The sequence below is a fragment of the Mus musculus genome, chromosome 5, assembly GCF_000001635.26.
Source record: "Mus musculus strain C57BL/6J chromosome 5, GRCm38.p6 C57BL/6J".
Lineage (NCBI taxonomy): Eukaryota > Metazoa > Chordata > Mammalia > Rodentia > Muridae > Mus > Mus musculus.
The window spans coordinates 52,707,159-52,832,571 of record NC_000071.6 but is presented as its reverse complement, the minus strand read 5'-3'; the positions used below and the strand labels follow the sequence as shown (position 1 = coordinate 52,832,571).

The window sequence follows — 125,413 nt, the reverse complement described above, 5'->3', positions numbered from 1 at the left end:
GGCCATATTGAAACTTTCCTCCACTGAACCGTCTTGAGCCAATTCTGAACAGTTCAAATCAATCTCAGCAACTAAATCTTTCATATTCTTACTAGGATAGCCCATTAAGCCCCACTTAAAGCATTCAACTGCTTTCCAAATCCAAAGTCCCCAAATCCACATTCTTCCAGACAAAAGGCCTATCACAGCAATACCCCACTTCTGGTACCAACTTCAATCTTAGTAAGAGTTTTTACTGCTGTGAACAGACACCATGACCAAGGCAACTCTTATAAGGACAACATTTAATTGGGGCTGTCTTACAGGCTCAGAATTTCAGTCCAGTCCATTATCATCAAGGTGGGGACATGGCAGCATTCAGGTAGGCATGGTGCTGGAGGAGCTGGGAGCTTTACATCTTCATCTGAAGGCTGCTGGCAGAATACTGACTTCCAGGCAGCTAGGGTGAGGTCTTAAAGCCCATACCCACAGTGACATACCTACTCCAACAAGGCCATACCTCCAAATTTCACACCCTGGGCAAAGCATATTCAAACCACGATGCCCCCACAACTTCACTTACTGTTTTTGGAAAGAAATCCAGAGACTAACTCACGTGATTCCAGTTTGAATAGTTTCTAGTAAGAGTTCTAGAGCCATAATATTTGCATTTATATGAAACAAACACTTAGTAATATGATTATTGTTACATATAAAACAAACACCACACTGCATAGTAAGTAATACATGATAATTATTAACACAACACATCTATCTACCTTTAAGGAAGTCCCAGATTTGGTAAAATATGATAACTATTGGCTTGCTCAATGTAGTTAAAAAAAAAAATCAAACCAAATGTCCAACCATAGGAACATTTTCTGAACTTTTTTTTTTTTTTTTGGATATGGCATAGTCATCCTCTTCAGGATCTTCCATCTTTATAGACATAAATTCTTGTATTTATGAAAAGATACAGAACATTAGACAGTGTGATGGTTTGTATATTCTTAGGCCAGGGAATGGCACCATTTGGAGGTGTGACCTGGTTGGAGTAGGTCTAACCTGGTTGGAGTAGGTGTGTCACTGTGGGTGTGGTCATAAGATCCTCACCCTAGCTACCTGGAAGTCAGTCTTCCACTAGCAGCCTTTGGACGAAGATGTAGAACTCTCAGCTCTGCCTGCGCCATGCCTGCCTGGTTACTGCCAAGCTCCCACCTTGATGGTAATGGACTGAACCTCTGAATCTGTAAGCCAGCCCCAATTAAATATTGTTTTTTATAAGACTTGCCTTGGTCATGGTGTCTGTTCACAGCAGTAAAACCCTAAGACAGAAGTTGGTACTGGGAGTGGGGTATTGCTGTGATAGGCCTGACCATGCTTTTATTTGAAAGAATGTGGATTTGGGGACTTTGGATTTGGAAAGCAGTTGAATGCTTTAAGTGGGGCTTAATGGGTCATCCTAGTAGGAATAGAGAAGACATTGTTGCTGGAAGTAATTTGAACTGTGTTGACCTGGCTCAAGAGATTTCAAAGGAGAAGAATTTCAGAATGTGGCATAAAGACTGTTTTTGTGGTATTTTGGTGAAGAATGTGGCTACTTTTTGCCCTTGTCCGAAAAGTCTGCCTGAGTCTAAGGTGAAGAGACTCAGATTAATTGCACTGACAAAGGAAGTCTCAAAAAATCCCAGCAGAGACTTTGTTCTCTGGTTAAGTCTTATGAAGAGAAGTTTGAACAAGCATAGCAAGCTTAGAAAGGAAAAATATAAAATATATATGGTTCGAGTATTAAAGTGGTACCAGGAAGTGAAATGGAGCAAAATCCTGTGTTCTAGGAGATAACAGATTAAGGGAGTGGTACCTTGGGGCAAGATCCTACCCAGCTAAATTTAGATCCAGGCATGGTGATACACACCTTTAACCTCTGGAGACAGGCATGCTGATGTCTTCTTTCAAGGTCAATCTAAAGAGCAATTTCCAGGATAGTCAACCTTAGGCAGTGAAGGATTTGGAAAACAGAAAGCCAGTGAAAATGTAATAGCACAAGCAGGTCATGTTCTAATTCCTGCAAGCAGCAGAACTCTTCAGTTTTAGCCATGTGGCTCTGGCTTTAGAGTGAATAATAGAAGGGACTACTTGGACAATCGATGCTGGTTAGCTGGAGCTAAGAAATTAGCGGTGATTAAGAAGAGACCGGAGTCACTGAGGTGAAATCTTCTGGGAATTGTTTTCTTCGAGCAAATAGAAGCTGAAGAGATAGCCAAGGTTGTACCTCCCTCTGCAGCTGTACTTGGTAATGGGAAAGAGTCACTAAGGTGGTACTGGTTTTGAAAGCATAAAGGGGTTATGAAGAGCAGCTGAGGCTTGGCCCTGTGAGAGGCCATGGAAGGCCATTGGTGAAGGTGCAGCCTCAGCTGTAGTTGATGGCCCAGAGCTGAAGGGGTCATGCAAAGTATTTGAGGCTTGGCACCATGAAGAGAGCCTAGGAGAGGCTATTGGTGAAGCCTAGTTGGAGTGGAACACCCCAGTGTATTGGAGATGTCAGTACCATGGGATGATCACCAAGAACAGAAGCCATAGTGGAGTGGATCAACCTGAGCTTAGAGTGGTATAGATTCATCCAATCACTTAACTGTAATCCCCAAAGAAAGGCAGAGGGCAGAGCTGGAGAAGTGATGTCAGCCCTTAGGAGGAGCCCCAAAGATCAAGTGGAATCTCAGACACGGAAACAAGAAGCTGTAACATTGAAATTGCCTTGGAGACTCAAAGATGTTAAAGATGCCAGAGCCATGGGATATATGGTTAGGAAATCTGCTAACAGGGAGTGGAACCAGCCCAGGAGAAAGCAGTTTGTTGCAGTCAACAAAGATGAAAAAGGAGTGGAGATCTGAAGACCACTTTGACATCAGCCTTGGAGATGCAGAGTTTGGAATTTGCCCAGCTGGTTTCCTGCCTTTCTTTGGGGATTACAGTGAAGTGATTGGATGAATCTGAGAAGAGACCTTGAACTTTGGATTTTTAACATTGTTGAGACTGCTATAGAGTATGAGGACTTTAAAAGTTGGACTAAATGCATTTTGCATTATGCTATGTTTAAGTATGCCCCCCCCCATAGACTCATGTGTTTGAACACGTCTATAGGGGCCAGGGAGTGGAATGTGATGGTTTGTATATTCTTGGGCCAGGGAGTGGCACCATTTGGAGGTGTGACCTGGTTGGAATAGGTGTAACCTGGTTGGAGTAGGTGTGTCACTGTGGGTGGTCATAAGATCCTCACCCTAGCTGCCTGGAAGTCAGTCTTCTACTAGCAGCCTTTGGATGAAGACATAGAACTCTCAGCTCCTTCTGCACCATGCCTGCCTGGATGCTGCCATGCTCCCACCTTGATGGTAATGGACTGAACCTCTGAATCTGTAAGCCAGCCCCAATTAAATGTTTCTTTATAAGACTTGCCTTGGTCATGGTGTCTGTTCATAGCAGTAAAGCCGTAACTAAGACAGACAGCATTTCCAATTATGGTGTCAATAATTTTTTTCATTTATTTTTGATGGGTAGCTTGAGCAAGTTTCATACTTCTACTTATAAAAGAATCTAATTGAAAAAAATATCAAGAAAATTGTACCTGCCTTTCTTTGGGTTGTAGTATACTTCAAACTTTCTGCAATTGCTGCTGCATGCAGTTACTGATAAGTTGCTAGGTAGCAGGGCAGACTGCTTGTATTAATAGAAGTTATTGAAACAGAGTCATTTTGCAGGCCCTCGCCCAGCAGATTTTAGGTTTTCCTGCAAGAGTCTCCTACTTAGACTCATTCTTCAGTGTGCGCACCGTTTCTATCCCCTACTGCCTTGTCTGCTTGGATTGTCTTACGGGACTGTGAGGATTGACTGGATTCCGGCTTCCTTTGGTGAAGTCTTCCTTGAGCCAGTTACTATATCATGCCTCCTCTGAGTCCCCCAGCCTTCTGTACCATCTCTCTGGAAGATATAAGCTTTCAATGTCAGTGCCCATTTATTTACTCTTCTGCCTTGTGCCTTGTAAAGTAAAATTTGGGCGAAAGAACCAAGTTTTTAGAGGCTTTGAGATGGCAGACACACCTGAGGCAGGCAGAGGATTTGCTCTTCTTCATAAGAGGGAAGAAGAGAGAACAGACTCAGTTAAAAATGATCAAGACAGTTAGAGGACACACAAGGACTGTTTGTAACAGGGTCTGATGGCAGCTGTGCTGGGAGGACACTGGAGCCTTCAACTCCGTAAAAATGAACAGCTGTGCTTTCAGAGTAAAAGTAAACCAAAAACCTTTTGTTGGTGCCTGCCCACTTCAATGTAATGTAAAAAGAAATATGAAAAATAGCCTACAGAGGGCCTGAATTTGCTGCCCCCTCCTTACCACATGCCCTTTATCCTCTCGATAGCTAGGGAGGCACATCTCTGGCCAGTGAAATGAACTTTGCTTTAACTTTTATTGACTTTTAGGTGTAAGTATAACTGTGGAAGTGTGTGTGGAGGTCAGAGAGGAACAGCTGGGAGGCATCCGTTCTCTCCCTCCTCCACGTGGGCTCCAACTATCAAGCTCAGGCTTGGTAGCAAGTGTCATTACCTACGAAGCCATTTCCCTAAGCCCAGTACCACTAATTTTGTAACAAGTGGAATGAAATTTACATGTAAATATTTTGCTGGCAGGTTTTTTGTCAGCTGGACACAAGTTAGGTTCACCTTGGAAGAGGTTCACCTCAGTTGAGGAAATGTTACCGTGAGATTGGCCCGGTATATGAGTTTGTGAAGCATCCTTTTGGCTCATGATTGATCTGGGAAAGCCCAGCCTATTGTGGATAGAGCCAACTCTGGGCAGGCAATCCTGGGTTTTCTAGAAAGCAAAGTGAGCTAGCAAACCAAGGAGAGCAAGCCAGTAAGCAGTGTTCCTCCACGGCCTCTACTTCAGCTGCTGATTTTAACTTCCTGTCCTGTTTAATTTGTCTCCTAACTTGATCGGTGATGAACTGGGATGTACAAACCCTTTGTTCCCCAAGTTGCTTTGGACATCCCCTTTATCACAGCGATAAAAAATAAGTTAGGATATTATTCATTTAAAATTCCCTTTTCAAAGCATAGAGATCTTCTACTGCTGTCTCAGGCATGTACTTTAAAGTTCAGATACTCAAATGTCTATAATCAGAACACTGAGCCCATTCTCACGTCCTACGTCCCAGAGACAAAAGAAATCTTCCCATTAGCTTATTCTGAGAACACCAGTTCTATCTGCCTAAAATTAGTATTCACTAAATGTGAACAGATTCATTAAACCACTTCTTTTTAATTGTGTAAGAAAATAACGTTCATCTGGGTGGTGGTGGCACACGTCTTTATTCCCAGCACACAGGAGGCAGAGGCAGGCAGATCTCTGAGTTCAAGGACAGCCTGTTCTACAGAGTGAGTTCCAGGACAGCCAGGGCTACACAGGGAGACTCTGTCTTTAAAAATCAAAATCAAAAACAAAAACAAAATACCACCACCACCACCACCACACACACACACACACACACACACACACACACACACACAGAGTCAAAAAAACCACCACCAACAAAACCAAAACTGGAAACTGAATTTAGTCTGACTGGAAGAACATCAAGTTCTCTTAACTACTGAACACTCCAAGTCTGAGAGTAGCTATTTAAAGCTTATTTTCACTTTTGCAGAGAGAGGGATTAAACCCGGGCTTTATTCATACCAGGCACACCACTAACTAAACCATACCCTACCCCATATTTTATTGCTCTTAATTTGAGGCAGGGTCTGGCTAAAATGCTCAAGGTGGTCTTAAACTTTTGATCTTAGTCGCTTGAATAGGATTAAAATCTCAAGAATGCTGAGATTACCTGCATGTGTGACCATGCCTCAGAGTTATATAGTACATTACTCCTGACTATTACTAAGGCTTAGGCTCCTTAATTCTAAGATGTAACTTTTCTACGTTTCAATATTTCCAAAATCAGAAAATCTAAAAACTAGTATAGACAATTACTGAAGTGTTGCACCTTTTCCCTAGGGAAATCGAGGACAAAATCAATGGTGAATTTCTTGTGTTGAGTGGGCTAGGCCTAAACACAGGTTCCAGCCACCCCCCCTCATCAGCCTCTAGAATAGCCACATTGTAGGTATGTTCCATGACACCTAACTGGATGACCTATTTTATAACTGATAGTATCTTAAAATTAAGGAATATGGGGTTACAAATGATGACTGGCCATCAGGACCCAACTCTTCAGTGGTCATGGTCCCTCCGATATCTGAGTTCTAGAGAACCCAATAGATACCATGGCTAGGTAGACACAGGAAAGTCTGGAAGTGTCCCTATCCAGGCTGAAAACAGAGAGGGGAACACAGCAATGCCCAGCTCTTGTCTCAGACTTGCCCCTCCTATCATCACAGTCATCTGTGTACAGTGACAAGATGGAACTGGGACTGAAGCTCAGGGCTAGAACGATTGTCCAGCACACACTCACACACACACACACACACACACACACACATAAGCCTGGGTTTACCAAACAGAAATCAAACAAGTAGACACAAAACAGAGGGAGATAAGAGTGTCTTAAAGCTTAAGTCTCAGGGCTTAACCAACTTTTAAATGTGTATGTGTGTGTGTATGTGTGTCTATATATATATATGTGTGTGTGTGTGTATATACATATAGTTGTGTATGTATATATATACACACATAAATATGTGTATTTTGTATATGTGTGTATATTTATATGTGCATATTTATATATAGACAAGATATAGATAGATAGATAGATAGATAGATAGATAGATAGATAGATAGATAGATAGATAGAAAAATAAAATGTATTTGGGGGTATACACGCGAATGTGTGTGTGCATCTGCAAGCAGGGGAAGATGTGCCACAAATATTTATGTGAGTCGGCTCTTCCCACCTTGCCTCGATTTGGGGTCTCTCCTATTTCTTAAACCCTAGGCTAAGTAGCGCATGAGCTACCAGCAATTCTTCTGTCTCTACCTCCCGTAGGCGGACTGGATTACACATCTGGCTTTCTACATGGTTGGGGAAGGAACACAGATCAGCAGGGTTGCATGCCAAGCCCTTGCACCCAACGAACTTATCTTTTGATGCCACCTGATGTCGACCACTATCAATTTGATCTGCTCCATGCTTAAACATCCCGCATCACACATCCAACTGTCCTGGATTACAGGGAGTAGATAGAGAACTCACGGGGCTCCAGCTACCAAGCCAGGAGGCTTCACAAGGAGTTCCAGAGCTGCTGTTTAGGAAAAGACAAGTCATTATGCAAATTAGTCCATTTGCAACCATTCAGTCTTAAAGAGATAAAGCCAGGTAGCGGGCAGAGAAAAGGAGCCATGAACTGCTTCTTCTACGATATGGAACTACTCTCTTCAGTGCTAGGCACCTGGGTCAAAAGCTGGGTTATACAGCTTGCTCACCACAGAGAACCGAGATCACAAAGCAAAGCTGACATATATGCCATACTGAAGACACAGAGGCTTAGAGAGGAGATCTGACAAAGGCCACCCAGCCAGGAAGTGCTCCTCAGTACAGGAATGAGGGAGTTAATCACCACCCTGCCTTATGTGACCAACGCCTTTCACAAAGGGGTAAACCTACAGCAGGCATGAGGACCCTAAAATACCAGTGCAATCACCATCCTAGACATCCATCCAACATGAGTGATCCCGCACCAACAGAAGACAAGTGAGGTGGGGAAAGGTCGTGCCCCCAAGTCTGTCAACTCAGGCCAATCCCACAGTCGGGAACATACTCTCACAAGCTGTCCCCGACTCGCACATGAGTGCTGTGGCATGCATGGGTACACACAGGCACACGTACAACTACTGATTGTAAAATGTTAAAAAAAAAAAGGAATAACAACTGAAAAAAGTACTGAAAAATAAAGATTTAATAATAAAACAATTACAATCCTTTTATCTTTACAGCGTTTCAATAACAATTTCCCCCACCATCTCTAGATCCAATCCATAAATATTATGTATGATACTTTTTGTTAAAAGAGTCTTAGTGCGTCCAACTTTTTTTTGTTTTGTTTTTGTTTTTACGAGACAGGGTTTCTCTGTGTAGTCCTGGCTGTCCTGGAACTCACTCTGTAGACCAGGCTGACCTCAAACTCAGAAATCGACCTGCCTCTTCCACCCAAGTGCTGGGATTAAAGGCGTGCGCCACCACTGGCCGGCTGTGCCCAACTTTTGACACTGCAACACGACATCATCTACAATGTTCCTACTCAAGGTCTGTGAGAACAAGTCATGACCAAAATCTCACAAAAAGCCTCACAATGTATTAAGTGTGCTTATGATTGGCCACATTCATAGCTATCCTGGGGCACATGTGGCCGATGGGCTATGGACCAGATGTGCTTTAATGTATGACTTGGTCATTTAACAAGAGTTTCATACCTAAAGTGAAACAAAAGCTCAACGCACACGAGGTAAGCAGGTAAGCGGTAGACTTTCATTTGCATTTCTATCCGGTATCGAAGTAAACAGGTACTGAACATCCGTCAGTTTCTCAGTCAAAAGAGGCCAAAATAAACACTGGTGAGGCGTTAAAGGGTGGAAAAGCGTGGAGAGAGAGCCAGGCAACCTGCTGCCTACAGAAGGCTCCCCGGTCTGCAGAGGCAGCTGAAGGGACATAGCCAGCAAATGCCACCTGCCCATTACCAGGCTTAGGAAGGGGCACACCTTTGAAAGCAGCTGGATTTAAGTCCATGTGGCACGCGGAGAAAATGGCATCAAAGGTTGGACTATAAATCTTGCTTATTCTCAAGTCACTGGACATTTAGGAGTGAGGATATTGATGGCCCCTTCCCTCCTCTTCCTTCTTCTTGGAGCAGATGTGTGATTCATGGATTGTCCTTTAGTGCCTCCCTTCTTATCTTATTACGTTTTCTTTGCTTCTGCTTTCTGACAGCTCTGAAAAGCAAGGTGCTAAATTATTTTATGGAATGAGCACAGTGAATTATGTAATTATGCTGAAGTTTAATTAACTGGCTATCCAAATAGGAAAATAGAAGACATGAAAGAATTTACTGTGGGGCTAGCATAAATCCCCAGTGTCCTAACCATGACAACAAGGAAAGAGATGGGCCTGATCACACAAAAGACATTTCCGAAGACATTTCTTTAAAAGATGGTTACTACATTTAGAACAAGCTATTCGGGACAGACACGCCACACGAGTGAGCAGCCACCCCAATGGGCTTGTCTCTTTGCTACATTTATACTGCTCAACTCAGCACTTCCATTTCCAAGTCCCTGAATTACATTTTTTTTTTTTAAGAAAGGGATTAATACATGCGGCAGTCAGCAGGGGCAGAGAAATGAAACTGCACAACAAGTAAAGGAAAACTGACCACATTGCAGAGGCCCTTTCCTAAAGCCTCGAAGCTAATCTCCCTTCCCCTCGCAGGTGTAAAAGTGCCAGCTAGCACCTCAAGGGATGCCTGACTTCTGTGTCCCAAGCTTCCTGAAAGCAAGCTGTTCTAAAGGAACAGGCTGGAACAGTCAGGCCCCGCTGCAACCTGCCACGGCGGACAGAACAGATCCTCTGCTCTGCTGCTCTCACCACCAAGATGCTGCTGCCCGTGATGGCGAGAGTCCTGACTACTTACTCACTTCTCCACACTAGCAGAACCATGCCACTTGCCCTATCGAGGACTGTGCTGGTGCACACACTGTGCCCCTGGGCATAGCTGGCAAAGGCTCTGACTACCAAGCAGCATTAGTTGTTGAGAGTCAGAAGCCATGGCTCCTGTGAGCCAAACTAAGCTAGGCCCTCACTTCTTGATCCTCCAGGAAGACACCTGGGAAAGGCCACGGTGAACAGCAGACTCTTTCTGTTCCTTTAGCATAGGTTGTATTGGGTGCTGAAATACACAAGAGCGGGCATGGCCTTGAAATTCAAGGAACTAGGAAACTACACTAGGTAAATGTTTCTCTGCTTTTTGGGTTTTTTTTTTTTTTTCAGGTAAAAAAACCTCGAGGCTCTGAAGTCCTAAATTCACCCAAGTAGAGAGTGGCAGGGCCTGACTCTAGAGTCTGTGTTCCGCCTCATCTGATAATAACTACCCAACTAGTAAAACGGCAGCCCTGCAGGACCATCCATGAACACCAGTTAGTTGAAGTTTTACTTGGCCACTCAGCAGAACTCTAATGATTTATATCTTCCATATTTTGTGCTATGGACTAAGAATACCCACCAGCTCAAAATAAAAGTCACTTTATATTGTTTGTGTGTTACAGAAACCTCCTCTCTCAACCAGTCATTTCCTTAAAGTAGGAAAGCTTCTTGGTAAGTAAGGATTTAGAAACTCTAATGGAGTAAAGTATAATCTCTAATAGAAAAGTCAATGAAGCCTTGTTGAGAAATTTTAAATTTCTCTTTGGTTCATCTATTCATAAGCAGGATTGAAAATAAACCAGATTTCACTAGGGAATAAGCAGAAGGAAAGAATCTAAGAAGCATTCCATTGTAATGTATATAAACAAAGCCTTCAAGAGCAAAGTGTGAACTGGGGTACTCTGGCTGAGTAAAATTACTCATTTTAGTTTGCCTTAAAATTACACTGACCTAGTATTTGTCCTCTACCCTTCGGATTTATATAACTGACAGAATGAGCTTCACCACAAGAGGGAGCCAGCACCATTCCAGTTCACATCTGAGGGAAAAATTAACCATGGAAAAACAAACTACAAAAGACAGCTGTAAAATGCTAGGACTGAAGGATATGGCACGCCACGGTATGCTCAAATATCTTTAAAGTACTGCCATTTATAAAGAAGGGGCTTTTTTTTTTCAGGGCTGGAGAGGTTGATGCTCTTGCAGAGAGCCTGGGCCTGATTCCCAGCACCCATGTGGCAACTGTGACTATCTGTGACTCTAGTTCCAGGGCATCTTCTGGCCTCTGCAGACATCAGGCAGGGACATGATCACATACATGATAGGTACAGGCAAAGCACTCATACATATAAAATAAAAAAAAATAAATTTCTTAAAATATTTTTGTCAATTTCATTATGCAGATGTGTGTGTTTCTGGGAGTTATTTTGGGGTTTGTTTGTTTGTTTGTTTTAGAGAGGAGTAACTGAGAAAAGGAGAGTCCTCTGGCTGAAGAAGGCAACACTACCTGAGGATTGTAGGCAGACTGTACCACAAAGGATTTGCTCTTAAAGTTGACAAAATCCAATACTGGAAGTCAGTCTCTGCTCCCCACCCCTGAAACAGAATGTCACTAACACTCCAACAAAAGACTAGCTTAAAAAAAAGTTCTAGCAGGGCGTCACGACACCATAGCCCTGGCTAACCAGGAACTCTGCCCACCACTGCTTCCCCGGTGCTGGGATTTAAGGCAGGCACCACAACACCAAGCTAGACTTGCTTTTTTCAACAGCAAACATACACAGAGCTTATTGAGAGAGCCTATAGTCCATTAGTAAACACCACTCCAGTGTGGCAGCACAGGCCTGTGAGCCCAGCGTGTGGGGAAACTCAATTTCCAGGCCAGCCTGAGCCACAGAGCAAAACTGTCTTAAAACCAAAACTCACACCAATATGAAGATTCAATTTTCAGCTGGGCGTGGTGGTGCACGCTTTTAATCCCAGCATTTGGGAGGCAGAAGCAGGTGGATTTCTGAGTTCGAGACCAGCCTGGTCTACAGAGTGAGTTCCAGGACAGCCAGGGCTACACAGAGAAACCCTGTCTCGAAAAGCCAGCAGGAGATTCAATTTTCATATACATTAATTCACAGAATTAAAGGCTGAGCATGTTAACTCCTGACTGTACTCAAAATTGCACTGTAAATGATGCAACCATCCTAGACCAATAGGTAGATGGGCTGTGTTTTGTTATTGGAGGCTTCTAAGGGGAAAATTATAAAATGCATTTAATTAATTTTTAAAATTTATTCTTCTACCTTGAACTACTCAGTAGAAATAATTACAAAGTAAATTTATGAAAAACAAAACCAAAAACTCAGTCTAAATAGGAAACATAGCTCAAGAGCTGGTCCTTAATGGAAAATGTCCTACTGGATTTAAACAAACAGATAAATAAGGCAGACAATACCTATAATACCATCATAGCAGCTGAAGCTTCAAAAACCTCTCGTAGTAGCTGTTCATTTCATCACAAAATAAGATGATTAGGAAATTGTTTACCATAATCTCAATTTTCACATAATGTTAAATTTAGCTATTTAGTAATCTGTAGGTAGTGTGTAATACCAAGGTTCTATTTTTGTTTTATAATTTAAATCACTGAAACAAGAAGACATGATCCCTAACATTTTTTTAAAAAAGGTGTGTTCAGGGGCTAGAGAGATGTCAGTGGTTTAGAGGCCGGGTTGATCTTCCAGAGGACCCAGGTTCACTGCCAGCACCTTCATGAAAGCTCGAAACTGTCTGTAGCTCCAGTTCCAGGGGATCCGATAGCCCTTTGTGAGCTCCTCAGACATCAGGCACTCAGGATGCCCAGACATCCATGCAGGCAGGTCACCCACACACAGTTAAAGGGGGCTGCTGGGCTGCTCTCTTCCATTAGCCCAGTTGGTCCTTTTTCCTAAAATTGCTATAATCACGGGACTCAGTTTACTCTGAGTTTTACTGTGCGTTATCAATGAAAAATGTTAGTGTAGGAGATGTGAAAACCATCATGAAAAAGAATAACATTTTAAATATTTAAGTAAAAAAGCATGTGTAAATGCTGACAGAATTTACAGAACTAACTAGTACTAACATAAATAAGGTGTACTTCAAATCTTATGGCTGGTTCGCTCAGCTCATTTTAATTTGGCTCAGAGTTCTAGGGGCAGCGTTTGAATCCCACATTAACCTGTGACGCTTCCAGTTATAAGGCAACAAATTCAGCCCTTTTCTGCTTTGGAATTTCTGCTTTGCTGCTATAAAACGGCATGCTCCTTCCACCAGGAATGCCTTCGCTATCTCCTCGCGCCAGCAGGTGTCTGCATCCGACCAGCCCGCAGAGTCTAGGAAGCATGGGGGATGTAGAGGTGCCCACTCGCCCCCACTCCCCAATCCTGGCTGTCCTGTGTGAAAGCTGTCAAGGCAGGACTCCCTGATGCACACACTCTCTGCTTGCCGTGGTGCCCGCCCTGCAATCCTCGGAAATCACACGTAATGGTGAGAGGAACGATTTAGCACTCTGAAAAATTCTGAGTCCTCTGAAAGCTTTGTACTTCTGTAGATTGCTCCTAGGAAGCTTGACATGAGCAATCTTTTTTCCAGAAAGCCAAAGAATTCAACTAACTTGTTAGCTCTCCAAGAGGTGCCGATGTTGGGACAATTGCTGCGTTTGTGATCCAGCGCACCACAAATAAAGCAGCCATCTTTAGGCCCCAAACAGGAATGGTCTGGGAGTGCACAGCGATTGCAGGTGTTACAATGGATCCAGGCTGTAAAAGAAAACCCAAGTTTCAGAAGAGGTTCATTTAATGTGATTTTTCGTCTTACTAACTGCTGAGGTAGGTTATCATGAATGATGTGTACTTCAAACCTTGTGGGTGACTTGCTTAGCTCCGCTGATGGCTAAAGAGATCAAGGGACAGTGTTTGAATCTCACATCAACCCGTGTCTTCTGTTATAACTTAAATCCAACCCTTGCCCAGCGTGTCACAACCTGGCAGCCGTTGCCACAATACAGGCTGGCTGAAGGGCACGGAGCCCAGTGGAAGTAAAGAAGCCAACAGCCACACTGACTGGAAGTCAGCAGCTCTCCCTGTGAAGGGCATACATGTTGGTCATTATAAAAGTCAATGTCGGTCTCTACATTATTTTCTGAAAATAAAAACCCTATTTACATGAAAAGGACTCAAAAATGTTTTCCCAGGATCCCAAACACCAGGCCAAACACTTACAAGGCTTCACACACTTTTTGCAGAGAAAGCAATGGCTCCATTTCCTGCCGTCCTACAAAAACAAATTTTAAAATGTTCAATTTGTTGTAAAAGCCAAGTTCCACAATTAAAAATTAAAATGTCTTATTAAAATCGGTGTAAATTATTCATTCCCTATTTCTTCCTTTCCTGGGCTTCACAATTAAATACTTTGATTTTAATTTATGCATTTCTCCACTTAACTCAAATGCCTCCTTGATGGGCCTCAATTTCCTTAACTATGAAACTAGATTTACCCAAATGATCTTGAAAATCCACTCCGCTTCAAGCCATCCAATCTTCACAAAGAAGGACGCAAATGAAAATTTCAAGAGAATTAATGATTCTATAATTTTAGGTTATCTATACTACATAGTCCTTAATGAAATTCATATTTGAGAGCTTCATGTAATTTAGAGAGATAGATTACAGGTTACTATTTGAGTAATTTTTTAACTGTGAAATAAAGCACACCTAGAAAAGAATATTCAACACGTGTGCATTTTTTGATTATTAAAGCAACTGCTGGTCAGTAACTGGGGCCCTTAGAGCCCCCAGAAATGTGCAGCACGGCCTCCACCGCAGCCTTCATCTCTCCTTCCTCGGGACAAAAGCCATTCTGGTTTGAGGCCCTCATTTCCCTGTTCTTATTTTTCCACCCACGAGCACATTTCTTTTTTTTTTTTTGGTTTTCCGAGACAGGGTTTCTCTGTGTAGCCCTGGCTGTCCTGGAACTCACTCTGTAGACCAGGCTGGCCTCGAACTCAGAAATCCGCCTGCCTCTGCCTCCCGAGTGCTGGGATTAAAGGCGTGCGCCACCACCGTCCGGCTCACGAGCACATTTCTAAACAAGTTTTGTTTCAGTTTTACACTTTATACGACCTGGGCATAATATAGACCATTTCTAAACTAACAGTTACATGAACATAAACTTTTCTTTGGAAAATAATTTGTGCTGTTAAACCAAGCTAAACTCCAGTGTTCTTTCTGACAAGGCTCAGTGAAAGTGAACGACGGAGCTGGAAGGTCATCCTGACTTCCTGACAAGCAAGCAGGAAGCTTACTCAGAACTGCCCAAAGTTGGAAGCAAGCACGATGTCCTCCATGGGGTGAATGGGTTACAAACAGATATTCCCAGACGATGGGAAGTCATTACCAGGAATGAGCCATTTAGCAACAGAAAGACAGACAGGAGCTTTAAATGGCCATTTCAAGTGAGAAAAGCCAGTCTGAAAGCAGTTACACATGCTGTGTGACTGCAGTATTATGACTTTCTGGAAAAGACAAAACTATAGAGACAGTAAAGAGACCAGTTTCCCGAGGTTAGGGAAGGGTGACCAAGCAGTAAGCAGAAAACTTTCAGGGAACACAGTGAAGTGACTCTGAAGCCCACTGTGACAGAAGCAGGACACTATATACTCAACCAATCCAAAGAACACACAGCCCCAAAGTGAACCTCAGAGTAAAACAGGAACTCATCAACTGTCACACAAGGTATGCTCCGTCCAGGACACTACTGAGAGAAGGCTGTGCACAGGGACGGGATAGAAAGCGCATGTCAGTACTTTCTGCTTCACAGTGCTGCGAATCTACAACACTTTCAAACACAAAGGCTCTTAGGAAAAAGCACAAGAGCCAAACCCATCAACAGGAGGCAGGATCCCTTGTTCTGCAGCGGCTGTAAGAGAGCAGAGAGTAACCATGCCTACCTCAGGGGCTATTTTGGGGACTAAATGTGTTTGTTAACCCATGCAAAACTCTTAGAAACAAGGCTAGCACATAAAACGTGCACAGTGCATGTTACTAACCATTCCTTCATCAGAACAGCAATGGCATCTAATGGTCCAAAGCCTGATTTGAAACATCATAATTTTACTCTTAACAGACATATAAATTCAGCACTTAGTGCCTTATTTGAAACACTCTTCGTAAGTACCATATGAAAATGATTGAAATAGCTATTTACGGTGATGAAAGAAATTAAGTACTTTAAAAAGCCTGTTTTCGGGCTGGAGAGATAGCTCAGTAGTAAAGGCATCCATCACCAAGCCTGATGACCCAAATTGGATTCACAGAACCCATATGGTGAAAGGAGACCACTGTCTCTTGTATGTTATTCTCTGACCTCCATACGTGTGCCATGGCTCACATGTGCCTACTCACACACACATGCACACACACACACACACACACACACACACACACAACTTTCATGCACAAAATAAGATTCCTTTTAAAAGCCTGCTGAATTTGTAATTAGAATAAAATACTACTGTATTAAGGTTAGGTGGAAATAATACACATGAATTCAAGTATTAACATAACACTTTAAAAGTGATAAAACTAACAAACTAACATAAAACAATCCCTTCCATAAAAGTGGGTGACATAAGAGAACTATACCTTGGATGTGCAAGAATTACAATGCACACAGTGCTGGTTCTCACGAGAGACATATCTCTGACAGAGGGAGCAAAATCTAAAGAGAGAAACAGGGAAATGAGCCGCAAGTGTTCATTGAGATTCACAGAACTGACAAAAGCAAACAAGGTACTTGCTCCAAAAATTGGAGGTAATCAGAATTCAATTCAGTATGAAATTATGGACCAAATCTGAGGGTAATATAAGAACCACATGATTCAGTATTTGAAAGCATTTTACTGTTAGGTACATAGATGTGAATTTTCAGGTGACTTGGGAAGTTCAAAGCGCTCTCACCTGTATCCTTCCTCTGATGGAAGGATTATTTTGTTGGGTGGAACGTTGGTGAAAATTCGGACAGGAGACTGTTTTCGACCTGTCTTTCCATGTTTGTAAAGCGCATGATTATCATAATCCACCTAGGAAGAAAAAAGAAAATTCACTCAAATGAGTCAACATTCGCTAAGCTCCTTTAACCAATAAACAAACAAACTGATGCCAAGATCCAGGCTGAGGTGCTCCAGTAGGGAATAAGAAAGTCCTAAAAGCAAGTTTACTCGCCGCCAACCTCAGGAGGCGCCTAGAGCAGTGGCATTCCATTACAACAAGGGAAAGATGTGTTATGTCACACTCATGTTGGTGGGTAATGGGAATGACGCTAACTTTATCTAAAAGGCTACAAAACAAAGTATTTTGTAATTAAAGCTTTATTTCTGATGCTAACCACAGGCTTTGTTTGAAGATGTATGCTAGTGACACTGAGATGTTCCACTTTCTTAGAGAAAAGCTTGCTATTCAGCTGGCCACATCAAAGTGCGGTCTCTGCCCAGCCTTCTACAATCTGAGGAATGTTTTTTACCTATAAAAGGTCATGGATCTTGACTTTGAGAGCTACACTGAGGAGTCACTTAGTCCACAGTCTGGCTGACACGAGGCAGGAAGATGGGGATGAAGAACCCTTGGTTCTGTACCCAGCAGTGACCCTTCCAAACACTGACCTCCCTCGACATCTGAACTTGTGATGCCAGCATTTATTTTCAAAGTGAGGCCACCAAGCACTGTCTTATATGCCTAAATCCCCTGTCCTGTGTGCTAGTATCCATACTCACTCTCAGGCTGTTGTGAATCGCCCTAGCTACTAAACATGTCTTTCTTTAGATAAATAATACTCAAAAAGGGATCGGCAACACCAACATTACTGGGATGGATCCTGTTAGAAATGCAAGTTCCTACCCAGCCTACATCTACTATCTCAGACACCTTGGCAGTGGGGCCCAGCAATGTGTTTTAGCAAGTCCTCCTCACATGCTCACGTTTGAAAACCACTGCTTTAGATCCTCCTCAAGAATACCACGACAGTTAGGAGCTCAGGACGGGTGGATCCTAACTTCCACATAAGATGGCATGAACGCTTTGGATGAGAAGCAAAGATACACCTAGGAAGCTGGAATGGACCAGGCTTACAAGCTGGCTATTAAATAAATGAAGCACAAACAAGGGAAACCATGACAGGAAGACGGGCTTTTCTTTTCTTTTCTTTTCTTTTCTTTTTCTTTTCTTTTTTTTTTTTTTTTTTTTTTTGAGACAGGGTTTCTTTGTATAGCCCTGGCTGTCCTGGAATTCACTTTGTGGATCAGGCTGGCCTCCAACTCAGAAATCCGCCTGCCTCTGCCTCCCAAGTGCTGGGATTAAAGGTGTGCGCTACCACGCCCGGCGAGACGGGCTTTTCTTAAAAACAATTTTTAAAATGTATTCTTAGTCCCAGCACTCAGGAAGCAGAGGAAGGCAGATCTCTGTGAGTTCGAGGCCAGCCTGGCCTACAGAGCAAGTTTCAGGACAGCCAGAGCTACACAGAGAAACCCTGTCTCAAAACAAAACAAAACAAGTATTTTTAGACTATACATACATGTATACAATGTATCTTGATCATATCCGACCAAACTCCCTTTCCCTGACTCCACTCCAGTGCTTCCTCTTCCCATTTTCACGTCCTGTAAAAGGTATATATGTGCATGTGTATATGTGCATATGCATATACATATATCTCCATCCCTCTGAGTCTCTGAGTCCAATTAGTTACCAGCGTGTGCATGGGTGGGGGAAGGGTCACTCAGCATGGACAACCTACCAGCAACCACACCCTAGAAGAAACCTTGCATTGCCTCTTCCAGCAGTGTTCAGCTGTCAACAGCTCCTCAGTAGTTGTCACCCTCCCACACAGGGTAGGATGCGGACAGGTACTGCACAGGGAATCAGAAAGCGGCATTCACAGCACGCCTCCCCATCCTGACTCTGACATCCCTTTTACTCCTTCTTCCGTGATATCTCCTCAGCCTTGAGGATGTTGATACAGATATCCCGCTTCCGGGGAGTCAGGGAGAAAGTGCAGGAGTGGCTATGACCCAAAGACATCGTACACATGAATGAGATTCTCAAAGAATACATAAAAAAATATGGCATAAAAAAGTTCCATCAGGGCTGAGCACTCAACAGCACTCATCCTCCACGCTCCATCCAAACTGTAGGAGTCAAGCTTCTGATGGCAGACTGCTCAACTCTCCACAGCTCTGGTTTAACCCGGTATTACCAGATTTACTCATAAATGCATCCACTAAGGCTCAGACCGCAGCAGTGAGAAACAGCTGGGCAGACTAGCTGAGGGAAGGCAAGGCACAAGTCAAAGTCCCAAGGGTTTCTGATAGGCTGCCCGCCAGCAGGGGCCTCCACCCTCAGCCTTGCCTTGCCTCCCAGGTAGGCTGGTGGAAGGCCTCTACGCATGCGCAGTATCCCAACAAGGGAAGACTTTGTTAAGGTCCCATTTGCAGCCCTTCGTTCAGTCCCCGAATTTTAAGACAGACACTGATAAAACCTGCTCATTTCTACTGAAAATAATAGCAATGAATAGGATTTATAGTTTAACAAATTGGGGGTGTTTGTTCAGAAAAGACTGGGAGGAACTGACAGCTAGTTCATAACTGAAGGAGGATCATATGGAATAGAAATTAGACTTATCCTTTATTGCCTCGGAGAACAGAACCAGGAGCAATGGTTAGGAGTTAATGGGGAGCATATTTTATCTCAATATGAGAAAATTCTCTAACGATTAGAGCTATTAAATAAATTGAGTTGCCTTGTAAGGCTTTAGGACTCTGCGCCCCGACAGCATCCGAGTGAGGCTGGATGAGCGCTTGTCATGAATTCAGCAAGGAGATTATTACACTGGGAAGTCAGCCCAGGTTACCTCTACGTTTCTTCCCAGCTTTCAAAAATCCCGTGAATATATGTTACCTGTTAGAGGCAAGACACAAAAATGGATTTTACTTTAAAAAAAAAAATCAACCTAAAATAGTAGTTTAAGTAGTTTTCTTTTGAAGAGATTTCAATTTATAATGTTTCCCTGGTGCAGCCCTTTGTGGAGTAGAATATATGTGGTACCTTATTAAATTCAACAAAAGATATTTTGCACATAAACTTATGAGTGTCGTAAGAAAAGCCACTCTTCCCACGAGACTGCTGCAACTTGGAATCGCTGGAGAGTTAAGATGTGGGAGGATGTGTACTGCGTGGGACACTCGTGCCACAGCAGCAGATGGAGGGGCAGCCTCTTTATGGTTTCCCAAGGAGCTGGAGAACTCGCGTGTCAGGAAGGTGGCTGATTGCTCGATTTTGCATAACCTAATTGAGATTATTATTATTTTTAAATGCGGGTTTGTTGTGCTAATTAACTATAAACATATGGTATGTAAAACGCATGCTGCTAGAGTAAATTAATGTACCTCTAACATACATCCATATTTCATAGCTTCATCCACACAAATAAACCTCCCGTGGAAGTGCTGTAAAGCAAACACAATTTTGCAAATTGCCTATCGCTACTGCTAGAGCTGATCCACCATGTTCCCGTCATTATCCCTGACATCTCACTCACAATGATGATGAGAGGCATTTTCAAACAGAAAATTTCTCCCACAGAACTGATTAATGTGATGAAGTACTGTATAGAAATGAGGGAAAGCACAAAATCTCTGCAGTTCCCAACTTTTAATTCGAGCCATACGCAAATGTCTCTGCAGCTTGAGCCTGAACAGTTAGATGGAGACCGAGGCGCTAGAGCATGACCTCTGCGCCTACTATGTTCCAGGCCACACTCGCATTTGCACAGCTCTCTGAGGACTATGTGCTGTGTGGTCATACTAAGGTTTTAAGACTGCCTGGGCTTTACCAACCAGCCCCCACAACCACAGTCGGCCTCACAGCCTTCAAAGCCAGATTTAAAATGTCCATGTAGACTACTCCCCCTGTTCAACACTTAGGGAGTCTTTATTACACACCGAGTTTCAAGAATTTGGTTGCCATCTTCTAATATTCAACAATTGCCCCAAATTCCTATCAAAATATCTTTTCTACTGTAAAAATAAGCTAAAAAGGGTTTCCTACATAGGCTGACTATAAAAAAAGTTTAGCGTTGACAAAGCAAACAGCTCTACTTTCAACATGCAAGGTGTATTCCAGGTTAGGAAGACACGAAGTAGCCGGGCAGAGGTGGCGCACGCCTTTAATCCCAGCACTCAGGAGGCAGAGGCAGGCGGATTTCTGAGTTCGAGGCCAGCCTGGTCTACAGAGTGAGTTCCAGGATAGCCAGGGCTACACAGAGAAACCCTGTCTCAAAAAAAAAAAAAAAAAAAAAAAAAAAAAAAAAAAAAAGACATGAAGTCTAGAGAGAGCATTGCGGAGGTTGGGGGTGTGAAACTGTCTCAATGGAGTGTGCTAACCACATGAACGCTGCCACTCCAGTCCTTGTTCCTCGCCCCTCAGCCTGGGGCAGACATCACTAATCAGTCTTGTTAGCTTGCCCAGTGAGCCTGGCGTTCTCTGAACAAGTCTAGGACGTCACTAGAATGAGTCTCAGCACTTCGAGGGAAGGCCCTGCCACGCCTCTGCTCTGTGAAGCATTTACTTTATAGGTCAGGCAAACAGCTCTGGAAAGACCAGCTGATCGCCCTAGTCACATTGCTCTACAGGCAGTGCTAGGACTCAAGACTTCTAACTTGAAATCGGAATTCTCCTCCTCCTTATCTGCCCTTAATAAAGCCGCAGCTGATCGCTATTTCATTGCCTGCTTATCGAGCACGTTATCCGAGTGATTTATGTGTCACGAAGATTTGCAGCAGGTGAGCCTTCCTCTTATCTGAACAGTGTCCTCCCTGCCCCTACAACAAGAGCCAGTGATTGTGGTTTTGTTAGCTTTTTTACTGTACTGTGGCTTGAAGTCTGGTTTTTTTTTTTTTTTTTTTTTTTTTTTTTGGTTTTTCGAGACAGGGTTTCTCTGTGTAGCCCTGGCTGTCCTTGAACTCACTCTGTAGACCAGGCTGGCCTCGAACTCAGAAATCAGCCTGCCTCTGCCTCCTGAGTGCTGGGATTAAAGGCGCGCGCCACCACACCCGGCTTCAAGTCTTATTGAGGCTTTGGTGATGATGGAGGAAGGGGTCAGAGCTATGCAGAAAGATCTGTACTGGATGATAGAGGGCATTCAGTTTCGTTCTAATTTGCCTGTGGTGCTGGGCATTGAACCCAAGACCTCAGGAATGGCTATGTGCTGTCTCCAGATCTCATTGAACCCAAGGCCTCAGGCATGGCTATGTGCTGTCTCCAGATCTCATTCTCCTCCTTCCCAGCTGCTGGCTTTTGCTTTGCTCCCAATCAGACACACATGATCTAACCTCAACATTTTTTTTTAATAATACAGTGAATTGTACAATTATTTCCAGTAAGCCAGTAAGCTTAGGCTGTCAACTATTTCCCAAAGCCCTTTCCTAATGACACAGGCAGGCCAAGAAAATGACATCTAAGTGCCAACTCTACACTAACATCATTTGCCTGCCCTGTAAAAGAGTTGTCTTCTTTTGCCCTAACATCATTTCAAATTCTTGCCACTTCTGTACGTGCAGATGCAACTGTCTTCCAGGAAACCCGTGCTAACCAATGTTAAGGTCTGAGATGTATAAAAAAAAAAAAAAAAAGATGGAGAAAAGTTCTGCCCTGCCTTGAAACTATCTGATGATCGTGTGGACAACAGCCTGGCCTCTACAAGTGTCGCATATCAAGGACTGGGGTATCCCTTTCCATACATTACCCCAAGAGACATATGTGTTACCAGTGCTATACTCATCAGCATCATTATTATTATCGTCATCATATTCATTTAACAGAGAAGAGGGGCCTCAGAGAGGCTAAGCAGCTGAGCTGAGATTAAAACCCATACCTCTCACCACTAGAGTTTGTGCTCTTTCTCATTCTATTCATATGGAATATATGGACACCTACTGTGTGCCGACCATCACAGGAGGGCACCACTTCCCTCAAAGGAAGCAGGTGCCACTGGAGCCAGTTTAGTTAGTTCACTTCTTCAGACTAAGTCAGCTGCCTCTGCCTTGCAAATGCCAACTCTAGAAGCAGCCCTCCCTCAAACAGAACAAAGAGCCCTGCAAGCTTGAAAAGGAGGGGAAACAGCTGTGGAAGGAAGGACTGTGATGTAGGCTATGCTTTACCTACAAGTCAAGGTTAAAATGGCTTACACTACCCACTTTTTGGAAAGGATACTCTTAATATGGTTCAACCATCATAGAAAAGCCATCACAAATGAGAAAATAATCCTAGTTTTCAAAGTCTATACTGTGGAAGCCACGGAAAAATGCTATGGATTAGAGATGCTTACAGCTGTTTCGTTATAGTACCTTAAAGACAGAAGAAACATAAGAAGGAAGGAAATCTGCACAGCCAGCTAAGGAAGTAAAGTGAAATTATTAAATAAAGATTATGTAGCCACCTTTAAAAGTATATACTTATAGAAAATGGAGAAGAATTCAAAAAAGTCTCTTAAGCTGGCTGAAAGCAAAGTAAAACTTTTAAGTTAATGCTTGCTTTCCACAGCAGCAGCACCACAGGTACAGTCTCCCATACACTGGCTAACCAGCATCACTTCAACATATTCTTCACGATGGCATATGCCTTTGACAGTAGACAGTTGTGCTATCTGGCAACAGCTGGTAAAGATGCTTACAATGTGAGGGCTGAAAAACTTCAGGCACTCAACTCCTCAGAAATCACAAAAGGAAAAATGCCTTTGCAAAAAGAAGGAACAGTTCCACGTGGCGGCCACACAGAGTAATGGTAACAACAGGGTTGGTTAACTTTAGAACCCAAGGAAAGCAGGAAGTTGAGTGGAACTACCTGGGCTTTGGCCTGTGCCCCATCTCTGGCAGTGCCAGGAAGGCTGCTCACTCCAGTGGGCGGGCAAAGTCACACACTGTCATCTCTGCCTCTTTAGACACCACACAGCGGGTAGCATGCCCCTTTAAAGCGCTTAGCATCCTTGAGTGACACACAGGAAAGGACACAAGACTTTCCACCAACCAGAAAGGGTGATTTAGTTTCCTGTAACCTGTGAGCAGAACAAAGCTACACCCACACTGGTGGTCCTGGGGGCTGGTGCTGATGAGAGCAGGGACTAGTTAACCTAAACACCCAGCTGCATCCCGTGCATCCCGCAGTCACCTGGCAGACTTGAGAAACTATTTCCTCTTGGGGCTGTACTCTGATTTTGTTTGACAAGGGTGAGCTTGTTATTGTTTGAGCTTTTTTGTTGTTGTTTTGAGTGTGTGTACTCAAGAATCTAGTTTTAGCAAGTACAGTAGAAGATGGAGACATTAGGAGCCAGGGACTATTCCATACACAGAATAATTTAGTTGCTAATATACTTCAAAACACGTTAATTTACTAAAATCAAAGGTTAGTCTTATCAGAACATTCCAGCAGCATATCCATTCCCCAAGCACACCAGAAGACAGCTGTTACTGTACCTGGTAATCCAGCATGCAGAAGCTCGGGAAAAACTGACAAATCCGTGATTCAAAAAAATAGGGGAAAATCCAGAAAATGGGCAGTTCTTTGTGGCTGTCATCTAATAGATCACACAGGGGAAAAAAATAAAATATAAATAAGAAAAATAAAGTAAGAAAGTGATTCTAAAACCAAAACTAAAATCTTCAGTAGAAGTGTTAGTTGTTCCACAGTGCACTTGTCACACCGAAAGGGATGCTTGCGACAGTGCCATCCTACCTTGACCTTTTCCAAAGGTCAACAGAAATACTACATGGCTATAACAAAGCAGAGGCTTTCCTTGTGCTGATTCGTGATCTTCAGAGCAGCACATAAGTAAATAAATCATATTTAACAATGAGCCATGCTTCAGAATTCCTCTAGCTTCTGTCCCTTGACGCCTACTACCTCCATGGCTCAGTTAGTGGAGAAACCTGGCCACACCTGGCCACTCATGTAATTTATCAGCTCACAGGCCAGAAGCTGCGTCTAAAAGGGAATGTACTTACTAATGGGATAACTGTACCGAACACTTAGCAGTCTCAAGCCACTTCAAACTGAGCAAGTGTCTCTGTAAAATTGCCAGTGGGTATTTTCTTGACTAATGATTGATATGGGACAGAGCCCACTCTGGGTAGTGCCACTCTGGGGCTGGCGGCCATGAGTTGTAGAAAAGAGCAGGCCGAGGAAGCCATGGGGAACAAGCCAATAGTCAGCCCTCCTCCATGGCCTCTGCACCAGCTCCTCCCCCCCCTGGTCCTGCCGTGGCTTCCCTCCATAGACTGTGACTCAGGACGTGTAAGCCAAATAAACCTTTCTTGCCCCAGGTGCTTTTGGTCATGGACTTTATCACAACAATAGGAAGACTTTAGGGACAGGAGACAAAACTCATTAATCTATTCTTAGCATCCAAATCCATCCGCGCACAGGAGCCACTCGTTGAGTATTTTTTGAACAAATGACAGCAGCTCACTGTTGTGCTTCACAGTGCTCCATAATCTTACAACCATGGTCCTGAGAAGCCATTTAAAAAACATGACTAGGGTAAGAGGAAGTGTCCCATGGTCATGAAGTTTGCCATCATCCAATCAAATGTGCTTTTACAGAGAGCCCAGAGCTGCACACTCCGTAACTGCTAGGCTTGGCTCGTGTTGACAGGAAGCAGAAGCAGACACATAAACACGAGCTCATTTTGCAGTAATTAACAAAAAAAATTAAAAAAAAAAAAAGGCACCTTGGCTTTGACCTTCTTTCCACATAGCAATTAACTTCTTGAATGTAATAGCCAGAGGTTCCACCAAGCCGCCAAAGGGAGGGTCTGTCACCATAATCACCCCCTTGCCTTCCTCTTCCTGTAAGAATTCCTTGCACACTTCAAGGGCAGCCTGTAACAAATAAAACGTCATTTCTAAATTAGTACCAGAGACGGGCCCCTTTATCCTATTGGGAGAATGCATTAAGCCTGGTCTCACTGGAAAACGTCACCAAGCCACCCTGCGCTGCAGAGTCCCTCAGTGACATCCTAAGTCTCTCTTAGTCACTCCCATCAGATTTTATCTTCGGGTTCCTTGATAAGCAGGTTTTTAAATTGCAAATTCAAATACCATCACTATCAGACAACTCCACATTTCAAATAGTTAAATTAAAAAACTAAATTTAGTAACCCAAAAGGAGAAAGCCGTCACCCGTGAAAACAACCTACACGTTCAGTCCAACAAACAGGGGCAGAGGGGTGGTGCTGAGCCCTGAGGACACAAGGGGGAACCGGCTGTGGGCTTGCCGAGTGAGTGAGTGAGTGTCTTGTCCACTGCCACAAGCTCTGCTTAGTAAGTGCTGTGAGTCGGCAGGCAAGCAGGCACACACTTCGGAGTAGTAGGTAAGGAAGCAGCAGACATATTTGCACATGCATAGCAAGTATATAAAGGAAGTTTACAAATGGCAAAACCCACCTGGTCCCCGAACCTGTGCCAGTAACACACTTCCCCACCAGGCTGCCAGCGTTTCCAGAAGCTGCCAAACTAACAGCAGCTAGGCTATTTATCAGCTTCTGCTTGGGATGCAGTGAACAGGAGGCACATCTATCATAGTACCACTCGACTACTGACTTGGAAGAAGTGTGCAAATCAACACCTTCGGCATTCAAATAACACAAGGTTTTAAAATGAAGAACTTTAGACTTTACACAGGCTGCCAATGCAGCACCAAGGATGCAAACCCACTTCCTTCATCCTAACCCTAAGCTCACACCCCCTGCATCCCTCGCCCCTCCCACTCCCATTTCCAATGGCTATGCTGACCACTCCCCCATCAGAACCCACCAGCCCCAGCAGCACAGCACCTAGACCTCACTCCTCGCCCTGCCCTCTGTTCTTCACAACAGTCCACAGAACAGGTCGGCCTTGACTTCCAGCTGGGCATGACTGCACCTCCTGCCCCCTCCCTCCACTCTCCTAGCTGTGAAATGTGCCTGGCCCACTGTCAGCTGACCTCAGCTCTCCTCCACATGTCCCCAAGCAGTTGTCGAATGCAGGGATTCCCAGTGATGCCTTGTGGGAACAGTGGCACACACCTAATTCTAACCTCTGTTCGTCTCAGTCCTTGGTATTGGCAGCTTTCCTGGCTGAGAGCCACTCAGCTCAATGGCAAATTGATCCCCATGAGTGGAAAAATAGGTTTGCTACATCACAAGACTCATTTTCAACCCTAAGCAATAACTCAGTATTGGTGTTCACTTCCTGAAAGCTCTGTTGTCATCGGGTTTGGTTTTCATTCCATCATTAGCTAATACTGCAAAGGACACTACAGAATAAGCATGGGTCGCAGTTTTACAACGACTGATTGACAGGCATGCACACACACCCTGGGTAGTTTCTACAGCATTCCTGGTAGTTTCCAGACACCTCTAATCAACCTCCCCATCAGCTGTGACTATTTGGCTAATTACAAATTAGACTCCATGACTAATAGCATCAGCTAGGAACAGACACGTAGGTGGTGCGATCCATTTCTCCTCAGTGACATTGTCAGTATCACCTTGAAAGCCGCTTTTTCCTCCCAAACAACTCCTGCTTTGTTAGAGACTTTGTTTGTTTGTTTGTTTGTTTATCTGGTTTCCAGCTCAGAGATCTGCCTGCCTCTGCCTCCTGTGTGCAAAGATTAAAAGCATGGGATACCACATTGAGCTCTAACTTACTGTTTAAAAAAAAAAACCCTTCAGGCTCAAGGAAAAGGGTAAGGTACCAAAATATGCATTTAATTACAGTCTGGCAGAAAGCAAAGGAGAATCCGACCTTGTTAGGAGTTCAGGGGAGGCTGGAGGAAGTTATTTGGAACAGAGCTTTGAAAGTTAACAAAGGACAGAAGCCAGGGGACCAGCAGGGGCAAAGGGCCTGTGGTCAAGGGAGTAGCTGAAGGTACACACCATGCATCTTGAACACAAACAGCAAGGAGGAGAACAAGGACAGGAAAGGTTAACAGAGATCAGGTCATATGGAGCCCTGTGGGGGTGCCATTTGGGCACTCAGAAGACAGAGGCAAGAAGAGCCCCTGAAGTCCGAGGCCAAGCAAACCTACTGAACACAGAGAGCTCCAGGCTAGGTGGACTATACAGTAGGATCTTGTCTGAAGGAAAACAGCAAAAGGGAATAAAGACTCTAATCTAGTTGCTCAATAAATAACCAGTGAAGATGAATAACTCAGCAGTAGAGCACTTGCCTGGCACACACGAGGCCCTAAATTCAATCCCTATCACCACTAAACAAAAACAGACGAAACAAGGAAAAATAAGCTCTAAAAAATGATACAAGAACAATAACAACAACGAAAAAGGCACTCCTGAATTTGTTAATCAACACTAACAGACGAAAGAGATGATGGTTGTTAAGTCTTACCTTTCCATCAAAGAAATGATGGTTGAACATGTTATAGCGGCAAAAGCTTCCTTCCAGGTAAAACTGTGAATATCTGTAAAATAATTCATTATCAAGTGACGTGCCCAGGCACATATAGTAAGTAAGTAAACAAACACTAAACTAGAAACTCCAAAGTCACATTTTGATTAAATACATTTCATCATCCTTTGCTTTTATTTTTTTTTTCAGATTTATTTATTATTATATATGAGTACACTGTAGCTGTCCTCAGACACACCAGAAGAGGGTATCAGATCTCATTGCAGATGGTTGTGAGCCACCATGTGGTTACTGGGATTTGAACTCGGGACCTTTGGAAGAGCAGTCAGTGCTCTTAACCGCTGAGCCATCTCTCCAGCCCCATCTTTTGCTTTTTAACAATAAAGAATACTTTACAATAACTTAAGGGCATCTGTAACAGTGCATATTGAATTGATTTTCCCAAGTAGGCCAGTACCAAGCCCAAAGGATAATCATACATAAAAGATACAGATTCAAAGTGGACTGGTGGTCCCGGCCTGTAAGCTCAGTTATCTGGGAGGTTGATAAGGAGGACTGTAAGGTCAGAGGCAGCTTGGGGCTAACGAGTGAGTCAAGGGTGTCTTGGTAAGACCCTGTGTCAAGTGAAAAGTGAAGGCTGAGAACACAGCTCAGTGAGAGAGCACTTGCCTAAGGTCTTATGCTCAACTCTGTGAACTACAACACCAGCAACAAAAGACAGACTTAAAAAAAATCTGATGTTTCTTTATTTATATGAATATACTGTAGCTGTCTTCAGACACACCATAAGAGGGCATCGGATCCCATTACAGATGGTTGTGAGCCACTATGTGGTTGCTGGGAATTGAACTCAGGACCTCTGGAAGAGCAGTCAGTGCTCTTAACCTCTGAGCCATCTCTCCTTCCCCAATGTTCTTATGGACCAAAATACCACACATAAACTGGGCCACAAGACATACTATGCAATTTAAGTTTGCAGTGTTTATAATTTAAATAAGTCTTTCCCAATTAATAGCTTCTTAAGATCTTATTTTTAACTACAAGTATATATCTGTGTCTACATGTGGGTGTGTGTACATGAGTGTAAGATGCCTGCAGGGTGCTAGCCTCGGGAGCTAGAATTGCCTGTGTTTGTGAGGTGCCTGATGTGGGTGCTGGCAACCAGTCCCTCGGTTCTCTGAGAGAGCAGCATGTATTCTCCCGAGCCATCTCTCTAGCCCCTCAGGGTTAGAATTTTAAGGAAATACTAAGCCAACATTTCTGTCCAACAGCTCTTATGTCTCCTGTGATTAAACACCCACACACACACCATATACACATTCTCTCTCACACACACACACCACGCAAAAGCACTTAATGAAAGTTTCCCTTGTCTAATGCAAATTAGTTTAATAAAATATATTTCTCAATATAATACTGAAAGAAGTATGAACATTTAGTGTTTGCTGAATTTGTGCCAGGAGAGAGGAATATTTATTTACTGAATGAATTATTCTATTTTAACTACTACTTTAAAACACCATCAAAACTGAATGAGAGTGCCAGCTTTGGAAATTAGCATTTTATAATCTTTTTTTTCCCCTAATTTGCTATGAAATAGGCACACCACACAGTGGCTTGAGTTTATATTTACTTGACGATGCAGAAGACTGAATCCTCCATTTCCCAGATGAGCTGTCTGTCTCCGCATCTGTGTACCTGTGCCTTGCTGCCTTCATTGCTGTGTTTCCTGAGGTTTTCACACAGAAAGTCTGGAACTTTGTCTGACTTATTATAAATAATTCACATATGGACCATGCCATCCTATTGGAAAGATCTAAAAAAAAAATTAAAATTAAAAATCAGGAACTTGCCAGGCAGTGGTGGCACTCGCCTTTAATCCCAGCACTTGGGAGGCAGAGGCAGGTGGATATCTGAGTTCGAGGCCAGCCTGGTCTACAGAGTGAGTTCCAGGACAGCTAGGGCTGCACAGAGAAACCCTATCTCAAAAAGCCAAAAAAAAAAAAAAAAAAAAAAAAAAAAAAAAAAAAAAAAAAAAATCAGGAACTCAGCCTTACTTCTACGACCTCTTGGAAAGACCATGGTAGTGACATTGCACCTCGACTCCATCACTATATGTAACGGATCAGCCACCCAGGGCAAGTTTCTTACAGCGGGCAGCTGCGGCCTAGCCTCTTCTCAGTCCACAATGGTAAGAGCACAGGCTCTGTGGTCCAGGTTCAAACTCTGGACCCTTGTGTCCTGTGTAGCCTTAGGAAGTAAGTCAGTCAGCCTTTCTGAGCCTCAGTTTCCTCGGATCTCACTGAGAGAATGGCAGCTACACGCCACACATTCCAGTGTGCCTGTATTTTAATATACTTAGTCATAAAGACTTGCATCCCAGTGCCACCAATACTAGGAAATGATGTCTTTAGTCACCATCATAATCTAAACCCACTGCTTCTTGCTCTGCGGAGAGGGAAGAGCAGCTGCTCGCCATCCTGCATGATGTTTGGCAATCTCTGCCCATCTCATACAATAGTAATTTGTACTGAAGAAGTAAAGAAAGGCTTGGGTACCTGAGAGCCATTCCCAAACTGCAGGGGCAACGACAATGGCCATCAATAAATAAGCAAATCCTCAGATCTAATTAAATTTCAAGGTCTCTCCACCCCCACCCACTTCAAGGGTCTTGTTTGCTGTTTATTTGTTTTATCTTCTAAGACAGGGTGACTTTTTTTTTTTTTTAGCTCAGGCTACCCTGGAACTCACTTGTAGCCCAGGCTAGCCTTGAACAGTAGTCTTCCTGCTTCAGGCCCTAAGTGATAGGATTTTACATATTTTACACTGTGTATTACTTTCTTGTTTTTTAACCAATATTAGCACAGGCAGTTGTTGACAAATATTATCATTTGAGGATGTTCTGCCTTTTAAAAAGGAAAATACAATCCCCCTTTAATTTACTCCCTTTTTCTTCATTGTTTGACAAAGGCAAAATCCCTTTTAAAAGTTAAAAAGAGAATTTGATTTACATAAACTCCAGCACAGCGCACCTGTCCAAGCAGTCTGGGCAGCAGTGTGCAGAGCCAGAGAGGGGAAAGGCCAAGATTTCAGTTCTAAGTTTCCATCAAACACAAACAAGGGAACATAATTATTCATATTTTAAACGATATTTAAAAAAACACACCCAACATTGCCCTCTTAAAATGAAATTGGCCACAAAGAATTATTCTCTCCACTGAACAAGGCAAACAAAACCAATCAGGAAAGCATGCACTTGAAAACTGCTCAAAAGGACACTCGCTTCATTTGGCCATTCATTCTCTTTAAATGAGAGTCAGTCACCAAGTGTGAAGCATGCTCTTCCACAGGAAATGCAATCAAGAGCTGAATAAAATTACTTCAGAAATGAACCTAAGAAATTCATTTTTTGCTCTAACTTTATTTGGATAATAGTTTGCCAAATAGAGTCTCACATCTTTCATGCTAAAATTAGAGCATACAGAAACCATCGTAGCAAATGTTATCTTCACATCACTCAGTCCCTCACTATCTATAGCCCACAAACAGAGAGCACGCTGCTGAGGTACTTGGACAACCTTAGACAGGCCTTCTACAGGGCAAAAAGAAACTACAGTTTCTTGAACTTGTGGCAATCCTCCTGCCTCAGCCTCTTAAGTAACAGGACTACAAGCTATCCTAATGATAGTCAGCAAGCCAGGCTTCTGTGGGACCAGGCTACCAATGAGACCCATGAAAACGACCTTCTAAGTGCATACTCTCCCCCAAGGGCCTCCTATTAGACCCCAACTAACCTAAAGGTTCTACTACCCCACACCTGGGGGACACTGGGAAGCAAGCCTTTAACACATAGGCCATTGGAAGAAATACAGTATGAATAAAATATGCCATAATCTACACTTTGGGATATCACTCACCCATGCAAAACAGGTGGCTGGTGCAGGATCCCGCATGGATGGGCCTTGAGAGGCTGCCTGCTCTATGACCCCAGGCACAGAAATACTGGAATAGGCAACTCAAAAGGAAGTCAGAAAGTAGTGGGCAAAGGCTGGGGGCAGAAAGCAGATGCTCACTGGGAAAATGTTTCTTTTCAAAGGTGATAAAAGATGTCCTGAAATTACACAGTGAGGTGGTGCTACAATCTTATGAACATACACCTGGGAACACTGGTATATGTGAAACACTTCTCAATTAAAAAGAAACACAGTTGAAGCACAGGGAAGGGGGGGAACCTTTTTTTTTTTTTTTTTTTTTTTTTTTTTAATGTTTAAAAACACACTAAAAGATTGGAAAAGCCAGAACTCTGGGTGGCTTTTACAAACCTTCCCTTTCCAAACCAAATCTGAGATCCTTGAGACCCTGAGAAGATCCATGGCAAGTGTCCGGTTCCCCTCTGCCTGAGCCACCACAGCTACCTTCCAAGAAGCTTCTCTTGGACAAAGTCAGAGTCATGTACAACAATGCAAACTCCAGGAAGTCCCTGCGGTTGAGCGCTGGGACTCAGGAAGGAGCCCCACTGATTTGTCTTACAGACAGCAGCTTTTTCTCTCTAGCACTTCTAGCCCCGCTTCCCAGTCAAGTTTCCATCCTGGAGGGAGCACACTCCATCTGCCTTGTCAGGGGCTGCCCATGGTGGCGGCTTCTAAAATGGGGATTGGCTCTGGCTCGAAAGTTCATCAAGCTAAACAAAGCACTGTGGAGCTCTGCTGCCAAATCTCTCAGGAAAGACAACCTCTTTCTACTGTTAGGAAGTAGGGGTAGGAGTAAGGTAGCTTAACTCTGCTGCCACCAAAGTCCTCTAGCAGTACGAAGGACGTTAAAGCCACCATCGGATGATAAAAGGCAATACACAGAGAGGTGGAGGTCTAACACCATGGTGTGAGGCCCAGACAGTGACTGCAACAAGGCTATCGTTGTCATGGACTCCAGTAATATGACACAAGAAATGTTTTCATATGAACAGATTGCTGGGACAATAAGAAAATACTTGCAACCAATAGGAGTGCCTTGTTATGAATATTTAATTCGCTTGGCAAAGGTTACTGGTTCACATGAACCAGGAGGAGGAACAGAGGGTGGGGGGTGGGTGGGGGCTGGCAGAGGAGGGGGGAGCGCCTAAGACCGGTTCATGTGCAGAATGATAAGTATTTCCACTTGGAGTTAAGACTGCCTGGCTTTCAATTCTGGCTTGCTCACTAACAAGCTATGATTTTGGCTAAGTTACTTCACATCTTTGTACCTCAGTTTTTCCAACTGGAAAATAAAAATGATTGCAGCACCTATTATATAGGGCTATTACGGGAAGTGAGTTATACAGGGCCTGACACATGCTAAGAACTCAAAAAACACTAGGTACTGTTAACAGAATGACAAGAATCCCAAAGTAAAACTTCTACATATAAAACAATGTATCTATATTGATAGTAATACTTTAGGAAACAAAGGAATATAGAATTTTAAAAAGAAATTGATGTATCTCTACTAAACAGTCACAAAGAAAGGAAATGTTCTTGTATGCTATATGTATTACCTTTGGGCAACACTATGGTAACTAAAAGAAGGCAGACACAAGGTCACATATGAAATGGGTCCATTTATATAAAATGTCTAGAAGAGGCCAACCCATGAGACCAGAAGTGGCTATCAGGGACAGTGACCATGATGTTTCTTTTCTGTGTGACAGGAATGCTCTAACACAAGCACAGTGGCTCACACCGGAAATCCCAGCACTTGATCAGTAAATCTCATGTTCAAGGCCACAGTGAGACCCTGTATCAAACCCCCCAAATTAAAGACATAGATAAAATGTTCTGAGAGTAGACAGTGGTATCTCTGTACAACCTACTAAACACAGACTCAAAACCAAGGGAACACACACTTCAAACTGTAATAATCACAACTCAATTATGGCAGAGGGTTGGAGAGGTCGCTTAGCAGTTCTGAACACATATTGTTCTTGCGGAAGACCCAAGTTCAGTTCCCAGGACTCACATCAAGTGGCTCACAAACACCTCTGACTCCAGCTCTGAGGGATCTGATGCCCTCTTTGAGCCTCTGAGGGCACCTGCACACACGTGCACACACCCACACAAACATGTAATTTTATGTAAATCTTTATAAAAGAAATCGACATTATCAGGTTGGGAAGGATCACTCCTGTTGAACACAGACCCGCTCTGTCAACAGGGAGAAGTGGTTCACAATGGCTGAGAACGTGGAGGAAAGAGCTAGGAACTGCATGCTGTCGACAGTGTACAGCTGATTTGGAAGAATAAAGAAAGGTACCTTGTACGAGCTGTACTTTTGGAGGTGACAGTTATGTGGGTGTGTGAGGAAGTCAGAGGTTAACACTGGCAGTCTTCCTCAATCACTTCTCCACTTTATTTTGGAGATCCGGTCTCTTCCTGAATCTGGAGCTCACGTGTTCAGTGAGGCTGGCTGGCCAGCGAGCCCGAGTGATGCTCTCATCTCCGTCTCACAGAGCCGGGGTGAACTCTTCATTCCCGTCATGCTCGTCTCTGACCAGAACTCGGGTCCTGGTACTTGCAAACCTTCCCTCTCCCCTCTCTTTATCAATGCAATGTTTTCCCAGCCACTAAGCTGTGCTGTTGTGTGTGACATTTTACTCTTTAAAAATCTGCTTTGGGACGTGATGATGTCATTAAGGGTCAAAGTCACTGGTATGATTCTATTTGAGAATTGTTTTATCCCATTCTGTAAAATAAATTATTAAAAGTAAAAAAAAAAATCTGCTTTGGGGATGTCAGTGTTTAAGAACACTTGACACACTTAACAGAAGACCCAGGTTCAGTTCCCAGCACCCACATGGTGGCTTACGGCCATCCTTAACTCCAGTTCCAGGGGATTCGATGCCCTCTTCTGACCTCCAAGGGCATCAGGCACACATGTGGATCCATGTAGCATGTAGGTAAAACACTTAATCACATAGAATAGCCTTTCTAACCCTGACTTATCTGCAGGGAGAAAAAGCATATTTAATGTCTCATACAGATACTGCAACACTGTTCAAACAGATCGAAACGGAGGACACAAAGCCTGATCCTTTAGTATAGACAGTGACATGTAAAACTTGCCAAGAATAATTGTCTTCAAACCATTACAGAGACTAAGGAACATTTTAGTCTGCACACTCAGGCAGTGGACAGATGTTTGTTCCTTGTACACTACAAGTCACACTACAGATGCATCCCAATATGAAAAGTGTCCTGTAGTCCCAACACATACCTATCTCTATCTCCCACAAATAGACCTACTTTCCAACTCTCAGCCCAAGACCTGCCTATCGCACGCCTGCACCCACTCCACTTCCAGCCGCACCCCCTCCACTTCTGGCTACACTCCCTCCACTTCCGGCTGCACCTGGGAAGTGCACATCATCTGGAAAGATGGTATTTTTAGAACGACTTATTGCATAACCAAGATTTGAAGATGAGACAAAAATCCCAAAATTCTGACCACCAATTAGGCAGTTCATGAAGAGTTAGTTCATGAGGAAAACTACATTTAGCAGGAATCGTCTCTGATCCTAAGTCACATACAAGAACACCTGTTCACGGAGGAAAAGTCTGTGGTCCACAGTACCATTTGAAACAAAGGTTATGTGTTAACTTTATATACGTGACAAGGTGTTTCATAACCTACCACTACTCCTTAGTGTTACTTAAAGCGTGTCAGGTTAGGAACAGTTCAGAAGAGAAGAACCCAGGAAGAAATGAGAGAACAAAGAAGCAATGTGATATTATAAACCTACCGAAAGTCAATGTCCAATAAAAGGCTCCTCATGCCGGACCTCTCACCTGATGCTGTTAGCCTGATCTGCTCGTGGAGCCTGAAGCAAGTAATGAAAGCAAATTTAATAAGAAACTACAGATGCCACAGACAGGCAGCAAACAAAACACGTTGCAGGGAAACACTGCAGAGAATCTGGCTCACCTTAGTTTTACAGACTTTATTTTTTAAGGGCAGAACTTAAGAGAGAAATCTAAGATAAAACTTTCAACCTCAGATCAGAAAGCAACCATTTGAGGGGGACACGGTTTCCACGTCCTCTTGTGTCAAGAGCCTCACGCCTCACTCTGCACACAGCATGACTGCTTCATAAAAATGCGTGTAAGCGTAGAAGGGTACAGAGGGGAGAACTTCTGAAGAGGACCGTACCTTGGTGCTCCAACACACAACACTCTGCTGAATCCGAGGGTAGCAAGGAGGCCTGCCAGAAACTGGCAGCTCCTGTCAGCAAACAGGTACTGGGCGTGCGTCTTCTTGTTCTCCAGTGGGTAGAGCAGCTGACTGGGCCTTCCAAGCTGGGCGACAGAAATGTCAGCTGACAGCTGATGCGTGCCGTGCTCCCTCCAGTCTGCAGGTAACAGCAACTGCTGGCAACTTTGACAGAACTTTCTTTGAGCCAAGGGCAACTGAATGAAACTCAGGTACCTTCAAGATACAACAGAAGATGCGGAAGTGTATTTTAACACTTTTTTTAAGACGATATACTTTTGCTATTTTTAGAATCCACAAAGTACTCTTACTTCCCAAAAAGTAGTGCATAAAGAAGCGAAAATGAGAAAAAGGATCTATGGAATGTTGGCGAGAATTTATGTCTGGCTGTATACCTACAAAGTGGAAAAGAGTCAGCAATTTCATAAGAATTGAGATGCTCCAATTTAGTCACTGAATGAAGATCAATATCCATTTAAAATGTGAATATAATATATTACTCAAACAATTTAGTAGTAATGGCAACTACTAGCACATTTAAATTTATCGACAAATCCATGTGCTCTAACTTTGACACGTTAAACAGTCTGGCTCAGTTGGCAGTCATTTTACAGCGAGAAATCAAGATCATTCTTCAAGTTCTTATGACATATTTAGCAAGAAAAATTACCTCTTAAAAGGAAAGATGTTCCTCCAGCGTTCTCTGTTCTTAGCAGTACTGACAGCGGCTGGCAGCTCCTCTCCCCTAGCCAGCGGGCCAGTACCAAAAGCCTTTGAAAAGCCTCTCAAGCTAGGTGCGGCAGACAGCACATGTCTGCAACCCCGCACCCATAAACTGGAACAGGAGGATGAGGTCTAGGCCAGCCTGGGCTACAGAGTGAACCAGTCTTAACAGCAGAAACAGGGGTGATATTGGAACAGGAGGATGAGGTCTAGGCCAGCCTGGGCTACAGAGTGAACCAGTCTTAACAGCAGAAACAGGGATGATATTGGAACAGGAGGATGAGGTCTAGGCCAGCCTGGGCTACAGAGTGAACCAGTCTTAACAGCAGAAACAGGGATGATATTGGATACCTCATTTGTTTGATTTCAAATCTGATTTCAGCGTCACTACAGCTCAGTTTTAATTTTTGCACTTTACTAAGGATTATTGAATAAAGAAAATACAGTTATTAGGTCTTAAAGCAGTGATTTTAAACCTGTGGGTCGCAACCCCTTTGGGGGTCAAATGATTTTTTTCACAGGGGTCACCTAAGACCATCTGCATGTCAGATACATTATAATTCATAACAAGCAAAACTACAATTATGAAATAGCATTGAAAATAATTTTGTGGTTGGGGTTACCACAACACGAGGAGCTGTATAAGGGCCACAAAATTTGGAAGGTCAAGAACCACTGCCTTAAACTGGTAACTTTTACATATGAGACACCAGTTACAAAATCAGAGAGAGCACAAAAGGAAAAAAATGAGCCCACTGAGGACAGCCAGAGGTGTGTGGATGTCCGCATGACACATGGCACTGTGCTAAGGATTGCTGTAGTCTGGCAAGTCAACAGGTTGAGCCCAGCTAATGTTAGGAGCTGTATGGTAGAAGCTGTAAAGAGGAACCCAGAGAGCATTGGAACTTCTAAGTAGTTTCCCTTCAAAGGCCCCAAGGCAGTGACAAATATCCTAGACTCTTAGAGCAAGAAATCAGCTGCCTGTCTGCAACTGAAACATCACGAGCCCCACGATGAGTGCTCCTCTGACTGCTTTATTCATGACTACATAGAGAGAGATGAGGAAACTTCACAGTGACACACAGTAAGGGCAGCCAGGAAGGCCCCAAGCCACAGCGGGAGGACCAGCAGCACTGATGCCAGACCACGGCTGGCTCTCCCCACTGAGTGTTATGTGTGGATCACTCCCATGAGCGGAGGGAGCAGAGGGACTGGGCAGCTGGCCGAGCATCGCCTAGAAAGAGGACATGGATCATGACTCAAGAATCCACGTGACCCCAGGAGAGATGTGTACCAAAACCAGAGCAGGGAACCCTCATGTATACAAATCCTGGGGTCAGCACGCTGAAAGGACCTGACTCAGGAGTACGGGAAAACGGCCCCAAGAGCTGGAGAGAGGCTCAGTGGGCAAGAGCACACTCTGCCAGCATGAGGACCCGGTTCAAGTCCCCAGCACTCATGGAAAAGCTGAACAGAGCTGCACATGCTCTCAACTCTAGCAGTGAGGGCTGGCTGCGGGCTGAGGGCAGGCAGACCCCTTACAAACCAAACAGGAGTAAACGTACACAGCCTTATCTATAAAGCTTAGCTAAGGAACCTCAACTCAAGGCTGACATTGTACTGAACAAAGACTCAGTGCTCTCGCTCTCGCTCGAAGCAAGCTACTCTCCCCTTGCTCCTCAGCACCTGATGCCTCCCGACCTAGTCAGACAAAACCCAGGGCAAGATGGGCCAGGGGACATTAAAGTTATTTATTCACGGTCAACACAGTCATACATATAAGGTCCTAAGAAAATCTTCAGAAAGGCCGCTAAAGGAGCAAGCAAGCTCAGCAGGGCTGCAAAACAAGGCTGTGAGGTCGGTCTCCAGGGCAGCCAGCCAAACAAACAAACAAACAAACAAAACCAAAAGAATTAAACACATATCTAAACTTTTTCCCACACGCGATGCAATGAGACAGCCCACAGTGGACTGCTCCACAGCGTTCTTTACAGAACTACAACTCACACATGAATTGAGCAACGATCAGATTCTGCCATCCTTCCTAACCACGAGGCAACGGTTTTCACTATTGCTAAAAATCACCAGATGAAAGGCTGGTAGGAGATTACACAGGCTAACTAATATCAATCTTAACACCATAAAAAGGGAATAAGTAACCGGTATCTGCCTTACGGTACATGAAAAGAAGGAGGAAGGGAACATCAGAAGAAGGGCTGGAGAGAGATGGCTCAGTGGTTAAACGCACTCACTGCCCTTCCGAAGCTTCTGACTCAATTGCCAGCACCCACATGGCAGCTCACAACTGTCAGATGTTGTCTTCTGGTGTGCAGATATTCATGCCGACAAAGTACCCATATACATAAAATACATAAATAAACCTTTAAATCGGAAAGAAACCATCCAAAAGAGTCGACTGTAAGTACTTCTGGAGGGGCTACTCAGGACTATCTACTTCTACTGCCTCAGACACATCTTTTAAATGGAAATGTAATTTTCATGGTGTAATGTTCACTGGTTGCTGTGTGCACGTTACTGGTGGGTAGGACATTCACAAGGTTGTGCTATGTTGCCACAGCCTAATTCCAGATCATTTTTTATCACCACAAAAAGCTTGTGCCACTGGCAGGTGCTCCTCATTTCCCCAGCCCAGCCTCAGCCACCACTAATCTACCTCTGGTCTCCAGCAATCTGCCTACTTCAGAGATGTAAGATAAATGGAGTAAGAGTAGCCACATGCAGGCTCTTATGTGAAACTTTTAAATAAAAGACATTTGCTTCAAAATAGAAAGTGCTTTGACTCTCGGCCAAAAAGATGCATACAGAAAGTCCTGCCAGTGGGCTATTATGGACTGAACTTCACCACAGAATCAGACAAAGAGGGACTACAGCACAATGCAAGAAGGGACAGAAGGGGAGAGAAAGTGGGAGCCAGCGGGAGAGGGGAGGTTTTGCACTGGGATAGCATGCAGGCCCACATATAACCCCAAACTAAGGAAGTCAAGTAAAAGACCTCTAAGACATAGTCAAAAGCATCAAAGATAATCAATCTAAAGAACAAAACTTCAACTACAATGAAAGTGAGAAAACATTAGAAGGAACGGACAGTCACTTCTTGTTTTACATGGATGAAGGTCAGAGTGAGGGTTATACATGACGTAAGTTACAAAGGAGGACTAGCAAGATGACTGAACAGGCAAAGACTGAACAGGCAAAGCACTGCCGAGAAAGCCTTGAGGTTTGAGTTCGATGCCCAGGACTCACAAAACCACAGTGACAGGGAGGATCATCCTCAACCTCTATGCCTGGCTGCGGCCACACGCACCTGCACTTACGTGCACATATCATACGTGTAAGAACGTTTCAAAGGCGACAGAAAAATAGAAAAGAAACACCAGCACCTCCCAACAGGAGAAAATGTAAACTATATATAAAGAGAACAAACGAGAAGCAAAAGTAGGCGGACACCAAACCCAGGGCAAGCAGAGCTGTTACGACAGAACAAAACCAGGGGCTTTGCTGTGAGAATAAAATACAGGCGACTTATTCCCAATGCCAGAGGTGCTTAGACGTCTATTTACCAGACCACAGATAGCAGGAGGCAGTGGGCCCTGGGGTCTTCCCTAGCAGGTGACACCCACTTACCTACAAACCTATAGTGCCTCTTAGAGTATATAGTTACAGTCTACTTCCTGGCTGAGACCATGCATCAGAATGGAGAGTGAGTCTTGAGCTGCAAGGGGATGGGAATTTGGGGCAGGGGCACACCAGCCGATCATGAAGATTGTGCCTTCCCAAGTACTCCACACTAGCAAGAGACAGGGCAGAGAATCTGCACCATGATTACAGAAACCACCAGTTTGTGCCGAGCTGGAATCTGAACATCAGCTGTGTGAGTGTGTGAGTTTGTTTGGGCTGGAATGGGTTCTGGAGGAAGGAACTGCAGGGAGTGCCCGCCTTCACTACTTGGGAGTATCTCAACCTCATTATCGTAGGGTTTGCATCTTTTCTGGATCAAAGCAAAATCCAGACCGGTTATGTCATCCCTTCCAAGAAGCACGTATTTTCACACTTTATCTTAGCATCTATGCTACTGAGGTTGGGTGGATAACTGCTTGTCAGCAGAGGTCCAGCTCAACTGTATGCTCATAGGAAAGCGTGGTCCACTTCCTAATGCCATCATGTATTTAAGTCAGTTCTGCACATTGCTGATCCCTGTGAAGAGTTGTCCGCCATGAAGCCACGGTTCGGGATAGAGGCATACTACCACACAGCCAATGGGCACATTTGGTGCTGGAGATGGACACATTTGCCAGCCACAACAAACATAGGCTTTATAAGACCTAAGAAACAAGGTTAGCAGCAATCTAACTTGACAGAATCTGCAAAGAAGCCTCCACCTAGGGCTGAGAGGGTTACCTTGATCTGGTTAACTGAGATGGGAAAAGCTGCCCAGATAAAGGGCAACACTTTCTTTCCCTGGGCTTGTGTCCTACATGGCATAAAAAGGAGGCTAACAGAGCACTGCTTCCCGACTACAGACTTAAGTGACCAGCTGTCTCAAGCCCTTGCCACCAGGACATTCTTGCCAAAATATATCACACTCTCATGCCGGAAGCCAAAATAAGCCCTTTCTCCTGTAGGATGCTTTTGTCAGGATATTTCACCGTGGCAACAGGAAGAGTAAAGCAATCCCACATGCAGATAAAGTACATGAAGCTCCATCAATTCTGATACCCAATACGGCCAATCGGACGACCTATCACACAGAGCAACAGCCAGCTGCAGGCAGAAACCATGAAATCTGTAGGGAGATTAAGTGTGGTGGTTTAAGTGGGATGTCCTCCATAAGCCCCAGGTAACTGATACTTAGTACCCAGTTGGTAGCTGCTTGGGGAGGACTAGGTGTGGCCTTGCTGGAAGAAGTATGTTACTGGGGGCCAGTTTTGAGGTTTCAAAAGACTCATGCCAGTTAGTACCCTTTATTTCCAGTTGTGGCTCAAGACATGAACTCTTGGCTATTCTTGCCACCATTTCTTGGGTCCACTACCATAGACTCTAACTCTCTGGAACATAAGCCCAATTAAAGGCTTTCTTATATAAACTTGCCACTTGTTGTGGTGTTTTATCCCAACAACAGAAAAGCAACTAATACAGAAAGCAATAGTGGGCAGGCGGGACAACTTATCCACCTGAGAGTGACCAGTATGAAAAGGGGAAAAGAACACTACTGTCTGACCTAATGGCTTCCTTCCTTCAGGGCCATGCAGACTGCTCAGCAGAGGGCCCCGCCCCCGCTCCAGCGCATTAAGCTTTTCTTGATGGAAGATAAACCAAGATGTTACACTCATCCCATATCGCATGAGCACAACATCATCACCTATGCTGCTTTAAATTTAGTCTGCAGTCAGGCTTTTGCAGTTTGAGGGAAGGAGGCACAGGAGCCGGAAGGGCTCAGATTCCCCAGCTCCTGCCTCCTGGTTACTGCACGTGCCCTGGGGGGGTGGGGGTGGGGGGGGAGGAAATCTCATTCTGCCTCGTGGCTCAGCATGATTCACAAATTGCAGGCTAGCATTTTGAAATGTCATTTTTATTGATCTCCATTTGATGTTCCATTTGCCTTTCCTGGAGTACACAAATTATGTTTATGGCATTTGTCTAACAGCAGACCTTGAAAATCTAAGTTTAAATGAGTTCTGGGGAAAAAAAAATAACCAAATGAAATATCAACCAAACAAAATTATCTGGATGCACATAAATTAACACTGATCTCCACATTCAAATTTATCTTCCCCTCAGACTTCATAGGTCACAATAAGGATGGAGGCACCCCATATAAGAGAATATTAACACATTTTAAAGCATAACAGGCAGCTAAAAACTATGAGGAAAAGCAAATCTGAGGCACAAAATGTAAATCTGTCAGCTGAGCATCTATGAAATATAACACAATTCAAAGACCATGTTAGGAAAAAAATGCTTATCGAATCCTGCTCCATAAACTAGAAATCTGTGCAACATTCCCAGGCCCATAATGAAAACTGGGTAACGAAGATCTATTAATCTCACTGCCATCATTCTTTTCTAACGGTTTCAGAGCAAGCCAAGCCAGCTGGGAATCATGGTTCATGTGTAGGAGCCCAGAATTTGGGAGGTTGAGTCGGGAAGGCTGCAAGTTCAAGGCTAGCCCGGACTACCTACCAAGACCTTCTCTAAAAAAACAAACAAACAGCAAAACAGTAGAAGGTTCTTTCTAACTGAAAACAATCTCAAGCATGTGTCAATCTTAGGTTCACGCACACACAATGGACTCCTAGTCTCAGCATAAAGGCGTGTGAGGGGAACAGGTAATCCACTGAGCTTTGACCTGACCTCAACATGGTTTAGCTTACGGTAAAGTTTACAAGAATATCCTACCGCGAACTTTCCCTCTACACAGCATATAACAAAAAGTAGGAGCACCCACCAGAAAGCAATGCTGTGAAATCAATTCGGCCTCTGTGAATTTCCCCAAGCCTGGGACGAGTCCACATCTTTACAGGGTACGGATCAGCTAATGCACAAGTCAGCAATAAAGTCCTCACTTTCCTGAGCACATAAACCTTACCGAAGAACCCAGCCGGAGGTCAGCATGTTCTTCAAACCTTACATCTCTGCACCTATACGTGTTTGTATCTAAACACACATGCATCGGCTCCAATGCCAGCATTTACGTTTCCTTTGAACTCTCAACAAATACCTGCTGTATGGACAAACGACTGGAAGGATGGATGTTTCTGGAAATAAAACCTAAGGTTGTGGGTCACACATGGTTTATGATGTTAAAGATAATTTTATCAAAACATACGCTCAAGAGATCAGCGTAAGACAGAGGAAGTTACTACTCTTCCCCCTCCCAAAATATAGCCTTCTGGAAATTCAATACATTATATTTTAGCCATTTTACATATTAATTATGCTTTTAAAGGATTATTTACCAGGGGCTGGAGAGATGGCTCAAGGTTAAGGACATTTATTGTTGTTATAGAGGATCGCGGTTTGGCTCCCAGTACTGAAATGATGGCTCACAACCATCCATAACTCTAGTTCCCAGAGATCTAATACCTTCTTCTGGCCTCCGTGGGTATTAGGGACACACGTGATGAATATACACACATGCAGGTAAAATACACACGTAAAAGAAAATAAATCTAAAAATAGACTTAAAAACATTCTTTCTCAGCCAGGTTTAGTGGTGCACTCCTTAATCCCAGCACTTGGGAGGCAGAGGCAACTGGATCTAAGTGAGGTCAAGTCCAGCCTGATTTACCAAGCAAGTTCCAGGTCAATCAGGGCTATTACACAGAGAAACCCTGCCTTGAAAAAACAAAATAAATAGATAAATAAATAATATTCTTTATCAGGTCTGGAAATGTAGTTAAATGGTGGGTGCTTGCCTTGAATACAAGAGGCATGTGTGAAAAATAACTCCCACACTCTGGCAGCATGGAGACAGAAGAAAACTCCACTTCAAGACTAAGTTTATTATGCAGAGAAAAGGATCATTGAGCTAGTCTCAGCTAGATTCTAACCACACCACCAATATCCTTATGTGACATGAAAACACTCTTATCAGATAAAAATGGCAACAGAGATAGAGTACAAAACAACGTACATAGTATGAATACAACTCCAAAAAAGGAAGCAAACTTTAGTGTCAGTGTCAACATGCCTTCCCAAAATGGCTATGCTGGTGACAATGTCCTAACTAGAAGAACTTTGAGGCTAAACGGAAGGATTGTTATTGAGGAAATAGGGCTCAAGATGGGTTTCTGTTTACAAGGAGTCTCCCTTAACTACCCTCTTAATCTGCCCCCCAAAGGTCAGCTACCTTGGGCAAAGGCAAGGATGTGGTCTTTGGTCTGGTCAATCAGCCCAAAGACCCCGTCCTGCTGGTTGTCACAAAGTCCTCTTGCTTTGCCACCATTTGCTCTTCCCTCTCCCTCCACCCCCAAAATAGCCATGGCAGATTGATCCCCAATAAACCTTTCTTTCTACCCACAGAGTGGTCCAGTATAGACAGGAACTCTTCTGCACTGTGTAAAAGCATTCATCTGTCAATAAAAGCCTATTGTCAACGAGTTGAAGGAGGAAATAGGAGATGGGTGTTCCAAGAGAGACAGAGACACAGAGAGACAGAGAGAGACAGACAGACAGACAGACAGACAGAAACAGAGAGGAATTTTGGGAAAGAGTCAGATGAGGACACTCACCCCAAACTCTGAGGAGACAGTCACATGAAACTGAGAAGGTGGCCAGCCACGTGGCATGCTTAGATTAGAATAAACTGGATTACTGAGATATGAGCTAGTTGGGGAACAGAGCTGGGCATTTATTCATGACATATTAAGTTTGAGTCATTATTTCGGGGATTCACTGAACTCTCACAATTAACAGAGGGAAAAAGTCAGGAGCAAACCCTACATGTGCAAAGGGGAGGGGCTGCAGGGCCGGAAGCAGGGGCCATGAGTTTCTCTTTCCCAAACCATCAATATTTTGTTTCCTACAGTTACGATAACCACATCCTGACATATCTTTATCTCCTGTCTACATACAGTAAATTATTATAGATCACTAATTGCTATCTGCTTTCACGTCTAAAATGATCCTTTGAATGAGAGATGCAGAAAGCATGAGTCACAGTTCAGTCACTCTAACAGCATGACCTTCAAGTTGCTTCACTGCTCCCAGCTGCCACTTCCTGCCCAAGCTGGCCATCTTGGCAGGACTGACTGTCACCTCGGGGAAAGCATCTCGCACAGCACCAGCCTCACACAAATGCTTGCTCACACCACTCCCTTCTCAATCTTTCTCATTGCTGATTGAACTCCTATACAGGAAACAGACCTCTCTAGTCAAGTAGTAAGTGAAGAGGCAATCCTGTTATATTTAGAAAAGCATCCTCTAGCACAAGCATCAAAGTCTAAAGAAAGCCCAGGCAAGAGGTTTTATTTACTTATTCACTTACTGTGCTTTGGGGTGGGTTTGTTGCTTTGTTTGAGGCAGGATCCCTCTCTACTTAGCTCAGGCTGGCCTGAGACTCACAGAGCGAGGCCACCTTGACTCCCAGTGCTGAGATTAAAGGTGTTCACAACCACGCCTAGGCTCAGACAAGACATGCCCCAGAACTCCTCTTCATGTGGCCAGAATAAGGCCTCACAGTGCTGAATGCTGACGCCCAGAGAGCAGAAGGAAGCACCATAAATGAAAACCTGTCTGCCATCAGCAAACTGATGGGGGGTCAGGGGGTCACTTTCTTGGACAGCTTTGTCCAGCACATGGAGAACGTGCCCAAGGGCAAGGGCAGACATGAATTTTTGTCACCGGTTTCCTAGGGAACTACATCTACGGATTCTAGTGCATCCAGCAACATTTTAATAATGCTGGGTTTTAAGATGTTTACAGCTTAGAAAAGATTTTACCTGTACTGCTACACTTGAGAGGCAGAAACACAAGGATTGTGAGATCAAATCCAGCCAGAGCTATATAGTGATATCCGATTTAAAAACAAACAAACAAACAAGGGGGATGGAAACATGGCTCATCCGTTAAGAACAGATACTGCTCTTCCAGTGGACCTGGGTCTATTCCGAGCATGAATGTGGTGGCTTACAATAATCTTTAATTCCAGTTTCATGGGATCCAATGCCCTTTTTTGGCCTCCATAGGTACAAGGTACAAATATATTACACAGACCTACATGAAGGCGGAATACTCATAAAGAACATGGATGTACCTTGGAAACATACTAAATGTAAAAATCATAGATATCAAGAACAAATAAAGCCAGGCCGTGGTGGCACACGCCCTTAATCCAAGCACTTGGGAGGCAGAGGCAGGCGGATTTCTGAGTTCAAGGCCAGCCTGGTCTACAGAGTGAGTTCCAGGACAGCCAGGGCTACACAGAGAAACCCTGTCTCGAAGAAAAAAAAAAGAACAAATAATATATGAATAATGAATAATATATGAATAATCAAATTCACAGCCACAATGAGGTCACCAAGGTTTGGAGTAAATAGAATAAGGAGTTATTACTTCATTGTGAAAATTTTCTGATTTTTTTTGATGTGATTAAAAATGTTTAGAACACAGAAGAAACAGTTGCACAAATTGTGAATAAAATCAATACCAGTGAATTGTACACTTGCAAATCATTAAAATGGAAAGTGTAAAAAAAAATAAATGAAGGTAAGTTTAAAAAGCAACATCACTGACAAAGCAATAAGGAAAAGAAGACATCATACCAATACCTTTCTATGCATTGTGCCCGGGATAGAGGAGGCTGGCATTTTTGATTATGAATTTCTCGGGCAGCAAGTCTAGCTTCTGACAACTGAAAGACAGAACAAACGTTTGTGTATTTGTTTGTTTGTTTGTTTGTTTATCAGAAGGGCAGAACACACCATCAATATTACTCCCTCTTTATCTAGAACTTCCCAATCTCTAGAACTCTTGTGAAATAAATAACTGTTGTTTTTCAATATTCTCATTACCAACTAGAAGTTGCAAGGAGTAATGGCACACTCAGGAGGCAGAGGCAGGTGGAGCTCTGTGAATTTGAGTTCAACCTGGTCTACATAGTGACCCAGGACAGTCAGAGCTACACAGGAAGATACCAAAAACTAACCAAAAACAAACCAAAAGAAACTAATAAATAGCAAAACTGAAGTTGTAAGTTGACTACCCAATACTAACACATCAAATCTTATAGGGAACTAATTTTCATTTAAGACAATAACACATCTGTATCAAAGTTCAGAGTTAAGTATTAACTTTAATGCCCAGAATTTAAAAACAAAATCCAAAGCATGAAATTTTCATCCCTCCTAAGATATTTATCTTGGGGTGAGAGAGATGGCCCAGTAGTTGAGATCAAACACTACCTTAAGACCTAACTCTATTTAAAACACCCACATCAGGAGGTTCATAACTGACTGTAACTGCAGTTCTAGGGGATCGGAGGATCTCTTCTGATATCCATGGGTACTTGCACTCATGTGTGCATACCAATAAATAGGTGCACACACATATACACATAATTAATCATTAAGCTGGGCAGTGATGGCACACATTTATAATTCCAGGACTCAGGGGGCAAAGGCAGGCCAGCCTGGTCTACAGAATCAGTTCCAGGACAGCCAGGGCTACACTGAGAAACAATGTCTCAAAAAAAAAAAAAAAAAAAAAAAAAAAAAAAAAAAAAGGAAAAAAAAAATCTTTAAAAATACCAAATGCACTAAAATAAAGAAATCCTTTTATATAATGCTTAAACTTCATGTTTACTGGTTCATTCTCCGTAAAACTAGCCAAAATGTTACTGTACCTTTTCATCTTCCCACTGAAAAAAGTTACAGTCTTTTCTATCTCTACAGGCTGAGCAGGCATAAAACTTTCGTGTTTCTTCCTTCCCTTGGTTCACTTTTACAAAGAGAAGAGTAGGCCCTAGTTCCAGAATAGGAAGAAAAAATAAGTATCAAGCAGTAGTCTACACCAAGTTTCTCTGCCTTAAATAAAACTTATTTAGGCATTATACATAATTTATAATTCAATGTACTATCCTCTTTGATAAATCTTATTTTCTTCCATTGCAACACTGATGCATTTGAATATTAGAAATAATTTTTAAAACTGCTCTCTTCAAAAAGAAAATGCTTTCTGTTTACATTACAATAGTCAACAGCTGGGGTCCATGACGAAAGTATGCTTAAAAGAACAAACGCGAATAAAACAAGGGGGAAAGCCCGGAGAACTGCAAGGTTTGCCGTTACCATTTTCAGTGAAACCCTGAGCTTTACAGTTGGAAAGCCGCAAGAAGTAAACTTAATTAGGCTTCCAGGGTTTTGTTGTTTATTCTAACTTCAAAACAATAAAACCCCATCAATTCAACAAATTAAATTCCGCTAAGAACTTGTCAGCAAGAAGCCTTCAGCCCCGTGCATTCTACGTTCGGCTTTCTCCCTAACCTGTCCCCCAAAGCAGAGATGCTAACAGCTCTGGAGACAAAGCTCCAGCAGCCAGGACCTCTCTGGGGGTTTACTAAATAGAGTGACAAACACTTTCTGAAACCGGGTGTTATTCACGCATCACACAAGGTAAGGAAGAGGGGGTGGGAAAAAGCCTTCTCTTCCAGACACAAATCCGAAAAACCCGCAGAGCACCTAGCCCAAGCCTCGCCATTGGCGCCGCCGGCAAGGCTGAGCGCAGACGCCGACCCACCGTGCGGGCACAGCGGGGCAGGAGCCGTGGGGTTCGAGGGAAGCGCCACCTCTACCCCGGACGCCCTACGCCCCGCGTCGCCATCACCCTCCAGGGACTCAAGACAGTCCATGGGCGCCGCCATCTTTCTGCCGAAGTCCCGAAAGCCTCTGTCCCAACCAAGGAGGCGGAGAAAGAGCGCCGCCGCGGCACGCGGAACCCACAGCGCCCCACGCGTCCTGGAGGAGCCATGCCGCCGTCAGACCCAGAGTGAGAAACTAAGCAGGACACCCACCCACCCACCCACCCACCCACCCACACACACACCCGTGGGGGTTCTGGGGTGAAGCTGGAAGGCCTATGCCAAGAGAGCACCTATAACCAGGAGAAGAGATGAATCTTTAGAACAAAGATCTGATTAGATTATAGATCCAAAAGAGCAACAAAGAGGTAAACAATGGCTGAACCACACAGCACAGCAGCTCTATTGCGTTTAACAATGCCAAAGAACTGTCTAGTCTTTTGGTTTGGTTCTGTTCTGTTCTGTTCTGTTCTCTGACAGGGTTTCATGTAGTCCAGGCTAGCCTCTAACTCCCCAGTAGCAGAGTGTAGCCTGGAACTCCTAATCTTTTGCCTCTACCTCCCAAATGCTGGGGTTACAAACACATGCCTCACCATGCCTGGAGCTCATCTAACACTTGCTCTTACACGTAATTATTGAATTCTCGTTCTCGTTTGTACCTCAGGAAAAGAATGTCGCCATTTGCCAGTGGCAGTTGTCTACATAAAAAATATCAAAGAATGTACACTTTTTAAATAACTTCTAGGTTAACTTGAGTTTGGTAAGTTTCAGGATATGAGACTAACATACCCTGGCAGTGATTGTCTAAACATAAAATTTAGAATACCACTTAGAATTTCCAAGCAAAAGAAGCATGTATTTGTTTAACGTACACAGGTCTCATGAGCAGAAAACTAGAAAATGTGGTTGAAAAAAAAATCAAGAAAGATCTAAATAAATGTGGAAGCGTGGTCTGTTCATTACACGGGAAACGGAACACAGTAAAGATGCCACCTCCTACCAGGTTAAGTGCAGACAGGTTGAGTGCAGTTTCTAGCAAAATCTCAGCCAGATATACAAAGTATTATTCTGAATTTTATAGGGAAAGGCAAAGAAATGGCTAAAATAATTTTAAAAGAAAATAACCAAGTGGGAGAGATCAGTCTATCTAATTCCAAACAGTGGTAGTAGTAGTCAAGGCTCATTCATACACACATCTGTCAATGAAATTGCAAATTGTAACACGCGTACATGCGTGTATACACACATGCACATGCACACACTCTGATCTGAATAAGGTACATGAGGAGGTATATAATTATGATAATAAAGCAGCCTTCAAAAATGATACAGTCTTCTCTTTTCTGAGGAAAAACTTTGGTGAGAAAAATCCCACACCTTAGATTTAGGTACACAGTTATTCACCAGTTTACAACAGGCACAAATTCTAGAAACTCTGCCACTAGGGGATTTTATTGCATAGGCATTAGAGTAAAATTTAAAAAACTGGGGAGGCTACAACATCACCAAGATCCTAGGTTTTAGGGTTTTTTTTTTGCGGGTGGGGTGGGGGAACATTTACGTACACATCCCATCGGTAACTGGAATGTTATGAGGTGTTAACTATGGTTGATAGACATCTATGTATTTATTTGCTAACAGGGTTATGATAATCATCAGTAAGTTATGAGTGTTTTTATTGCCTAATAGAGTCTTTACTTCATACTGGGAAATACTGGGGGCAGAAATACTCTGAAATCCTTGGAAGGATTCTGATGGAAACTGAAAATAGACCCGAGCACAGGGGTGGACTCTGGCTGCCTGTCCTGTCACTCAGAGTTTGATCCTAAGACCCAATGAATTCGGAAACTCTTCCCACAGAGTCTCTGGACAAATCAGTAAAATCCTACAAGTACCAGGAAGACTATCCCATTATCCTCAGAGAACTCCACTCTCCAAATCTCCTTCAAACACAATGAGTGAAGCCAGATCTTTTGTAGAGAATGTCTTAGCATTGTCTCTATCTTCTGGTTGAAAAACTTTGGTCCTATCAAACACAAGCAACAGAGATGACTGATACGACAGTCATCATGATGGAGATGTGTAGTCACTACTGGGGCATCCTTTTCCACAAGGATGGTGTTTTCTGCAACAAGTAGCTCTGCCTATTAGCCTTCCCTGTAAATTTCCAGATGCTTGGTAGAATATGGTCTTTTGCTTTACCACTCCAGTCACAGATGTAAAAGTACTTTTTATTTGCCTATCCAACTGTTGTCTGGAAGGATTATGGTCTCAATCTGCTGACCTAGGCCTGGTCCTGGAAGCTTCTGGCCTCCATATATCTGGACTTAGAATGTTTTCAGCTTCTGAGACTTCTTGGTGAATAAGCTCACCCTTTCTTGTTCTTTCTGAACTCTAACTGCCTGTTCAACCCAGCAGTTCTGGCTCACAAACTCCTTTCCAAGCTGACTGATTTGATCTGGTTTCTCTTCCTTGGCCTTTCCTGAATGGTTCTGCTTGACCTCATACTAATTTTGGCAATCTGTTCTAATCTTGTGTCTCCTCATTCACTGGCTCGTTCTGTCTTCATCTGTGTCTGGCTTGTTCTCTCTGCAACTAGTCTCTGTACAACTGTCCCAATGAAACTGCCTCCTTCCTCTCTTTCTGTGTTCTTTTGCTCTCCCTCCCAAACACCCTGTTCAAATACCCTGCAATGCTCACATCTGGACCCTGATGCCCTGCTGAGCTGGCCAGGAAGCCCCCTATATGTCCTCTCTCTGCTTTCCTCCCCAGCTGTGAATAGCCCCAAACTGTGATGCTTATCTGGGAAGGCCTGAGACCCAAAGGACCATGGGAGATTTCTGGGATCTCTAAAAAACAGTGAGGGGGCTGGGGAGATGGCTCAGCTGGTAAGAGCACTGACTGTTCTTCCAGAGGTCCTGAGTTCAATTCCCAGCAACCACATGCTGGCTCACAACCATCTGTAATGGGATCCAATGCCCTCTTCTGGTGTGTCTGAAAGACAAGCTACTGTGTACTCATATATATAAAATAAATAAGTCTTAAAAAATAATTAAAAAAAAAGAAAAACAGTGAGAACACTGCAGAACTACATACCCCAGAACTGCTACTTCTGAGCTCTTGAGACTTCCTGAGCTCTTCTTTGTTGTGTTTTGCTTTCTTTTGTTTTTTTAGAGACAACAGCTAGCCAAGTATCACTGGCCGGCCTAGAATTCACTATTGTAACCCAGCCTGGCCTTTAACTTGTGGCCATTGTCTAGCTTCAGCTTCTAAAGTTCTAGGATTACAGGCATGTGCCATCATGTGTGGCCTTCACCTTAGCATGTCTGATGTGCTGGGCAAAAGTGCCATGGAGTAGGTCTATAGAAAGCCAGAACAGCCCTGAACAGGAGGATACGGTTCCGTGACAGAGTGATTGATTGCCTGGTGCAGGAGACCCTGGCTCCCACAAAGCAAAACAAAAAACAGCTCTGCAGATATAGATTTCAAGAGGCCTTTCATCAAATCTGGAAGAGCAGCCTAGTCCCTTCTTCCTGCCTGCAAAATCTTTCTGGCAAGAGACCTGAGCAGAAGGGTGGGAGGAAATAGGATTCAGTTGTGAAAGTGGTTGTCCCCTGTAGACATGGACAATGGAACCTCGAGATAAAGAGATCTGCTACAAAGGAGAGCTGTACAGATGGTGGGCTGAAGGTGTTCTACCAAGACTTCAGCCCATCCGCAACTCATACTACCTTCCTTTGGGTGAGCCTTTTCAGAAATACCAGGTGATTCGTCAAACTGAGAATATGGTGGTAGGTTAGAGGTAGGTAGATAGCCAATGATTCTAAGGGCATCTATGGTGGTTTGAGTGAGAATGGCTCTCATAGGTCCATATATTTGAATACTTGGTCCTCGGTTGGTTGGAGCTGTTAAGGAAGGATTAGTAGGTATAGCCTTAGAGAAGATATATTACTAGGGATGAGCTTTGTGGTTTGAAAATCCCACACCAAAGCTGGACATAGTGGCATACACATTTAATACAGCACTTGAGAGGTAGAGGCAAGTAGATTGCTGACCATTTGAGGCCAGTCTGGTTTTTTTGTTTTTTGTTTTTTTTTTCTCGAGACAGGGTTTCTCTGTATAGCCCTGGCTGTCCTGGAACTCACTTTGTAGACCAGACTGGCCTTGAACTCAGAAATCCACCTGCCTCTGCCTCCCGAGTGCTGGGACTAAACGCGTGCGCCACCACGCCCGGCTCAGGCTGGTCTTTTTGGTGAGTTCAAGGGACAGCGAGTTCCAGGTAGAGGTACCCTGTGTCAAACTAACAAGAACAGCAAAAGAAAACCCCCATATGGTTCTCAGTGTCTGTCTTGTGCTTGTAGATCAGATGTAAACTCTGTACCACTGCTCCACACAATCCCTGCTGCCATGCTCCCTGCCATGATGGTCGCAGACACTACCACCTTCTGGAATTGTGAGCCTCAAATGCTTTCTTTTATAAGTTGTCTTGGTCATCATGCTTTGCTACAGCAATAGAAAAGTACCTAAGACAGCGATACCCTTAGAAGAGGAAATTGGTGGGCAACATAGAGATTATAAAGACAAAGGTCTTGGAGAGGGAGAGGTAGACTAAACTTGGAGCCCTCTGCCTTGACTCAGGGAACTGATAGGGGACAGGAGGGACAGCTAAGAATCCTTTTATATTATATATTATAGAGATACACTTGTACTATGTACTGGAAACTGGAAACAGTAAAGCATATCATTTATTTTTTTTAAAGACTTATTTATTTATTATATGTAAGTACATTGTAGCTGTCTTCAGACACTCCAGAAGAGGGAGTCAGATCTCGTTATGGATGGTTGTGAGCCACCATGTGGTTGCTGGGATTTGAACTCTGAACCTTTGGAAGAGCAGTTGGTGCTCTTACCCACTGAGCCATCTCGCCAGCCCGCATATCATTTATTACTAGCATAACATGCACACAGTTAATGCTTTGTTTGTTCTGAATTAACCCCTCCCAGCCCTGAAGGGTACAAGGGTTGATATTACCAGAAATGAACTAGACTCAGTGTTTCAAAGTGTCTGACCACCCCCGACACACCCCCAAGCCCCCAAATAAGCATGATAGAGAATCTTGAGCTTATATTAGAAGTAGTCTTTTCATTCATTTATTTTATTTGAAATTAGGTGTTTAGGGGCTAGGGATGCAGCTCAGTTAGTAGCATGCTTGCCTAGCACACAAAGTCCTAAATCCAACCCCCAATAACTAAGGGTGGCAATACAAGCCTAGGATGCCAGCATATGAGAGGAAGAGGTAGGGACACGGAGTCCAAGATCATCCTCTGCTACACACTGTCTTCAAAGCAACCTCTTTGCTTAGGAGGAGGAGGAAGAGGAAGGAGAAAAGAATTTTTGTTTCAGTTTTACTGTTCCACAGTAACTATGGATTTCACTCCAAGGGAGTCAAGAAGACTTGCAAAGCTTTGGTTTAGGAAGAGGTATCTCCAGGAATAGGAACCCCAGAGCCAATGCAGTGTAATCCAGGCAGGATAAAACAGTAGGACGGAGTCAGAGGGACCTCAACCCATAGCCTGCTCTCCCATAAACAAAGCTTTCTGACCTGTTTCTCCATGTATGAATAAAGCTTTTTTGAATGAATACAGGCTGATAACACATAGCTCCTCTAAGAAAGAGAGAAAAAAAAAAAGCAAACATCACCTATATGGGCTGCAGAGTCTTACCTGGAGTCAGAAGACACAAATCAAGTGGGGTGTTGAGGGAGGTTTCATAGAAAGGCTGTTTTCTAAATTGTATGGTAAGTGAAACCACCAAGGAGACTGACTGACTTTGAGACTGGCGACAGCGAGTGCTATTTCCTCCACGATCTACAGATGTTAACCTCCCCCCCCCCCATATGAGAATAAGACCTAGCACCGTTTTCAGTCAAATTTGAAGCAGGCCTTATTAAATACTGGCCAGGTCTATACCCAGGATTCCCAGAGTATGGCACCGAGTTACATTAGACAGAGTCTTATAAAGAGAAAACCCACAAGGCTAAGGACTTCCTACCTTCATCCAATCAGGGGCAAGCATACCCCCTGATGTACTTCCTGCCTATGTGTGATCAAGCACATATCCTGTGCAATTAGTGCAGCCATGCTTGTGTGCAGAAGTGAAAACATGTGGCTTGTTATCTTCTATGAACAGCCCTCAGCATCCCAGGAAGTTATCAGTCCTTGGGCAAGTGGGGCATACAAGTTAGAGGCATTTAACAAGATCTCTTGTCTTAGGGTTTCTATTCCTGCACAAACATCGTGACCAAGAAGCAAATTGGGGAGGAAAGGGTTTATTCGGCTTACACTTCCATGTTGCTGATCATCACCAAAGAAGTCAGGACTGGAACTCAAGCAGGTCAGGGAGCAGGAGCTGATGCAGAGGCCATGAAGGGATGTTCTTTACTGGCTTGCCTCCCCTGGCTTGCTCAGCCTGCTCTCTTATAGAACCAAGATTACCAGCCCAGAGATGGTCCCACCCACAAGGGACCTTTCCCCCCTTGATCACTAATTGAGAAAATGCCTTACAGTTGGATCTCATGGAGGCATTTCTTTAACTGAAGCTCCTTTTTCTGTGATAACTCCAGCTGTGTCAAGTTGACACAAAACCAGCCAGTACAATCTCTTAAAACATAGTGACTTAAACGTAAAACACAAACTAGCCATCACACAGAACCGAGGAGACAGAACAGCTTCTGGAAACGGTGACAGGGATAGACAGTGCAGAGACTCCTCCATCTTGTATTCTTGTTGAGGCCAGTTAGGCTTGACTAGTTTGATCTCCTTGGTGGAAAGCCCTTTGGAAAACTACCCAGCTTTAGTCTAGGAACTCCAAGTCAAGATACCCCAGTAACTTATCTTCTGTTAAATTGCTTGCTTGTGCAAAACTCCTCCCTTCAACTCCTAAATGAGATAACAGGATGAGATTCTTGCCTTTAAAAGCCCCTTAGCTTAACTGAGCAACACACTTAGATCCCAAATATCAGAGTGAAGTCCCATCTCTCTGGAATAAAGACTTTCAGTTGACTATAAATTGTGTCTGAGTGGTCTTCTCTGGTGGGTTCCCTATAACAAAACCAAAGGGAAAAATTTAAGACAAGGGCAATCGTACAAGACATGAGGTCTTCAACAGGGCTCAGGAAATCATGTTACACCCTCAGGTCAGAAGGTTTGGGTAAAAATGAATTGAAAATGGGGGCACACAGGTACCTGGTGAGTATTGTTAAAATGTGTACGCTCTCCAAAGTTGACTACTGAACCTGGAGGCCCTCGCTTCTTCTGCTGTGTCTGCTGTTGGCACAAAGCAATGAGGTTCAACAGGACTTTCCACACTGCCATTAATGTTCAGCCAATCGGCACAGAGCAAGGAAGGAGGGCTCTACAAGAACAGGCAGCGACCCATCAAGTCTGGAAAACTCTAACATAGCATTTGGGGAAATAAAAGACCTGCACCGAGGTAGCACTTGGAATAGGTAAGTAAAAGTGAGTTTGTTGACATCCGTGGACACTTACAATCCACATACCTACACACATGCAGCAAGCCTGAGCTCCCGGCTCCACCGTGCGTGGTCTCCACAGTAGTCTCCTTAGCTTTGCTCAGACGCTCAGGCCTTCTCCTTGGCAGTCTTCCAGGACTTATACCGGATTCCTGCATCAATGCTGACAACCAGCCTGCACTGTAGGCTTTGGAGATTTGACAAGGAGGTCATCATACCTGCTGTGCAGACAAGCAAAGCAGAAACGGTCCCAGGAAGATGACAGCATTTTAGCTAGAGATCTCAGCCAGCACGCACTCCCATCTCCTGGAAGGCAGAGAGCAAGGAGTGGCCAGATGCTAAGCTGTTTAGTAGCCAAGCTAGGCAGAGCTGCCACTTTGGCCTGAACCAGCATGTGGTTTCCGTGCGCTCCCCCCATTACTCTAAGTCATAGAGGATGTTCCCTAAACCATGTGAAGATAAAAGGCAGTGTCATTCACCCTAGTGGCACCAGGCACCTACCAGTTTCCTAGGCCCTTCCCTGGATGTTTATATTAACTCTCTCGCCCCCAGGCTGGGAAAGCTGCCTGCTCTTTGCTGCTACCGCCTGAAGCTTCTAAAGCCTTCAGGTGAGACATCTGCAGATGTCAAAGGAAAAAGACATTCTCTTCCTCTTTAGAGTTTAGCTGCCGCTCATTGAAATCACGGGCTCTCAATGTTCAGATCTAAAAGAGCAGCACTCCCAGGAGCCACAGTCACTGCAACTGCCAGCCTAGTTTTTCAAAGACCAGACCCAGGCACGAGGAACCTGAACCAACACCTTTTGAAATGTCACATCTTTCCTGATGGGGTCATGTCTACTTAAATCTCTTCCCAAGAGACCACAAAGGTCTTTTCTTCCAAATCCCACATTAACTCTTTGTTGCCAGGTAAGAGAATAAGTTTACACCAGCTTTGTTATTTTTGGTCACCACATGCCAAAAAATCTACTTACTCCAAGGAATCTATTTTTGCACATACTCCTTTTATGCAACAACACAGACGCATACCTGCCCTGGCATCCTTCAGTGATGGACTGTGAGCCCTTTCTTTCCTGAGCTGTGTTGGGTAATGTTTTTATCACTGCAATAGAAACCCTAACTAAGATGGTCCACAAGATCCTCTATTTGCTTCTAGAACTTTCAGTTCTCTTTTATAGGTGGTGAGGGAGTCCTAGGACACAGTGCAAGCAGGCCACTGAACTTGTGATCTCCCTGCCTCGGGCTCACAAGTGTAATCCCTGTTGGGGCTGCCGGAATGTTCTGTTGGGCCTGGCATTTACAAACTCTTGAATGTCTGTATGCGAGGTGAAGGGCACCCGGGTGATGATGTGTGCATCGTCTGTTACCTAGTTACTACTGTGTGTATCTTTGTTGAAAAGACGCCTTCCCTGCTGAATTACCTTGGTATCTTTATTAAAAAATCAGTTTACCAGATGGCTAGGACTTCCTTCTGAATTCTCTACTGAGAATACAGTTCTATCAGCACCACACTGCCTAGCAACAGTCATTTCAAAGTTTGAGACTCAGTAAAACACTTCCAACAGCCACTCCTTTCCAGCTATTTTGGCCAAAGCATTTTCATATGCACTTTGAAAACTACCTTTTTAGTCTTAACCACAGAGTCACAGTAGTTTGTGTTCAACTGATAAATTTGAGAAGTAGCTCTTAAGCTCTCTGTTCATGTGAGGATATCTCATTTTGTGTGAGACTGAGAATTGAAGGTAGAGACTTGGGTACGCAAGGCATAGCTCTAGCACTGAGCTATCATCATCTCTTAGATCCTTATTTTCAGTGCTGTCTCACAGCCTAGTGTGGAACTCCAGTGTATTTTCAGCTGGACTTATTCCTAAGATCTAATGTATTCTGATACTATTGACAATTAGTGGTTTTTCTAATCCATACACACACACACACACACACACATATATATATGGGTTAGAAAAAATATATATATATGTGTGTGTGTGTATACCTTTCAAACTTACTTCATTTTAAAAAATAGTTTTTAATCCTAATAGTTATCTATATGTAGATTCTTGAATTTTCTAAATGTATAATTTAAATCATCTTCAAATCACTGTATTTCTTCTCTTATCTTTATGCCTTTACCTTGGTACCTGACACTTATCTCTGCTTGTCAGAGTCCCCAGAACACAGAAAAAATAAAACAAAACAAACAAAAAACCAGCGAGCAGGCATGCCTTGTTCATTACTGAGCCCTATGAAGATAACAGATAATGGTGCCTGATGTCCAGGGAGTAAAGTTACAGATGGAATGGGAGTTAACAACTGATTTTAAAATTAGGGAAGGAGGCTCAGCGGTGGCTAAGAGCACTGGCTCTTCCAAAGGACCTGAGTCTGATAGCCAGTATCAACATGGTAGTTCACAACTGTCTGTAACTCTAGTTCTAAGGGACCCAATGGCATCCTCTGTTCCACAGGATCTTGCACACAAGCAGGGCACATAAACTCACACAGCACACACATACACACATAAAATAAGAGATAAATAAAACATTTAAATAGGAGAGGGAGAAAGGGTGTAGCTTAGTAGAGTGCATTAGCATGTATGAGGACCTGGGTTCAGTCAACAGTACAAAAGGCCTTGGTGGCGAGACAGTGGGTAAAGTACCTGCATGTAAAAAGCTGGGCATGGTGGTATATGCTTATAATCCTAACCCACGAAAGCAAACACAGGAGAAAACCTGGAGTTAGCCGGCCAACTAGTTTTGCCCAATTGGTGAGTTTCAGTGAGAGGTTCTGATTCAAGACAAAGGCAGGGAGCAACTGAGGAAGACATCTGGTATCAAACTCTGGCCTCTATCTCTGCACATGTACCTGCACACACAAGACACTATTCTAAGTAGATGAGCCCTGTGTGGATTGTGCCACATAGAGCCACATAGAGCCACACTCTTGCACTCCCAGCCACTCAGAGCCTGAAAGAAAAAGGTATTAAGTGTAAGGCCTGCCTGGGCTATGACAACATGGGCAACTTTATAAAAGTAACATAAACTCACATGAATCAATTGTCCTCTCAGAGACTCACTGCCTCCATCTGCTAACCTAGGCTTAGTCCTGGAAGCCTCTAGCCTCGGCACAATCTTACCCAGGTCTAGAATGTTTTCAGTCTCTGTAACTTACTGCCTCCCTTCCTTTTTTTCTCTGTGCTGTTCTCCCTTAAGTAGCCTCTCCTTCCTCTCTGGTCTCTGGAGAGTTGAGATGTCCTATTCCATCAAATCTTTCTCTGATTCGTCACTTTGTATGCTACTCAATTAAACATCTTTCTTTCTTTCTCTTTCTCTCTCTTTTTCTCTTCCTTCCTTTCTTTTCTTTCTTTCTTTGTTTCCTTCCTCCCCCCACCCCCCAGACAGGGTTTCTCTGTATAGCCCTGGCTGTCTTGGAACTCACTTTCAAACATGGGTGCTTCCTTCTTCAAACTGACTTTACCTTCATCATTTGGGATTAAAGATATATACTAAGGGTATGTCTGTTTTTCCAGCCAGAGAGATTAAAGGTGTGTGCTAAGGCTGAGCCACACCACAACTAGAAATAGGTTTTTCCAGTAAATACCACAATCTCGGGGTATGATGGAAGTGTGATCAAATATCCTGCAACGCCACTCAGTGAGATTCTAAAACAAAACAAAACAAAATAAAATAAAATAAAATAAAATAGGCGCTGGAAACAGCTCATGGAAAAGAACCTGCCTAGTGTGCGTAAGACCCTAGGCTCAAGTCTGAATGCCACAAAAACAGTAAAAGGATGGTGACCGACTCCAGCTAAGGAATGACTGGCCTAGGCTAAAAGGGAACGGATTCTCCAAACCTCCACAAAGGAACATGTGGTGCTAGTGCTTATTTCACTGAAACCTGACAAGACTTGCAAGAGGGAGATGTAGAGCTATGAATCAACACTCACTGTGATGGTTTTGCTCTGGTCTCTTGCGAAGTCTGTTTGCTCATGGTCTGTTTTATTTCTGAAACAGGTCTTTATCCCCAGTATTTCCTTTGAGCTCTGTCAGTTCACAGGTATTGAAAGCTTGCCTCTGTGGCTTACCCACTTCCTTAAGGTCTAATTTTAATGTGATGACGTTCTGTCTTTGCTTCTTATAATTCCTTTAGCTATGCTTTTGAGATGCCAAAGCTTTTAAATTCAGGCTCCATTTTAGAGTACCTGACCTATGTTTAAACTTAGGGAGACTAACAGGATGGTATCTAGCATTAGTTTCCAAGTTGCCCCCCACCCCCAATAGAACCTGAGCTTAGCTCTAGTTTCTAGGCTAATCCCTAACAAGAGTTCCAGGTTACACCCCCAACAAGACCAGTGTCTCCTGGTTATTCCCCCAACAAACCTGCACCCCAGGTTACAAGCCCACCCCTTGCCTAACGACCACCAACGCAGAGGGGAGCAGAAGTTACGTTTATGATATGACTCCCAGCACCAGCCAATTATGTTAAAGGGCACAGGAGCTTTAGTAGATGCTTGCACATGTATTCCCTGCTTGCTGCTTACTATAAAGCCTTGCCCCATAGACATTCGGGGCTCCCCCACCACCAAAACCATCTTGCATGAAGGTGGTGCCTTAGGGGGCGGGGCGAGCTAGCTTGAATAGAATAAAGATCCTGCCGTGAGTTGCATCAGATTGGCTCCTGTGTGTTTGGGGGATCACTAACATTTCCCTGGCACAACATTTTTTAAGTATTAGATTGAAGTAGATGTGGTGCTATGCACAACTATGGACCTAGCTACTGGGGAGCCCGGACGATTGGAATCACTGAATGCACAAGGTGGGGACCAACCCGGGAAGCATGGGAATACATTCCCCAACCCAGGTGACTGTTGGTTCTGCTTCCCTGCCCAGTCTGGGACGGTCTCATCGTCTGTGGGAAAGTCATCATGAGATTATTACCTTGTGTTCTCTGAGGCCATATTGAAAGTTGTAGTCACGTTTAACTGAGGTAAAGTTTCCTATTGATCTTGTTTTCAAGCTTCCTGTGCAGGGAATGAGTGTGGGCCAGGACGATTTCTCAGCTTCACGGTTTGGGGTTCTCTCCTCTGTTGACTACAATGCTTCCTTTGTCAGGGAGAATCGGGCTGTCTCATCAGCACTGGCAACCTGTCTTATCAACACCGAAACCTTTTCACCTGCCAGGCCTTGCTTATTATTGAGGTGATTTCGGTCCAGTGGGATTCCTCCTAGTCATCTAGACTAGGCCTCCTTCCTTGTTCCTCTCTCCAGATTCCTCTGCTAGCTGCCAAGCTACCAACTGAAGGCCAGGCAAGCTTTTCCTGTCTTTTTACTGACCCTTTCCCATCTGAGACAATGACACTATCAGAGGTTCTCAGGACCATCAAGTTTCTGTCACCTTCTGATTGATTGAAAACAGGATGTTGTAGTTTGGGTTCCATTGCTGTGGAGAGATACCAGGACCAAGGCAATTCTTATAAAGGTAAAATGTTTAACTGGGGCTAGTTGACAGTTGTGTCAGACACTGGTCAGAGCTTGAGCATGGTTGACCCCAAAGCTCACCCCCACAGTGATAGACCTCCTCTAACAAGGCCACACCTCCTCCAATCAGCCACACCTAAAAGTGTCACTCCTAAGGGTCTGTGGGGCTAATTGCATTCAAGCTACCTCAGATGTAAAGGTTGAATGGTATTTAAGACTCTCTTGCCCGTATCTGGGCAACTGCCCAGGAAAGCGGCTGGCTGTATGAAATCTGGGAGCTGCTTGCCTGTCACATTTAGACCCAGGCGATGTTGTAGCCTCATCGAAGCATGCTTTGTTCTCAGTGAGGTTTTGCTTACTAGCACAGTACTCTTACTGACAAAGAATGGTACCAGATTCATGAACATGTCTGCAGTTTACCACAGTGCAAAGGCAGGCCCCTCAGGATGCAGTTCAGTGGCCCAGTGATCTAATGTGCAATGTTCCCTTCAGAGATTGTGTATTTCAATACTTTGTCCCCAAAGAGGGGAGGGTCATGAGAAGCATCACTGGGGTGGGTCTTGAGGAGGGTCACAAGGACAGGCTGTGAGGTTTTTGCTTTTTGTTTTTGTTGCTTTCTAACTCAGCCCCCATCCTGCCCAGTCTTTGCCTCCTTCTTGTGGGTGTAGTGTGACCAAGTGCCTCCATTTCTGGTGTCCATGCCTTCCCACCCCACAGGTAAGTCAGAACAGCCCTTTCACCCTGAGTTACCTCTCGTTTAGAACATAACTAGAAGCATTCTAAACATTCAATACACAGAACAATGGAGCTTCAAGACAATGATTTTTATTCCTTTTGTTTATCATATTTGACAATATAAATATGCTCATTAAAAAACTCCTCACTATTTAAATAAGAATTAAGTTCATGAATGCTTACAAAGTACAGCGTAAGTACTTTTACTTGTAATTTTTAAATACCCCAACTATTCTAACATGGTCAGATGTTTAAAATAGTCTTTAACTATTTCAATTTTAGACTATAAACAGTAGCAATTTACTAGGTTCTCTGTTATAAAAATTAATATAGCAATTTTCAAAACAATGAAAAGAAAATCCTTTGTGAAAGCCGTACCACAGCAGAGGCAAGTATGCGCTCTACTGCAGAAGAAAGGCACAAATCAATGACTAGTATTTACCAACAGCTGGTGGTATAGTTTGATACTCCAGTCAGGTTGCCATTATCTCAAACCCCAGCTAATGGGAGGTGGGTCAGAAGAGGTAGGAGGACGAGTTTCCAACTGACTCCTCAGGGCAGTGGTATCTCACTCCTTACCTGCACCAAGACGGTGACTACCACACCTTAATTTAACCACCTGGATGTAACTACCTTCTCATACAAAAATAGCTCATTAAAAAACCCCTAAGACAGCAACCTAAAGTGAATGGTGAGATCAGCTTCCAGTCGCCCCAGGCGTGTCTGAGCACCGTGTTCCTGACTTCAGTATAAGCTTCAGGGAATGGCTTGCTTTGAAGTGATGTTCCATACTGACTAGAGTACAGAACTGATTAAGATTAGTGTTTTGAAGTACTAATTTTAAATTATTTGATCCCATATGAGAAAAAAAAAAAAACCAAGAATTTTTTTTGGGCAATATTGTAATTTTAAAATACTGGACATCTACCTTAATTTCATATTATTCCATTCAATTTTCAGTTATTTCTTGTTTTCAAAAAGGAGGGGAGATGTCTTTAGATTTTTTCCCCCTTCACTAAAACAGAATAATTCATCAACAAATATATCAAAATTCAAAACTTACTATAGTCATCTGTCACTTAGGCAGAACTTAACTTTCAGGTTCCCGGTAATGACCACCTTTGGGCACTTGATTCCAGTTTTAAAACAGCAGCTTTTAAACTGAAGGTATAGTTGCTTTACTATCACTGTCCGCTCTACCCACTGGGTCCTCTGTTGGGAGTCTACAAGAGCAGTTTCTGGCTTGGCCATCCTCAAGTCTTTTGGAATGAATGCAAGAAGATTCTTCTCGTGTTTAAAAAGTATACAAAATGTTCCTGTATTCAAAGTCAATACAGGAATTCTAGCTGGAATTCTCTAGAACTACAGTCATGCTAGCATGTGTAAACCATGAAGTTACTTTTTAAAGTAATAACAACATAAAATACAATGTTTCTATAAAAATACAATATAGATAATAGCACTTCTTCCCTGAAATAGAATATTTGGACAAAAAATCGTAAACTTTTGATTACATTCAAAATATAGTATTATTTTCTATATATTTAAAGACTTGAATTATTTGAGGTTCTGGCGACTGGTGCTCTCAGCAGCAGATTTACATCACTGTAATATTTTATCAGCACAGTAACACCACACAGTTGTTCCCCTTACATCTGCTACCAGGAGGAGAAGAACGGTTTCCTGCAGTGGACCGTCTGGGTGAAGGAGCTGCCCAGGTGTACCACACGGCCCTGGCTGCCACTTTTGCTGCACTCCACGATCACACATGGCATCTGTGCCAGCTGCATAGGACTCTTCCCGTCTCTCAGTGCCTGAGTGAGGTTTAAGATCTGTGGAAAGACAAGAGACTCTCGTTAATCTGGAGTAAGTGCTGTAAATATGGACCATACGTATATATACTTAAAGACACATGGATACACAGGATCAGAATAAAACAAAATCATTTTTTTACCAACTGGAATTTTAAACTACTGCAGAATGTTCTGATGTTTAACAGCAGTGAAATCTAAAGGCTGTATACAATTCATTGATAGAAAACTTAAATACTGTTTTAAATGCTTGCCTTATGACTCACTTATTCAACAAATAAGTTGCCTTCCCACCATTTCCAAGGCTTTTTTTTCTGTGTGTACATGTGGACATGACTACTGAAATAAATACACATACTTTCTGCCTTCATTTTAGCAGAGGACAAGGATCAGTAAACACTAAATTGTGCATTAGAAGGGGAAAACATGAAGCAGGCCCAAGTAGATGAGACAAGTCAGAAAGTCATCCACTTTAAAAAAGGTTTTAACACCCTACTTTCAAATAGGAAAAATAAAACCAGAAAAAGTAATATATAATATATATGATGTGTACATAAGAAATTATATATATATATATATATACACATATATACATATATATATACTTTTACTGGTTTATTACTGTATATATATATGTGTGTATATATATATATGTGTGTATATATGTGTGTGTGTGTGTATGCTATATACACACTGCATATAATATACACTTATATTCTGTGCTCAGTCAAAATATCTTAGAATTTCTACTTTGGCGCATGCAGGTATGTCTATGAACCTCAATTCATAGTTGATAGCTAATTTACCCCTTTGTTCATATATTTGGGGAGGTAGACAGGGTGTCTCATTCTGTAGGTCTGGCTGACCTAGAACTTGTTATGTAGATGTGGCTGGCTTCAAACTTGGAAAGATCCTCCTTCCTCTGCCTCTGAATCGTAGAATTAAAGGTGTCTGTCACGGTGCTGGCTATAATGTTTTTAGTCTCTTTCATTCTTTATGCAGTCCTTGCTGTCTTGGAACTTAGCTATGTAGACCGGGCTAGCCTCCAGCTCAGACATCCACCTGCCTCTACCTCCCGAGTGCTGTGTCCACACCATAGATATAACTGTAATAACTCATCTCCCAGTTTTCTGCATAGTAGAAAATGTTTCTTATTCTGTATTTTAGGCATGTCATTACCTCCCCTTCCGGTATCTAAAAAACTCCATCTGATATACATATGCATTTCTCTGGTTCTTATGAAAAAGTGACAAACAGTAAGTTTCAACAGGAAGCAAGCACATGTTCACATGTGAGCAAACTTGATAGTACTTTGAACAGCATAAATCAGATGTATTTCAGCCAGAGGTGGTGGCGCACGCCTTTAATCCCAGCACTTGGGAGGCAGAGGCAGGCGGATTTCTGAGTTTGAGGCCAGCCTGGTCTACAGAGTGAGTTCCAGGACAGCCAGGGCTATACAGAGAAACCCTGTCTTGAAAACAAACCAACAAACAAAAACCAAACAGATGGATTTCTAGATTCAACTATTTCAACTTTTTTTTTTTTGTTTTGTTTTTTTGTTTTTTAAAACCATGACTGGTTTTAAAGAATGGAACGAATGCTACAGACAAAAGGAAAAACTAGACTTGTGTACTGATACGGTGCCTGGTAAGGTCTCAGTCATGGTAAAGGCAGACAGCTGCAACGACTGCTTTCTTCACAGATCTTCACAGCTCAGCTAACAAAGTCGCTACGCTCCTAACGGAAACCACACAGAGGGCCGGCGCTTCTGCTTAGCCTCACAGCAGTCAACATGCTGATTGTAAAACCAAGTTTTTGTTTGTTTGTTTTTCGAGACAGGGTTTCTCTGTGTAGCCCTGGCTGTCCTGGAACTCACTTTGTAGACCAGGCTAGCCTCGAACTCAGAAATCCGCCTGCCTCTGCCTCCCAAGTGCTGGGATTAGAGGCGTGCGCCACTATGCCTGGCAACTTTTTCCTTTTAATTTTAGTTTATTTATCATGTGTGCACTACCTCAGAGATGTACTGGAGGTCAGAGGACAACCTGCAAAAGTCAGTTCTCTCCTTCCAACATGTGGGACTGGAGGATTTAGCCCAGATATAAGGTCTGACACCAAGAACCCCCTTTTTCATTCTGAGACAGTCTCACTAGGTAGCCCTGGCTGGCCTGGAACTGGCTATGTAGTCCAGCCAGGCTGACCTCAAAGTCAGAGAGATCTATCTGCCTGTTTCTGCTGGAAATAAAGAAGTGTGCCACCACACCTAACCCCTCCCACCATGCCTGGCCCCTCCTGCTAGTTTGGTTTTGTGATTTGTACTTTGCCATAGTTCCAGGAGGCAGAGGCTGGTGGATCTCCTGTAGGTTCAAGGCCAGTCTGGCCTAAATAATGAGTTACAAGACAGTAAGAGCTACATAGAAAGATTATTTCAACAAATAAACACAAACATAAACCACAAGACAAAAACAAAACAAAACAAAACAAAACAAAAAGCTCAGGAGAGGGAACGAGCTGACAGAAACAGCACAGGCTCCTTAGCTCGGGGCAGTGATGGAAATGACGGTGCTCTGTGTAGAACACATAAGGCCAAGGCTATTTTGTTGGTATTGATAAGCACCATTTCCTAGTGGAAATTTGGTTTAAAAGAAAGACCAATTCCTTCCTAGGACAGTTTTATAAAAAAAAAAAAAAAAAGCTAACATTAGAGAGCTACACAACCAGGTCCATGGTCAAAAGACATTATGCTTTTTGGCCATCAGAAAGCTCAAAATCAAATTAAAATGAGAAAACTGAGTCTGAGAGATAACGTGCTTGCCATGCAAGCATGAGGGCCAGACAGAGACTGGAGTCCCAGAATCCATATAAAGCAGGGTAGGCTCACAGCCCACTTCACATGCAAGAAAAGCAGAGACAGGCAGGAGAGCCCCAAAGCAAGCTGGCCAGCCAGGCTCAGGGGCAAGCACAGGACCAGTCTCAGTATGTAAGGAAGAAAGCATCAAGGAAGATATCTCATGTTTAACTCAGGCTTCTGCATGCATGCACACACATGTGCCTGTGTAAAAATATCAACAGACATACATGTAAGAAGTAAAATCAGGATATCAAATCAAATTATGTGATCAAACACTACCATTTTGTTCTTTTCTTTCTTCATATCCTGACCTGTCCTGTAACACCCCCCCCCCCTTCACTCCTCTCCCTCCTCTCCCTTTCTCTCTCTCTTAGAGAGAAGATCCTGCTATGTGGTCCATACAGATCTTGAACCGAGGACCCTTCTGCCTCAGCCTCTGGAGCACTGGGGTTACGACTACACACTGTAAGGCGCAGCTCTACTGCACCTATTTTTCTAATAGTTAACTCTTTATGAATGAGAAGCTATGAATAAAGACGGCAGATACCAACTGTTTTATTTAACTTCAGAATTCAATGTCATCACCTTCTCAGGCAGATAGGTTGGGTTGTTGTTGTTATTATTATTTTTAATTTCTCTCGTGACCTTCAATCCATAAATGAAACTTACAAGAGTGTATATAACAATTTTAATTTAAAGTGACACTCCTAAAATGAATACACAAAAGTTCCCTCTTACCTATGGGTTTCAGTTACCACAGTCAACCTCAGTTACCACAGTCAACCTCAGTTTAAATTTCTTAAAGGAAAATTTTAAAACCAGGCAATTTGTAAGTTTCAGCATACTGTTATATTTATTTCATGTTCTTACTGTCCTTACTGCTCAGACTTCATCATAGGGTATTTGTCCCCAGTGCTCGGTTTCAGGTGTCTGCTTGAGAACTCTGGACAGCTCTCCAGAGGATAAGGGCACATTGTTCTTTACGCTCAGGGACAGAAGTCTAGAAGATGAGCCTCACTCATATGCCAAGTTCATTTGTCTCAAGCAAAAAATCAAATTCCTTACCTGAGCCTGTGGTCCCAATCCATCTGGGGAGGACAACCCTCTGCTGTCTAAGCCCTGGTCCCCCTCCCCCTTCTGCTGACATGGCAGCCTCCTAGCTAGGCTCCCTGGCCCTGGCTCAGCTGTGAAGGACACAGGCAAGACTGTCGTGCTTCACCGCTCCACAGCCTCTTTACCATTAGGGATCCTGCTGCTGCGACTGAGGCCTACCTGTCCCTCACTCAACACACACACAAACATAAACCGCACACAGTTCAGAGAGTACGCACGCAGAAGCAGCCCAGGGTAAGAATTCCCCTTCAATTATGTCCATTCTATCACAACTCCTCTTTAACTTTAAGCTCCTAACTGCTGCCATCTCTCCCACAGGGATTCACGCCGGCTCTCTTACTAGCTACATCTGTAAAAACCTGATGAATTACAGCTACCATTATACCACTATCTATAATACAATAGTCAGTGCAACACTTAGACTCATCTTTGACACAACACAGTATCAAAGAGCTCTGTTACGTTAAATATAAGCTTTTAGGATGAGGACATTAGTTTGGAGTCACTACACCAGTTTTCATCTGAAATCTTCCTTCTGGAAACCAGCTGAAGCCGGCGGCATTGCTCGTGCGTGAGCATGGGCTTTAGGCCCCGCAGCAGACCTAGGATGTTACCTCAGGCCCACGTGCTGAGGCAGCGAGCATGCAAAGACTGAGCTAAACTCCGTAGCTCTCACTGTGGGCACGTAACCTCACAGATGGCCTGCTCTAGAAAAGCTGCGTGTGTTCCACATGGAAAATGACCTACTGGCAAAAGAATGTGGAATGGAAATGTTCACGCAAGTGTCTCTGAGGAAGAAAAACATAGGAACACCGAAAACAGTCAGCAAAATGGGGACGAGTGGGGCTGAGTGGAGTGCCATTCAGTGGGAGAATATTTGCCTGCACACACTGTGCAAGCTGGATTCCATGTGGAGTACTTAAAGGGGCAGAAGGCAATTACTTTAAGCAAACAACTGGCTAAATAAACAACACACAAGGGGAAATAGCTAATTTATAGGGCAATAGAGATGCAATCCTACTTAAACCAACCTCAGCATCATCGCCTGAGCTATCTAGGTGCAGCATCCCAGGTAGTCCTAGGAGCCACACTATGTCACAGTGGGCAAAGTTGGTAACTGTCTCAACAAACAACAGCAAACAGTGACCTACCTGGCCTCTCATCACAGACATCTGATTTTCAAAAGCAGCTCTGTCAAATCCTTTGTCAGTCTGTTACAGAAAGGGGGAAGAAGTTAACAGAGTCCCCAGCATCAACTCCTTTAAAGCAAACATCAAACTTTAAAACCAACAAACCCTTCTACATAGTGAATAAGGCCACAAGATGAAAACATGAGAAAAGACTGCTTTAATCTGATGTAGTTTTGGAAAGGCCCAAAACAAGAGACATTTTATTTGCTTATATCCAGAAAGAATTTAATATGAGTCAATGAGTTTAGGCCTTTTATAAGATTTAATTCCAATCAGGTCACAAAACATACATTACAATTTAGTGAGTAATTTAGTAAAAAAAAAAAAGTCTAACTTGAAAAAAGTCTTGATTTAATACCCAGTAAATACAACTTTACTTATGTATAATAAAAACAAAATTGCTAATCTCTCTCTATTGTGCCATATTATGCTATTAGCACAAGTAAGCAAATGAGGTTTAATGCAGCCTATTTTTAAAGACTGAATTTTCTTTGACAATCAAAATTAAATATTGCAAAGATTAACGTATGGAAAAATGTTTGCCTAGTTTTTCTCCAAGAACTATGTATACATGTGTCCATCTGCAGCCAAGAGTGGGTATTGGTACTAAATGAAAATCAAATTAGGGCTGGAGAGATGACTCAGTGGTTGAGAACACTGGCTGCGCTGGCAGTTTGAGTCCTAGCACCAACATGGCTGTTCACAACCTTTTTTTGGCCTGTTCCAGTCTCTGTGCTACCCCCCCATGCCCCGCCAGAGGACAGATTCCCATGCAGACGAAACATCCATATACTAAAATGATAAATAATATTTTTAAAATGCTGATATAAAACAGATCTCTGTTTACAGTTCAAATTTGGGCAATGAACTTGATTTTTCTCAACATAAATTTCACCAATAGTTAAATGATAAAAATAGTGTTGAAGGATGTTGTATGTTTAGAGTTAAATATAAAAATAAGAAAGCATGGTGTTTATTATGGGAAAAGGCTTATGATGTTACAGCATTTGGACAGGAGGTCTCTGAGTGGAGATCAAGACATGAAGGTGTACCTCCCAGGAATGGGGCTAATTCCCTTAGAAGCAACAGCACGTGCGATGTAATGAATGAGAAGGCAATGGAGCACAGACTAGAAGAAAGCTCCCGGAAGCTGGCCACGTCCCCAGCCCGACCTCAGACGTGTAGGCCCCAAGCTGAGGAAGATTTGGGCACTGCATGAGGGGCCCAGCCTGTGGCCCCTTCCTCCAGCAGGCAGCCTGCCCTATAGTCCTATTGGCCACTCGAAACGACCCGGGAGCTGAGGATGAGCTCAGGGTCAAACCCTCACTGACCCTCAGTGCAATCCCTAGCACCGCAGAAAGAAAACAGAAAAAGTAAAAATTTATCGTGGAAAACAATAAATGTATACCTGTGAAGCTGAAACACTGTGGAAATGAAATGTTTACCTTAAAAAGTTCATAAAGATCTTCACACAAGTCTTGTACAAAGTTCATGTCAGAAATATAGGGTAGAATCAAGTTTCGAGTCTCTTCAGAAAAAGGAACCTTTGCTTGAGGAAGCCAAGCCCAGTGAAATGGATCTGGTGAGAAAAGACATGCTAATGAGTAGTGAGTAGCAGCTGGTTGAGCCTCACACATATCTCGTTCTTCCCTATAATCCCCAGCTTCTCCCAAATACAGGAAAAAGAAACTCATGGAACACGATCATCCTTGACAAGGCAAGCTCTTCAGACTCCAGGCTCAGACACCAAGGGACGGGAAGGTCTGGTCCCGACCTGTTCTGTTTCTGAGCTTCACACAGTAAAGAGGTGGGATCTGATAACGAGCCCAGTTCAACAGCCCTATCTGAAACCCCCTCTCAGAACACGTCACGTTTGGGGTTAAGAAAGTGGTGGGACCTGAAATGGATCCCACACCCAGTCAAGTCCCGTGGGTGAGGTCCCCTGTCTTCCACAGCTACACATGATCAGGAGTTAAAGGAACATAGAGAATGTTCCAAAACTTAAATTAGGAAGTAGATAAATGGCTCTAAAGGATAAAAAAAAAATCATTTATGAGCCTACAACTTGGAAGTAGTTTAGCACTAGACTAGGAAGATTAATAGATCCGTGGAATCTACTAATCTACTAAGCAGTAGACACTAGTTAGGAGGAGACACAGGAAGATTCCGGAATCACCAACCGGATGAGTATGAAATACCCCTCCCAACATCATGTGTTTGGTATGTGATGATGTTTGAGAAGCTGTGGAACCTTCTGGACATAGGGCTTAAACAGCAGCTGTGGGGCTACAGGAGTAGAGCTAGGGAATTACAGTTAAATTAAATGGTTAAAAGGTAAAGTATTTACCTCATGCTACCGCCTCCTCCCCCACCAAAGTTTCTTATTATAGGCCTACCTATCCTGGAACATGCTATACACACCAGGCTGGCCTTGAACTCTGAGATCCACTTACTTTTGCCTCTCGGATCCTGGATCATAGGAGCACCACCATGTAGGCACAGACCTGCCTCATGCTTTAATGTCTCCTCCACTATCCACTCCCTATTACAGAGGGACTGTGTTCCCTTAACCATGAGACAGAATAAATTCCTTCTCCCTTATATTGCTTCAGTCAAGCATCTGGTCACAGCAATGAGAAAAGTTAACTGCCCTTAGGGTCTTCCCTTATTTCTATCCACATCTTCCCCTGGTGTGAGACTTAAACTCTGTTTTTTGTGTATGGCCCATGTTCCTCTAAGCTATTTTTCCTCTCCATTCTCTTAATAATTTCATTTAAAAGGCCCTTATTCTTTGTCTCTTTCTGCTTCCAATCCTGGTTCTTCAACTTCTGCTATGATCACCCACCCTCTCCAGTACCTCTGGGACTGCCTCTCTCACAGCCCAAGTGTAGTCAGGCTACTTAGCCTCAGAGATGTGGCGCATCTCATCCCCTTTATGAAGTTCTTCCATTGTGGCCTTGTGGCTACCACTCTCTTAGTTCTCTTTCTGTCTTGTAAGGAAGGTACTCCCCATCTCTGCTGGCTTTCTCTGCCTTCTTTTTATGTTACTGTTCCCAAGACTCCATTAGTCCCCCTTTCCCTTCACTCATTGGGCACTCATCAATCTTTTATTGAGTATTTATGCTCCTGGCATCGTATTAGGCAATGATGTTTGTTCTCCATGATTTCCCTGGATGACAGTAAATAAAGGCATGGCTTTCACTATAAAGATGACAGCTAAGACATCCCTACACCCTTAATACCAATTCTTCTGTAAGCTCCAGACCCTTGTTCCCCAAACGCATGTTTGGCAAAACTTCCCAGATGTTTTATGGGAACGTTATAAACCTATCACTTTAAAAAGCCAATTTGCATATAGGTTTCTAATGACGAGTGGGAAAATAAAATGCAACCACAGACATTTCACATAAGTTCCACAAAACACAGGAAAAGAAAGGCAAACAAATCAGAATTTACTCCAAATTCACCGACACTTTAAGCTACCTATCAAGAGACTCAGACAGGGTTAAAAGAAATTAGCTGATGCTTTATGTCATATACCCAAAACAGAATGGTGGAAGTTAAAAACAAAAGTATAGGAGCCTGATATAGCTGTCTCCTGAGGGGCTCTTTCAGAGCCTGGCAAATACAGAGGCGGATGCTTGCAGCCAACCATTGGACTGAGCATGGGACCCCAATGGAGGACTTAGAGAAAGGACTGAAGGAGCTGAAGGGGATTAAAACCACATAGGAAGAACAATACTTTCAACCAATGCGCCACCACCCCCAGCTTCCAGGGACAAAACCCAACCAAAGAGTACAAATGGAGGGACCCATGCCTTCAGCCGAATATGTAGCAGAGGGTGGCCTTGTTGGACATCAATGGGAAGAGAGGTCCTTGGTCCTGTGAAGTCTCCATGCACCAGTGTAGGGGAATGCCAAGGTGGGGAGGCAAGAGTGGGTGGGTGGGTGGGTGAGCACCCTCATAGAAGAATGGGGAGGGAAGATGGGATAGGGGGTTTCCAGAGGGGAAACCAGGAAAGGGGATAACATTTGAAATGTAAATAAATAAAATATCCAATTAAAAAAAACCCAAAAGTACAGAATAACAACTAGTAAATGCTAAGAAAATAAAAGATGATGTAGCGACATCACAGCAGAGGAAAAATGTAAAAACCATTAAGGACAATAACACATACTACATTTTACACAAATGATCCTGAGAATATTAAACACTGGGTCTTTTGCATATGAAACACAAAGTCAAAAGACAAAAAATTCATTTAAAAAGATCAGTTATAGCCGGGCATGGTGGAGCATGCCTTTAATTCCAGCACTTGGGAGGCAGAGGCAGGCGGATTTCTGAGTTTGAGGCCAGCCTGGTCTACAGAATGAGTTCCAGGACAGCCAGGGCTACACAGAGAAACCCTGTCTCAGAAAACCAAAAAAAAAAAAAAAAAAATTCAGTTATGGCCTTTCAAAAACTAACAATTTAAGTTAAAAACAAGGTGAGGACATTCTAGGACTAATAACTAATAAGTTTTAATGAACAAACATAGGAAGAAACTTTATGCCCATAATATTTCAAATACAGTCCTTTATATTGATTATATTTATAATCACAAAGAAACTACCAACAATGTGAAAAGATTCACATTGTTCACAAAGGTCATATTCATATCGCCGTACACTGGAAATCAGTACTAAAGGGAGCTGTGAAAATGCCAAGATTGGCTGGGTGTGGTGGCACCCATCTTAATCCCAGAACTCTGCAGGCAGAGGCAAGTGGAGCTCTGAGTTCAAGGCCAGCCTTGCCTACAGAGTGAGTTCCAGGCCAGCCAGGGCTACACAGGGAAACCTTAAGAAAGAAGAGGTTGAAGAAAAGGAGGATGAGGAAGAAGAGGAGAAATTCAAGACATGGACAACTTAAAATAGAACAAAAATATCCCATAGTCAGGCAGTGGTCACCCAGGCCTTTAATCCCAGCACTTGGGCAGAGGCAGGTGGATCTCTGAGTGTGTGGCCAGTCAGGTACTACAGAGGGAGTTCCAGGATAGTCAGGGTTACACAGAGAAACCCTGTCTTGAAAAACAAAACAAAAACATACAGAAAAGTTCCAAAACTGGCTCCAAATGTATCAAAAACTATGTCTCTGCAGCAGGAGAGACAGGAAGGGTGACTGAGCATCACAGAAGTGGCACGGAGGTCTGAATCTCGCTAAAGCAATGAAGCCCAAAACATCAGCATGCAACTCTACCAAGACATTGCCACAGACCATTCCTATGTTAACACCGTAGAAATCAGAGTTACCAAACTTACCAAACCCAAACCAAAGAAGGTCATCCAAGAAAGTATACCAACAATAACAAGACCCACGCTCCTTGTATCCTCCAAGCCCCAGGGGCTAGAATCGAGCCCCAATGAATGACACTCTGTCTCATTCCCTTTGCTATTTCCACTTTGGTTAGTTCTGTACTCTTCTTACCTGGGAGAACTCTAAATACTTACATGCTCGCCATTCATCAGGATGCTTAAAGGGAAATGCTAGCCCATTATCAATTGCAGCTATTTTAATAAGCAATTGTTTATTATCAATCCAGTTTGATTCCTAAAGGGGAGAAAAATGATCTATTGATAACAGAGTCTATAAAAATATTTCAAAATGATCAATTTATTCACAATACTTATTGAGGGTCAAGTGCATGTTCTCTTGAAAAATCTATAAAATTAAAATTAGGTTTCCAGAAAGAATACAAAAATCATACAAGGAGAGAAAGTCTTTATAAACAATAAACATTTCATAATTGTTACCTTTAAAAATTGGGATTATATGTTTATTTAGTAAATTATTTAACATTTTTTCTCTCTGGAGTAAAAAGGTTGAAAATACTAATTTAGAGAGAGTATACAATACAATTCATTACTTAAATGTTGGCTATTTGCCTACTCTTACTTTCTTTAAAAAATTTTTTGATTTTATGTATCTAGGTGTTTTGCCTCCATGTATGCATAGGGCATGAAAGGACCAGAAGAGGACAACATACTTCCTGGAACTGGAGTTACAGAGAGGACCGTAAGGGACCATGTGGGTGCAGGGATATTGAACACAGGCTACTTGGGAAAGCGGCTGGTGACCTTAACTACTGAGCATCTCCAGCCCCTATCACGGCTTCTTTTGGTGAGCATACTTTAAAGCTTCTTTATGGCTAATGTTTGTCTTTTGATCTTGCTAAGCACTATGCATACCAATTTTCAAATTTCCTGTATAACTACTTAATAGTACAAACACTGCGAAGTGACGAAACAGCTTGAGTGGTAACTTGAGAGCAGAGATCAAATATTGGAGAAATTATTGCAAACAGTCTACAGTGTATATATTCTTTTAAACTTAAGAACTATCCTAAAACTGTATCTTATGTAAATATCTGAAATTCGAACTTATGAACGAGAATGGCCCCCACAGGCTCATGAGTTTGAATACCTAGTCCCCAGCTGGTGGAACTGTTTGGAAAAAATAGGGGAGGCCTTGTTGGAGCAGGTGTATCGTTGAGGCTTGGTTTTAAAAGTCCATGCCATTTCCAGTTAGCTCTCTCTGCCTTGTACTTGTGGACCAAGATATGAGCTCTTTACTACTGTTCCAGTGTCAGACCTGCCAACCTGATGGCATGGTCCCTTCCATGACAGTCATGGACTCTAACCCTCGGGAAGCCCCCAATAAAACCCTTTCTTTCTATAAGTTGTTTTGGACATGGTGTCTCTTACCGCAGTAGAAAAGTAACTGAGACAGGTACCCAAAGTTCATAGCAATGAATCTGAAATCTGTAATTCTGATAGTGTGGAATGTCTATGCAACCTATTATGTAAGCTTAAACCAGTCTGTTATAAATAGAAGTTCCATTTTAAAAGTTCAGAGGACGTAATTCACAAGTAAAACACATATTTACCTACCACTGAATGGAACTACTCAGAAGAAATGGAACTGGTAAATACTCATGTCCCTAGATATCAGAAGCCTTTATTGCATAAAAGGAGGGTAAAGGTGGTTTTTCTAAAAATGTTCAAAGCTTTACAAAAATCTCCAATACACATACGAAAGAGATAGGAAGGAGGGAAAGGAAAGAGGGAAGGGGGATGGTCTTTGTTCTGGGAATATAGTATAGACCTGGGAATATGGCTCTGTTGGTAAAATGCTTGCAGCACAAGCCTGAGACCCTATGTTTTATATTCAGAACCCATGAAAAAGCCAGGTATGGCAGTGCACACCTGTAATCCTAGTGCTAAGGAGGCTGAGACAGGCCCCGGGGACTCAATAAGCAGCCAGCCCAGCTAATGGGGCAAGGTCTAATGAGATATCCTGTCTCCAAAACATGGTGGCTGGCTTCTGAGGAATGACACCCCAAGTTCACCCCTGTTCTTCACATATATTTGCACACAAGTTCCCACCTCACAACACATATGAAATGCAATGTGAACAAAATAATATAAGAAAGACGAAAACAGAGAAAAGGGATCAGAAAGCAAGATCTAGCTGGGTGGGCAGTGTACACTGTAACCCATCACTTGGGACAAAGAAGTAGAGTTCAAGGTCAACTATGGCTATAGAGCAAGTTTGAGGCCAGCTTGGGCTATGTGAGACCCTGAGTTAAAAACAAGTAAAACCAAACAACGCAAATAAACCCCCATCACCAGTAGCAACAAGGTAAAGAACAGCTTCCAGGAATCCGTTACATAAACTGAACATATACTTCTACACATTAAATTTTCCTTACCTCACTTTCAATTTTCTTTGCATACTTCATCTCATCATATTTGACTAGCCAGTTATCATTTCCCCTGTCTTTCAAAAGAAATAAAAGTCTGTTAGTTGATACTTAGAGACAGTGTGGCTTCATACTAAGGGGAGAAATCTAATCCTCCTGTTGTTGAGATTTTCCTTGGTTTTCTGTAGCAGATTCCCCATAGCACACAGACTTGAGTTATCTGAAAGGAGGGAACCTCAGTTGAGAAAATGCCTACATAAGATCCAGCTGGAAGGCATTTTCTTAGTGATTGTTGGACAGGGCCCAACCCACTGTGGGTGGTTTCTCCCTGGGCTGATAGTCCTGGGTTGGTCATAAGAAAGCAGGCTGAGCAAGCCATTGAGAGAAAGCCAGTGAGCAGCACCCCTCCACTGCCTCTGTAGGAGCTCCTGCTTCCAGGTTCCTGCTTCATTTGATGATAAACAGCAATATGGAAGTATAAACCAAATACCCCCCCCCAGCTTGTTTTTTGATCATGGTGTTTCAATGCATCAATAAAAACCCTCAGAATAGAAAAGTTAAGATTTAACACAACTTTAAAAACACTGTCAATGTAAACTGACATTTACTAAACTTTTCTCTGTGCCAGATTATTGTTCCAAGTGTTTTACCTGTATTAACTGATCTGACCCTGAGAACCACGCTGTAAGGAAAAGGCAATGGCTAGATCAAGCTTCCTTCATCAAGGATAATGTCTTTCACCTGAGTAAGCTAGCACATTCGCCCTGGCTGGTAGGCACATTCAAGGCAGCCTCGCCCAGTGTCAACATCTGGGTGCTCTGGACCGGTTTTAATATTAACTTAAGACCATTTAATTAAGAAAGTCAAATTGAGAAAATTATATGATGCTTTTGAGAAGCTAATGTAAGAGATGAAAAACAAACTTGAAGCAGTAGTTCCCAAGATGCAGGATGCATAAGAATCACCAGGAGGCCTTTGAAGCACAGGCCTGGACCCACTTGGGTGGCATCTGAGAAGACGTATGTTGAATAAGTTCTCATGAATTACTGACCTGAGTGTCTTGGGAACTAGAGCTTTGACATATCTACATCATGGTTCCCTCAGAGCACAGCACAGCACAGCACAAACAAAAGGCTTCATGTTCCCCACATGACATAATGGTTATGCATATCAAAGTAAGACTCTTTTCCTAAACGTAGATGGCATTTCTAGTCTCTGGCTTTGTCCTGCTTTTAGGCAACTCCCCCTGAGGGGACAGGAAGTGTTCCCTGTGTCTCAGTATGAGTCAGGCCCTCAGCACAGGACAACCTGCCCAGGGAGGTCAGTGCTTCCCCCGTTTCCAAGACCACGGAGGACTGGACCTTGGGACGCTCTTGAGCCAACATTTATGGTTTTGATTTCAGTAACTCGAAGCTGAAGCTGGTTTACAGCTGAAGGGGCGGAGTAAGGGAGAGAAGCCCGTACCTGTGTTCCTGATGATGTAATCCAGAATCACTAATTTTTCAAACTGTGACTGAAACTGTTTTCTAATGTTCTCGGGCAGAGGCTCCGCTTCAAACCTCCTAAGCCAATACTCAGCCTCCTTGTAATCTTTCACAAACAGCTGAAAGGAACCAACCTATAATTTCCGGAACCATAGTTAGAAAGGAAAAGTACAAGCACAAAGGCATTGCTTTTTAAGTTTCTTAGCAGTAGCATCACAAAAAGTTACATTAGCACAGCAAGAAAAATAGCAGTCAACACTCATCCAGACAAGCCACGTTTATCATCTAACATATTAGCTCAAACACACAGCAACTGAAAAAGGTTCAACCCAAGACTTTTAGGGAGCTCTTTTAGGAAATTAAAAAGGAGAATAAATGTGCCTGAAGGTGACACCCTTAAGAAGGCTACTTCCTAAACAAACATCAATGTGACTTTAACTGAGAGACCAAACTGTACACTGTCTTGGTTATTTCATGATAGTATGATTTTTCTCACTGAAGAGGTGTTTCTGTATTCTTTTCTTAACATCAAGTAAAAAAATTTAAAATACAATGGATTCTTTAGGCAGATAGAAGATGGTGTCATACATTTTAAAGAGTTAAACAACTGATTGTGGCCTTTTCCTTGAAGATGTGCCAATTTGAAGATGCATTTTTTTATTATTAAAATTACAAATTTAATGCTAAATAAGTTGATGTCAGAATACACATTTCATCAGATGACATACGCTACCGAGCAGCCTATCCTGCCTCACACATGCAAGGAAACAAACTGCCATGACGAAGCCTGCTCACCAGTTTAACACTGTACGCCTGTTAGAATCTTTAACTTCCTAGAGGTTTTCCTTTAGTCACCCTTATTTTAGCTCATCTAAGGAAATGGCAAAAATGTTCAAAACTGACTGCCTGGAATGTAATTAAATAGAAAGATAAGTTAACTATCAATTTTTACTCAAAATCTTTAGACACTTGCATAGAAACAATAAAATTATAATCCAAATATATTAAAAATAAATGCTAAATCTTTTCCCAGAATGCCCTTCTCGTTAGCTCTCTGCATCCTTGCTTAGCTAGGTGCCAAAAGACCCTTAGGTGTAGTTGAAAACGGTAAATAAGTAATACATCTGGCTGGTAGTGAATGCACAGAAATACCATTTACTGAGTATCTGCTATGTGCCAACTGCTTGATGCGAATGACTTCAGTTTATCCTAGCAACCTAAAAGGCAGCCTGGCTTTCAGCTCTTTTTATAAAAACTGTAACTGTTTTCAGAAAGGCTGAGATTGGAACCTAGTTCTAAGTCTAACCCTTCACTTCTCACCGTAACTTTACAAGGCCTTTTCCCCCCACATCATCTTCACGCTCCCTAATTCAGCAAGCTCCCCTCTCAGAAGCATGGATGCAGAACCTTGCCTAGGCATGCAGGCAAGTGCTCTACTGGGAACTGGAACTCTACTCTAGGCATCCTCTTTCCCCCCAGAGCTCCTTCTAAACATCTTTATTCAACTGCACCAAAACGCCTTGCTACTATGAGCTCAAGAGGAGAAAGGCTTTTCCTTTTTCTTATTTCCACAGCCGACATCAGGATGCCCGATGTCTAGCCACACGCCTCACTGCAGGAGCTTAGGAACACATGTCTAACTGCTCTGAAAGCAAGCTTATTCTAGAGTAACTTACCTTAGGAGGAAGTCCTATCCGATGGAACTTTCTGCCTACTTTTGGCACTTTCTCTAAGGCATACTTTTTGCCTCTTGATTTTGCACGGTCAATTGCACTGTAGTTAAATGTCTCACTGACAAGCCAAACCACCTAGAAAAATGGTTAGAGTTTGGATCATAGCATTCCCATTCACACAGATCATCAAATTCACTCTAAAGCTGTAAATGAGCAAGGTCTAACCCTGTAACAAAGCTTCCAGAGACCTTAAACCACAAAGGCGAGAGAACTTAAAATGGCATGTATTTTTTTCAAAACAGGTATAAAAAGCAGTCTAAAGTTTCCAGTGGGAAAACATAAGAGCCTTGAAATATATAGGACTAAGAACAAAAATTTTTGAGAAGGCATCAGATAAAATTATATAAAGTCCCCAAAGAAGACAAGTGCAATATTGTGGTCACGGGCAATATTGTGGCCACATTAACAGGATTAGCAGGATCAAGGGATCTCTAGATCCAGGCCTGATTCTTTTCTGCTTTCTAAATACTAGTCCTCTCTTCTTCTCTGTTAGCATCTTGTGACCTCCCAGGAACCAAAGACATTCCCTTCACTACTGTATGTCGATATCCCCAAGTGTTGCTCCCGACCCCTGAGTTACAACAAAGGGATTCTACTCTAGGTTCTATCATTGGGGTCCTCACTCAAGGGTCCACAGGTAAGCGAGCTAAGTATAGGCAGTCAGACTGTAAAGCAAGCTCTCCTTTACCTTTGTTTTAGGCACAATACCCAGATTAAGTTTGACATCCACCAGGTAGGCACCAGCTTCAGAAAGGTACCCCTGGTTAGGAAGCAGGCAGCCTCGGCCAAAGCAGCAGGGACAGCAAACCTTATGGACGTACTTGGTCCACTTGGGGTTCAGCTGGCCATAAGGCTCTTCTGATTTGGGTTTAAACACGCCAATAATATTCTATGGGGGAGAAAAGTAGAATTCCTATTAGCCTTTAAAGGTCAGATGGATAACAATCTACAAAATGCATGGCAATAAATAAGATTTACGGAAAACTCCCAAGTACTAAGATGACTGATGCCAATCACATTCTAAGAATTAATTGCATTTAAAATCAACAATCCCACGGATCAGTGTTTTTCAAATTTTGCTCGGACAAACCTTAGAAAGCAAGATAAGGCTTCATGCCATTTAACTGTATTAATTTCATGTGTTCTGTGTTACTGCTCTTACAAAATAACATTAGATTATGCCCCCTTCCATCCTCACCTGCCCCCTTCCTCTTTATGGCTAGGTTATCCAGGCTAATTTCAAACTCACAAGCTTAAGAATTTCTCCTGTCTCAGACTGTACTTTATGAAAGCAAGCAGTGCTGTGTATTAATTATGATCTACTAAACATCCATTACACACTCCCTCACTATCTCCTTTCCCTGCTGTTCTAAATATTCTAAAACAGAGAAGGAATCCATTATCTCCAGTACTCAGAACAAGTCCTGATACACAGTATGTACTCAAGTAATGCTTCAAAAATGCTAACAAATAACATACACTGAACATCTACACTGTCAGCAGCTCTCATCTAAGGTTTCTCCAGATATGTTTTTCATGAACCCATTTTAACTCTCTCCTAGCAAGAAAAATTTTGGCCATGAATGGTGGTACATACCTGTAATCCAAGAACTTAGTGGGTTAGCTAAGGCAAGAGGATAGTGAGTTCTGGGCTAGCCTGAGACATGTAACAAAACTCTTGTCATAAGAGAAAAAATAAAGATCTACAATTGTTAGTACCAATCTAATAAAATATATTCCTTATATTCATGGTTCAAATATCTTAGACAAATAAAAATATAATTTAAACACAATTTATTTATAATGTTATAAATTCTAAAAGAAAAAAATTAACTTAACTTAAAAAAAAAAAAAAAAAAAAAAGAAGTCAAGCTTGGAATTAAGGTTTGTGGCTCCATATCTAGGAGCCCTAGCACTTGAGAGGCTGAGACACTCTGCTCTAAGTCAGCATAAACTACAGAGGAAGACTGTCTCAAAGCCAATCATCATCATCATCATCACAATAACAACAACAAAACAACAAACCTTGAAATAATGACTGTTCCCACAGTGAGAAATGGGGTGGGGGACGGCCAGCTGGCCAAGGGCTGGCCCAGCATGCATGAAGCCTTGGGTTATATCCCTAGAATCACTTAAAACCAGGCAATATGCATACACCTGTAAGCCCAGCACGCATAAGGCAGGCAGAGAAGGTGTTCACCAGCCCAGGATACACAAGATCCTGTCTCAAAATTCCTACTCCCCTACGAAAGAGAGGGGGAAAAAGTGGGTCCGACAATAGCACAAATGCTATACCTTGTTTTGTTTGTTTCTTTACAAGTAGGATTATGCTTTAAAAATCACTTTTAAAATATAAGTTCAATTATTGGGAGGAGGGTTGAAATGATAAACTTTCTCCTTCATGAAGAAAGGACTGTGGGTTACGTACCACACAGAAAGCTTTTAGAAAGGACAGAACCACTTCTGAAAACCTCTAGACTCAGTGGAGAAAGTACATATCAACTTCTCTTCCCACTCCAGAGTCAGAGCTCACTTCAAGTTGCTGCACTTCAATGCCCTCAGGCTTCGCCATGCCTCTTTTCCTCGGCATACTGCCAGGAAAATACTCCAAGGGCACTGAAGTATACCTTAGAAACTAAATCAAGCATTGGGAAATGACATTAGCCACGTTTTTGAAAGTTCCAACTTGCACTGTTCTTGGTTAGTATGGTAGCAGGGCTATAAAGGAGGGACTATGAATACGCATTTAACAAATCCTCATGTAGATAGGGCTATAAGATAAATGCTTGACACTGAATAAAATATGAAAACAAAAAGCTACAGCTGGATACTACCAGCTCCACTTCTATATTAACAAAAGTAACCACTGCCCTTTATTTTGGAAAAGAGGGAACAAACAGATATAGTAGGAAAATAACTTCAGAAACTCAGACATTTCACATTTAAAGTAGCGTCTTCCAAAAATTTGTGTAAGATATGTGAAGTTCTCACCCTTTTAGAATCCTTTACAAAGTAACTTCCACTTGACCCTTGAGAAATTCTTTCTGGGAAAACTCCAATTTCTATTGCTTGCTCTGCTTTCAATACAATATCAGCAAATTCTGGATCTTCCAAGAATGTATTTGTTTCTGAAATAACAGCAATTACTGCATTAGACCAGTGTGTGGATGCTCTGGCTATGGACCTGTGTGGTGGCTTCCGGACAGTAAGGTGCAGAAAAAGGAAATCAAACGTCAGATAGTCAGCTAGGATCCTCTTAGCTGACCTTAAGTGCCTGTGTGCTCCTGTGTACATGTGTACACACACAGAGGTCGAAGGTCAACATTGAGGCATTTCTCAGGATGGGTTCCTCAGGAGGGATCCTTAAAAAAAATATTTTGCCCCCCCCCCAATGTGTATGGGTATTTTGCTTGCAAATATGTCTGTGCCTGGTACCCTGGGACACTACAATAGAGCATCAGATGCCCTGGGACTAGAGCTACACAACTCAGGTTTTCTGGAAGGTCAGTGCTCCTATTGCCGAGCTATCTCTCTAGCTCCCTCCTCTTAAACATTTATTTAGCCATTCACTTATGTATTGTCTGTATGTGTGCCGTTGTCACACATGGAAGCCAGAGGACAACCTTAGGAATCTTTTCATTCCCACCACGTGGGTCCTGGGGATCAGACTCTGGTGGTCGGGCATGGCAGCGAGCCCCTTCACCTCCCTGACCTGAACCGCCTCCCCAACCCCAACTCTTTTTGGAAAATGGACAGGGGTCTCTTGTTGGGAACTGGGGCCTGCCAATAAGCCTAGGCTGACTAGCCAGTGAGCCCTGGGGATCGGCTGTCTCTGCCTCAACAGCACTGGGACTCCAAGAGCATTTTTACATCAAGCTGCCCCTCTGCTCTCTATAGCCCTCTGCCCACACTCCTTCAGCAGATTTTACTCCTTCCACTCCCAGCTCCCACCCTCAACTCCCACTACCATACCCAGCCTCTTTTCTTGGCTGCTAAAAGACAGCACAAGACTTACTACCCTCAGAACTTAATTCTGTATCTCTTCCACCTCTCCCAAACACAGCCACTCTGCCCTATTCCAGGTGCTGCCAATGCTGCATCTTCCAGTTGCTTGGTTCAAAAACCTTGGATTCAGCAAGGATCTCATCCTCTTGATCTCCACACCTGACGTATAAACCAGCCTTAAGTATCCAAAACACAAACTCTTATAACCTCTGCTCCTACAATGAAGTCAGCCCTATCAACTCCTCCCTAAATTACATTAAGCCAATTTACAATCATATCCCTCCTTTGTATCAAACAGCCTAAGGGTTTCCCATTTCACTCTCAGCAAAAGGCCTCTACTTCCCCTTGCCCAACTGCTTTATCTGAGCATATCTCCTGATTTGTTTTGTCAGCTCCAAGCAGAGGATTATTATTATTATTTTTTTTTTTTTACTGGTGTGTCCTTAGAACTTGCAGTTTCCAGGACATAATAAGCACTCAGTAATCACCTGATAATAAATTAATAATGAATCACTTAGAATGCAAAGACAAACCAAAAGCCACTTCCATTTTAATTTGGAAGGTACTTCAACTCTCTGTGTACATTATTATGAAACTTCAAAACACAATCAACTTTAATTCAGACAGAAATAAAACTGTTATTTACTTCTTTAAAAGTCTCTACTGACAAAAATATTACAAAAGGAACTGTTTGGACTTCACTTTACCTACTAAAAATAAGCAAAGTATTTTAATCATGTCTATACCACTGAGATACTCATTCCAAACAACCCTTGTTTGTCCCTTGAAAATAGTTAAGAATTAAGTGAGGAATTCTAACCTTGGTGACTCTGGACAGGGATCAGTGTATAGTGGGCACTTATATTTATTTGAATAATACAGGCACTAGTAGCCATTATCATTAGTCAAATGATATTTCTTACACATCAGAGATGTATAGGTCCCTTTAAAAACATTGATATTTCCTGTGCATGAGTGTTTGCCTGCACGTACATATGTGCAACATGTGCACGCCTGGCACCTGAGCAGGTAGAAGCCAGTGCTGGAGCCCCCTGACTTGGAACTGGAGGTACAGATGGTTGTAAACATCTGTGTGAGTGCTGGGAACTGAACCCAGGTCCTCTTGTAAAAGCAGAGCCATCTCTGCAGCCCCAGTGGATGGGTTCTTAATGAAAATGACCTTGACAAGTTACTGGTTTCAACCTTGTTCCTAGTGCTGGGGTACCTTCCAAAATGTATCACCAGCAAGTGATCTTCAGAGATATCATTTCTTTTCCTAATATTTTTTGTATGCATGAAAACAAACACAAACTTCTTTTTCCAAAAAAGAAGTCTCTTGCAGTTTGACTCTGTATCCTAGACCTCTCTGGAGCAAGTCCCAAGTCTACTTACCCCTTTCTTTCTATGACAGTTCTTCACACAGACGAGAGTCACTTCATGTTTTCCAGGCTCTCACTGTCTGCTTCCTCTCATATCAAAGTGCTCAGGATTTCCATAGCCTCGTTCCCTGCCTATTTCATGCCCCCACTTTTATTTTCATTGAGATTAAAAAAAAAAAAGCTGTATTTATTTTTATATGTCTTGTTTACATGTATGTATGTATGTATGTATGTGCACCAAATACCTGGTGCCTATGGAAGCCCAAAGAGAAAATTCTCAAATTTTTCTTCTTCTTCTAAAAAAAAAAAAAGATATTTTAATTAAGTGTATATTTTGAGGTGGAAGTTTATGTATATGTGTGAGTGAAGGTGCCTCTGGAGTTCACATGAGGGCATCAGGCCCCTAATGTTGTGAACTGCCCTAGCTGAGTGCCAGGAACTGAACTTGGGACCACCTTAGTCACCACCCCAGTCCTCAAAAAATATGTTTTAAGGAGAAACTCAGTTTTATCTTTGCACCATTATTTGGGTCACCTCTAAGAGGTGGTGGCTCTGTAGTCAAGTTCCAGCCTTATTCAGGTCTCTGATTTTCAAAGATGTCCATCCAGCTTACTCTCTGAATTGTCTTTACTATTCCCAGACAAACTAAGCTTCCTTCCCACAACTCCCATTTGCTGTTCACACTTAAAACTGTAACAAAATAGCGGAAAATCTGGGAAAGCACAGACCTTTGTTCTGATTTCTAATGCATCACATGTACCTAGCACATGAATGGACCTCAAGAAATCCATCTAAAAAGTTAACAATGTATCCATTTGATCACACCAAAGGAAAGCTATTGTGTTACCTTTTAGCTTGTAAGCAGGCATGGTAACTTAACATTCTTTCATTTAAATAAACCAACAAGAACTCATGCTCCCTTGAAGATGAGAACTACACTTTATTCATCTTTCCAGCATCTTACTAATGAGTCTGGCGATTAAACATGCCTCGAGGGTTGATGCCACTCCCCTGGTCCTTTTATCTAAGACCTGGCTCCCAGACTTCCAGGAGCCCTCAGCTTTCCCTGTCAGGCCACATACACGACCCATCAGAACTTTTAAGTGACCACTACCTCCACTGGGCTACAAAGCTCTGTGGAGATATAGCAGTTAACCACAGGCCACCATTTGATATAAGGTACTTACTGTCGGCTCCTCAAGACTTACTTTCTACTGGTGCCCAGCAGATAATCAAATATTTGATGATTGATGTCCATTTCTGTTATAAATGGATAAGAATGGCTGAAAGTTTTACTTGTTTTGTAGATAAGAGTCCTATTGAATTGGGCTGGGCTGGACTTGAACTCACTATATAGCCGAGATTGGCCTTAAACCTAAGTTTTTTGCTCCTGCCTCAGCCTTCTATTCCTTCTAGAATTACAGGATGGAGTCAGCACATGCAGCTGTATTTGGAGCACTGGCAGGCTGAGCAATACTTTTTAGTTCCATAATTGTTTACTTTTAAAGCTCAGGTATGGTGGACTGTCAAGACAAAGGAAACTTGTATTCTTAAAAACCTGCCCTAAAATAGTTAGGAGTATTGGCTTCTTGATCCCCGATCAGGCAGAACGCCTCCCACTAGTTATGAGATTCCTTCCACTGAAATAAGACTTCGGGAAGTTACATTCTGCCTCTTTATTTGCATTTTAGATTTATTTATTTTATTTTATTTTATGGTGTGAATGTTTTGCCTGTGTGTATGTATGTGTATCATGTGCATGTCTGGTGTCCACAGAGGTGAAAAGACTGCATCAGTTGCCAAGGAACTGGAGTTATAGAAAGCTATGAATCTGAGTGCTGGGGTCTCTGCTAACTGCTGAGTCACCTCTCTACCCCCTGCTGCTTTTGAAAACCCTTTGCTTATTTTTAGGATTTTTGTTTTGTTTTGTTTTGTTTTGAGAGTTTTGCTATGCAATCCTAGCTAGCCTGGTACTACAGCCCAGGCTAGCCTTAAATTCAAGGCTGTCCTTCTGCTTCACCCACCTAAGTGTTGAGATTACAGGTATGTACCACCAAGTCAAGCTTGCTTTTTTTATGTGGGAATCCAAAGTAGTGCTTATTTCATAGGGCTACTTTCAATCTATTACATGTGAAGTGCAGAGAACACAGCCAGCACGTGCACCTAGTATACCAGTATTATTACAGCCTCATTCACTGGTTTCAATGACTGAATACTGACTTAATAGCACTACAGTTCAGGAGACTTCTAGAATCTGCCAACTACATTGTTAATATAAAGACCAGAGATGCATGACATTCTCCACTGGCTCAAGAACATAAGGCTCGCGGTTGTATAAATAAAATAGTTAAACACCAGAAATGTCAATACTAATCTAAAAACTTAAAGGTGTTCTCATGACAACTGCATGTAAAAGACAAAAGAGCTAAAGGACACTTTTAATATATTAAACTTAAAAGTAGTTAAATTATTCAATCATAAACCTTTGCTAGTTTTAAACACTTTAAGTAGAATAAAGAGTCAGAAAAAAAAATCCTTTTAAAAAGAACCTACATAATACCCCAAAGCAGTAGTTGTTTTGTAACACAGACTCCTAGAGTAAAACGGACAAAGTTCAGGACCTGGAAGAGAAAAGAAGTGGCTCAGTCATAACTTGACCACTTCCTGGATCTGTGACTGTGCAAACATCTTGGAATAGGAGCCACCATTATTACCGTTTTACTAAGTTTCAGTTTTCACAAAGAGGGTCAGCGACAACTCACCCATTGTGCTGCTGTGAGAACCAATGTCAAAACTCATCTTAAACTGTGAACTCTGACCTAGCTATCACCACCGAGGAGCTAAGAGTTCTTATAATCCATTTGCATTTTAGCTACCACATTCTCGTCCTTTTGACTTTAGCCTTAATATAAGTGTTGACAACAAAGAAAACACACAAACCAATCCAACCCACTCAAACAGTAAAAGTTTTTCAAGACTCTATTTCAAGGCTCTATTTCAATCTAACACACGAGGTAACTCTGGGGCAAGTAGCAGCCATATGGATCTTAGCTACCTCACAGACTAGATTCTACCTCAGATAGGGCCAAAGTGTCCACTGCAGCTGGCTGAACAGAGATTTGTGAAAGTGGAAAACTTCACATTCCTTTGCTCTATTCAGTGTTGCATGGCAAACTCATCCATCAGCTAACGTCGTGGTAAGGGCAGACCCCTATGTAGTTAATGTGTTTCAGAGACGACTTCCTTTAGGTCTCTTATTTAGAGGATTTGTGTTTGAATAAAAGTTGTTAGAACTCTTGACTTGCCCTGTTCAAATCATTTCAAGTCACATTAGCACACTGGTAGGTCAAATAAACTTAACTTCTAAGAAATGCAGTATTAATAACAACTACCTTCCCTGTGGCTTTTCCACAAGGAGTCATATGGAATGATGCTCGTGGAATAGTGCATATGATACTTCTTTGGATCCATCCTATCATCATCAAGTAGGAGAAAAAGGGAAAAAAAAAAAAAAAAAAAAAGCCAGTCTAGACTCCAGATGGATCTCATACAAATCTACTCCATTTCAGCCACACTCCACTCCACCGGTCCAAACTCACCACACAGACACCCAGGCCTGCAATAGCATGCCTTAATTTTTAGTTTAAACATTGTTAGTTAGCCTCTCTTTCAAAGGTCCACTTAAAATCAGCCCAGGAGATAATGAAAAGGTGTTTTTCTTTTTAAGCGCGCAAATATACTTTGCAGAGAGCTGGCGGCAGGAGTTCGCCCGCCTCCGCCCCCTCTGGCTAACGTCACAATAGCAACATTTAATAGAAAGTTTTGAAACTTGTCCCAGCGGCAAATGGTCATCCCTTCCTATTATCTCTCGGCTTATCATCCGCCCTGTAAACTCATGACTCCGACGAGAACTTTCTGGATCGTTGTGCGTTCTTAATTCAGAACTTAAGTCCAAACTTGAACAAACAACTTACGTCACAGTCCTGGATGAAGTTTCCCTCAGTGTTGGGTTCCCACTTGGACTGACTCTTTGGGGAAGCCTACAGAGTGAGATTTTAGTGGTCCCCGTTCTCCTGCCACAGAGGGAAAGGTGAGAGGAAACTGAGGCAGGGAAGGGCGGGTTGCGCGCGCGCATGGGTCGCACCTGAGCTCGTAGTGCGGGTCCGATCCAGCTCGGTGGACAAGCTCGCGGAGATCGACCCTTCCCCGGACACCGCCGGCGGCTCGTCGGTAGCGGGCTCGCGGAGGACATCCGCGCCCTCGTCCGCCTGCATTCTCACGGCGCTCCCGGGCGCGACCCTCCGCGGCTGGGCCCAGGCAACGCGAGGCAGCAGCGGCTCCCGCTCCTCGTCCTCGTCCTCCGAGGGGCGGGTGGGCTCGCAGGCCTCCGCCATGATGTCCCGGGGCGGCTCCGGCGCTCAGAGCCGCCGGGCTCCGGACTGGGACCCCAGCATCACGCCAAACCGCGGGGGACTGCTCCCACCGACGCCACCTCACCAGTCCACCAGCCCGCGCCGGCCACGCCCAGCCGCCGGCCACGCCCCGCCTCTCGAGCCCCGGGACGCCTTCCTTACGCCTGCGCAGAAGGACAGGGGGTGGGGCAAGCGAGGGTGGGGCGGGGCGGGGCGGGGTAGGGCATTGATGGCCACCTGTGTCTCAACTCCCAGAGCGTTGCCAGCCATTGCAGTGGATCCAGCAGAAAGCCAGGACCAGCGTCATTTCCGCGGGAGGTGCATCCCTTCCAACCTAAATAGTCCTCTCTTATTACTATATACATAATATACATTTATTTCACTAACTTTTCTCTAAAAGTTCATGAAGGCTGGGAGCTACTTCTATTACTATAGTCCATATGTTAAATATATAGTTTTGTAATCATAATCTGTGCATTATATGCATTTATTTGCTACTAAAATCGAGACGGGAGTGTATGTTTAGACATTCTTGATAGTGGTAATTTATAGATTTCTTTTGCTTTGACTGAAGTTAAACTAAGGTGTGTCAACACTTAGAAATCTTTCAAAGGCTGTATTTCGGCTGTGCTAATTTTTTTCCCTACTTCGCTGACTTTATTTTTTATTTTTATTTTGCTTCTTACTACTCATCTGTTTCACTTTTCTTTTCCTAGTTGTTTAGTAAAGATTAAAACATCGAGGAAGACCCGGGCGTGGTGGCGCACGCCTTTAATCCCAACACTCGGGAGGCAGAGACAGGCAGATTTCTGAGTTCCAGGCCAGCCTGGTCTACATAGTGAGTTCCAGGACAGCCAGAGCTACACAAAGAAACCCTGTCTCGAAAAAAACAAAAAACAAAAAAAAAAAAAAAAAAAAAAAATCGAGGAGGTTCCTACCTTTTAAACATAATGCCTTTAGAGCTGAGTTGCCTTCAGAGCTTTGCTTTAGCTGCGGTTCCACTGTTTTTGATGTAGTGTGCTTCACTTTTGACTCAGCTGATAATAGTTTATAATTACTTTTAGGATTTTCCTCTTTGATCTACTACTTTGAAATGTATTAATTTTCAAATTTAAGTACTGTGCTGGTTAGTTTTTGTCCACTTGATACAAAAGACTCTCTTGGGGAGAAGGACACTCCATTGAGGAACTGGCTCCATCAGAATAGTTTGTGAGCATATCTTTGGGGAATTTCTTGATTAATGTTTGATATGAAAGAACCCCATCCACTGTGAGTAATGCCATCCACCTACTATTTTGAAATTTTTATCTTGTTTGTTTCATCCTTCTTTATTGTTGTTGTTTTTTGGATGGGACAAATGTTCTATGTGCAGTTTTATGAAGAACATAGATTCTATAGTTCAGTGGCTTTTTGTTTCTTTGTTTGTTTTTGCTTTTTTTCTAAGATGGGATTTCTCTGAGTTGCCCTGGCCATCCTGGCTGGCCTTAAACTCAGATCTACCTGCTTCTGCCTCTCAAGCACTGAGATTAAAGGTGTGCGCCACCACCACATGGTGGTTGGATGGTTTTTATCTCCCAGTTGATTCTATTATTTAAGTATTGCCAGTGTTGTGCAGGTTACCCATTTACCACAGACTTTTTCATCTAGTACTGAGAGGAGGTTATTACAATCCTTATTACTGTGGATTTGTATGCTCAGTTGGCTTTTATGACTTCCTAGTAATTTTAGATTTTGAATTAAAATACTACATGTGTGTGTGAAGGTCAGAGAACAACTTGCAGAAGTTAGTGTTCTCTTTCCAGCCTGTAGGTCCTGCAGAATAAAAGAAACACAAGATCAGTAGCAAGCCCTGCGCCAGTCCTGCTTTGGCCTTCTTAACAATTACTCTAAACTATTTTTTCTTATCTCTAGTTATTCTCTGGCTTTGAAGTCCGGGTTGTCTGATATTAGTAACTGCTTTACCCTTCTTAGGCTTACTGCTCGTCCTAGGTAAATATTTTCCACTCTTCATTCTATTAGTGTCTTTATATTTAATTTTTCTATGTGTCACATATAGTTTACAGTGTGGACTTTTAAAATCCAGTTTGGTAGTCTCTATATTTCAGTTGGAGTTTTTAGTCCATGTACATATAATATAATGATAACATGGATGGGTTTAAACCTACTATTTTGAAATTTTTATCTTGTTTGTTTCATCCTTCTTTATTGTTGTTGTTTTTTGGTTTCTTTTGTGTTAATCTAGTATTTTTTTGTTAGTTCATTCTAGTCTCACCACTGGTTTTCTGCTAATATTTCTTTTATGTAAATTTTTAATGGTTGCTCTGGGGCTCATGGTATACAACCTTAAATTATTCTAATGTATTAAGAGGTTATATTATACTAACTGTCATAAAATACAAGAACCCTGCAAAGCTGTAGCTCATTTATCAGCCACTTTTAATGGTTTTATCGCCAAGTAAAATAGACCTGCATACATTAAATACGACATAAACATTTAGCTTTAAACACTTGTGTATTTTAAACAAGTTAATAATTTCTGGCATTTTATATTTACTATTTCTAGTATTCTTCATTCCTTCTTTTTTCAATATTGAAAATATTGAAATTTTTGATGTGAGAAAGACTAAGTCAACTTTTTAAAACAAACACGCCATAACAATATGGCACGATTTCCATAATCAACACCCATAAAATGGCATCAGTACAAAAATCTAAGCAAATCTTAAAAGAAACCGGCTATAAACGTAAAGAATTCTTATAATTTGTAAATTTGAATTGTATACTTGCATTTATGTCACATGCTCCTCCCTTTCCCTGTGAAGCTTCTTCCTAAAATAAATATTACACGATGGCTCTAATTACTAATGTACTGTTTTATTACCTCTTTTATTTATTAATTATTATTATTATTATCATCATCATTATCATTATATGTAAGTACACTGTAGCTGTCTTCAGACAGACCAGAAGAGGGCGTCATATCTGGTTGTGAGCCACCATGTGGTTGCTGGGATTTGAACTCAGGACCTTCTGAAGAGCAGTCAGTGCTCTTAACTCGCTGAGCCATCTCTCCAGCCCCTGTTTTATTCCCTCTTAGAAGTCTGATTTTCTACCTAGTACCATTTTCCTTCCCAGTGAAGAAATTAGCACGGTTAGTTATAACACAGATCTGGGGATGATGTCTATGGTTTTATTTACTTGGGGTGGTTTATTTCACCGGCATTTTCAAATGGTCGTGGATCGCACGTCGGTCGCCTTTCTTGCCACCATGACCAAAGCATCTGATGGAAACAACCCAGGAGAGGAAAGATCATTTTCAATTATGATTCCAGAAATTCCAAGTCATCTGAGTGGGAAAAGGTCTTACAGGAGGTGCCTGAGGCAGAGACACCCCCCTCCCCCCCCCCATTAGGAAAGACATGGAGCAAAAGCCATGTCCCATATCAAAGGCACTGTCACCTCCAGAGTCACATACTTCTGCCCACCAGACCCATCTTCCTAAAGGCTGTACCACCTCTCACATCAGCAGCCTGGGAACAAAGCGTGAGCCGGCGGAGGAGGGCATTCCAGATGCCAACCACAACTGCTATTGTTACTGCCCTTATCCAAGCTCAGTTCTAAAATATCTTGTGTGGCCTTTGTTATCTCTGAGTCCACCTACCTGTCCCATTTGTACTATGACACTATTTTTCTGGTGGGCATTAAGATTTTATCTTTGTCTTTGTTTTTTTTTTGTTTGTTTGGCTTTTGTTTTTTCATGATTTTAGAGCTTTATTGTAGAAAGGCAGAGAGAGAGAGAGAGAGAGAGAGAGAAAGAGAGAGAGAGAGAGAGAGAGAGAGAGAGAGAGAGAGAGGAGAAGGGAGGGAGGAAGGAGAGCAAGAGATGAGAGTAAGAGAGGTGAGAGCTTGAGCTGCTATAGTTTTAAATAACTACACTATGGTGTGGTTTCTCCTTAGAGATAGCCTGCTTGGATTTTGCTAAGACCTTTTGTGAGCCATGCTGTAAGTGCTGGGAATGAAGCCCAGGTCCTTGCTAAGAGCAGCTGTTACTCTTAACCACTGAGCCACCTGCCTGCCTCTCCAGCCATGGCTGAGATTTTTCTTAAGCTGTAGATTTATGTTTTAAAAAAATTGGGGGGGGGTGTTGATCTCATTTGTTTCTTCAAATGTTTTTTTCTGTCTCATTTTCTCTTTTCTTTCTAAAATACCTACTACATGTATGTCAGACTTCCTGGTATTGTCCCAAGACTCTTGTTCCACTTCCTTTTAAAATAGATTTTTGTCACTTTTCTTTATGTAGGAAACTTCTCTTAATCTGTTTCACATTCCCTGACCTTTTTTAACTATCTAATAAAATAACTCTTCAACTCACCAGGTAAATTTTTTAAAAAGTCCGAACCCTATTTTTAGTTTGTTGAGGTTTAGTATTTTGCTATGTATTTTAATGTTAAATACTGCTCCCCCAGCAACAAGAAAATCTGCATGTATAATGTGACCTTGCTCCTTAATTTAAAACTATCGGTTAAATAAAGATGCCTACAGCTTATAGCTGGCAGAATTGAGGTAGGCAGGGCTTGGGGTTCCTGGGCTGGGGGTTCTGAGGCGAGAGGAAGAAACCACTATGGAGTAGGTGAGTCGTACAAATACGGCCATGACAGTGAGCCATTTAAAGTTAAGAGCTGCCCAGATAGAGCATGGGAAATTATAAAATGGGGCTATCGACAGGGAAATAGATCCTCACAATATAGAGGATAGGTCTCCCCAGCTTTAGTGCTGATTGTTATAAATATAAAAGTTGTGTGCATATAAAAGGTGGGGTTGAAGCCCTCAATTGAGATGAAATGTTTCCACAACCTTTGTTTCCATGCCTTTCTCTCCTGAGAGTCCCAAATATCATTCATTTATTACAACCATGTATTTTCTTCGGTCCTTGAAAACATATAATGACTTTCTAAATGAAACGGGGTCAGATCAAAGTCAGTTTCTACTCCTACGAATTGACTACAAGCCAAAATTTTATATTTCATGTTCTTCTATGTCTAAGATATATATGTATATATGCATATATGTATATACATATGTGTGTATATGTATGCATATATATATTATGTGTGTGTGTGTGTATGTGTGTGTGTATGTGTGTATATATGGTCCAGTGGGCATTTATGCTACTGAACCTCTAAATTCTGTCATCTCCCTTTTTTGACTTGCAAGTAATTGACTTGTCTGGAGTCAGACTTCTGACAATGTCTTTGAACAAGGCAGCTATTGTTTTCTTGGACTCCTTGCGTAGTCTCTCCTATGCAGCAAGGATTTGGGTAGAGTACACGCGCAGTTCTGGGAGTTCTGTATCTCTGTGAGTCCTTTTCAGAACTCCCCTCCTGTATTTCCAGTTACTTTAGACTGCTCCTTAACCCAGTAAGATGGTAGCTTTTTGACTGAGTGCCAGCTGCCTGCACAGTATATAGTAGGAAGTGCCCTCAAGCAAAATGTTTGAACCTAAATCTCACTCATTATGTTAACATCCTTTGAAAAGTAGCCATCCCTTCAGTTTCTTCCTGTCTGCTTCTGGCTGGCTGCCAACATCTTCAAATAACTGCTTTTAGATTTTTATCCAAAGTTTATAATTTTGATCCATAAGAGGGTTAGTCTGATATAATCTCCTATGACATATTTTACTACAAATGTGTCTTTTAGTGAAATATGAATAGTGCTACAGTTTTCTCAGTTCATGGGTTAGTAAAGAAATATTGCCTTTCATATGAGACAAGATTCAGTTATCAATTTTGCTCATCATCTTATTTTTTTTACAGATTTATAAACTGAGGAAAAAGTCTTTCCAAGTAAATAGATGAATTATGGAAAACATTTTACTAGCAAAATCATGGCAACCAGCTGAGTGGTGGTGGTGTACGCTTTTGATCCCAGCATTTGGGAGGCAGAGGCAGGAGCTTTGCTTGAGTTTGAAGCCAGCCTGGTCTACAGAGTGAGCTCCAGGACAGCCAGGGATATACAGAGAAACTCTGTCTCAAAGAAAACAAAAAGCAAAACCCAAATAAATAAATAGTTAATTAATCATGGCAAGTTTTGTAAAAAGCTCTAAGCTACCTACTAAAAATTTTGGTGATTTGTTTATCAAAAAAGTTTTATGATCTGTCATCACGTACTTCATTTACATCGTTTCATTTATTTACTTGGTTAACTTGTGGGATGTATAACGAGAGGCTTATGAACTACTCATCAAACAATAAAACTTAACAAATTATTAATAACTGTAACTTTTTTCAAGATACCTTATTTTTTAACTCAGTTGAGAAAATAGGAATTTTAATACTTCTGTGAGAATCATGCTCATTTAATGTTTTTGTTTATCTTGTTTTGTTTTTTTAAGACAGGGTTTCTCTATATAGCCCTGGCTGTCCTGGAACTTACTCCGTAGACCAGGCTGGCCTCGAACTCAGAAATTCGCCTGCCTCTGCCTCCCAAGTGCTGGGATTAAAGATGTGCGCCACCATGCCTGGCTTCATTTAATGTTTTTTAAACATGTAATTTTGTATGTGGTGTTTTGCCTGCCTGCCTGTATGTTTGTGTAACACATGTGTGCCTGGTGACCAGGGAGCCCAAAACTGGGCACTAGAGTTCCGTTCAGTTGTGAGCTTTCTGGAAGTGCTGGAAATCAAGCCCAGGTCCTCTGGAAAAGCAGCCAGTACTCCTAACTGCTGAGCCATCCTCCAGCCCCTCATTCAATAATATACTTTTTGCAGAAGTGCTTTTACATTACAATGAGCTTTACACACATTTTGTTAAAGCCTTTGGAATTGAAGATTTGTCTCATTCTCTGTAAGTAAAACATCTGTCTTGTGAGTAAATTAGCAGTGCCAGTCTCTGCTGTCAAACCGGTCAGCCGGGAGAGACTTGCTTTCTGCTCAATGAACATGTTAAGTATATCCCAGTATCAGGCTAAGGGTATACTCTAATCATAGGGCACTTACTTAGGTTTTACAAGAATCGAAGCTCAATCTCTAGTAACATACACACATCCAACACCAACTTGCACATGCACACGCAGATGTGCACACATATGCACACATAGGTGTATTCCACTGTGTCAACATCTCATGTTTGATCTCTATAGCTTCTAACCCTAAAGTACCAGTAATGCACACTGATACTTTAACTGCTTGGGGTCCCATGGAACACCACCTAGAAAGGAGTGCACTCTTTAAAATAGATTGACCTTTTAGATCTCGCCCACTCCTTCTAAAACCTCATTTTGCAATGCACTACAATGTATATTAGCTAATTTTTTTTTTGCATTGCTATAACCAAAATACCAGACAGAAACAACCTAAGAAGCAGCAACAACAAAAATTGGTGGCTCATGGTTTCAGAGGAACAATAACAACAAAACTTTCAGTTCATGATTGCTTGGTCCCATGAGTTCAAGCCAAGCTTGAGGATGGCCAGACCACATGACAGAAGAGAGCTGTTCACATAAGCAGCAGATAGGGAACGGTGAGCAACAGGAACAGCCAGCGTAATAGACTCCTCAAGGACCTGCTACCGTTTACCAACTTCTTCCAATTAGGCCACACCTCTGGAAGTCTCCAGAACTTTCCAAAATAATGCCACCAGCTGGGGAGCCGAGTGTCTAAAACGTAAGCTTGTTTTAGGTTAAAGCATCATAGCACAGAAGACTGTTGTCTTAAACATCGTAGTGTCCATAAGGAGAAAGGGCAAGGTTAGAATTCATTCAGATTGCAAGGTGGCTTAAGATAATAATACAGGGTGTAGATGAGGACTAAGAAAGAGAGGCAGAAAGAGCAGGTGAGGCGTTTGAGACAAGACATTCAGAGACTTGAAGGCTCCAGCTAGCTTCAGATGGGTTCTGTTGAAGGGTCAGAGGATCCGTTATATTTCTACATGGACCAGAGTTTGCTGAAACAAGAAAACGATGACAATGAGATAGTAAAGTTAGTGATACGGATATGGGAGAACAGGGAATTTCTCAGCAACTGATTGACGTTTAAAATGTACAATGTTTTAATCAGAAAGCACAAATTTCAGATGTAGAGATAGTTTATACCTGAAGTTTTTTTTTTTTTTTTTAAACAAAAACGAGTAGTAATTCTATGTACTTCAAAAATCTCACCGAACCTGGATTAAGCTCTTCCAGATACTTCATCTCTAGTCTTCCACTATCATTTTCTGGGGATGACATCTGAAAACCAGGTGAATGTGTTCCGATGGGAAAGGAGACCTGAGGAATAGAAGAGATGAGCAGTGTCCATAACTAGGCATTCACAGAGTACTTGCTGTATAACTGGCCCATGCTTGGTTCATGCCACATCTGTCTTCACCCCAGCCCTGACAGATTCTTATCGCCATAACTTTACAGCTATGAGGATCCTGGGATTCCAGAAGCTAAATAACTCACCCATCTTTCTGGAGCTGATGAGAAGAGTTGGCATTTGAACTAGTTTCCTTGGCCTCCAGAGCCCATGCTACATGGTTGCTTTCTATCACCTGAGACAGCAAAGTTTCACTAGTGTACTGTTTAGTTTTTATTGTCGGCTTGACACAAACTAGAGTCATCTGGAAAGAGGGACCCTGACTTGCCTTCATCTGATTGGCCTGTGGGTGTGCCTGAACTGATGATTGATGTGGGAGGGCCCAGCCCACAGGGTCCAGCCCACTGTGAGCAGCACCTCAGCTCCTCCTCTAGGTGCCTACAGAGCCCAGACAGATAAACCTGGGTTGTATAAGAAACCAAGCTGAGTATTCCTCCACGGCTTGTACATCAGTTCCTCTTCTTGCAATGATGAACCATGACCAGACAGTATAAGCTTACACTTACCTCTGTGTTGGTTTCGGTCGAAGGGTTTATCACAGCAATAGGAAACAATCTGGGACACAAGGATAAGAACAGGGGCTGCATTTCTGGGATAACTTCTCTCCACTTGAAGTTGAGACAGGAAGAGGAGTGGGTCTAGGAATAATTAGGGAGCGAAGAAAGAGTATAAATATAATCAAAATATGTTGTACGCATGTATACGCTTCTCAGAGATCTGATACAATTATTTAAAAATACTTTTATAGAGCCTGGGGAGACATGGCTCAGTTAAGAGCACTGGTTGCTCTTTCAGAGGCCATGGGTTGGATTCACAGGATCCACGTGGTGATTCACAGCTGTCCCTGACAAAACAGTTCCAGGGGCAGTCTGTGCTCAGACTCATATGCAGGCAAAACGCTCACACTTACTATAAAATGAATAGATCTAATGCAAAAATTTAAGATGGTAATTCCATAACCTAGTTTAAAAGAAAAAAAATTCCTCAGTGGCATGCCCACAGGGCAACCTAAGCTAGACAAGTCTTCATTAAGACTCCCTTCCCAGATGGTTCTATACTGGTGTCAAGTGAACAGCCAGAAGTCACCATCACAGTGACAGCATGCTGAGAAGGAGGGGCTGTGCTGCACTGAAATAACTGGATCGTCAGCTGATACTGTGTGCCAGGGATTTTGCCAGACACAGTTCTGATCTGACTTGGTCATGGGTTCAGGAAACACAAGGCGGTGGTTAAAAGTTTATAGTTTGAAGTTCACTAGTGGCAATTGTAAAGAAGATAGGCAACTTGCCATGCTGTCTGACTGATGTACAGTGGTAAGAGCTCTGATGACACATACACACATACCTAACTAAAACGTAATGGCACTTTTAGTCTATGCCATTTACATTACGTTTATTATACTGTGTGTGTGTGTGTGTGTGTGTGTGTGTGTGTGTGAGGGGTGCCACTGTATTTGTGGAGAGGTAAGAGGACTGTCTGTGGGAAGGCTTTCTCCTTTCACACTGTGAGTCTCAGGGATTGAACTCAGGTCTCCAGGCTTGTTGGCAAGCTCCTCTACCTCTCTCGGCCATCTTGAAGGCCTATTTGCAATAGTTTTTTAAAAAGGTTTTTGTTTGTTTGTTTGTTTGTTTGTTTTTTAAATCTGCAGCTACAGAAATAATTTCGAGTTTTATCATGCATGATACCTCCTTGGAGTTGCTTCTTTGCTAACCTTTATCAAGGTGGTCTCAAGTTAAAGGTACCTCCTTGGTCCAGGAAGTCCTACCAATTGGAAGATATCAGTTCTGACTCTGGATCGTGAGCAAATCGTAGTTCCTGGTCCCTGAGTTTGACTTTGGGATTCTAATATATTATAATAACTTTGGAAAGCCCTCCCACGAGGATGCTATTTTTAACTTCTAATCTCAGAGTTGGGATTGTTGGGCAATAAATGAGATGCAAAAGAGCATCCGAAGCACAGCCACGGCCCTTCCTGCTTGAAAGGAAAATTGCAAATGTCATGTTAGGCTATTAAGTAATTGTCAGTGTGTACTTGACTTTGCTAATGATTTAGTCTACACATCCTTCCATTACTTTATCCTCCACCTCATTAGTCCTACTTCTGAAGTGGCTCTTAAATCATCCACGTCTCTTCCTTTGCACCACTCCCACCAGAATCTATACCGCCATGTTCCCTAAGAATCATTCATTGTCATTATAAAAGCACTTACAGTCATTCACTCTCCCCTCCGTGTGTGTGTGTGTGTGTGTGTGTGTGTGTGTGTGTGTGTGTGTGTGGCCTTGAACTTCTAATCCTTCTGCTTTCACCTCCCAAGTGCTAGGATCATATGTGCCACCATGCCCAGGTCCTTTATCTTATGAAGAAAGTATTTAAGCCTCAACCATCTGACTCCTCTATGTGAGCATTGTGTCTTCGGTAGACCCCGTGCATATGTGCCTGTTAACACATTTTTGTGCTGTTCAGCATGCTTTGTTCTCCAAATTCTCAGGAGGAGTCTGAACTTCCTACACTTATTTAGACACACAAGGCACTGTGGCCCTTGCCCCTCACTGGTGCAGACAGTCCCTCTGGTCTCTTCTTTATCTTAGGACTTGGATATACTTCTGCACCTAGACTGTATCAGTCAAACTCTCCAAAGAAACAGAAAAGTAAGATAAGAGTAATTTTTAAAACTTGGCTATTGTGTGTGGTGGGTCCTGGAAAGGCCTGTAGGATAGACGTTCAAGGAGGAGATGCCTCAGGTAGAGGCAGAATTGTTTCCTTGCCAAATATCAATTGCTCTTTTGACTTTTCAACGAAGGGCAAAAGGCCCATTTACCATGTTTAGAGCAGTTCCCATTACTTAAAGGTAACTGATTGCAGATGGTAACCATAGGTACACAGTAGCTTCATAGTAACAACTGTATTGTCTTTTTCAATGTGAACACTGTAGCCAAGGAAGCATATAAACTATCACATGGACCACCTTTCTCCTCCCTTCTTCAGCTAAACACACCTACCCTCAATGTGATGGAACAACCTTATTCATCCAGGTCTCAGCACCCTCCAGGAGTCTTTAGTGAGGCTACCTTTCCTGTTCATTGATAATGATTGGGTTAGGGCAGGAAGCAGGAGGATCACACAGACTAGAATGCGTTTTCTGTAATAGTGTCAGGCCTTGGGACCTCCCCTTGAGCTGGATCCCACTTTGGGCCTGTTGCTAGATCTTCTTTTCCTCAGGCTCCTCTCCATTTCCATCCCTGTAATTCTTTCAGACAGAATCAATTATGGGTCAGAGGTGAGACTGTGGAATGGCAACCCATCCCTCACTTGATGTCCTGACTTCAGCTGCAGGTGGGTTCTATAAGTTCCCTATTTTTGGGCATTTCATCAAAGGTCCCTCCCTATGAATCCTGGGAGTCTCTCACCTCCCAGGTCTCTGGTGCATTCTAGGGGGTCCCCTCAACCTCCTAATTCCTGAAGTTGCCTGTTTGCATTCTTTCTGTGGACCTCAGGGCTTCAGTCCTTTTCCCTCACCCAATACCAGATCAGGTTCCCCTATAGCTCCCTACTCTGTCCACTGTCCCTTCCAAGTCCCTCCCTCCCTCCCTATTTATGATTGCTTTCTTCTCTCTCCCAAGTAGGACTGAGGTATCTTTATTTGGGCACTTCAGCTTGTTGAGCCTTTTGAGTTCTGTGGACTGTATCTTGAGTATTCTGTATGGTTTTTTTTTTTCTTTTTCTTTCTCTTTCTCTTTTTCTTTTTCTCTTTCTTTCTTTCTTTCTTTCTCTCTCTCTCTCTCTCTCTCTCTCTCTCTCTCTCTGTCTTTCTTTCTTTCTTTCTTTCTTTGCTAATAACCATTTATTAGTGAGTACACACCATGCATTTCCTTTCATGTCTGAGTTACCTCACTCAGGATGATATTTTCTAGTTCCATCCATTTGCTTGCAAAAGTCAGGATGTCCTCGTTCTTAATAGCTGAGTAGTATTCCATTGTGTAAATGAACCACATTTTCTGTATCCATTCTTCTGTTATAGGACATCTAGGTTATTTCCAGCTTCTGGCTATCACAAATAAGGCCACTATGAACATAGTGGAGCATGTGTGCTCCTGTGGCATGGTGGGGCATCTTTTGGGTTTATTCCCGAGAGTGGTATAGCTGGGTCTTCAGGTGGATCTATTTCCAATTTTCTGAGGAACCTCCAGATTGATTTCCAGAGTGGTTGTACCAGTTTTCAATCCCACCAGCAATGGAGGAGTGTTCGTTCCTCTTTCTCCACATCCTCTCCAACATGTGTTGTCACCTGAGCTTTTGATCTTAGCCATTCTGACTGATGTAAGATGGAATCTCAGAGTTGTTTTGATTTGCATTTCTCTGATCACTAAGGACTTTGAACATTTCTTTAGGTGTTTCTTATCTTTGAGATTCCTCAGTTGGGATCTATCATAACTGCCCTCCAAATGACCCAACTAGCAGCTGAAAGAGTCAGATGCAGTTATTTGTACCCAACCAATGGACAGAAGCAGCTGACCCCTGTTGTAGAATTAGGGAAGGCTGAAAGAAGCTGAGGAGAAGGGCGATTCTGAAGGACGACCAGCAGTCTTAATTAATCTGGACCCCCTAAACAGACAGCATACAACAGCTGATATTAGGCCCCAACACACATACAGTAGAGGACTTCCAAGTCGGAAGTGTCCATTCAGAGATGATGCACCTAACCCTCAAGAGACTGGAGGCCCCAGGGAGTTTAGAGGTCAGGTGGGGTGGGGAGTGGGGGCATCCATGTGGAGACAGGGTAGGGTGGGGAGGAGGTGTGGGATGTGGAGCATCCAGAGGGTGCATGGGGAGAGGTGGGGAATGGAATATGGAATGTAAAAAATGAATTACAAATAAAATTAAATTAAAAAAAGAATGTGTTTTCTTCAGAGAGACCATAGGGGGGCATTTTTTTCTTTTTCTTTTTTGTTTTTTGTTCCTGAATGTAAGTTGGATAATATCATTGACCTATCCAGTAAAGTAGAAAAAGATTGCCAGAGGTTTTTTTTTTTTTGGGGGGGGGGGAAATAGTCATTCTTAGGCTGTGTTCCATTTCTGTAATAGAACACTATGCACTGCTTAGTGCATAAGGAATAGGGGTTTATCTTATGTATGGCTATAGAGATTGGGAAGTCAAAGAACATGAGGTGGTGGCTTTCTAGTTGTGCCACAGCATGGTAGAGGACATGATCTGTCACAGAACAAGTTACAGTCTCTCTCTCCTCTTATCAAGCCAGTAATATGTCATAGGACCTCCATTGTCATGACCTCATCGAATCCTAACTATCTTCCAAGAACCCCAAATCCCCATACCATTAACATGAAGTTAGGGATTAAATTTCTAACACATGAACCTTGGAAGATACGTTGAAACCACAGTGATGAAGTCCAAAGCATTATCTTAGACAGACACGGTGATATTTCTAAAGAAGTCTCTCATTCTGACTTGCGGGAGTTCCCTAGTTTCCTCTTCTTGTTAAAGGGCTTGGGGTAAACCAGGCTTGAGTGGGATGAAGGAAATAGAAAAGACCTGAAAATGAAATAAAATAACACCAAGATTGCAGTCTAATCTGACGTGGACAATGACACGCAAATGAACAAGAGGCTGGCTCTCAAGTGAAGGTCTATGAAAACAGACAACTAAGTTTTGCCTTCTCTCCTGTTCTTAAAAAGATTTTAATCTTTTTTTTTTTTTTTTCCATTTTTTATTAGGTATTTAGCTCATTTACATTAAAAGATTTTAATCTAATCTCACAGACTAGAAGAAAATAACTCAATGTTCTGAAAATAAATTTCCCCAAGGAGGCTATTAAGGCAGCCCCTTTGTTTCCTGTCATACTCCGAATCAGTTACAAGGACAAACTCTATTTGTTTGGGTACATTAATTTTGCTCAATGGCCTTTCTATAAAATGAGCGTCAAATTGATGGGACCGGACCTCAGTAAAGAAGAAGTTCCAATTTTCTCTGGATGGATTGTTCTGGACGTGCAGTGGAAAATTATTATTAATGGTGATTCATGTTTACTACCCAGCGAGCATGAGAGAAAGATGGAAGTTAGAAATGCATCTGTGTCTCGCTCAGCACGGAGTACCATGAACGAACCAGAGCGACGCCCCGTCTTTGACTCCTGCTCTAGGGGTCCCCTTGGGCCTTATTTGGTGACTTGTATCTAGTTTTTCTCACACTGTTTTGGTTTAGAGACTTCAGAGGAAACAAAGGATGTTTTCATTATGAGCCAGTCAGAGTTGTGTTCATGCAAGCATCTTGTGCTTATGAGCTAGCTAGGTGCAAGCATCTTGTGCTTATGAGCTAGCTAAGGTGCATCTTGGGAGTTATTTCAAGCCTTCCTTTGGACACATAGTGAGCAGTTCAACATAACCCTCACCTAGTGGAGCTTATGCTTGAGGCCTGGAGAATCTGGCCTCTTCCAGTTTTGGATACATACTGAAATTTAAAAGGGCAATGATGTCCTGCTATTAGTAGATAGGGGCTCTGCACAGCTGCCTCCATCAGCAGTTCTCATAGATGAAATAGCCTTAGATCCTTTGTGTGCATCTCATTCCTTAGTTGTCCTGTTGTCCTCCTCCTCTTCCTCCTCCTGCTCTTCCTCTTCTTCCTCCTCCTCCTCCTCCTCCTGAGACAAGACCAACCAATGAAAGTAAAACAGGGCTTCCTACTAACTGCTTTTAAGCAAGGGAGTGCAACACTGTCACTTAGGCTTGGTGGAGGCTGGGTGGTACCCTGGGACTGGAAAGCTTCATGGTAGCAGAAGGGCACATCAGAAGCCAGGCTGGAAGGTGCTGGCCAGTGGAAGCTGGAGGTAGCTGAGTGCAAGCAGGACATCCCGTGTAATTGGTTTAGGAAACATCACTGGTTTTTTTCTCTTGACTGGGGACAAAAATCAGGGTGGATAGCCATTATTAATACAATCATGGCTGTTTATCTGCAATGGTTGTTTGGCTTTGAAGGCTATTTGCTAGGAACAATGGACTGTTTTCTGTAGGCTGTGGGCTAGAGTTTGTTGTTTCCTGTGGTCTGGTCATTGTCTCATTGCATAGTTAGTGTCTCACTAAGTGGTTCTGGATGTGCTTGTCTTGAAGTCCTCTATTCTATGTACATCATCACAGACTTTTCATCCCAAACGACTGCAGGTGCATTAATAAAACATTGAGGCTTCAGATGTACTAGTGTAGTGTACAGGCATATATGCATGTTCATATATGTGTGGGCACACGTATGTGTGTACATGCACTCCTATGAAGGCTAGGGGTTGGTGCCCATGTTTCCCTCCACCATTTTCTATCTTATATATCAAGGCAGAATTATCTCTTGAAGAACCCAGAGCTCACCAGTTTGGCTACTCTATCTAACCAGTTTGCCCCACAGGGATCCCTTTTACTAACTCTCCCATGCTGGGCAATTACATGGGTGCTGGAGATCTGAACTCTGGCCTTATTTGCATAGCAAGCTTATGAAGCCAACTCCCCAGCCATTGTTATATAAAATGTGTAAGTTGTAGACTCCTAAGCTCCCACCGGCCACGTCCCTGCTGACAAGTTGCTGTGTTCTATGCATAGATGACAGTATGATCCCAAAGTGCTTTGTACAAAATTCGGAATGCTTGTAAACAGTGTCAGTATGTGGTTTTCCCATCAAGGATTTGCAGAAAGGGAAAGCATTTTTTTTTTTAATCCAACCCTTAGTCCCCAAAGCTCACATGGTATAGTTAGCATATTAGCTTGATTAATCATTAATTGAATATTTTATATTGGATCACAGGAAGCTACCTTTTATGAAGGTCAAAATGATCAAATGATGGGCAGTTTGTAAAGTTAAACCTAGTGGGGGAATGGGAGGGAGGGAGGGAGGGAGGGGGGGAGGGAGGGAGGGAGGGGAGGAGGAGGAGGGGCTGTAATGCCTTTAACTGTTGTCAGCTCCATTCTTTGTAACTGTAATGATTTAAGCATGAAGGCTCTGAGCCCTGTGGCCTCTTCACTATAGGGAGAAAATTCTGACTTTTTCTCTCAACTTAGTTATGACTTCCATTCACTCATGACTTATTTAGCCACTTGGCAAGTGGCACTGTGGGCCCTTTCTACTCATGTGTCTGTCAGCTATTTTATAAAAACAACAGTCTCTGGCATTCGTGGATGATGGGTCATTGTCATTTTCCAATCAAGTGAGCGTCAGTTTAGGACTGTAGCAGTTTAGTCTATAGGTCTAGAGCAGGGCACTAGTGACACCTCTTTCTTTCCTGATTAAAAACATGTGTGGTATCTTCTCCCCAGCTCTTATGCATTTGTAGTTCTTAATTGTTGATCTAAATATGTGACTATGGTGATCTGTCATTTGCTACATTGTGTGGAGTTTTCAGAAAGGAAAATAGCTTTTTAAAAAGTTACTTCCGAATGTTGTGATTAGTTAGACTAAGCATTTTTCAAGTGAGTCTTGTTAAAATGTTTTCAATAAACTATATAATAACAAATCACTTGTGATCAGGTCCTATCAATACGCCTCCTATGAGCATTTGTATGTATAATATCAAGAGTTGACACATTAATCATTTTTACAGCTATGACCTCATGTCTTGATCTTTAACAACTACAGCTGATAGTGCAGGATGCAGAATACAGTTAATACAGTTAATACAGTTAGCCGCCCTGGCTTCCCTTGGTTTCCAGGCCTGTCTTTGTAAGTTCTGGGGACTCAGATGGATTACCGTCCCTGCTGACACCTCAGTTAACTGCTCTGTAAAATGGGAATGGGGCACTTCTGCATAGTCACTCATTGCTTCATTCAGCATTCATTCATTCATTCATTCACCACTTACAGATGTCCTCGGAGACTCTATTAATGATAGTGCTTGCTGTTGGGTGATAACAGGCCCGTGCACAGAGTGTTCCTTGCCTTTGAGGCTCTGTGGTTGCTGTGGGGAAGACAGCAGACAAGGCTCTGCTGAATCTTTGTGACAACATGGCAGACTCAAAGATACAGGCTGCTTCCTAATAGTGATGTTGTATAGTTGGAGAAAAAAACCGCCTGGGTTTAGGGTTCTGGTAATCTGCTTTGAGGAAACTCTGAACTCTTCTTTCTCAATTACCCCTTAAGGAGAACATAGATACATTCATGCATCAAGTTGGGGTTGTGTTCTGAAGAATGTGGTTGTATTAGTCAGGGTTCTCTAGAGTCACAGAACTTATGGACAGTCTCTAGATAGTAAAGGAATTTATTGATGACTTACAGTCGGCAGCCCAATTCCTTACAAGTGTTCAGTCGCAGCTGTGAATGGAAGTCCAAGGATCTAGCAGTTACTCAGTCTCACATAGCAAGCAGGCGAAGGAGCAGGAGCAAGAGCTAGACTCCCTTCTTCCAATGTCCTTATATTGTCTCCAGCAGAAGGTGTAGCCCAGATTAAAGGTGTGTTCCGCCACACCTTTAATCCCAGATGAAAGGCATAGCCCAGATTAAAGGTGTGTTCCTTAAACTCAGAGATTCAATCTTCTGGAATCCATAGCCACTATGGCTCAAGATCTTCAAACCAAGATCCAGATAAGGATCTCCAAGCCTCCAGATAAGGGTCACTGGTGAGCCTTCCAATTCCGGATTGTAGTTCATTCCAAATATTGTCAAGTTGACAACCAGGAATAGCCACTACAGTGGTATTGGTGATTTTACCATTGTACAAGTACCATAGGCCTTGATGGTAAGACTACTACGCACAGGTATTATAGCTTGTTGTTCTTAGGCCTCTGTGATAGTTTTCACTGTTACTGTGACTGGATTGAGAGAAGCCTAGGACGTCTTAGTAATGTAGACCTCTGGGTGTGTCTGTGAGGCCATCTCCAGAGATGGTCGGATCTGGAGGGTTCTGACGTGATAGAGGGTTGATAGACTCATAACATGATAGTGTTAACTGAGAGGCAGTTTGGACAGGAATGGGCCTACTCAGAGGAAATGTCACAGAGGGCATGACCCTGGAGCCTGTTTCTCACCCAGGATCCTTTCTGGGTTTCCCTCTTTCTCTCTCTGCTTCCTGGTTGCCATGAGATGGACACTTTGACTCCTCCACTCACTCCACTCACTCTTCCCCGGGATGGACAACCACCTGTGAAACCACAAACAAACTCTTTCTTTTCCTAAGGTGTTTCCGTGAAATACTGTCATACTATCAAGAATACAACCACTGATTAGCACAGGGAAAATCATGCAGTAAAAAGATATAAGCGACAGCAGAGCATGGAGCCAGCCACCATGGCACAGGTCTTTAATCCCAACCCTTAGCAAGCAAAAGCAGGCCTGGTCTACATCACGGGTTTCAGTCTATGGCTACACGGTGAGACCCTGCTGCCAGTATACATGACATGCTATTTTATAGGACACCTTTTTTCTGGATAAGTGAGAGAACACCAGAAAATGCTCTTAAAACATGTAGCAAACATATACACAAGTAGCATCGTAAATTAGCGTTTGCAGTGCTAGGTACCATACAGAAGTGTATGTGCTATACTTTTGCATGATTGGCAGTGCAGTACTTCAACATCAGCACAGATACATGGAACATTACCATAACTACCTCATCACTGGGTAGGGAATTTTCAGCTTTGTTTTAATATTCTGGAACATCCAGGGTACTCAGGGTCCTCTTGATAAACGTCACATTGTGGTACCTAAGTGAAATGCTTTCTGTCCAGAACTTTCTGGGCCAGTAGTTCTCAACCTGTGGGCCAAGGCCTCTTTGGGAGACAAACAACCCTTTCATGGGTGTCTCCTAAGACTATTGGAAAACACATGTATTTATATTATGATTCATAACAGCAAGCTTACAGTTATGAAGTAGCAACAAAAATAGTTTTATGGCTGGGAGTCATCACAACAAGAGGAACTATATCAAAGGGTTGCAGCATTAGGAAGGTTGAGGACCCCTGATTTAGGCAGTAACACCTGTTCATAGTTTATATTCATTATCTCAATTAAATGAAATCATCAAAAGACATGATCTCCTGAGTACCTTTTGTAAACTGCAAATATATCATTGTGTGGGGCTGGGGAGCTGTGGAAGCCGTGGGGAGATGGTCTGGAGCAAGAGGAGGGTCGCGGCATGTCCGAACCCTGAAATCTTGTCCTGAGATCAGCAGGAGCATGATCTATCTCCCCCTGCCCCTGGCCTGCATCTCCCAGCCCATGCATTCCTGAGCTCCCATCTTTGCCCCTTGGAGGAGGCCATAGAGCCTGGCAATCAGGGTGTCCAGCAATATCTGAACTTCCTCCCTATGTATATGAGGCATCCTCAGCCTGAAACTGGCCAATAATGCACACTCTTCCAGAAGAGTTAAACCTTCCCCACAGGCTTAAATAGCGTTTATTCTCCCAATTAAATAAGCCTTCTCTGCTTCCAGAGAGTCTGTTTTTGGGGAGCTTACTTGCTGCCTGAGGTCTCCAATCCCCCATGTTTCTTGTCAGGTTGCTTCCTGCTCAGGATCCACTGGTTGTGACTTTTTTCGAGACAGGGTTTCTCTGTTTAGCCCTGGCTATCCTTTAACTCATTCTGTAAGCCAGGCTGGCCTCAAACTCAGAAATCTACCTGCCTCTGCCTCCCAAGTGCTGGGATTAAAGGTGTGACTTTTAAAAAAAAAAAAAAAAAAAAAAAAAAGCAGGGTCTCTTTATATTGCTCTTGCTATCTTTACCAGGTTGGCTTGGAACTCATCCCAAGTGCTGAGATTAAAGGTGTTCACCGCCATGCTCTGCAAAATTCTTTCTATTTAAAAGGAAAGAAGGAAGGAAGGAAGGAAGGAAGGAAGGGGGAGGGAAGGAAGCAGGAGGAGGGGGTAAAGAAAAAAGCAATCTTTTTTTTTTTTTTTTTTGGTTCAAGAGTTAAACTTTCCCAGTGAAGTTTAGTAACTCTCCTGTTGCTTCCTAGAGCATTTATCCACAGCATCAATCTGTGTTCTCATCCCACCAGACTAAAGTATTGGCCCTGAGAAGCATTTAAAACAAACCTGTCCACACCTGGGTCTCACCTGAGGTAATTGTGTAGTAATCTCTGGGGTGGGGCTTTAAAGAATGAAACTCCCTCAAGGATTCTGAAGTACAGCCGGGGCCAAAAAGTGAAGCCTCAAGAAATGCTTTTCCAGCTCAGCACCTGGAGTTCTGCCAGGTGAGCATGACGGTTGCTCCGTGTGGGTGGCAGTGGTTCACCGGGCTTCCCTCCCACACCCTGGAAGGTGCCGGTGGCGCGTGAGCTGAGTACTCTAGCAGGTGGCTAGTGGATCCACCCTCTGCCACTGCGAAATGGCACAGCCAGCATTTAATACCTTTTACAGTTGTAATAAAAATCACTTTTATACTTGAGTGCTTTGCAGGGTACAGAGAGCCTTCAAGAGCATCCTCTCCTTGAAATGAGTGTACGTGGGACTGCAGATGAAAACAAGCATGCTTATCATGGGGTAGTGGGAAGCACAGGGGATCGGAAAGCCCAGCAGTATCCCAGCAGGAGGTTGAGCAGGAAGGACCACTAAGCCCAGGGCCAGCCTAAACGAAGTACCAAGAACTCTGGCTCTTAAAAAGAACACTAACTTGAGTTTGAGGCCAGCCTGGTCTACACATGGAATTTCAGGACAGCCAAGGCTACACAGAGAAGCCCTGTCTCAATATGCCCCCCAACCCCCCGCCCCAAACCTCACTAATTAAAAAAAAACCTCAAAAATTTTACCCAAAAGAACAACCATATTTAATATTTTATACAATTCTAGTTTATAATTGATTAAAAGTTGACATAAAATTATGTTTATAAACATTATGTATTGTAAAACAAAGTCCAAATACACACAACTGAAGACCAACATACTTGGGTTGCAGAACATAGAGAAATTAAGCTGGAACTACCATGGAAACTTCCTCCTGGCTTGGCAGCTGGTGCTGGATGGTGGACCACTCGGGGAGAAAAGTCATCCATGGTCTCACCCAGCAGTGGATCCTGAGCAATACAATACTGTCCTGTCAGGCAAGTTGGTCCCACTGGTTCAATATTGTCATGAAGGCCTTGAGGGTAACCAACCACTTTCTAATTAGATTGGAGGCTTGTCAAACAGTAAGGGAGTCTTGCCTGGTACTGTGAAAGGTACATGGTTAAAAAGATGGTCTGTCCTAGAGGGGAACCTATCACTGCTGTTTTGCCAAGTGGACATTTTGTCAAACTGCCTTTTAAATATGTGTCTCTGTCCATACACTAGGGCTGCTTTCAACATTGGTCAGAGAAACTTCTCCTACAGTAGGTGACAGTCGGGGCAGAGATTCATAACTGGTAGAAGTTCTGAGATGACGGAAGGGCTTATCCCTAAAAGAGACATCTGTGTCAAACTTTGGGAGGCTCGGGGAACATCTCGGAATACAGGACAGAATACAGGAGCTGGAGGATGGGGGACGTGCTTCTGGATAAGATGTGGCTCTTAGGAATTCTGAGTAGCTGTCACCTTCATAAAACCTACACAAAATCAAGCCAGTCAATATTCTAGTGCTGGTGGAGCAAGGGCCCATGAAGTCCCACCCCAGCTGAGAAGACTGATGGCTACTTGGGGGAGGGTCATTTTTCTTAGGGGGCTTGTCTGCTGGCAGGTTGCCAAAGTTGGCCCCATACCATGGGCACCTAGCCAATATTAGTTGGACCCAATTGGGTTCAGTGGGTTAAAAGGACGAGAAGGTGGGATGAAGTAGTTCACAGTAAATATGAGCAAGATACATTGCATACCTCAATGAACGTATCAAAGAGTAAATAAAATATTCAAAATAAGCAATGAAGTAAAAATGAAATCAGAAAAGGAGTTTGTAAGGCAAAATCATGAAAGTTAGCATCCTTCCCTCTGCTGGTACACCAACCTTTCTTTCCACCTGCCAGATTATCTCCATCAGAGGTAAACATTGCTGGAAGGTTTCTTTATGCAGACCTTGAACTTCAGGCTTGTTATATCGATGTATAAGGCTCAAGTGGTGTTTTTCAGGGCTGAGTTCTGTTTTGTTGATATAGGGTGTCTTAGAGTTTCTCTTCCTTTGATGAAACACCATGACCAGAAGCAACTGGGAGAGGAAAGGTTTTGTTTCACTTCCACCTCCACATCACAGCTCATTATTGAAGCTGTCAGGGCAGGAACTTAAACAGGGCAGGAACCTGGAGGTAGCAGCTGATGCAGAGGCCATGGAGGGATGCTGCTTAGTGGCTTGTTCCTTATGGATTGCTCATTCTGCTTGCTTTGATATGCTCTGCTCCTTCCTTCCCTCCTTCCCTCCCTTCCCTTTTCTGTCCTCCCTCCCCTCCCAGCCTCCAGGATTTGTCTACGTATTCCTGGTTGTCCTGGAGCTTGTTACATAGACCAGGCTGCCCTCATGCCTGGCCTGCATCCTGCTTTCTTATAGTACTCAAGACCAGCAGCCCAGATGTGGTTCTACCTTTAATGGACTGGGCTCTTCCACATCAATCAATAATTAAGAAAGTGTCCATCTAGATGATAGTGGTTGTATATGCCCCAGCACTTATGAGGCAGAGGCAGGCAGATCTCTGAATTCAAGGGCAGCCTGGTCTATAAAGTGAGTTCAATAACAGCCAAGGCTACCCAGACAAACTCTTCTTCAAAAAACCAAAAAAAAAAAAAAAAAAAAAAAAAAAAAAAAAAAAAAAGAAAAAAAACAAACAAACAAAAACAAAAATAAGATAAAATAAAATTCCCTTTTTAGGTTTGCTTGTAGCCAAATCTTGTGGAAGCATTTTCTCAATTGAGTAAGGCTCCTGTCTCTGGAATGACAAGCAGTTTATATCAAGTTGAACTAAAAACTCACCACTTCGCAGGGACTCAGTACAAGATGGCCTTGAACGGTCTATGTATCCAAATTGACCTCAGACTTCTGATTCCCTTGTCTCAGTCTTTGGGTCCTGGGATTTCAAGATAAACATCGCACGCCTGGGTCGAGCTTCTCACTGTTATGAGTCCTGCAATTACTACCCGTGCATAGCCACTCTTTTCTTGTCTACTAGGCAAGTCCTGTGCATAAGGGCACGCTGCAGGAGAGGCTGTTCATAGAATCCTAACCATTCTCCAGGCTCTCTTACTCTCTACAGGCTTCACGTGCTTCTAACTCGGGATGTCCAAAGTGCTGGTCTGCTGTGTCAGACACTCTTGCTGCTGGGGCTGCACCAATCACCCCACCCAGCCAATGGGCATAGAAGGCCGTCAGTTACTTCACATGTCTCTAGTGGACACGGAATTTGTTTCTCTTGAGTGTGTCTACACAGTGTTGGTACTGTGTCCTCTTTTCTAGGAAGACAGATTTTGAAAGTCATTGCTACGGTGTGGATGGGGTTTGTTCATGAGCTAGAAGCTTGTTCCCAGGGTGATGGTGTTAGGAGGTGGCAGGCCCTAAAAGAAGTAGGGGCAAGTGGGAGATAGACGATTGAGAGCCTTAACATTGCATAGATTAAGGTGGTTATCTTGGGGGTACAATGAGTTTCTGAAAGAGAGAGAGCGAGTGTTAAAAAAAAAAGCCTGGGTCCTGAATCTGTCTGGCTTCCCTTTTCACCATGTGGCCTCTTTCTGATGCACATACTCCCTCCATGTTGTTGTTCCTATGATGTAGCACAGCTTACAGGACACTTTGTCAAAGGCTGTTACAGTTGGGCTACTCAACATTTGACACTCTGCCTCCAAAAGAGTAAGTGAGTTAACCTCCTCCCTCCTTCAGGAAACACGAGCCTCTCCCATTCTGTATTAGCAATGGACAGTGGATTAACACGGTCATTTACTTATCCAATCAATGCTGAGTGTGTGTGATGGTTAGTTCCGACTGTCAACTTGACGAAATCTAGAATCACCTGGGAAGGGCATCTCAGTGAGGGATTGTCTAGCTTGGGTTATCCTGTAGGCATGCCAGTGAGGGCTTTTCTCTGTTGGGTTAATTAAGGAAGAAAAATGCACCATCTCATAGGCTAAGAGATCTGGACCAATTGAAAAGGCGAGAGTGAGTTGAGCAACAGGTTGCAAGCATTTATTGGGCCCTCCCTCTGACTTCAGACTTGATATGTCAGCCGCCTCAAGTGCCTGCCAAGTGCCTCTCCTGTAATAACTGGTCTTAAGTCCCAAGGTTAGTTAACTGAGAGGATCAAAGGTGCCATAAACATTCACTTCTCGTGATCTTTAGTGCAATATTGACCTTTCTCTTGAGGCATGCATCCCTGTGGTCTTAAGATGGCTCCTGTTTATGATTATATGACTGCATTTGAAAACAAGAGAGAGTGGGGAGGTTCTCCCAGGGCGCATGCACTTTGTTTTGTTGTTTAATACGGAAGAAAGAATTTCCCAGAATCCCAGCATGCTTACCCTCTGTGCCCATTGGATGGGTGGGGTGATCAGTTCAGGCCCCAGCAGCAAGAGTGTCTGACACAGCAGACCAGCACTTTGGACATCCTGAGTTAGAAGCACATGAAGCCTGTAGAGAGTAAGGAAAATTGTTATCAATCCACAACTACAGGGACTGCCATAGCTGTTGACAGCATTTTAAACTTGGGTAAGTAGTTTTCTCCTGTCACAGCCTTCCTACCAGAAAACCAGAGACAGTTTCCATTTGCTTTGAAGACCAGAGGCAGTATTAAAATGAAATGACTAAGCTGGTCGTGGTGGCGCATGCCTTTAATCCCAGCACTTCAGAGGCAGAGGCAGGCAGATTTCTGAGTTTGAGGCCAGCCTGGTCTACAAAGTGAGTTCCAGGACAGCCAGGGCTATACAGAGAAACCCTGTCTTGAAAAAAACCGAAAAAAAAAGAAAAAGAAAAAAAAAAAAAGAAATGACTAACATTGGGTGTGGGGGCACAGGATTGGTATCAGTAAACACCAATACTCTTTTTTGATATTCATCCTATGCCCACGGTGTGCCATCTCTGAAGAGATTTCACTAAGAACTGCTTAGGCAAGAGGCCAGTGGAAACAAAAGCAAAAAGAGACAGAGAATTCATTTACAGAGAATGCATGTTATGATACACATCTGTGCAATTTACAGCTGATGTGGCTGAGGAAATCATAGTTTATTTGTCATCCAGGATGCTAGAGAGAATGTGGACATTTGAGTCGCTTATAGGAAGATGGATTGTCCTTCACCAAATTGTGCTGCTCCACGCATACACGAAAATATATGATTGGGCAAAGGATATTGGATATCAAATGGGCTTTGTTTTTAACTGTTTGTTTTAATAGTTCATGAAAATATGGTGCTGCTTTTTATGGCTGTAATGAATTGGAGACACGTGAAACTTCATGATGGCTTTTGAGTGTGACATCTCTTTAGTGGAGCAATAGGGGACTTAGTGTGCAGTTGTCTCTCTGTCCCTCCTGTATACTGATACCTAGTTTTGTCTGTTTCTCCTGCTTCTGAAAAGTGTGAGTGTGAGTGTGAGTGTGGGTGGAAGGGGTGATTGGTTCAGGGTTTAAGACCTGGGGAATTGGTTGCATCCCTAATAAGTTTCATTTGCCTTCTTTGAGTCTCATTTCTTCTATACAAATCTTTTCCCTCTCCTGTGTAAGGTACACGGTGGTTATTTTTGGTTTGGGAACATTAAAAGGGCAGGTGATATGTGGGTCACAGAACGTGTGAATATTTAGCACTGGTAGCTAAGTCCTTTATCTTCTAGGAAGACACAGATTTGCAAGGTTACAGTCATTGATCTGGTTTATGGTGTGGAGTTTCATGTGCTGGAGGCTTAGTGGTGACTGGCTCTTTAAGAAGTGACGTTTGGCGGGAGGCAGTTAGGTCATTGGCAGCACTGCCTCTAGGGTTTCAGCATTAGAAACCCAGCTTAACTTCTTTACTATAAAAAGAGGATTGATTGACCTCAACAACCAAATGTCTAGGTCATGTTAACTTTAGATATGGCTAGGTCTAGAGCAGTGGTTCTCAACCTTCTTAATGCTACAACCTGTTAATGCAATTCCTCATATTATAATGACCCCAACCATAAAATTATTTCCTTGCTACTTTATAACTGTAATTTTGCTACTGTTAAGAATCATAATGTAATGGCTAGAGAGGTGGTTCTGCAGCTAAGAGCACTGGCTGCTCTTCCAGTTGGCCTGAGTTCAATTCCCAGCAACAACATGGTGGCTCATAGCCATCTATGATGAGTTATAATGCCCTCTTCTGGTGTGCCAGTGTATGTACAGATAGAGTACTTATTGATAAAATAAATACTTTTAAAAAATCATAATGTAAATATCTATGTTTTCTGATTGTCTTAGGTGACTTCTATGAAGGGATCATTTGTTCCCCCCCTTCCTCTGAGGGATCATGACCCACAGGTTGAGAACCACTGATCTAGAATGGCCCCCATGTTCAGATAAGCCAGTCCCTAGTTCTGACAGGATACCTATGTGCACTTGCCTTCTTAGCAAATTCAGCAGGAGTAAAACAAACATAATCACACACCAAAAAACCAAACACCACATTGGAACTTTTGCACTATTTCCAGGAAAAGCTATCCACTCTAGATGAAAACAGAGAGGACAGAGCTAACACTGAGCAGACCAGTTCTGGGTGCCGCAGGACACTGATTGACAGCTGGCATCAGATTGGCAATGCTATGTCCCATTCTTGCTAACTATTTGGAGGGAAGAAGTGGCAAATGACAGATTGTCTTTTGTAGCATCTTGTTCCTTCTCACCTTCATTTCCCCCTCTTTGTCCCTGGAAACTCTCTGGCTGGGTGAAAGATGATGTGGTGAATAAGGTTGGTAGAGCCACCGAAGGTGAACCCGGTACTTGGAGTGACAGAGGAGAATGTGTGATGTTGCCTGTTCTGTCTAGTCAGTTCTTTGTCAGAGGCCATGCTGAGTTGCCTGGATGTTTCCCTTTGAAAACTGAGGGAACAAAGATGCCCCTGTGTTTCATAAGTGAGAGAAGAGAACAGTAACAGAAGGGTGATGGAGTTCAGTTTTACCCTGGAGGGAAGTTCCTGGAAGCAGTAAAGTGGTTCCCCTATCAAAGGAAAGGCCAGCCCCCCCAAGGTCTTCCAAAATAGACTTGTAGAACATCAGGAGTTTTCCCTATGGAAACACACCCAAATCACTGGGAGAAAAAGTAATGAGACAAGTATTTGGAAATCTTCTGGACTGAAGGATGTTTTTATCTTTCTTAGGACTGAATGTGGTTGCCTTTTGATCTTTTCTACATTGCAGTGCGTCCAAGGAAAACACAGCGTTGTGGTCAGTGTGGAAGTGGCCAGGCTGACATGTTCATGTGGTAGCTTGTTGTCTAAAGGTATGTGATGCTGGAAGCTTCCCTCTGGGGTAGCAGTGAGGAGCTGGTGAGACCTCTGGGAGATAGGTCTGAGTGAGGGTAAGTCAGGGGCTTCTACCCTCAAGAAAAGAATAACATTTTCCTGTGGGAATGGGTTACTCTTTTTGGGTCTGGACTTTAGTTAGTGATAAGATGGACTGTTATGAGCAAGCCTGGTATCTTCCTACAATACTTCTTCTAATGTGTCTCTGCAATATGATGCTATCCTCCGAGCAATCCTCACCAGAGTCAAATAAATGTCAGTGCATGGTTTTGGACTTCCAGATTCATTCTTTTACATAGTACCTGGCCTCTAGTAGCTTATTATAGCAACACCAAGTGGACTAACTCAAAGTGTTTGTAGAAAGGTAAAGATGTCTGTAGTAATTATAAAAATAAGGAGATGCATGGTGTTAATTTGCTTGATTATAGAAATTGTTTTTGCTATGTTTTTTTGTTAAAACATTACATTGTACATCTAAAATATTTACAACTCAAAGGGCTAAAAATAGTATATATTGTGCAAGAGCCCCATGTTAACTATAAATGTGACCCAACATAAAACTGTAAACTTATCGAAAACATTGAGATTTTGTTTTGTTTGGATTGATTTGGTTTTTTTTTTTTTTTTTTTTTTTTTTAAAGATTTATTTATTTATTATATGTAAGTACACTGTAGCTGTCTTCAGACACTCCAGAAGAGGGCATCAGATCTCATTACGGGTGGTTGTGAGCCACCATGTGGTTGCTGGGATTTGAACTTCGGACCTTCGGAAGAGCAGTCGGGTGCTCTTACCCACTGAGCCATCTCACCAGCCCCCTGATTTGGTTTTTTGTTATGTTTTATTTTTCTATTATATTTATCTTACAGTTCTTGTGCATGAATTTTGTAAATGATGTTATATTGCAATGTCAATACTTTGGACACATCTGGTTTACTTGTAAAGGTATGTAAATTAGCATGTAAGTAAACAGATAAGTAGAGAGCATGTAAATAAGAAATAAGAACAGGATGGAGTGGATGTTGCAGCATTGAGCAGTTAGCTCATCTCCACTGTCTGTAGTAGATAAGAGATGGATGAGCAGCCAGCTCATGTCAACTGTGTGTGGCAGATATGAAGGAAGTACTGTGTAATGATGTAATGCAATGCTAGAGTATGATTGGCTAGAGTGTGACTGCCCCTTGTAGATAATAAAAGCAGAGGCTTGCAGCAGGCAGGCAGAGGTCCTGATGTTGGAACAGTGAAGATGGTCATGCTGTCTTGCTCTCCAACAAGAGGACAACTGACCATGCTGCCCCAGCTGCATCAAGATAGAAGATCTAGAGGAAGGAGCCATTACCCAAGACAGGCCAAGTAACGGACAGGTTGTGAGCCTTGCCTGCAAGCCTCTCTGCCGCTTGCTTCTGAGTCAGGTACCACATGTGTGTGTTATGGACGGATGCTTGTCATTGTAGTGAATAACCCTTGAGATCAAATGGTATCTGGACTCCATCTCTCCTTTCAGCCTTAAGCCGGTCATGACTTAAGACAGGTGATGTAGTCGGCAGGATTCCACCTTCAAGGTAGGATTCTGAGAAGGAAACTGGATCCTCTAAGGACTATAGCTGTCCTGACCATTCTAAATTTCACTAAATTGGCAATAAGACTCTGGTCATAGAAAACGAATTGCAGCCCAGGCACAGAACTAGCCAGAGCTCTGAGGGAAAGGCACAGGCTGACTACAATCATCTTGAAGCAAACTGCTGCATAGGAAGACCAGAAGGATGTAGCAGAGGATGGCCTTGTCATGCATCAATGGGAGGAGAGGTCCTTTGTCCTATGAAGGCTCGATAGATGCCCCAGTGTAGGGTAATTGAGGGCAGGGAGATGGGAGTGGGTGGGTGGGCGGAGGAACACACTCATAGAAGCAGGGGGAGGGAGGATGTGATAGGGTGTTTCTGGGAAGAAGGGAAACCAGGAAAGGGGATAACATTTGAAATGTAAATAAAGAAAATATCCAAAAAAGTAAAAGCACTTGAATTTTATAAGCTTTATTAGTCAACATCTATTTAAAATAAAACAAGTAAAATAAGATAGATATAGATATAGATATAGATATAGATATAGATATAGATATAGATATAGATATAGACATAGACATAGACATAGACATAGATATAGATATAGATATAGATATTTTGTGGATTTGTTAGAGACCACTCAATCTTCACCTCTCTCTCTCTGTATGTATGTATGTGTGTGTGTATATATATATATATATATATATATATATATACACACAAATATTAGGGAAACACCTAGCTATTCCTGCAGCTGTGCTCCAAGGATGAATTGGCGGGAATGGGCTTCCCCTCCCCACTTTATAAGTGCAGTTGCCATTAAACATTTGAGCCTTGATCAGAACATTGTCTTGGCTCCATTTCTCTCTCGTCCACCTAGTTTCCCTTTCTTTCAGTGCTGGCCTGCCACTCAGGTGTACCCCGTCCATGTGAGCCGCTGGATGGCTCGCAACAGTGCCAGTATGTAAGTTAGAATTAATGGTATATGACAAAATAATTCCCTGGATTTTGCACGATGCAGTGCACCAGAAAATATGATAGGCTTCCCAATGATTTAAAAAAACTTTTTTTACTGATTTCCTAAATTTCAACTCTTTACTCAGTGATAACTTGGTCAGGGATGAAATAAAGAAAAAAATTAAAGATTTCCTGGAATTTAATGAAAGTGTTGACACATCATACTCAAACCTATGGGACACAATGAAAGCAGTGCTAATAGGTAAGTTCACAGCACTAAGTGCCCTGGTAAAGAAACTGGAGAGATCTTACACTAGCAACTTAACAGCACACTTGAAAGCCCTAGAACAAAAAGAAGCAAACTCACCTAAGAGGAGTAGAAGGCAGGAAAGAGTCAAACTCAGGGCCAAAATTAACCAAATAGAAACAAAGAAAACAATACAAAGAATCAGCAAAACCAAAAGCTGGTTCTTTGAGAGAATTAGCAAGATAGAGAAACCCCTAGCCAAACTAACTAAAGGGCCAAGAGGCAGTATTCAAATTAATAAAATCAGAAATAGAAAAGGGAGACATAACAATAGAAACAGAGGAAACTCAAAAAAATCATCAGATCCTACTATAAAAGCCTATACTAAACAAAACTGGAAAATCTAGATGAAATGGATGGTTTTCTAGACAGATATCACATACCAAAGTTAAATCAAGGTAAACTATCTAAACAGGCCATTACCACACAAGGAAATAGAAGAAGTCATTAAAAACCACCCAACCAAAAAAGCCAGATGGATTTAATGTGGAATTCTACCAGACCTTCAAAGAAGACCTGATACCAATTTTCCTCAAACTATTTCACAAAGTAGAAATAGAAGGAATACTACCTAACTCGTTCTACGAAGCCACAATTACTTTGATACCTAAGCCACACAAGGACCCAACCAAAAGAGAACTTCAGACCAACCTCACTTATGAATATCAATGCAAAAATACTCAATAAAATTCTTGCAAACTGAATCCAAGAACACATCAAAACCATGATTCACCACAATCAAGTAGGCTTCATCTCAGGGATGCAAGGTTGGTTTAATATATGAAAATCCATTCGCATAATTCACTATATAAACAAACTCAAAGAAAAAAAATCACATGATCATCTCCTTAGATGCTGAAAAAGCATTTGACAAAATACAACACCCCATTATGTTAAAAGTTTTGGAGAGATCAAGAATTCAAGGCCCATACTTAGCATAATAAAAGCAATTTACTGCAAAGCAACAGCCAATATAAAATTAAATGGAGACATACTTGAAGCAATCCCATTGAAATTAGGGATAAGATAAGGATGCACACTCTCCACATATCTATTCATATGGCACTCGAAATGCTAGCGAGAACAATAAGACAACAAAAAGAGATCAAGGGGATACAAATTGGTAAAGAAGAAATAAAGGTATCACTATTTGCAGATGATATGATAGTATATATAAGTGACCCCAAAAATTCTACCAGAGAACTTCACCAACTGATAAACAACTTCAGCAAAGTGGCTGGATATAAAATTAACTCAAATAAATCAGTAGCCTTCCTTTATACAAAGGATAAACAGGCTGAGAAAGAAATTAGAGAAACAATTCCCTTCACAATGGCCACAAATAGTATAAAATATCTTGGGGTAACTCTGACCAAACAAGTGAAAGACCTATATGACAATAACTTCTAAAGAAAGAAATTGAAGAAGATCTCAGAAAATGGAGACATCTCCCATGCTCATGGATTGGCAGAATTAACATAGTAAAAATTGCTATCCTACCAAAGGCAATCTATAGATTCAATGCAGTCCCCATCAAAATCCCAACACAATTCTTCAAAGACATGGAAAAAGCAATTCTCAAATTCATCTGGAAAGGCAAAAAAAAAAAAAAAAAAACAAAATAGTGAAAACAATTCTTAACAACAAAAGAACAGCTGGGGAATCACCATCCCTGTTCTCAAGCTCTACTACAGAGCAATAGTGATGAAAACCACATGGTATTGATGCAGAGACAGACACGTTGATCAATGGAATAGAAATGAAGACCCAGAAATAAAACCACACACTTACTGTCACTTGATCTTTGACAAAGACGCTAAAAATATACAATGGAAAAAAGAAAGCATCTTCAATACATGGTGATGGTCGAACTGGCTGAGTGTATGTAGAAGAATGAAAATAGACCCATATTTGTCACCTTGTACAAAGCCCAAGTCCAAGTGGATCAAGGACGTCAACATAAAACCAGATACACTGAATCTAATAGAAGAGAAAGTGGGAAAGAGCCTTGAACTCATTGGCACAGGGGGAAATTTCCTAAACAGAACGCCAATGGCTCACGCTCTAAAATCAAGAATTGACAAATGGGACCTCATAAATTGGGAAAGCTTCTGTAAGGCATAGTCAATAAGACAAATCAACAACCTACTGATTGGGAAAAAAATATTCACTAACCCCACATCTGATAGACGGCTAATATCCAAAATATATAAAGAACTCAAGAATTTAATCACCAAAAAAACAAACAACCCAATCAAAAAATGGGGTATAGAACTTAACTGAGAATTCAGAACAGAGGAATTTCGAATGGCTGAGAAACACATAAAGAAATGTTCAAAGTCCTTAGTGATCAGAGAAATGCAAATCAGATGACCCTGAATTCCACCTTACACCAGTCAGAATGGCTAAGATCAAACCTCAGATGACAAAACATGTTGGAGAGGATGTAGAGAAAGAGGAACACTTCTCCATTGCTGGTGGGATTGAAAATGGTACAACCACTCTGGAAACAAATCTGAAGGAAGAAAATTGGAAACAGATCTACCTTAAGACCCAGCTATACCACTCTTAGGAATATACCCAAAAGATGGCCCACCATGCCACAGGAGCACATGTTCCACTATGTTCATAGTGGCCTTATTTGTGATAGCCAGAAGCTGGAAACAACCTAGAAGCCCCATGATAGAAGAATGGATACAGAAAATGTGGTCCATTTACACAATGAAATGTTACTCAGCTACTAAGAAGGAGGACATCCTTACTTTTTGCAAGCAAATAGATGGAACTAGAAAATATCATCCTGAGTGAGGTAACTCAGACATAAAAGGAAATTCATGGTATGTACTCACTAATAAATGGATATTAGCCAAAAGAAAAAGAAAAAGAAAAGGAAAAAAACCATACAGAATACACAAGATACAGTCCACAAACTCAAAAGGCTCAACAAAGTGAAGTGTCCAAGTGAGGATACCTCAGTCCCACTTGGGAGAGAGAAGAAAGCAATCACAAATGGGGAGGAAGGGAGGGACTTGGAAGGGACAGTGGACAAGGTGGGGGGCAGGGTAGAAGGGAACCTGATCTGGTATTGGGTGAGAGAAAAGAACTGAAGCCCTGAGGTCCAGCAGAAAGAATGCAAACAGGCAACCTCAGAAATTAGGAGGTTGGGGGGACCCCCTAGAATGCACCAGAGGCCTAGGAGGTGAGAGACTCCCAGGACTCATAGGGAGGGACCTTTGACGAAATGCCCAAAACTAGGGAGAGGGAACTTATAGAACCCACCTCCAGCAGGAAGACCGGACATCAAGTGAGGGTTGGAATTGCCATCCCACAGTCTCAGCTCTGACCTATAATTGTTTCTGTCTGAAAGTATTACAGGAATGGAAATGGAGAGGAGCCTGAGGAAAAGAAGATCTAGCAACAGGCCCAAAGTGGGATCCGGCTCAACGGGAGGTCCCAAGGCCTGACACTATTACTGGAGCTATGAAACACTCACAAAAAGGGATCTATCATGATGACCCTCCAAAAGACCCAACAAGCAGCTGAATGAGTCAGATGCAGTTATTTGCACCCAACCAATGGACAGAAGCAGCTGATCCCTGTTGTTTAATTAGGGAAGGATGAAAGAATTTGAGGAGAAGGGCGATTCTGTAGGAGGACCGGCAGTCTCAATTATTCTGGACCCCTGATATCTTTCAAACACTGGACCACCAAACATACAGCATACACCAGCTGATATGAGGTCCCCAACACACATACAGTAGAGGGTTTCAGGTCTGTGTTCATTCAGAGATTATGTACCTAACCCTCTAGAAACTAGAGGCCCCAGGAAGTTTAGAGGTCAGGTGGGTGGGGAGTGGGGGCATCCACGTGGAGACTGGGTGTGGTGGGGAGGATGTGTGGGATGTGGAGCAGTCAGAGGGTAGATGGGGAAGGGCGGGAAATGGAATATGGAGTGTAAAAAATGAATTACAAGTAAAATTAAAGAACAACAACAAAGAAAAAAAGTTGCCAAAGTAAAATGTAGCCTAGCAGAAATGAAAAT

The 125,413-nt window shown here is 42.7% G+C and overlaps 2 protein-coding genes across 11 annotated transcripts; both read right to left on the bottom strand.

Annotated features, from left to right (window-relative positions):
* Positions 1–7,905: 7,905 nt before the first annotated feature.
* Zcchc4 (zinc finger, CCHC domain containing 4) lies at positions 7,906–57,163 on the bottom strand. 8 transcript variants are annotated; one of them, XR_001784758.2, is made up of 14 exons: positions 49,358–49,525; positions 48,465–48,583; positions 47,392–47,474; positions 36,320–36,595; positions 35,913–35,990; positions 28,121–28,193; positions 25,465–25,615; positions 24,212–24,312; positions 18,259–18,343; positions 16,650–16,771; positions 16,335–16,410; positions 13,914–13,965; positions 13,307–13,451; positions 7,906–8,954 (listed from the first exon to the last, which is right to left on the bottom strand). XR_001784758.2 is itself a non-coding variant. In NM_001308144.1 (13 exons), the coding sequence occupies exons 1-13, from the start codon at positions 49,479–49,481 to the stop codon at positions 8,885–8,887; spliced, it is 1,470 nt and encodes a 489-aa protein (NP_001295073.1). In that variant the 5' UTR covers positions 49,482–49,517; the 3' UTR covers positions 7,907–8,884. The 8 variants fall into 8 exon arrangements, 7 of the variants coding, with proteins under 7 accessions (XP_006504252.1, XP_006504255.1, XP_006504253.1 ...); NM_001308144.1 differs by lacking the exon at positions 18,259–18,343 and having other exon boundaries at positions 7,907–8,954; positions 49,358–49,517; XM_006504189.4 differs by lacking the exons at positions 18,259–18,343; positions 48,465–48,583 and having other exon boundaries at positions 49,358–49,520.
* Positions 57,164–63,227: 6,064 nt separating this feature from the next.
* Pi4k2b (phosphatidylinositol 4-kinase type 2 beta) lies at positions 63,228–91,011 on the bottom strand. 3 transcript variants are annotated; one of them, NM_028744.3, is made up of 10 exons: positions 90,604–90,998; positions 89,013–89,080; positions 81,764–81,964; positions 81,019–81,150; positions 79,323–79,476; positions 77,868–77,935; positions 75,607–75,706; positions 71,565–71,698; positions 70,081–70,140; positions 63,228–64,989 (listed from the first exon to the last, which is right to left on the bottom strand). In NM_028744.3, the coding sequence occupies exons 1-10, from the start codon at positions 90,851–90,853 to the stop codon at positions 64,816–64,818; spliced, it is 1,341 nt and encodes a 446-aa protein (NP_083020.2). In that variant the 5' UTR covers positions 90,854–90,998; the 3' UTR covers positions 63,228–64,815. The 3 variants fall into 3 exon arrangements, with proteins under 3 accessions (NP_083020.2, NP_080227.2, XP_006504127.1); NM_025951.3 differs by lacking the exon at positions 89,013–89,080 and adding an exon at positions 84,067–84,203; XM_006504064.2 differs by lacking the exon at positions 89,013–89,080 and having other exon boundaries at positions 63,232–64,989; positions 90,604–91,011.
* Positions 91,012–125,413: the final 34,402 nt, after the last annotated feature.

Coding starts and splice junctions, on each gene's coding strand:
- Zcchc4 (NM_030185.3), bottom strand. CDS start 49,481: ATGGCGGCGCCCATGGACTGTCTTGAGTCCCTGGAGGGTGATGGCGAC. Junction 47,475..48,464: donor TTCAGTGGGAAGATGAAAAG/GTACAGTAACAT, acceptor TCTGTCTTTCAG/TTGTCAGAAGCTAGACTTGC. Junction 13,452..13,913: donor CAAAAAGTGTGTGAAGCCTT/GTAAGTGTTTGG, acceptor TTTCTTTTACAG/CCTGGATCCATTGTAACACC.
- Pi4k2b (NM_025951.3), bottom strand. CDS start 90,853: ATGGCGGAGGCCTGCGAGCCCACCCGCCCCTCGGAGGACGAGGACGAG. Junction 70,141..71,564: donor ATCTTTATGAACTTTTTAAG/GTAAACATTTCA, acceptor TTTCTGTAACAG/ACTGACAAAGGATTTGACAG. Junction 64,990..70,080: donor TGTCTGTGATGAGAGGCCAG/GTAGGTCACTGT, acceptor GTCTTTCCACAG/ATCTTAAACCTCACTCAGGC.